This window comes from Cupressus sempervirens, chromosome 6 (genome assembly GCF_028749045.1).
Source record: "Cupressus sempervirens isolate cs-2001-9-10 chromosome 6, ASM2874904v1, whole genome shotgun sequence".
NCBI classification, from domain to species: Eukaryota; Viridiplantae; Streptophyta; class Pinopsida; order Cupressales; family Cupressaceae; genus Cupressus; species Cupressus sempervirens.
Window position 1 is genome coordinate 23,648,148 of NC_143123.1, and position 144,179 is coordinate 23,792,326.

The 144,179-nt window shown below is 34.9% G+C and overlaps 3 protein-coding genes across 3 annotated transcripts; 1 reads left to right on the forward strand and 2 right to left on the reverse strand.

Annotated features, from left to right (window-relative positions):
• The first annotated feature begins 11,959 nt into the window (after positions 1-11,959).
• Positions 11,960-101,158, forward strand: LOC149550885 (K(+) efflux antiporter 4-like). Its single transcript, XM_089786467.1, has 20 exons — positions 11,960-12,556; positions 14,636-14,679; positions 28,588-28,655; positions 28,819-28,909; positions 29,056-29,117; positions 29,250-29,325; positions 29,496-29,570; positions 40,379-40,450; positions 40,660-40,743; positions 40,863-40,931; positions 42,539-42,616; positions 42,792-42,877; positions 60,347-60,443; positions 60,609-60,662; positions 72,615-72,710; positions 96,116-96,304; positions 96,431-96,508; positions 99,994-100,038; positions 100,139-100,228; positions 100,355-101,158. The coding sequence occupies exons 1-20, from the start codon at positions 12,304-12,306 to the stop codon at positions 100,409-100,411; spliced, it is 1,764 nt and encodes a 587-aa protein (XP_089642593.1). The 5' UTR covers positions 11,960-12,303; the 3' UTR covers positions 100,412-101,158.
• LOC149550886 (uncharacterized) lies at positions 20,851-22,546 on the reverse strand. The gene is made up of 4 exons (XM_089789513.1): positions 22,229-22,546; positions 21,887-22,110; positions 21,623-21,761; positions 20,851-21,258 (listed from the first exon to the last, which is right to left on the reverse strand). The coding sequence occupies exons 1-4, from the start codon at positions 22,544-22,546 to the stop codon at positions 20,851-20,853; spliced, it is 1,089 nt and encodes a 362-aa protein (XP_089645639.1).
• LOC149550887 (uncharacterized) lies at positions 22,678-26,061 on the reverse strand. Its single transcript, XM_089786468.1, has 2 exons — positions 23,206-26,061; positions 22,678-23,040 (listed from the first exon to the last, which is right to left on the reverse strand). Exons 1-2 carry the CDS (start codon positions 23,943-23,945, stop codon positions 22,731-22,733), a joined length of 1,050 nt encoding a protein of 349 aa, XP_089642594.1. The 5' UTR covers positions 23,946-26,061; the 3' UTR covers positions 22,678-22,730.
• Positions 101,159-144,179: the final 43,021 nt, after the last annotated feature.

Genomic DNA, 144,179 nt, shown 5'->3' on the forward strand with positions numbered 1-144,179 from the left:
AATATACACTGAAATGAGAAAACTGAAACCTTTATCTTTAACCCAACCATGTGATTTAAAGCAAGCCAAAATATGAACTTACACCTTGTCTTTTGTGTGATGTTTGTGTTTGGGGTTTTGGGGTTGATTAGATGTTGACCTGTTTAGGCTATTACCAAAGGCTCAGGGGTTACGAGTTTGTGATGTCATGCTGATGTTTTGATCTCAATCTTTTTAAAACCCAACCTAGGTAATGCAATGGCATGCTCTATGATGTGTGTGGTTTATTGATTGTTAATGTTTTCCACTCTTCTAGTGTGAACCTGAGATGTATGTATATGAGATACCTAACTTAACCATTTTTGAGTCATCAATCAGTTATATTTGATTTTCTTTCTAGTCGCTTTGAGAGGACTCTAGTGTTGCTATGTTCTTGATGATGTCATGTTGTGACATGTTTGACTTGACCATTTTGGAGTCTTTGATCAATATTGTTTTGGGATGCTTTCTGGTTGCTCGTTGAGAATCAATGGTTATTGTGATTTGTCTTTGATGCTTTCTGGTTGCTCGTTGAGAACTGATGGATATTGTGATTTATCATTTGATGCTTTTCAATTGCTCGTGGGGAACTGAAGTGAATATTGTGGATTATCTTTTGATGTTGTTCAGTTGCTTGTATAGGACTGAGGTGATTTTATATGATTCTTTGATTTGTGATTTCATGAACTTAGGGTAGGTTATCTATATGTAGTGTCGGGAAGTGGCTTGCAATGGGGGACGGGGGCCCTAAGTGGCTCTAGGAATAACTCATTGTAAGTTGTTTTAATAAGTGAAAACATTACACTAAATGGGGATTAAAATGAACCTAATAAGATAATTGTATGTTCTCACCCATGCCTCGAGTGCTAGTACAAACTAGGATGAGAGAAGAGAGAATGTTTGGTTACGACCTTGCATTCCATAGTATGCTTTGTTAGTATGAGAGGATACTAGTGGCCGCAAGGATCACTAGGGACCCAGGAGTCCTAAGGGACTGCTGGGGTAACTCCGAACGTGATTCGTGTGATGACACTTGCCCGCTTATATAGTAGATTCCTACGTGTCTTAGTGTGCCTCTAGGTTTAGATGTTGATCTATGTGTTGGAACCTTTGAGTTAGTATACTTTTAAGATTTCCTAGACTTAGAGAGTATTTGTGTTATGTGATTTGATATCCTGTTTGGGACTTGAGACTATCTCCTCAGCGTAGTGGGAGTGGGCCATTCAGGTTCCACGTGGTTGGGTGGTAGTGCTTTTTCACTCTTACCATTGAGATTCGTCCATAGTCACCATGGATGGAGCTACTTGGGATGCTATTTATCATGTTTAGGTGATGTTATTTACTAATGCATTTCTTTATATTGATGATTAGCATGTTAGATTTCTTTATGTGTATGTTGTACCATGTTTTAGTAGTGATGTGCCTATTACTATAGTACTGATGATTTGTTCGATGGCTTGGGATGTTACGTGTGGGGGATGGCTAGGGCCCATGATGGTCTAATGATGCTATTAATAGCTGGGAGGAACCACACACTTAGTTAGTTGTGTTTTATGATGGACAATTATATTTCATGATGGATGTTTATTTCTTTTATGATGGATGGATGTATCATGTATGGTAGATGGTTTCATTCATATTATTGTACTTTGTATCATGGATCCGAGAAGGAAGTTGTATTTATATTTCTACACATGTATATTCTTTTAGCCTTTCATACCCTATGACATGTATAGTGGATGATTGAGCATTTTGAATTAATTTGCCAAGAGGCATTCAAAACAAATGTATAATATGGACATTGGACTTTCTAATTATTCTCTTATGTGGATGTGGTAGTTGTTAGACTTAGTATTAGATTAAATTTACGTTTGACTCAACGTCTTGGGAACTTTAAGGAATGTAACCTATTATGTATGCTTGCAGTTGATTGTATGTTACTGCTTCTGCTACTATGTGTTTGATGTGTATGATTATCTTTCTTGTTTAAAAATAAATTATTTTTTTTGGCAAACTTAGTAAAACTTTAGGTTAATTCTTTTGGATCCCTTGGTGGGGTGTTACGCACCATTAATGAGAATATAAAAATGTGCACCTAAAATGCAAGCTTTAGTCCATTTACACCACCTAGAAGAAAAACCAAATTGATGAAGGACTGGAAGAAGAAAAGACCAGTTCAGTTTATCATAAGCCTTAAATATATTTAATTTGGCAATAAAGGCTGAAATATTATGTTCTTTGATGGAATGAAGGGTCTCATGGGCTATTATAGCTCCCTCAGTTGTTTCTCGACCAGGAACCAAAATTCCCTTGTTTGGTCGATATAATTTTTGGAATAATGGGCTTAAGTCACAAATAAATAACCTTTTTGATAATCTTATAGATAGTGTTACATAAAGAAATAGGATGAAAATAAGCAAAAGAATAGGGATCATTAACCTTTGGGATGAGAGTAATATTGGTAGTATTAAAGTTATTCAAAATGGAAACATTTTTCCTAGATTCTTCAAGAACCTCAAGCAATTCAAAACAAATGACATCCCAACATTTTTGAAAAAATAATGCAGTGAACCCATCAAGGCCTAGTGCCTTATTAGCAGGCACAAAAAATACTACACCGTGAATCTCACAAAGAGTAAATGGGGCCATAAGAATCAAATTGTCTTGTTGCAAAATCAAAGAAGGAATGAAATCCAAGATCTCATCCACAAGGTGGGAAGAGGGGGGATCCTACAATGGAGGGGAAAGTAGATTAGAGAAGAACCTTACACTCTCAGTTTGAATGCCCTTAGCATCAGAAATCAAATTTCCTAGATGGTCATGAATTGTAAAGATTGTGTTATTAGTATTCTTTTGTTTGGTAGATGCATGAAAAAACTTAGTATTATGGTCCCCTTGTTGAAGCCACAATTCTCTAGACTTTTTTCTCTAATACTCTTCTTCTCACTTACATAATTCAAACCACTCCTCTTTCAAATTCTTCTATCTTGAATGCATATCAACATTTAAACCATGGAGTAAAATATGGTCGTTAATCTCAGCTAGTTTTTCTTCTACCACCTTTTTCTCCTCAAAAATATTTATAAAAACATGTTTATTCCAAATTTTGATAAGCCCTTTGACATACTGCATTTTGTTGTGAAACTGAAACATTTTGGTTCCTGGCTCTAGTGGAGCATCCTTCCACCATTGTTTTAAGAGGCCATCAAAGTGGGGATGATGATATCATACACTTTCAAACTTATAAAGATGTTCTAGGAAACTAGCAAGAGGAGAATCTAATGGAAGGATGGACAATTGAATAGGGAAACGATCAAATTTTGAATATGGTATTAAATCTGATTGGATAGATTCTGAATATGGTAGTAAATCTGATTGGATAGTATAATTCACCAATTTTTAACATCATGAACACAAAAATCTATCCAATCTAACTACAATCCGATGAAACCCAACTCTTCTATTAGTCCAAGTGAAAGATCCAGCTTGTGGGGGAACATCAAATAGAGCATTATTGTTAACAAAGTCTTTAAAGTCTTGGGTAGCTCTAGGAGGGGGAATAATACCTCCATACGTATCCCTGGGATGAAAAATGGCATTAAAGTCACCAGCAATAATAAATTTGGCACCTACTGATTGCTAGATAAAACCTGTGGGAGTAAGACATAAACTTTGTTTATTTGACATAGGAGTAGGGCCATAAACATTAATCAAATGGAATGAAAGTTCATAGTGTTGAATGGATAACATTTTCCAATTAGTTCATTGATGAAGATGTTGAGCCTTGATAGTCTTAGGATTCCATATTACAACAAGGCCCCTAGAAGCAACTAAGCTAGGAACATGTGAGGAATTCCATGTTGACCAACATCCAATAGATTTCTAAAAGTTATTTGTTGATAGCTTAGTCTCCTGAAGCAAGACTAGATCACATTGGATAGAATCAAGACACTGCTTGATCCTATTACAATTGTCAGGGCATTAATGCCCCTGACATTCCATGAGAGGATCTTCATAATTGACAAGGAGCACTCTTGGCACTCCTTCTCAATCATTTAGAGGTAGGGAAATTACTGTCCAAAGTTGACTGGATTCCTGCATCAAAAAAATTTTAAGCTTTTGATGGTCTACCCCTAGGCTTAGAAGATTTCTTAGTTATAGGAGATGATGAGAGGGGGGTTTGCAGCATAGAAAATTTCTGGGAGAAATCAAAATTAACATTAGTGAGAGGTGGATCAGCAAAATGGGACCTAGACTGACCAGAAATATCTATTTGAGTAGGAGACTTTTTAACTGCCAAGCCAAGATCTAAAACATTCATAAAGCCTTCCATCCTAGGTGTAGTGGGATCCAAGTTAAAGTGTACATTATCCTCAGGTAGGTCATGGAGCATGTTATCGTGATCAAAGAATTTGGGAGGAATTGGTACATTACACTCTACTGCTAAAATTTGGGTATATTTAGAAGACAATGAATGTTCTTGGGAAACTGATGCAGCTTCTAATCTAGACAAGAAAGAAAGAGGTTGATCATTGAAAATGAGCTCATCAACAACAACATCCATCTAAGAGGGATAAATAACATCTTCGTCATTGGTAGTCGGATATGTAACTACAAGTTTAGAAGATGTTGATGATGTAAAAAGAGACTAATCTAGACTTATATACTTATCTCAATGAGTATCCCATTTAGAGAAAAGATGGGTCAAAAACAACATAAAGTTTTTAGAAAAATTAGAGGAAAAAGACCCTAAATTAGGAAAAGCCATAAGAGAAAAAGAATTCCCTGAAAATGAACATTGGGAGTTATTTAGACCTGAACAATCTCCATGGGATTGATCTTTTTGTGCATAACGATGATCCTTTAGCGAATGGTAAACAACTAGATTTATAAATGAGAAATGATATGAGTCACTTGATGGTTTAGCTTGAGATACACAAGCATCATTAGGGGCAGAAGGAATGGGCTGCGTCCTAAAAGTGCACTTCAGTAGGTTAGAGTTATGGTTACTACAAACTATCAGATTAGAGCAACTTGGGTCTTGACATTGATTAGTAAAATGATCCAACTAACCTGCTATCTTAACCATAGTCTGTGTGTCCTAAATAATAATTGGTTGGTTCCAACGTCCATATTTAGATGACATAATTAAGGAAGAAGATAATGGTTTATTCAAATTTAGCAAGGTACAAAACCTTATAGAAAGAGATGGTTCATCAAAAGGCACTAGATCATATATGATGAATACCCCAATTTTTTTTGGCTACTAATTCAATAATTTGTAGATCTCTATATTCGATTGGTAAAGCGGGAAGTTCAATCCAAAATGGCATAAAATCATAGGTTGAATGACTAGATTTAAAGTTTGGAGACCAAGTGTTGGTATTTATTCCCAACCCTTTACAAAGCCAACTCTTAATTCAAAGAACATTATCCTGATCAATGTAGAATAAATCAGTAACACCATATTAGTAATGCTTCAGCCAAGAAAGACGATCTACAGGCTGGAGGAAGGACCAAATCTTATCAATGATTGTTGTATCGAGCATGTAAGAGATATGTGGTTTGAGAAGTTTGTCTTCAATCACAAGAAGCTAGGCATCACCATCTGTGAATGTGGCATTTGAACTATCCAGATTATTTTTGGGACTAGTTGATCTTACTAGAGATGTAGACCCCAAATTTTCCTTCCAAACTTTGATAGGCTGATTTTCGACAGATTTACCTCCAAGTGAAATATTATTGGGATAAGATAAAAATTTTGGATTGGCAGTGGAGACATTATTTGGCCATGACACATAAGAAGGGATTTGGTAGTTGAAATGTTCGATCTCCTAGCCAGTTTTATAAAAAATAGGTGTGGGCCGCTGAAATGGCCCATGACAAATGCCAAAAATTGGCTGGAACTAGGGTTTAGTAGCCTTGAGACCATGTTTTTTCTTCTTTGCACCACGTCCACTATGGCTAGAGCCATATGATATGTTGAAATCCCTTACACCTATTTTTCCACCATGATGACGAAGAAGAGGAAGATGAGCTTGGTTCGATGACCTTCCATGCACATCAAGAGCTCTAGTCCTTCCACCTTGCTCATGCTCGATAGAAAAATCAACCAATTCCCCTTTTGCTAGAGATCTAAATCCATTATAGAAAATCGATGTCTGGTGAACAAAAAATTCTTTGCTGCCATCATTAGGGGTAATAAATCCATAACCCTTATGAAAATTGAACCACTTGACCTTTTCAATCCTTTTCCCACTCTGTGCCATATTTGTGTTTCAATAATCCAATTACAAACTTTAGCAAATGTATATAAAATTGTAGATCAAGATTTGTTGAAGGTCAGAGGTCCTAATTTCCTCTCATGTAAATATAGTAGCAAATTAATGATTGACGGAAGTCACAAATTGATACCCTGGGCTACAAGTTTGATTCTAACTTTACTTGATCCAACTAGACTTTTTGATGCAACTTTTTAGAAGTTGATATCCAATGCAAGAAATGATCTGATCTGGTTATAATTTTATCTGACTAAAATCAATGTTAATTTTGCATCTCCAACTCTGCTTCTCAATAATGAACTATGAAAACCTGTTGAATCCTTTTTGAAACCTTCTTCTAAATCATGTGTTGCTATAAACAGAGGTAGTGGTGAATTGGGAACGAATTGGAGGCACTCTGTTGAAAATCGTTGTTGCTGTTGGAGTTCGTTGCCACTGTTGGAGTTCATTGTTGTGGAGGAGGAATGAGCACTCTGTTATATCTTTGTCAAAACTACCAGAAACTTTGTCAAATTCTCAATATCTTCTTTGGTTCTCTAAATTGCACACCAAAACCAACAAATCAAAGGAGATTGCACAGATTGTATTCCTCAATCTGAGTTCTATACTCCAACTATTGTGAAAAGAAAACAAATGAGTCTACCGCACTTGTTGTCACCATCCAGATTCGAACCCTTTAAGAGATCTCCAAACAAATGCAAAACTCTTTGAAAGGAATATTATTCTTAACATCACTGCAATGGAAGGGCATTTATGGATTCTCCAAGATGTGAAATGCCTTTCTGGAGCTCATAATGTCGATCTAAATATGCTACTACCTTCTCTTCCAATGTTTTTTCTGACCTAATAAATAATTATCTTGTCCTTGGCAGAGACGACTGTGCTCCCGAATTGTTTTTGTTGTTTTGAATTGCCGAATCTTGATCCAAAAAGTTATAGAAGTGCCTCCTCTCTCACCACTATGATGTCGCCTTCGAGCAAAACCCTAGATCAGAGAAGTCACCTTCCTGAAAAACCCTAAATTTGATTAATATAAAGATGCAATATTTATTAGAAAATTAAATTATTTTTATGTACTTAAATGATAATTTGATAAAACAAAATAAAACTTAGCTAAGATAATTATAGTTGACATATGACCAATTTTTAGAGCTAAAAGGAAATAAAGTATAATTAGTACACATTACCTATTTTTCTACAATAAAAGAAACATATAAATTCATCCTATCTTAATTCAAGACACAACAAAGGACAAAAACTTTGGACCAACTAAGCCAAGAGGAAAGTCACAATTATAAACAAAAACTTTGGAACAAATCCAAGAATATATTTATATTCACTAATACCCAATGTGTAAATATATATAATTGATGTGCATATATTTATAATACATTTATTTGGTTGATTGAAAGATTGATGTTTAAAGTTAAAATAATTATATTATATTGAAGAATTCAACTCTTTTGACATAATATAATGTAAATATTTAGGATTTTTTTTTATAGGTAAAAGGTCATGATGTCCAATATTGTGTTTAGATTAAGAAAGCTATCTCAATTGGACACCAAAGATTAGAGATGGATAGGTATCCTTGGTGTAGCTCTTACATGAATATCTAAGAGAAATTTAACCAATTAGCTCGCTTGTTTTTTATTTCCAAATTTATAGCTTTACTCTTGATAATTTCTTGCAAATATAACGTGAAAATTAAACTTGGCTATGATCAAGTTGTTAGAATGAAAAATGAATCTGATCTCCTCTTAATTTAATTTTAAAATCAAATAGTATATAAGGAAAAATTTAGAATAACCAAAAATAGGTCACTTACTGACATTAAACTTTCATGATATCAGTTAAATTGATCAATCATACAACTTATACAATGATTAGTTTTGATGGCATTTAATACTTGAAATTTGTACATTCATTGTGCATGTAAATTGATCAATTAATGGGAAAGATTTACAATTTTACGGCCAAACTGACAACTTTTCCGTCAATTGACAACTTCTTCGGTAAAAAATAGATTTTCGGAAATAAATTTCCCACAAATAACCTATCGACTTAAAAATTATATCTAAAATAACTAAATATTAATATTTTTAAATCAACTTTCATTAAATTTTAAATTTGACAATTGAATTATTCTAAAATATTTTTAAATTAAAGAAATGTTTTATAGTTCTTATAATACCATAAACCTTTACAAGCAAAAATGTTAATAAAAACAAAAACCAAAATAAATATTTTTAAAATGTAATATCATTTTTTTATGATATTATAATTTATATTTAAAAGTATAAATATACAAATTTCATTAGAAAATCAAACTATATATAAAATTCATATTGATTGCTTTTTATGGGATACTATTATTTTATTAGTACAAAGATGCAATATTTATTAGAAAATTAAATTATTTTTATGTAGTTAAATGGTAATTTGATAAAACAAAATAAATCTTAGCTAAGATAGCTATAATTGACATATGACCAATTTTTAGAGCTAAAAGGAAATAAAGTATAATTAGTACACATTACCTAGTTTTCTACAATAATAGAATTTATGGAAGAAACTTATAAATTCATCTTATCTTAATTCAAGACAAGTCACAACAAAGGATAAAAACTTTGGACCAATTAAGCTGAGAGGAAAGTCACAATTATAAACAAAAACTTTGGAACAAATCCCAGAATATATTTATATTCATTAAAACTCAATATGTAAATATATGTAATTGATGTGTATATATTTATAATACATTTATTTGGTTGATTGAAAGATTGATGTTTAAAATTAAAATAATTATATTATATTGAAGAAGTCAATTCTTTTGACATAATATAATGCACATATTTAGGATTTTGTTTTGATAGGTAAAAGGTCATGATGCCCAAGAGTGTGTTTAGATTAAGAAAACCATTTCAATTGGGCACCAACGATTAGAGATGGATAGGTATCCTTGGTGTAACTCTTACATGAATATCTCAGACAAATTTAACCAATTAGCTTGCCTATTTTTTATTTCCAAATTTATAGCTTTACTCTTGATGATTTTTTACAAATATAATGTGAAAATTAAATTTGGCTACGATCAAGTTGTCAGAAGAAAAAAATGAATCTTATCTCCTCTTAATGTAATTTTACAATCAAATAGTATATAAAGAAAAATTTAGAATAACCAAAATAGGTCACTTATTAACATTAAACTCTCATGATATCAACTAAATTGATCAATCATATAGCTTAAACATAGACATACAAAACCTATCAAAAGAAATTAACATGTTTATTCTGTCTGTAAGAGTTTTGAACCAATTTCACTCCAAGAGCAAGTGTCTAACTTATCATATCAGCTTGTCTATTAGAATCTCTTCTCCATCTGCTCCTTTATTAGTGAGATTATTTGCTTCTCTATTACCTTCTCTATAGATATGTTTTATGATTGTTTCTATGAATTGATTTACGATGGCTAAAGCATATTCAAGTTTCAAAGTAAGGATCCAATTTGGGGTTTTTCTTTTTCTTAATGCATTTAGGATAATTTGTGTGTCTCTTTCAATAACTAATTTTTTAATAACTATCTCTCTACTTAGAGCCAGGGTTTCTATCGAGGCCTCTAATTTGGCTAAGTTATTAGACATTACTCTTAAAGGTTTGACACATTTAATTAAGCAAGATTCGTTAGCTAGACAAACTATACATCCTAAGCGTGCTGGACTTGGATTACCTCTAGATGCCCCATTAAAAACTAACTTTGACCATCATGCAGGAGGAAGTTCCCATTTACATTCTTTCCCAACTATCTTGTTGGATTTTGTGTATATAATTGGAGGGTTAATTAGTTTAAACCAAATTTTACGCATATATGCATCCTAGTATGAAAAGCAACCTTCCTCCTTATATGATTTCTGAGATTATTGTTAGCTACCTCAATTATTTAGGAAAATATATTAGCATATATTGATGTTTCAACTTTTTATTATTCCTATATATTATATTATATCGATTTCAATAAATATATATCTAGAGTATGAATTTCAGTATGCAACTAATTTTTTTAGTTAAGTAATATAAGAAATCATTAGTTTATGTAACCATTCATGTGTTCTTACATTCAATGTGCATAGGACATAATTTATATTGAATATTTGAATGTTAATTACATAACTATATATTTATTTAATGTATATGTAATTGTGAAATTAAGTGAATTGGATCTCTATCTTTATAAAACAAATTACAATGATTCAATAAAAATACATCTAAATCAAATGTCTCTTCTCTCCAAGAAGTCACCTTAAGAGTTTTTACATTGGTTTGTCCATTCATACTTTCTTAGATTCAATGCGCATAAGATATAATTTATATTGACTCTTTGAATGCTAAATTTATAATTATATGTTTATTCAATATATATGCATTTGAATGTTAAATCATATAATTTATATTAATTTTATTAGTATGAACATGCAATTTATATTAGAAGATAAAATTATATTTATGTAGGTACACAAGCTAATGTCCATTTGACAAAAGAAAATACAAATTAGGCAAGACAATTGTAGTTGACATGTGACCAATTTTTAGCATTGAAAGGAAATAAAGTCACAACTAAGGACAAAGACTTGTAACCAACCAAGTCCATGCATATACCCATGTTCACTAAAAGCCAATGTGTGTGCATATATACAATTAAGTATATATATATATAAAATTAAAACAATTCTTTTGGCATCATATGGTACAATCTGTATATGTATATATCTACATAATAAAGATGTTAATATATATTGTTGTTCTAATTTTTAATTTTATACATTATATTATATTGATTTCAATAAATATATATCTAAATCGTAAATTGTCATTAAAAATTTATTTAGAAATCAAACTTGACAAAACACATCTTCCAAGATTCATACATGCATTGCAATTGAAACTTTTGGCTTATGAAATATAGGAAATCATTAGTTTATGTAACCATTAATGTATTTTCACATTCAATTTGCACATATATATATATTTTATATTGATTACTTCCATGTTAAATTATATAATTATATATTTATTTGATGTATGTGTTTTTTTGAAAATAGGTTAGTATACATAGATGTTAGAGATTCTATTTTCATATAGCAAATTACAATGATTCAATAGGTCCTTTTTGTCTAAACAACTATCATAAAGGTTGGTACATTGATTTATCCATCACATATCAATAATCATTGATTTATATAATCAATTGTGTAAAAATCAAGTGTTAAGACATTCAATGTACATATAAATTAAAGTAGATTTAAAATCTCCTTCCTTTAAATAATTATGTCATAAATGATTCACATGTAAAATTAAAATTTAAGAAAATGCCTTCATATATTTAGTATTCATCTTAACAAAATGCTTGTTAAATTATATTTAGTATTCATCTTAACAAAATGCTTGTTAAATTCATTCAACAACTTGTGTCTCAAAATATATAATCAATTGACATAGATGGTCAATTGAATAATAAAAATTCATACATTCTCCTTCACAAGTTTATCTGAAATTCATCAGACATTTATCTGAAACATATTACTAATGAAAATACATAATCAATTGGTGCAGATATTTAATTGTATACTTGAAATTCGTACATTCATTGTGCATATAAATTGGTGAATGGTAAAAAATAAATGCGGATGTTAACAATTTGTGGCAAAGATATAGGGGGCGACGGAATCAAGAATAGCGCTATGATCCAAGTGTTGGCACCCACAACTATATAAATTTTGAATTACTCACCGGCCAATCGAGATTTGAGCATTCTACATCTGGAAGGGAAACTGCACTGCCCCGTTCATCGTGCGTAACGTTGTTTGTTAAGACAGACACACACCTGTGATCTCAACGGTTAAAATGTGGCCTCGTCGGCGATTTTTTCCTGCATTGGGTTTAGATCGGTTTTCAGCTATTAGCTACAATTAGGACGCAGATTTTTGCCTTCCACAATAAATTTTCAATGGGGTTGAAGGTCGGCAGAAGCAGGCATGGGGAGGAGAAAGAGGGCATGGGATTTTTATTCAGGGAAGGGAATCGAACTCTGTATCTGGTTTTGGCTTTTGTTATTTTCTGCAGCATTGGAGTAAGGGCGAGTCAAGATGAATTGATGGCGAAGAATTCATCCAGCGCTCCCGGCGAAAAGGAAGATAGCTTTGCAGATATCATTGACAGGGCACTTGAAATTGAGTTTGCAGACAAGGATCAGCCAGATGGTGAGTGATGGTTTTTTGGTCTAGTTATTGTCATTACTCGTCTACTATAGTCATAATTATTGTAAGTTGAAGTCAGTTGTTTATTGATGGCATACTTGCCTGTACCCAAAATAAAACGAGTGAAGAATAGAGCTGCATCAAGCTAGATTTAGTTGTGTGAGCTCCATTTTTTCCCGTGCTAAGAAATTAAGCAAAGAAGGAAACATTAGAATTTGAGATCTGCTGGTCAATCCTGTGAGAAATTAAGGGATGTTGCTTTAAGATCTAGGATTTACATTTTGTAAATTTCGAAGTGTAGGTGAAGAAAGAAGAAATAGAATTGTTGGTTGCAGCAAAGTATATCAATCCATAGTCATCTCCTCTTACGTTAATTGCTATTAGTGCAGGGTGAAGGGTGTTTCCTTTTGCGTATACCCAGAACAGTAATGGTGAAGAATACAATCGAAACAGGCCGGGCATGCTTAGATTGAGCTACTCTTTGGCCGTACCTTAAGTTCAAAGGGAAAATAGGAAACGTTCCGTGAGCTCTGTCTGTCAAGGCAATGGGGGTTTGCGATATGTTTCTGTGCGATCGGGGATCTGTGTTAGTTGAATTCCACAATTCAGTTGAAATATTTCAATGGAAGTAGCTGCTTAAGTCAATTGCTGGCCTCTTCCGACATGTATTTTTTGTGAGCCTGGTGCTCAAGGAGTTTACGTGTTTCGCCTTTAATCATATTTTCCTACAAAGTTATATGCGTTCTCTCTAGGAACACATTCAACGATCCACTATGGCTATCCTTTCGCAATTAAGTGTAATACCCGGGGTATTTACGATAACCAGCCTCTTGTAACTGCTGCATAGAGCTGCAACAAGCTAGATTTAGTAGTGTGACCTCCATTTTTCCCGTACCAAGCAATCAAACGAGCAAGGAAACATGAATATTTGAGCTCTTTCATCCCTGTGGGATTTTATGTAATGTTGTTCGAAGATCTAAAGAGTTATGTTTATAAATTTCAAAATCTGGGTGGAGGAAGAAGAAATAGGATGGTTATTTGCTGAAAAACGTGTTCATCTTTAGTCATAGCTTACCTATATTTATCAAAATTGTTTATACCTTATGGAGGCAAACTTTGCATGTAGCGAAACAATAATTTTGAAGGACACAACCGAAATACGCTGCGTATGGGAGTTTGAGCCAGTTTATCTCTGCATTCTAAGTCCAACTTGAAAGTAGAAAACAGTGAACTCGATCGCTGGAGGTGAAGACAAGGGAGGTTTGAGAGATGTTGCTGTGTTAGTTGAGATATGTTGCTGGAAGATCTAGGATCTGTGCCAGTGGAATCCCATACTTTACAGTGGAAGTAGATGCTCAAATCAAGCGTTGGCCCCTAGTAACTTGTATTTTTTGTAAGCTTGGTGCTAAAGGAGTGTTTATGTTTCACCTTGGATTGTGTTTTCTTATAATGTAAAATGTGTTCACTCTGAGGCTATTTCTTTTGCTACTAGTTGTAATGCCTGGGTCACCACTACCTATGGCAACTGCAGCATATCCCATTGGAGTCTCTTCATAGTCAAGGATTAATCTGAATTGATAGGGATCTAGATAGCTTTCTTTCTCAGCTTCTATTGATTCTCTGACAAGCCTAACTACTTTGCAGTCAAAAGGAACCTTTTTAATAGTTACAGTCACTTGGCGTGGGAGAAGACTAACACATAATATTGATTGTCTCTTTTATCGGGGAGAATTAAATTTCTTTTAGTCGATAGTGAATGTTTATTGGTTACTTTCCTGTACTAGATAGAATATATCTGTTATGATGGAATGATTTTCTATTTTTTTCATATCCAGTCTATTAAATGGAAGGATCATTTTTTTCTAGCAGATTTCTCACAGTGTCTTTCTGCACTCTAATCTTAATTTTTTAAAGCATTATACTTTATAGGGAAATTTACTTGCAAAACAACACACATAATATTGGTTTCATGCAAAGATTTTATGCAAATCTTGATTTCATGATAATTTTTCAAAATGTCTTACACAATTTCTGAATAGTCTGGACTGATGTTGGTCACATTTGTTGTCTCTATTTTTGCAGGACCTGATGTTAGCAACTTTAACAACAGTGTGGCTGATCAACAGGTCAATTTGTCTCACCTTTAGCAATCATATATTTTTTTGCATTGTCTGTGTTAATGTCATTCCAACTATAATATATAGCCATTTAATCTGTGCTCCACTAGACTGCCTATAAAATCAGAAGAAATGGTATGATAGCAGGTTGTTACGTATTTGTGGGTCCCATATATGGTGAGAAATACAATTTTGAGACATGTGACGTTTAATATTAACTCCCTTGCCATTTCAAATCACCCTAGTTGTTAGATAAACAAGGAAGAGGAGATCCTTTCCAACTGTTGTGTGTTGAAGTCCTTTAGAAGAATAGGATCTAGATGATGGAGGAGTTTGCTCAGGTTCTTCAGAGTATTGTTCGCACAGCACTTCTGGCTTCAATAAGCAAGCCTTTTGGAGACTCACCACCTTTCTATATATGCTAGGTATTATAAGTGTCCTACGTAGAGGAAGCATAGGTTTGAGTCCAGAGTGGGGTAGGGTGTGTACACTTATTTGCACAATATATAGGATATATGATAAGTTGATTCTTTGATGAGTTTTTGACAGAGGGGTTTCTTGTATGCCAAATAATTATCTCGCTTATATGATCCAAAAACTGCTTTTACCTCTATAAATTATTGAGCATTCAAAATTGTTATTTGCTGCAAGTAGCTGTAATCAATTTGAATTACATTTGTGTTGATGAATTGCTCACTGAAATCTCCGAAGCAATTACATATCAACAAAACCATCATATCTTCCTTGAAAGATCTTTTTGGATATGAGTGTGCTAAAGAAAAACGAGAAGTGATGCAAATTCCACAAGAGCAAGTACCACTTGGAAAAAAATGCTGCACTTGAAAAACATTGCTGGTTGAGGCATATGCATTAGCAGTAGGTCTAACATGGATATGATTTGCTACATATTTTGTAAAATGGGAAGTGAATATATACTAATCTCAATCTCATTACTAAAATGACATAAGATGCCCCTTAGGAGCTCAAGAGGAAGTTCCCTCTTCCAGTCTGCATTTTATTGCCGACAGAGGTAGTCAGAACCATTTGAATTTTTCAAACATTATCAAGAGGTTGAATTTGCCAACACCACCTTATCCTCATCTATACAAGTCATATTTAGCAATGCTACTACCTCATGCAAACAATTTTGTCCTTTCAAGATGTAGAACCATGCAATGTGACACTCTAAGAGGTTAGAGATGTCTTTTTTGGGAAACTCTGTATATGGAAGCCCATAGTGACTGCAAGTCAAGTTTTGGAGTGTAATCATTGCTGTTGGATATTGATGCCACAGAGTACCAGAGACAGCTACTGAGACCAAGCTTTCTTTGACACCACTGATACTGAAGAGTGATGGGTCGTATTGGAATATTCTCTTTTTGTGATTAGGCTCAAATAGGACAATAAATTGAGTGCTTATACTCTTGTAAACATTTAGACAGTGCAGCTAAAACCAAAGGATTACATGATGAAATAAAACATCAACATTGTTAAGACATCCATGAGGGTGTTGCTTCATTATTGGGTTAAATCACCTGTATCAATGCTATGTTTGGGTGAAAGCTAACAGTTTAAGATCAAGTGGCAGATTGAGAAACTGATTGAAAAGGGCTGTGTATTATCACCTTGTGGAACCTTGATTATGCTAACATTATAAAAAGACAGGGTGTGGAAACTCTATATTGCTTACAAATAACTAAACAAGTTTATTTAGCAATATCAAGTACTTGATTCCTAAACAGATGGTATGTTGTTTTGATTGGTTAAATTGATGAATCTAATGGGGTTCTGACCCACTCCAAAGCTGAACAAATTGAATCTGAAAAAAAAAAAGAAAACAACACCTAAGTTCTAACCAAAGAGCTATATGTCCATGCAATAGTTTGAAATGTCCAGTTATCATATATATTCCACATCTAAGCTGGAAAATAGTATTACTTACATCAAACTAAAACCTCAACGTAACTTGGAAATCCATGGTACTGATTAGCAACCACGCCCTTTTCTAATGGGATCTCAGTCCTGTATGATTTGTGACTTTTTTCCTTAAATAAAGATTGTTGTTTGTCACCATTACTGGATTTTACTTAGCTACATTCCTTACTGTACTAAATATGCTGCAACTGTTTGTTCTAGGTAGGGATTGTTAGAGTATGATTTCAACTTTGCTTTCAGGCAATGTGGGTACCCAATTGTGTATAACAATGAGACACTTATCAACATACTAGAAAGTACTTGACATATTGTAGGGTATTCTATTCAGTTTATCACCTTGTTTGTAATGGACACTTATGTCTCGGGCAACGAGGTAGGCATTCATGCTAGGCATGTGACCTCTTAGTCTTGGTATAACCAAGAGCTAGTTGCAAAATGATAACCTTCAAAATCGGTCCACTTACCAATTTCTTATTTTGACTCAAGCATATTTGGGGCAAATATATAGAAAGCCCAACAAAAAGCCAGTGTCATAAATAGTATTTTAATAATTTTATGGCTAAACAATGAGGTTCTAGCTTTTCCAGTAGTCAGGAGCTACTTAAATGTCATTTGAGTCCATACTTTTTGGCTCTAGATGATATGAATCTATTAGAATCCTGACTTAAAAAATAATGGCGGAGAACAGAGTCCTTCTGGTCCTAAGTTTGTGATGGACTGGAGGAATTGACAAACTCTGGGAGGGAAGGGTCAAACTCTCAGTAGCTATCTATGTCTGTTCTAACTCTGATGAGTGGCCAAAACGGCTGATAAGAGCCATAATAGAGGAATTTTGTGGGCCTGAGAAGTTGGCAGTTGTGAACTCTATTTGACATGCATTATCCAAGATTCTGAGTAATCATCGGAAGGAAAACACTTCATTCAGTGGTGCCTCTTTTACTTATATGTAGACAGCCATGCACAGGTCTACTGCCTGATGTTGTACATTTAGAACAATAGCTTCACTTCTCTTCTTGGAGATTTCTGTACATACCTCACATATCAATTAAGTTCTTGACTTAATTATTCTTGCAAATATTGTTCTTTCCTTGTATGTGAATACACTATTTTGGACATCATCTGCTTTATGATGCCATTTGTGTCAAAATTCTGTGCACTGTACTGCTTCTATAGTCTGGATTAGTAGATCAAGGAACTTTAAAGGGTAGTACATTATCGGAAATATTTACCATCATTATTTATGACATCATTATTTGCTATCTCAATAATAAAATTTTCAAGTCACAGTGGACGATCGACTCCAGTCAATCGGTCAGCTAATGCCTAAAGTAAATAATAAACATAATAATATAAATTTTTTAAACACAAACAAATTAAATACTTTTGTAGGTGTTCAATACAATTTTTAATAGTGCCTTTATAAATGAGACATCAAGATACAGGAAAGAGTTCTCAGGGTTAATCATTAGCAATTCCCATTCACTTAAACAATTGATTTAAGATTTTGGAAGTGTGATTTGACAGTTTAAATGCAGCTTACATCAGTGAGATGTTTTAAGTGTCATAAACAGGTACAGTGATTAGTTTTGATGGCATTTGATACTCCTAGGTTAATGTAAAATAAATCTTAGTATTTACATTACAATTTATCTGCTTTTCTTGCTGAAAATGTTGCTAGAATCCTCGCCCCCCCGCTCTCTCTATTTGAATAAATCTGTTACATTCTCTATAGAGAAACGGCTGTTGGTCAACCTTCATGACCTTACAAATCATGCCATTATTTCAAATGACCCTATATTCAATTTTATGCTCATTATCAGGAGAGCTCTGTGGCTAGCCTTCACAAAGCAACTGTAATCAACCTGCAAACACTGATCAATGTATATCACATATTGGGAATGATTTTTTGGTCACATTACACTCTGTATTATAAGGGCCCTTGAGTCATGTTATGCTTTATATTGGGGAGGGTAATCATGTCAATTTGCACCTCTTATTTGGTGGGAGATTGTGGTGCTGAGTTGGTGAGCAACCCAGTTACCAATGGGAAAGGCAAGGAGTATTAAAAGATGCTTTTTAATGGACTGATTTATCTATAGTCGTCTACAATTCTAGACGTCTTTGTCATTCACTCTTTATTGTCCTTACTCATGAACATTACTGACCATTTATTATTATTTTGTTTTGACTGCTTTGTCTAAAAAGTATCAAGAAAGAACTGTTAATCCTAATTAAGTCTGATAGTTTACATAATGTAATTGACATTTTGCTGGTTTGACGATTAAATTTGATCATATTTCAACAGCCAATCATCAACATAATGTTGGTGATTAGTTGAAAGTTTCCTTGCACAGGTATGTAATTTATAAATTAATTGCTCAACATGGAACTATGAATTTTGTAAGTTAATTATTCGTTAGATCAGGTAATATCAAATTTCAAATATGCATGCATGCTCTCCATTAAGAAATGTGTATGCGATTTTGTAGCTTCTGGATTGAAAGTTAATTTTGTAAGGAATGGTCAACCACACAGGACTAATCCTACTCTTCTGCAGCTTCCAAGTTCTTATCAAAATTCATGACTTACCTTTCAATCCAAGAATGTGTATGCAATTTTAGCTCCTCATCCTCTGGTCAAAAGGTCAAGTTTTTAGCAATTTGTTTCAACATCAATCAAAGCACAAGGTTTTGAATGATGCTTCAAGGGTGGTGTATTTCACAAAAGGGAAGCCATGTTATATAACATACTTTCATTAATATAACAGTACTATAATAGTATGATCAATGGTCATGATTATTCATTACCTGCCTATTCACTCACATCTCAAGTGTCTTTATAATATTCCCAGTGAAATTCTGATTTATGAATCATTTTGTACGAGCGCTCAATACAGAGTTAGACTAGAACTGATATTCAAACTTATTTCTTTCATCTTATCATAATTCCATGAATTCCTTACTTAGGTTTCAATTTTACTTGTGATATTTGTTAATGATTATCTTTACTTTGTATGAGCAAGTCAAAGCTATGAAATGCACACACAATAGATATGAAGGTCATATTGAACATTCATGCATTGTTCTTTTGGAAATTCATTTTCTAATGCGGTGTAATAGGATCAATCAAGGCTCTCTTTACTGAGTTAGCTGTATTTGATCTGTTTGAACTTGGAATAGATTGTAGTATGAAAATCTCCTGAAGATCATAATGCTGTGCTGCGATTCTATTTATTTATGTAGCTGTTGGTTCACGTAGAATATGTTTGCAAAATGTCAAGCTTTTTAGCAGTTTATTTTGATATCAATCAAAAGACATTGTTTTGAATGATGCTTCAAGAGTGACAGATTTCATAAAGGGAAGGCATGTTATGTAAATTGCATTCATTTGACTAACAATAATATAGTTATCATGAGCAATCATTTCACGCCTATTCACTTGTATTACAAGCATCTTGGGAACTTCTCCAGTGAAGAATTAATTTTATGAAGTATTTTTTATTAGTGCCTAATATAGAGTTAAACTGATAAGACTAACCTAAGTTTTAACGTATATTTCCTATATCTTTTCATAATTACAGGAATTTCTTAGTTATGAATTTAACTTATGATATGTAATATTTATAATCTCAACCTTGTATTAGCAAATCAAAACTGTGGAATGTAAACTCATGTTTACATAGATACAAAGGTCTTACCGAACATTTCTGCATTTTTCTTTTGGTAATTTATTGGTCGATGCAGTGAATAGAACCAACCAAGGCTCCTTTTACTGAGTTATTCATAGTTGATCTGTTTGACTGTGTGGGAATAATCTGCAGTGCAAAATTTACTGAATTGATGATACCATTGATGTAAAAATCGCCTGAGGAGATTAATCGCCTAGGCCTGAAAAAGTTTAATCGGGAAAAATCGGGAAAAAATCGGGGAAAAAATCGGGAACTAAAAAACCACTAAATTTTAATTAAAAAATGCGATTTTTTTACAGAATTCAATGTTTTTTTGCATCTAATGACTTAATTACTAACAATACATAAGAAACAATCATGTTTAGATATATATCAATGCAAAAAGAGTTATTAATCGGTAAATTACTAACAAGTAAGTAGTGACAAGTTGTAAATTACTAACAACTAACAAGTTCACAAGACATGAGAAGTATTCTCATAAATAAAGTGTCAAATGTAAAGAGTTCAAATAAGCACATCAACATGACTACAAATAAGTACAAATGTCAAATACAGGACTACATCTTCCTCTTCCCAGTCACTTTACTAGCGAGTGCGGGAGAGGGTAAAGCTCTAGAACTAGAACCCCGCAGGGTTTGTGCCCGTGTTTGTGTCTGTGCCAATGCAGGAGATGGTGTAGCTATAGAACTAGATGTCGGTATCTCCACATTCGCTGCGCGCAAGATGTCAAGGTCCTCTGCAGTAAGCTCAATGTCATCATCCTCATCATCGCCCTCCTCGATGTCATCCAAATCGATGTCATATCCAGTTCCACCCCCTTCCTCCTCCGCAACGTCCTCCGCGGCCTCCCTCTCCAAATTGGAGATGTCCTCCTGTGTAAATAAGGGAGCCTGCTCCTGTGCCGTCCAATCATAATAAGGATCGATCTCATCCAAATCGATTGGCCCAGGAGGATCTTGTTGTGCCTTTTTCATGCGCAATTTAAGATTATATTGCACATAGACCATGTCATTCATCCTCTTTTGGGACAACCTGTTTCTCTTTTTTGTGTGGATGGCCTCAAACAAACTCCAGTTGCGCTCACAATGTGATGCGCTACAAGGCTGTGATAGGATTCTGAGAGCAAATTTTGCAAGATTTGGAGTGCTTGCACCCCAAGTGGTCCACCAAGTCACTGCATCACAAAAATTGTACAAGTTAGAAAATACTAATAGACAACAAAAAGTGAAACATAAATATTAATTTAGCATTTGAGATTCAGAAGTTTGCAAATGTATTACCTGGGGTTTGTGTAAGCCTTGCTTTCTTGTAGAGAGAAGTGGAGAACACCTTGCCTCCTGCTGAAGTGAAGATCTCTTGCTCAGCGATGATTTTATCTCTTGTTTCCTCGCTGGTTACCATCTTTTCGACGCACTCACTTAGGCCTCTAATGACCTCTCCATCAGGATCTGCATATGTACCATCAGCCCTAAAACCAAAAACCAAAAACAAATAAGTCTTGCAATTTTAGTACACACCCAACACCCTACGAAAGCAAAATGAACTCAAGTCTTCGTTAACTTAAATTTGAGTAAGAATGAGCTTACAGTATACCTAAAACGTGGGTTGAGGAAATATCCTGCTGCATGAATGGGTTGGTGAAGCTGATTATTCCACCTTCTATCAATGATCTGCCAAATGGGTTCATATTTGATGCTTTCCCCCTTGTAGTAATTTTTGACAGATTCTTTGGCCTTGTCCATGGCCTCATATAGTTCACCCATTGGCGTTTGGTCTCCATCAACCAAACGCAAAACTCTGACTAAAGGCTCAGACACCTGCAATATAAATTTGAAATTAGTTGACAAGTTACAAAATTATTATTTACTTGAGTTACAAACTTAGTATGTTATAAAGTTGTAAAGTGTAAACTAAAACTTAAAGTTTTGTAGTTACCTTTACTATTTCATCAGCCTTATCTTCAAAATATTTATCAAACACAATCCGCACAACATTCTCTCCTTCACTCTTCTTTGAAAATGTGGAAGCAAGCCATTTTTTGGAAACAAACATTTGCTTCAAAGAAGCCAAATTATCGAGAATGCTTTGCAATGTCAAAAAAATCGTTGCAAACCTTGTGACGGCAGGCCTGACAATTTCTTTGCCATCAGTGTGCTCTCTCATCAGGCTAAGGACCCATGGGTGATTGTATATGTATTTTGTCACCCACCTTGCATCCTCCACAATTGGAGTGACCCACTCAAGTTTGCCCATGTCCTCCAAAAGAAGGTCAAGGACATGTGCTGCACACGGGGTCCAAGAGAGAGTGGGGTGCCTCTGCTGTAGGAGTTTTCCTGCCAATTGTAAAAGCAAATACTAATTAGTTTCCAACTTTTCAAATATATCAAACTATTAAAAATTCTTGTTGTGAAATTCACAATGCACATGCAACATAAAATTACGGTTTACCTGCTGATACATATGCAGTAGCATTGTTTGTGATGATTTGCACCACATTTTCAATGCCAATCTCTAAGACCATGTTCTCCAACATCAATGCTAATGTCTGAGCATTTTTTACCTTGTTGGAGGCATCGATTGATTTCAGGAACACCACATTATCATTACAGCAGGCCAAAAAATTAATTATGGTCCTGCTCTTCCCATCCGTCCACCCGTCAGAAAGAATGGTGCAACCAAATTTTGTCCATTCTTGTTTCTGTTCCTCAACAAATGCTTTGGCCCTCTCAACAGCATTTCCAATAAGCCTACAAAAACAAAATTTAGTTATGTCTTAGATTCTTAGTAATTTAAAATTGATTTAGACTTTAGTAATCAACATTCTAATTTCTAGATAAATTAATTAAAATTTAGAACTAAGTAAAAAGTTAAAAATTAAAAGGAAATCGAGTGTAATAAAATTATTCGCTTACCTGCCACCCAACACAAAACGAGAAGGGGACTTGTACCCCTTTCCTGCAACTGTCAACCCTGTGGCCAAAGCCTCCCAATAGGGACTGTCAACAACACTAATAGGAAGGTTGTTGAAAACCCAGAAATCTGCTAGTGCATTGTCCAACTGGTCATGGACCTCCTTATTCCATCTAGTGGCCTCTAATGAAGGTTGTGCACCAGGTGTGTGCCTCGGCACAAAATAGCTCCCTATCCCAGAAGCACCTGCTGATCTTGATGGTGCGGAAGTGCTAGGAGGTGTAGGAGTGGGAGTGGGAGTGGAACTCGTGAAAGAAAAACCACCCTGTTTGCGGACATGCGGCCCACGATAAGAGCCAGCCATGCTCTCAATGGCTACCTCCTCCTCCTGAACATCAACGAAACTGCCCTGGGTCTCTGCTATGGCTGCCCTGACATGCAATTTATTCCGCTCTCTTTGCAATTTTTTTTGCTCTCCAGCTGCGAGCAAGGCATTTGCAAACCTTTTTATTTCTTCTGTTGTATTCTCACAAGGATTCGTATCATGTTTTGAGATCCCTGCGATGTGATATTTGAACTGGTAAATGCCCCCGGATATTACTTTTTCACATCGAATGCAAATCACTTTGGTTGGTTCATCGGGTGCTTCATAGGCATATTTCCATGCTTGATCTCTCACATTCTTTGGCCTGGTGCCAATGTAGCCTGAGGGGCATGGAGTCAATGGCCATTTGTCTGCCATTTAAAACTGCTGCGGGCTGCCTACACATACAAATTTAAAAAAAAAACTATAAATAAATTATAACAAGATCAAAGTTAACAGTTAAACAAAGAATTCAAGCAACATTCCAATAACAACACCAATAAATTGAAATCCAAATAACATTCAAACAAACTAGCTGCTAGGGTTTCAAATTTTTTTAAAAAGGGCAAATTTTTAGCATAAATTCGATCTAGAATGGAAAAAAATGCAAATGAATGCATTTAATCTTGCTTACATTCATCAAATGCATTCCTAACTAATTAGGAATGTATTTTTATCCATTTACATGCAAGAAAAAAAAATACAATCTCTTGCAAAAACAAAAAACAAAGATTCAAATCACTTACCTAGTAACGAAGAAATCGAATCAAAAGGCCTCCAAATGCACTTGATTCCGCCTATTTCTTGCCAAGAACTCCTCCTCTATCCTCTCCTCTCCAAAACGCCCTAAGCAATGTAAAAACATAATGGAAAAAACGTGTTTTTTCGTCACTTTATGTGACTGCCGGGCGCGAGCGATTTTTTTGCAAAAAATCGCGATTTTTGGGGCGACTAAATCGCCGGCCCCAAAAAATCGCGATTTTATCTCGTATCGCCGATTAATCAGCGATACTCACATCTATGCTTCCACATACCCCATTGTTTGCAGATAACCATTTGGCTCAATTCCCCTTGCACCTTGACAAGTCATCTTCTAACAATAGTATGAGATGTAGATCGGGTCTCAACAACCTAAACAATTTAATAACAATATGTCAATACATATGAAGCGAAGTTATATACAATTTATATTTTTTAAATTTAAATAAATGATTTAGATTTAGTAATTACGATTTGAATTTACCTTCAACAACTCCAATTTGGAGAATCATCTGAGTATCGATTGTGACATATGATGGTTCCTCACAAACATTTGTATCTCCTCCCATTAACTCAATTTGATTGCCAATTTGTTACATGTTCAAGTTGAGGGAGTGTATGGTGCCTAGTGTCCAAAAAAATATGGTCATACTGGGCCTCAACCAAAGCACCTGCACTCCTTCAATTTTTGGCTTTGTTTGCAATTACCTAGACCACATTCTCACTACCCTCCATTTCAATGGCCTCAATGAGAGTTTTGGAAATGAATTGTGCATCTTTCACTTCCCCTTGACAATCGATTGCCCTCAAAAACATTACCCTTATGGGGGACACTGTAATCACATTAATCAATGACCCTTTTTTTGTATCTTTCGATCCACTAGAAGTAATAGAAACACCCAAAGTTTTCCAAGAATTTTTGATTGGTTGAAGAGATCTCTCTACACAAGTCTTCTCTTTTTGCAATAAGGTACACACCTTTTCATACCCGGGACTTGTGTAATCAGCTGACACTTTGTTTTTGGTTGTTACCATCTCCTTTGAATATGGTGATCTCACCAAGTTGAAAGGAATACCTTGCACAGAGGAAATGTGCAATGGATTGATCAGCGAGCTCTTTTGCCACCATTTTAATTGCTGTAACCAATTTACCTCTTTACGACCAATAATTTCTTCTTCTTCCTCTTCCTCGCCCTCTTCCGATATAGGTACTTGCAAGAATGGGTGTTTGGAGGATACAATTGGATCAGCGGGCAATTGGATTTTTTTCCTTTTTGGATGGAGGTTGATATGATGATTGTTGTGTCTTCTAACCAATTTATCAGGTTGTTCTTGTTCCTTTAAAATCCCGATATTTGTGCATCAGTCATCGCATTCCCACCTTTGCTTCCTTTGCACATTACCATTTCTTTACTAGAAGGGCCCATACAATGAAGTTTGACTTGGAAATATGAGCTATTGAATGATTTACTATGGCACACATTACACTTCGAAATGTATAACCCACCTCTTGTAACCTGTGATAATTTTGTGGTTTGTCTCCATAAAGGAGATCCTATATCAATTTTGAGGTTATCATTTCCTTGTTCTGCCACTGAACTTTAACTACTTGTAACAGCGATTCTTGCACAATACAATCTAATTTCTTGCTATTATAAGAAAATAAATAAACTTAAATTAGAAAAAAAAAATGATGTAAATCCATTAAATTAGATAGCTAAACTTGTTTCTTTATTTCTTTAAAAAAATAAAAGAATGAAAAAAAAACTTGAACATTTTTCTAATCGAACTTAAAAAAATTCATCAAAATCTCAAAAAATTCATTAAAGCATTCGAATGGGATCAAATGCTTGTCTTAGATGCTTAGAGCTCCTTTGTGGAAGCTTTTTGGCACCCCATGAACAATTGTGTTAAAAAATCATCACTTTACCTTCACATGCCAAAATGGAGACCACATAAGAAGAGAGCCCAGCTGCAAACAAAATGAGAAGAAAGATGCATGAATGGCCTTTTTTAGGGCTGTTTTAGGGAAAAAAATAATGTTAATAAATGATAATAGCACATGTTTCTAATGCACTTTTAAGTTGTTATTTGGTCTTAAAAAAAGTTGACTGGGCATTTTTGCCGTGGAGCTTTTTGGATGCTCGCGGATGTCCTGTGGATGCGCACAGGAAGCCCATCCAAGGCATCTGGATGCACTCTGGAAGCTCAACTGAGCATCCACAGCACATCAGAATGCCCTGGATGTGCTTCCTGTGTGTATCCACAGGGCATCCTGCTGTGCTTATGTGCCTGCATGCATCCGCCTCATCCTCTGAGACAGGGTGCCACACATTGGTAACTAAGTTTGATATGGTCTTTGGTCTTAGTCCAAAATAATGCACTGTGCATGACTATAAACAGCTGGAATGTCCAGTTGGTGTGGGATGTGACCATTTTGTCAATCTCTAGGATTTGTAGGTCATCTTCTTATTTGTCTTGAGATGAGTCTAAAATAATGCCAGGAAAAGGGAAGGATATTGTAGAAAGAAAATAATCTATGTAAAGGTTTAGGCAAGACATATAGTCCTTAGAACTAGAGCAAAGCTTAACGACTCTCGATAGAATAATCTGCAGAAATGCTTTATATTCATCAATCAAGAATTACACAAAGACAATAATCAGAATCTTTGTGACGTTTTCTTCTATTTAGTTCATCTCCACTCAACTATTACATGGAATACCATATCCTTGGGTAAAATGCATAGAGGCTATCCTATATAGGTCTAAGGAGGTCAAGAGGGACAACAAACAACTATAAATGTTCTCACTCTAAGCAAGCAACAGGCTCAGAAGCTCAGTTTCATGTTAATCAAGTTGAAACTTTGATTCTGCTTTAGGTTCACTAGCTCAACTGCAAGAAACCACATAAACTACAAATGGGCACATTGACAAATATTTATAGTGAAATCCATCTGCAATGATGTTTTCTTCCCAAAATAGAAGTTGAATTCTGTGGATTAGTCAAGTAAATGGTGATGTTTTTGCACATTTGATACCATGAACTCTCTTTTTGGTCTGTGTAGGCTACTGGTACAAGCAACATTAATTTCTGTTGTGTAGAACAACAATTAGGATCACCGGGTGGGCGAATTTACATTACTATTTGTCATGCAGGACAAATTTTCTCTAGCATTGAATGTTGGATTGGTCTTTATAGAAGATTTTGGCTTTGGTAGAGTAACAGATCATGCCAAGATGATTGCATTTGAGGATTGGTGTGCATATGCCATAGGGATACCATGGATTTGGAGATTGCATAACCATGGATCATGAGGGAGACCTATGAAGGAATGGTTGTGTGTTCCACAGGGTGATTGAATCAGCTTTCAGTGGTAGATTGGATGGTACACATGGATTTGGAGAGAAGTAAGCGATTTACCTGATATGAGTCTTAGGAGTATACTATATGGCGTGAGTCATTAATGAGTTATAACCAACTAACAATGTATTATTTGAGAAAGGTGGGGCCAATGATGGAAAATAACATTATGCCAATGAAAAAGGTGCTGATTTACTAATGTGGACAAATGGTGGACTCATAGCAGCAATCATTTCTTTGTTTTACACGTCAATGTGTTAAACCACTAAATCTTATTTGACTTCACTGTTCTGATGGTGTGTATTGTTACTAAACTCTTTACCAGGTCAACTAGGATGCATCATAATCACAAAACTGATTGATGGTGACATTCTGCTAATGCTATTGGACATTGTTCCTTGATCATGAACAAAGTGAAACAGATTTATGCCTATATTGAAAAATTTACTGTAATATTCATACAAAACCTTTCTGCTATGTTCTTAAGATTATCTATGTGTTATATAGGAAGTTGCCAAATTGTTATGTAGAAAGTGGCATGAATTCAAATGTAATCAGATTCTAAGTTGTATTTGGGGGAAAATTGACAAAGATAACTTTCTAGCAAATAATAGTCATTAATATTATCTCTATGAGTCATGCTGGTTTTGCATGAATTTCTAAGGAAATGATGTCAACCCATTAAATATTAATCTAAAATCAAAACAGAACTGATGTAAAACTTTGTCAATTTTAGTGAAAAATCAAATAAAAAAAAATACAGCTTAATGTATGCGTACGGATAGACACTTCTTATAATGTGCTTTCAGTTGTCAGAAACCTTTTCCTTGACACTACATAAGACAGCTTTTTTTATCTGGTTATTATTTTCTTAATTTTTTGAATGCATTGATATATCAGGCTGTGCTTGAGACAGTCGCCAGAGTTACTCATGAGAAGTCTAAAAAGAATGATACGCTAGAGAAAAAGTGAGGCCCTACATGATTCATCTAGCTCTTCACTTTCCATTTTATGATTAAACAAGTCCAGTGTCTCATCGTTTGCTGTTGGTAGTTTTCGCACTGATTATTGTAGGGCATATGCTTTTGAAGCTTTGTGATGTAACATAATTCTTTGTTATGTTGTTTCCAGCGGAACATCCAGGTCCTTCCAATTTCATGATGTCTTCAAACTAGACAATGAGAATGGAGCAGAAGATACACCAATGTTAATAGATAGAAAGGTTTGTTCGTTGATGAATATGATGCCACAAGTGAAACTCACTTTTTTATTCTTTCATCTCACCTATTTTAATTAAAATTCTGACTTGAATACTCATTTGCAATTCTTTCCAATCAATCACATGCTTAATGGCTGTTTATTTTTCAGGATAATATATTTATAATGTCCAATCCAAAATCCAAGTATCCAGTTTTGCAGTTGGACGTCAGGTACAATGCCACCCTTCTCAAAATAGTCAGGAATTAAGAATGTTAGCTGAAACATGATCATTTTGTTTGCATTCATATTTAAGTTTTTGAGTACTGCTTGATTAGTAACAGAATGATCTATTTGTTTTGCAGGCTTATTTCAGATTTAGTGGTGGTGATTGTCTCTGCAGCAGTTGGTGGAATTACCTTTGCTTGGTTTGGACAGCCGGTCAGTCTCTTATGCCTTTTGCAAGGTGTAAATCCTTATGCACTAAAAGTTCAGGATTCTTTACTTTGCTCCAATGACACCGAGTTAAATATTTAAGCAGTTTATGAGTTTTTAGCTTGTGATCTGCAACTAGTTTTGTTGTTTTGACCTAGATTTGAAAATCTTGACAGGTTATTACAGGGTACTTACTTGCTGGGTCTATAATCGGACCAGGTGGTTTGAGCTTTGTAAGTGAAATGGTACAGGTAAGCTGTAAATCTGATACTGCACCTTATTTATTCATAACAAAAAAGTCATATTTATAATGTTGAAGAACCAACTACTACCTCCAGAAAACACACAGCAAAAGAGACTTGACCTATCTTTTAATTTAGTTAAGACCTCGGATTTAAGCATGAGAGGATTACCCAAAGGGGCTGCTGCTTTATCTGTATATTGTTAATAATATAACTTTGATATTCATAATGGTCTGACTGTGCAGATTGCACAAGTATCTTCTCTTCTCAAATACCATTTAGATGGCTATTAGTACTTAAACCTTTCAATAGGCATGATCGGCAATCCTTGGGAAATAAATATTTGTTAGTCATTAAACATTAACTACTTTGTTATTGTTTGTTAATATGAAACAACGTACTAAGCGCCGATCTTGAGGGAGTATTGTGGGCCGACCTAGATAGGGTCATGTCCCTTTAAGGGATATACCCTTTGGTTATGTTATAAGAGGTGGGTGTGATTGAAGTTTAAGGACACAAAACAAATAGAAGTCCGCTCCTTAATCAACACTGCCCTATACGAATTATTTTAGATACAAACAAGTTTCAGAATAGCATTTAATACTCTGAAAATTACCTCCTACATTCTGAAGAAGAAGAAGATCAAAACAGCAACAAGGAAAAAAGGTATTATCTCAGATCTGAAACTATATAATTTGCAGAAACTTTACATGGTATCAGAGCTCTTGAAGTCGAACCTAGGCTTTGCAAATTAAATAATCAGACTTCATATATATTTAGCGCCATTCTCCTATCTTCAATGGCGTGCACAATTAGACCCGAGGACAGGTTTGAAGGGAAAGAACACTTTGATGCTTGGAAATTCAGAATCGTGATGATTCTTGAAGAAAATGATGTAAAACAATTTGTTGATTCAGCATCTAGACAACCTACTGTTGAACCTCATAAATCTATTTGGAGTAAAGGAAATAGGAAAGCCATTCAGAGCATATTAGATGGAGTGAAAAATGATATAGTACCCATGCTAACGAGACATCAAACAACATTTGATATGATGAATGCATTACTAAATGTATATGAGGTTAACAATGCAACTAGAGTACTCACGCTAAAAAGACAACTAAATCACATACAAATAAAGAAGGGAGAATCGATGAATTCTTACTTCCTAAGGGTTGTCAGCCTAATAGATGAATTTGCAAATATAAGAACCATCATTAATGACATAGAACTAACACTGACGGCTATAGATGGATTAGCAGATTCATGGGAAACATTTGCACAAGGAGTAAGTGCCAAAGATAATCTTCCTGACTTCAACAGGCTTAAGAGAGACTGTCTTCAAAAAGAATCCAAAAAACTTAAAAAAGGAGGAAAATTGAAAACAGAAGATGAAGAACTTCTTGTTCTTAATACAAATTCCTATAGAGGCAAGAAGAAGCATTTCAAGAAGAAAAGAAGTAATCAAAAGAATGATAAACCTAAGAAAGATCTATCCAAAATAAAATGCTTCAGATTCGAAAAGTTTGGACACTACAGATCTAATTGCCCTGAGAATTCTAAATAGTAACTGAACTGTACAAACATTACTAGGGAAGAAGATAGCTATGATTCTAAGAATCATGTATTGTATTTGACACTATCAAATGAAGTCTCAAGTAAAGCATGGGTGATTGATAGTGGATCATCTCGACATATTATAGGATACAAAGAAGAACTAGACTCTATATGAGAAAAGGTTAATGGCGAAGTCACCATTGATGATAATTCAACACATTTCGTCAAAGGAATTGGAAATTGCACCTTAAAACTAAAGTCCGATAGTTCTTTTCTTCTCAAGGGAGCACTTTATGTACCAGGAATAAAAAGGAATCTAATCTCGGTTACAACACTTGAAGATGATCTAATTAGAGAATTCGAGATGAAAGATTTGGGAATCCTTCATTACTTCCTAGGACTGGAAGTAAGGCAGAATCCAAACATCATTAGACTTAATCAAGGGAAGTATACATTAGATATCTTGAAGAGATTTGGAATGCGGAATTGCGAGTCTATGTCTTCTCCAATGGAGACTAATCTACATAAACTTAAAGAAGCGGCAACAAAATTACCTTCCATAGATTCTACTCTCTACAGACAGATGATTGGGTCCCTTATGTACTTGGTAAATACAAGACTTGATATTTGCTATGTTGTTAATGCCTTAAGTCAGTTTATGTGTGAGCCAAAAGAGATTCACCTAGTTGTAGTCAAACACATTATGAGATACTTACAAGGCACTCTTAATCTTGGGTTAAAATATGAGAAAGTTGACTTGGATTTTCATGGATTCACAGACTCAGATTGGGGTGGGAGTGTTAAGGATAGCAAAAATACTTCTGGATGCTGTTTTAGTTTAGGATCAACAATAATATCATGGATATATAGAAAACAATCTTCAGTTGCACAAAGTTCCACAGAAGCCGAATACATTGCAGCAGTGATGGCCTCTTCGTAAGCAGTTTGGCTTAGGAAGTTACTTGTGGGACTATTTGGTGAAGCCATGAATCCTACGATTATTCATTGTGATAATCAGAGTTCCATCAAGCTTTCTGTGAATCCAGTTTTTCATGATAGGTCCAAGCATATTGAAATTCCTTACCATTATGTACGAGATATGGTAGACAAGAATACTGTAAAATTAGAATACATTTGTATTGTTAATTAGATAGCAGATATTCTTACCAAACCTCTCTCTCGAGTGAAGATAGATCACTTCAAGAAAAGACTTGGTATGATTGAATTATAAAATTTTGTATTCTTTAAATAATTAATAAAATCATTTTATTGTTATGCTATTGACTGTTATGGGCTCCACCATCTGTATTCATTATGTAAGAGGTGACGATCTCTGAGATAATGAATACTTGTATAAAAGACATTATGAGAGATGACGATCTCTCAGATAATGTGTTGAACAGTAAAGAACTACTGTTAGATCTAGATGAGTTCAAGATTAGTTGTGACATAGACATTTCCATGCCTATGAACCACAACTTAGATAAAGGAAGAATTTATTCTTCAAAGTCTTGTGTTTTGGTAGATCTTAAACTCAGGATCAAGTTGTGATATAGGATTGCCAGTACCTATGAGTCACAACTTGGATAAATGAAGAATTTAATCATTCTTCAGATTTTATCGTGTCTCTGATACTGATTCGTGGCCCTGCTCCTTGGCTTCCGCATCCGATACGGACAGATGCGGGAAGCCTCCGAATGCCTGCGGGTGGCTTCCGGGCAGCATCCGCAGGGAATCCGAGAGCATCCGGACGCATCCGCGGGAGTTAAGCGGAAAACTAATAAAATAAAGTATATTTTAACATAAAACTATAAAACAACATGTGACTAAAAGCATTTTTTAAAGCATTTTTCCACAATAAAACCCTAAAACGACCCTAGAAGACAACATAGAAGCATTCACAAGAGTCATTTTAGAATTTTGTTTGCACCTACAGCCACTCCTTCATTGTGAAGCTAAGTTCAGCATTTTCGAAGAGGATTGATCGAAGAGGGAGAGATAGCTTTCTCAAAGAAGTTTAAACCATTCAAGGTAAGTGATCAATCCTTTTCTTGAGTATTTAGATGAATTTTTTTGAGTTTTTGATGATTTTTTTATGTTTTTGAAGATTTTTTTAAAGTTTTTTTTCAAATTTTTTTTTTTGAAAGATATGTAGAAGCAACTTTGGGTATCTATTTTAGTAGTTTTTCTCACTTCTTTCCACTTGTATGCATGATCATTGATGTTCATCGTTGTTAGGCACTAATTAAAATTTATTTATTTTCTTATAAAATAGGTTGCAAAAAACTAGGCAAGAATGGATACCGGTGGTAGTGCTAGTCAAAGTTCAGTGGAGGGCCAAGGAGGGGAAGGGACTGATAATTTCAAAATTGATGTAGGTTCTCCTTTGTGGAGACATACAACACGGATATCACAGGTTTCAGGAGGTGGCTCATACTATTGGAAGTGCAATTATTGTCAAAGTAACAAAGGAAAACCTTTCAATAGCTCATATTCTCGAGTGAAGCTTCATTTTATGGGCCCTGCTGGCAAAGGATTTGGAATGTGCAAAGGCAAAAATGGTATTGGGATGACTAGCGTGAAAATACTTTCATTTGTAAGAGAACAAGAAGCTGCTGATGCATTGATCAATAGATCAAAAAAAAGCTACTATCAAGGTCCTTCCTCAAAGAGCAAGCCAAAGACACCCACTGAACCAATGGCATCCTCCCAACACCCATTCTTGCAGGTACCTATGCCAGAAGAGGATGAGGAAGAAGTGGAAATTTCAACCTGTAAAAGAGGCCCATTGGACACCGCATTTAAAATGGGGGTAAGAGACTGCGCTGATGAAGCTATTGCACGTTGCCTCTATGCGAATGGGGTTTCTTTCAACTTGGTGAGATTACCATATTGGAAGGAAATGGTGGCAGCAATCAAAGAATCACCAGCTGACTACACAAGCCCGGGCTATGAAAAGGTGTGTACAATTTTATTGCAATAAGAGGGCACATATAGAGAGAGACCTTCAACCAATCAAAAAATCTTGGAAAACTTCGGGTCTAACTATTGTGTCAGATGGTTGGAAGGATACAAGAAACCGGCCACTGATTAATGTGATTGCAATTTCCCCCAAAGGTGCAATGTTTTTGAAGGCCATTGATTGTGAAGGGCAAGTGAAGGATTCAAAATTCATTTCTAGAATTCTCATTGAGGCCATTGAGATGGTGGGTAGTGAGAATGTGGTACAGGTGGTCACTGATAATGGCAAAAATTGCAGGGGTGCGGGTGCTTTAGTTGAGAGTCGGTATGACCATATTTTTTGGACTCCATGCACTGTTCACTCCCTTAACTTGATCATGCAGAGGATTGGCACTGAAGTAGATTGGGTGAAGAAAATATATGAAGAGGGGGAGGACATACAGATGTTTGTGACCAACCACCACATGTCACAATCCATTTTTAAAACATACTCCAAATTGGGGTTGCTGAAGGTAAATTAATTTTTTTAAATTACTAAGTTTCATGGTTTTGTAATTTAGTTAAAAATTAAAATTTATAATTATATTGTCAATTGACATATTGTTAACTTGCTTAGGTTGCTGAGACCCGTTTTGCATCTCATACAATCGTTATGAGACGACTCCTCAAGGTAAAAGATGCATTAAGTCAAATGGTCATCGGTCATCAATGGGGTGTATGGAAGATCTCAAATTCAGAAAGAGCACAAAGGATCAGGAATTTGATCTTGAATGAGAGTTGGTGGGCTCATGTGGCATATGTATTGGATTTCACCGAGCCCATCATGACTATGCTCCGTTTTGCTAATACAGATACACCTTGCTTAGGGGATGTGTATGATGGCATGGACACCATGGTTGAGAAGGTAAAACATTCTATACAAGCACATGAGAGTGACCCCACACAATGTGAAGCCTTATGCAAACAAGTGTAAGCAATTATCAACCATCGCTGGAATAAGATGACTACCCCATTGCGCCTCCTTGCATATGCCTTATCTCCTAGGTACTATAGTGAGGAGATAGCTGGTATGCTGGGTAGAGTTGCACCATTTGCGGATGAGGAGGTTGTTGAGGGGTGCCACAAAGCCCTTTCAAGACTCTTCCCATTGGAAGAAATGCATGAAAATGTGAGGGAAGAATTTGGGTTGTTTGCTTCGGGGTTAAAGCATTCTCCATTTGCACTAAAGGACCAAAATAGAATGGGAGCTATCACATGGTGGTACATGTATGGTCAACCTCTCAAGCATCTTCAGCCTCTTGCAATCAAAGTCCTATCACAAGTAAGTTTTTTATTTTGTTTTGTAAATTTGTTTTAAAATTTTATGTTTACACTTGCATTGTAGAATTTAGTGTTTCACACATTCTATAAAATTAATTTGCTTTTCATTTGTATGTTTTGTGACAATTATATAGGTTGCTAGTTCTTCTGCTGCTGAAAGGAATTGGAGTACATACTCCTTTATCCATTCGGTGAAGCGCAACCGGTTAGGCTCCAAGAAAGCTGAGGACTTGGTCTTTGTCCACACTAACTTGCGTCTTTTGTCACGTAAGAATGATCATTACAAGGAAGGGGCAACAAAGCTTTGGGATGTAGCCCCTGAGTGTGCAAATTTGGATGCAACACTTCATGATCTTGTTACAGTTGGAGACGGTGATGATGTTAGTGTGGCACGTGGTGCATCTGGCATAAGTGGAACCATGCTTGGTTCAAATGATCTTTCAGCAGTTGGAGATGACAATGAGAATGTGGATTTTCTTGCAAATCCCTATGATTCAGAGCCAGACTCTGATTGATTGAATCTTCAGACTTCAATCATTTACCATGTTTTTAAATTTTATTTTGTTGGAATCTTGAACATGACTTATTTGAACTTATTGTTTAAGAGTCAAGACTAAACGCTAATGTTGGACAAGCACATATTGATATTGATATATGAATATCATATGAATTTTGAAATATCTTGAATTTTGTTTAAGGGTTCAATTAACTGTTAAGTATCATAGATTCATAGTCATATTATGCTTTATCAAATGATTTGTTTTTGTATATTTCTTGCATTTCGTTGCATATGTTAATATTATAATATTTTATATATATATATATATACGTTTCCTCCCGTATCCGCATCCAAAAAAAAATAAAATCCCCGCATCCCGTATTTGCTTCCGGAATCTGCTTTGGAATCCGCATATGAATCGGTAACTTAGCTGTGTGTGTTGCATTACATGCAATACTGACATCACTAGTATAAGTGATACGTCATATCACAAGATGGTTATATGACGTAGTATCATGAGTTACATGATACCACTTGCTCAGAAGATTCAGACAGATATAGAGTATTAGTCTATGCTTATTCATCGTAATTGATGATGCTAGATATGTTATCTCTCAGCATGATTATCAAGTTAAGAGGGAGTGTTAATAATATAACATTGATATTCATAATGGCCTGACTGTGCATATCACACAAGTATCTTCTCTTCTCAAATACCATTTAGATGGCTATTAGTACTTCAACCTTTCAATAGGCATGATCGGTGATTTTTTGGAAATAAATATTTGTTAGTCATTAAACATTAACTACTTTGTTATTGTTTGTTAAAATGAAACAACCTACTAAGCGCCGATCTTGAGGGAGTATTGTGGGCCGACCTAGATAGTGTCATGTCCCTTTAAGGGACATACCCTTTGGTTATGTTATAAGAGGTGGGTGTGATTAAGGACACAAAACACATAGAAATCTGCTCCTTAATCAACACTGCCCTATACGAATTATTTCAGATACAAACAAGTTTCAGAATAGCGTTTAATATTTTGAAAATTATCTCCTACATTCTGAAGAAGAAGAAGATCAAAAGAGCAACAAGGAAAAAAGGTATTATCTCAGATCTGAAACTATATAATTTGCAGAAACTTTACATATATATGTATCACACTTCTAGGAAGTGATTTGTTATGACAATGAAGGGCAAGGTACTTGCTTAAGGTGTAAACAATATACTTATCCTAAATGCATGTTTTTGAAGTATCTTTCTCTGTAAAAAATAAAGCAGATTATAGATGAGGAGATTTCTATGTGCTCAAAGCCAGATGTACTAAATATTTTGTACCAGGATTGCATGGAAAAGCAGATGCAGTGTTGGATGCAGATGTGGTATTTGCAATTTTTTCAAGATCCCCTGATTTAGATACAGCTAGAGGCAACAATTGTGGAAATATACATATATTCAATGGTTTACATATCAGCAGGTTTTCAAGATTCCCTGATATAGATACAGCCAGAGATGATTTTATTGAAATCTACACATATTCAATTGTTTAAATATCCAACAGTATAGAATATAACCTAAAAAATGTTTATTTATATTAATGCACATTTTTCAATTTTAGAATTTAGTTTGATATTTATTTGTTATATTATGTACTTGTCTTTAGTGATCTTTGTATAATGTGTGATATTTTAATTTTGTGTTTGTTGCAAATTTTAAATGTTTTACCTCCACATAGACTCTAAAGTAGATATGGCACCAGATTGTGTTCTTTCCTATCCACATGCATCGGATAGGGATCTAATATCTGTTCTTTTATCTATATGTCTGAAAATGGTATCCATGCCATTCGCCATAGTATCATACCTGTTTTGAGTATCTGATTGGCAGATGCATAATATCCAGAAGGGGAAGAAGTATACAACATCTCTACTGGATCACTTCCTGTGTCTACTGGATCACTTTCTGCTCCAATCATAAGCTTCTATGTGAGTTTAAATGGCATGGGACGACTGAACGAATCTATATATTTACAAAATTTACAGGAGTTATTTAAATAGAAACCATAAAAGATAGTTTTGCAAACGGTTCAATTACATTAGCCAATCCATACCAATCAGTTAATGATATCAAACATTGCACCTAAGCTTTATTCATGCCATATCTGGCAATATTACATCCGAATTTGAGTATCCATCATGTTTTTGCTCTTTAAATGCTGGAAAGCGGATGCAGGAGAGTGTTTTTACAAAAACTTGGCGAGTTCTAGCTGAGCTGAGTTGTGAGTTTTTTCAGGAAAAACTTGCCGAGCCAAAAAACTCAGCGAGTTTTCAAAACTGGCTGACTACTTGGCGAGTCTTCCAACTACGGACACATGTATCAGACTGGAGAGAAGTATCTGACAACTCTGTTGGACCAATTCCTGCTCCAATCCTAACCTGCTTTCTCTCTTTAGTTGGCATGTGATTACTGGACAAATCCATGTATTTGTGTAAAGTATAGAGTTTTTTAAATAAGAAAAACAAGTTGGCTTGTGATTGCTGAACAAATCTATATTTATATCTCATGCATACAAGTATTTTTTAAGGAAACCACAAAGGAGGCTCTTACAGACCTGCTTGATTAGATGAGCTAATCCAGATTCCATACCAATCAGGCATGTTATTAAATAATGAACCTAATGTTTATCCTTGCAATACCTAGGAATACCATATCTGTATTGAGTATCCAATAGACAGATATGTGTATCCAGACTGGGAAGGAGAAGCAGTTGATAGCTCTGTACGATCACTTCCTGTTTTATCTGAAGCTTTCATGATTCTTAAGTGGAAATGGGATAATTGAAAAAATCTATATATTCATGTGATGTATAGGAGTTACTTGAATAAGAACACCATATGATGTATAGGAGTTACTTGAATAAGAACACCATAAGGAGGCTATTACAAACCGTTTAGTTAGTTAAACTAATACAAGCCTGGGTCATAACACGCGATTTCTCGGTGTGTTTTCACTGTAGTTGTGTATGTTTGGATGCTCATCTTCATGTTTCCTCCTATGATTTTACCATGTGATCTGTCACTAGAACTGCTATAACTGCAGTAATCAGTGTTAAATAAAAAGGTCCTAAAATTGCTACTTTTTAAACCAAAAAATACTGCATACAAATAATTTCCTGATGTATTTATTGCTTATATAGTGCTTACTACAATCGAAAAATCTTTTTGATTATCTTGTCACACATGCCAAGATTTATTTTATATTGAATTGAACTTGCAAAAGTTGATTTTCTGCAAGGACATGATATGATTATATTCATCTCAACAGACCGACTCTCCTCACATGATGCAGTCACTCTATTAAAAACCTCCTCCAATGAAAACATCAAAGGAGTAGTGTTATGTAATGGACACCAGGCCTTTATCTTTTTTTCATATTAATGTTTTCTCTGTAAGGAGTTTGCACTTCGTTTCATTTGAGATATTGCTAGTAGTATTGTGATTGATTCCTTCACAATTTGCAACATAATGGTAAACTTTGATAACTAGAATCCTTGAGGAGTTCTTCCTCCAAAAAGCTTATTAATGGCATCAATATATTCTAAACTAGACATAACCATGCAAATCAAAAGCAAAGTGGGTATTCTGTCAACTGCATTTTGTTAGCGATAATTATTAATGTGGTTAACTCATGGTGTCCTGAATCTTGGTGATTTCTGTAATCTGACCATCAAAAGCCTAGCATGTCTATGATTGGTAAAATACTGTTGGGCACATAATTGCTAAGTTTTGATGACAATATCTTAAGCATATATTCATTTAAATCAATAATAAATTGGAAATTAACTGGAGATATGGTAATGTTATGACTGACATTAATTGTAAGCAGTGTTTGGATTTGATTGTGTGAGCATTATTGCATCAACGTTTCGTATCACACTTCGTGATAGAGAGCATAAGGGAAAAAAACTACCTTCATCATCATTTTTTCTCCCTATGCTCTCTATCATTCATCCTGATGATGGATCAAAGAGTCTAATCTAAATCGTTGATGCAAAAATACTCCCACAATCGAATACAGAAGCTGCTTGTAATTGATATTATGGTGTGAAATCTACTTGCTCTGAATGACTAACACTGTCAATTCTCTCTGCCCAAGACAGAATAAGAATGCAATGCATTTTGTGCAATGACATTTGTAGGAAAGATATGTTCTATTGATTCCTCATATAGAACATAGCACTAACGAAGATGAATCACCAATGAGGCTCAAAGAATCTTATTTGTGTATAGAATCTTGGACTTTTTTGTGGATGAATTTATGCTATAATAGTTAGATGGTTATAATAAACATTTTCTGAACTTTGTCTGTGGTTATAATAATGCTTATTTATGTATGTGCATTCTGGTAAGGTGCTCTGTTAACCATTTTTTTTTACTGATTTTGCTGGCCATCTTTCTTTACATTTGATAAAATTTGTTTCAGGTGGAGACGGTAGCTCAATTTGGTGTTGTTTTTCTTCTTTTTGCATTGGGTCTTGATTTTTCTGCAGCAAAGGTAATATAACATATCAATCTGCTTTATGAATTTGATCATTTTCCCATACATGCTCTGTAGGTTCATGGAGACAGAACAATTACTGTAGGTTATACTATTTAGTAGGTTCTACTTTGAAAAATTAGGTGGCTGGAAATTAAGAACAATTTTATGGTTAAACATTTCTATGAACATATTTAAGTGAATTGGATGGTTTCTTTCTTATACAGCTTCGAGTTGTTCGGGCTGTTGCTGTTTTAGGGGGCTTGCTTGAGATCTTCCTTTTCATGTGTTTGTGCTGCTTTACTGCTGTGGTATTTATCCATCTTGTTTTTTCATATAATTAAATTAAGTTTTAGCTATTGCCTGTAATGTTGGAGTAATTACAATTGATACTGACGTTTCTTGTTTGCTTATGATTTTCTGATTGTAGGTTTGTGGCGCAAAATCTTCAGAGGGAATGTTTGTTGGTACCTTCCTATCAATGTCATCCACTGCTGTGGTAATTACTAATTTATTCATCTTTTTTGTTATAGGTGTCTGGGAACATCAATGGACTCATAGTGCTACTAGGGATGAGTACTCTGTAGATATTTTATCAGACATGTATATCTTCCAAGCTGTGTATTGCCTTTTTGTGATGTGGGATTTGGACTAAGTCACTCCCTTTTTGAACACACCATTTTACCAGTGCACCACAACACTTGTGATGTAATCTTTTCAGTTGTACTTTGTTAGAACTCCACATAAATAAATTTATCTTTTCTCCAAGCTGTGTACCCAAGGGATGCATTTTTCTTGTCTCCATGGTTGCTTTCCAGAGTTCCCAAACATTTGGAGTGGTTGGGGACAAGATGGAATGCCCTAGCTGTCTATGAGATGTTTTGGTTCCTCCTAGTGCCATTCTCAGTTGTACTTTGTTAGAACTCCACATAAATAAATTTATCTTTTCTCCAAGCTGTGTACCCAAGGGATGCATTTTTCTTGTCTCCATGGTTGCTTTCCAGAGTTCCCAAACATTTGGAGTGGTTGGGGACAAGATGGAATGCCCTAGCTGTCCCTAGTCAGAAAATGCCCTAGCTGTGTATGAGATGTTTTGATTCCTCCTGGTGCCATTTTAGAGATGTCTCTCCTTTTTTAAAAAAAAATCTCAGACAGCGACTTATATGGGCACAGAGAACAATTCACATACATATGGAAAAGGAAATCTATTTGGAAAAAACTACACTGTGGAAAAGGTTGCCTTTTTGGCTTGGCATTGAACATCAATTCAAGCACAAAGTGGATCTAACTCCAGTTGAGGAGGATAAGAACAACTACTTTGTGAAATCAAGCATTGACATTCCTACAATTGACTGTGGCTCTTTGATTGATTAAAATGCCATCCAATGTTCCTTCTCAGCTCTCATATGCCTTGCCTTTATACTATCTTGATGGCCGGGTACTGGAACTAGACAAATATCTCTTGCTTTCCCTTTTTAGTAGGTGAACAATCACCCTTTTGGAGTTAAGTGAAACTTTTGTGTATTTTTTTTCATTTTATTGCCTTTTCTTGTGCTTATTTTTGTCTTTATTGATCTTTGATAGCTAAACTATCCAGAATATTTTCTAACATCCATGCCTGCCAATTTTACATATAGGGGTTATAATTGCAGCGTGACTCTTTTGAACACTAAAATTTAGATTTTACTAGTTTATTTAGAAATTGTGTAAAGCGCTAAAAATACAGTGTCTGGGCATTTGTGAGTCACTACTTGATGACAAAAGCAAAATCCGCATTGATGATTCAAATATGGTTGATGCTTTTTGCTTAACATAATTTTTTAATTTTCAGTTGTTTTGTTTGGTGGTATTTCACAGAGAAAATGAATAAGCTTTGTATGAGTGCTCCACATATGCTTTTATTATATGCTATATTAGTTAAAAACCTGCCGAGTTTATGATGCATTTGAATTCTCCTCACATACTTAAGATTCTTCATTTTTCTAAAATATATAAAATTTCTTTTAGGCATCTTTTATGTGAGGTCATGGAAAATAAGGTAATAATTCATAATTTTTATGTGTTTCTACATTTTTTCATAAATCATTCTTTGTGGTAATTTTTCAGGTTCTAAAGTTTTTGATGGAGCAAAATACTCTTAGTTCTCCCTATGGTCAAGTTACAATTGGAACTCTAATTCTTCAAGTGAGGAACATGTACCTCATTTCAAATTCTATGCTCTTGAATTGCTTGCTCATAAGTTGTATTTCTCAGTCAGCCTTATTGTTGAATGGATAATATTTTAGCAAGATTGACACATGCCTTGTTAGACAGAGGCATTTATGATATTTTATTGTTATGTGAATTCCGCAACATACAGGACTGTGCAGTTGGACTATTATTTGCATTACTTCCTATTTTGGGTGGCAATGGAATTTTGCAAGGGATAATGTCCATGACAAAAACGTAAGTAGTGTCTACTTTAGTTTGAATGACCTTTTTAATCTATATCTGCCACAATTTTCATTTTCTGTTTAACTATTTTCTTTGGTATCTTTATTGTATTTGAATATTACAGTTGCTTTCTTAACCACACTAAAATGATTCTCTTACAATGACTTACGTAGCCAAGGTCACACATATTTTCCAAATAAAGGTTACATCTCTTATAGGATTCCTCTGCCCAATAAATTAGAAAAAAGTATTAAAGCTAGTTCTGCAGCTGCGCATTCCACAATGCGTGTGACTCAATATTCTCATAAGGAAGCTTAGTGAATAGTGCATAAGGAAAGAAGTGCATTTGGTGCAAGTATGACTAATTTGAATAGAATCTTCTTTGATTTCCTAAATGTCAAGATGAGAGGTACATATGGTTCAAAGTTCAAACACTATCTCCTTATTTCCTTGCGTTAATACATGCTCTTATATATTCCGCACAGAAAATTTTTAAGTTTTGGCCTTGGAACTGTAGAAAGATTGATGTACTAGATTGCAGTACAAAAGGTTACCCATGTCTAACTTTTATGATAAGAATGCAATGTGTAATTATTTCTTAACAATATATTCTTAATAGAAGCAGTTAGTAATTTCATAGAATTATCTTCTTAGGTCTATTAATTTTGGTAAGACACGATTCTGGTATATATTGTACCTTAGGTCCTTGAGTATACTCTATTTTCTAACCCTCTAGTTAACTATAGATTCGGATATAAATTCTTTGATGTTTGATCCAACCCATCCTTCTCAAGTCATCGCAAAAAAGATGCAAACTGACTCCCCTATAGGAAAAGTGAAAATAGACTTTCATCCCATTTGGCAACCAATTCTCTCTTCTTTTTTGGACGTACCTGTGGCAGAATGGTATTTGACGAGTTAGCTAGGTATCTTGGTTGAGCAAGAGAATCTCCCAGCCATCATGATTGTGGACAATACTACATTAGCTAACTGCCCAGCCTCACCCCCTCAAAGTTGAGAAGTATCTGGATGAGTTCCATCAGCCAACAACTTATTTTATTTGGGTGAACTGGGCTTTATGATAGAGCCGGGCTGTTGTTCCTCAACCACCTCACCCTCTCCATACATGTGGAGATTAGCTTTATCAGCATAACAGAAAACCTGTTCTCCGTGATAGTAAAGACGTGCTTAGAGAACACCTAATTGCTTCAAGATACTGAATGCTATATGATCCTTGCACCATGGAGATTTGGCAATAGTTGGTCTATGTGACTAAGCTTTCTGATAAGACAAAGCTAGGAAATTGATTACCCTCCTTCATTGTTACCAAACTGTGTTTCTTATTCAAATGGGAATGAAACACTAAAAAATGAAACTAGTTTTAAGTGTAGATACCAATTTCCAAATTATTATGCTACTAATGTAAGTTTTCTGCAAATTCTGATGGCCACAATACTGATATAAAACCTTTAACCTTGCTGGAGATGGTCCTTCTATATATTCAGGACAGAATATTTAGTGTTCTTGGAGTATGATGTATTATTCTGAAGATGTTTTTATCCCTGCTATAATCGCATAAGGCAGTAATGCTAGAGGAGCAGACTTATTGTGTTGAGTGTGTCTTCTATCCACATCCTTACCTGTCCTTTATAGTGAACCGAAGGATATGTCCTTACAAAGGACATGACCCTTTCTAGGTCGGCCCTCCATAAAATACATTTAGTTTACTCCTTCATAAATCGGCACTCTTATGCATTGACTAATAGTTAACTATGCATTAACTACAATAGTCAGTTTCAAGACATATAAATGTACTTAGCAAATTGCCGTTCTGCTCTAGGGAGATACATTTATTATGAGGCCATGTATAAAGCAAATTTCATGCATTTAGATCTGTATAATCTGAAAAATCAGAACATAAATATGATCAAGTTATCAGGATTTAACACTCCCTCTTCACTTGATATATAAATAAGAGAAACATATCTAGCAATATTGTTAAGCATAGATTTGTACTCTATATCTATCTGATTCTTCCATGCATGTAGTATCATGGTACACTTGATACTTTGTTATATTATTAAACCTGTAAGATGGATTATCACTAATACTTGTGAGAACAGTATTACATGTAATGCAATACATAGGATAAAATCCAGAGAATGATAAAATTCTTACTCTATCCAAATTGTGACTCATAGGTACTGACAAGCCTATATCACATTATGATCCAAGGTCTGCCAGTGCACAGGATAAAATCCGGAGAATGATTAAATTCTTCCTTTATCCAAATTGTGACTCATAGGCATAGAAATGTCTATAACACAATATGATCTTTAATTCATCCAGATCTGCTAGTAGTTTCCTATTGTTATAGAACATTATCTCATAGATCATCATCTCATATAATGTCTATTTGTTATCACAGAGATCATCACCTCTTTAAATAATAAACACAAATGGTGAAGCTCATAACAGTCAATAGCTTGACAATAATAATTTTAACACAAAATTATTTCATTAATAATTAAAGAATACAAATGTATTATAATTCAACCATATCGAGTCTATTTTTGAAGTGATCTATCTTCACTCGAGAGAGAGGTTTGGTAAGAATATCTGTTGTCGGATCTGTAGTGCAAATGTATTCTAACTTGACAATTTTCTTGTTTACCACATCTCTTACATAATGGTAAGGAATTTCAATATGCTTGGAATTGTCATGAAAAACTGGATTCATGGAAAGCTTGATGGAACTGTGATTATCACAGTGAATAATAGTGGGATTCATGGGTTGACCAAATAATCCCACTAGTAACTTTCTAAGCCAAACTGCTTCCTGAGAAGTCATTGCAGTTGCAATGTATTCAGCTTCTGTGGAACTCTGTGCTACTGATGCCTGCTTTCTGCATATTCGTGATATCATCGCCGAGCCTAAACTGAAACAACATCCTGAAGTGCTTTTCCTATCAGTAACACTTCTAGCTCAATCTGAGTGTGTGAATCCATGTAAGTCCAAGTCAACTTTCTCATACTTGAGCCCAAGGTTGAGAGTGCCTTACAAGTATCTCATAATGTGTTTGAATGCAACTAGGTGAATCTCCTTTCGCTCACACATAAACTGACTTAAGGCATTAACAACATAGCAAATATCAGGTCTAATATTTACCAAGTACATAAGAGAACCAATCATCTGCCTGTAAAGAGTAGAATTTATGGAGGGTGATTCTGCTGCTGCTTCCTTAAGTTTGTGTAGATTAGTCTCCATTTTGGAGAAGACATCGGTCTGCAGTTCCACATTCCAAATCTCTTCAAGATGTCTAATGTATACTTTCCTTTTAATTTTGTAACTCTGGTAATCATAACTGATCTGAACTATAGATCATTCAAATCCAGTACAGCATGAATATCCTTAATAGGATTTGCCTCTTTGATAATCACCATATGGATAAAGAGCATTGGGTTTGCAGATTGTGTTCTTTGGCAGAGTTTGAGTTTGAGACCCATTTCTTATTTTGTTGCCCTATCTATTATGAGATCTGAGGGAGATTTTATTTTCTTTTCAGGGATTGTTTCTCTCTCTCATAGAGTTCTTTAGCTATGTTGATCAGCAGTGTCTTGCACTTTATCTTCGGGAGGCTACCCAATTTCATGAGCATACTCTTCAATTAGCTATGTCTCAGATCCACACCTCTGACTAGATCATTACTGCCTTTTACTCCCCCTTCTTTCCATCATGGGGTGTTAAAGGCTGGCTTCTAGATTAGTTAGGCACTGTACCAGTCTTTTCAGGCAGTGACAATCCTCCAGTGGATCTCAGCGAAGATCAAAGACTTTGAATTGTCCATAGGTATCTCCTTCTATCTCTGATTACTTTGTACCAAGGAAGGACTCATAATTCTTACCTTGTGTTTCTTGGTCTTCTGTCTTGTTTTGTTAATTTTCCAACATCGTTCTGGTGTGGTCAACTCTTTTGTTTGTATGCTCAATACCATAAACCTTTTTGGTTTTTTGTTGGACAGTAATATTATTATCTTATCTTATTGGCGGCTTCCTTAGGAGCATTTAATAATGTTCATTTTGGATAGTTGTTCTTATTACGAGGTAATTGGTAAATACTTGCTTATTAATAACAGAGACCGAAAGGTCAATTTATACAAAAGGAAGAGACGATGTTTCCTTAGGAAACGATCGTAAAGAATAGAAACATTCTATTCCAGAGAAAGCAAAAAACGAAAGCAAACTAAAGCTAAAGATATTTACAAGATAACCATTAACTAATAATAGACGTCTTATCTATTATTGTAATACCCTCCCTTAATAGTTAATCTATCTAACACACCAAGCTGTCCTCTGAATTTGACAAACTTATCAGGACCAAGAGGCTTGGTGAGAATGTCTGCAGTCTGATCTGAGGTAGGAACATACTGCAGATCTATAGTCCCGTCTTCAACCAGCTGTCGTATGTAATGACAATGAACATCCACAGTTTTGGTTCGTTCATGGAAGACTGGATTCCGTGCTAACTTGATAACGCCTTCGTTATCAACAAACAGAGTAGTCGGTCCTGCTGGTGACATCTGCATATCCCCAAGCATCCGACGAAGCCAGACAACTTCACATCCTGCCTTAACAGTCCCTCTGTATTCAGCCTCTGTAGAAGAGAGAGAAACTGCTTGCTGCTTCTTGCTGGTCCATGTGACTGCACCGGATCCCAAACTGAACACATATCCAAATGTTGACTTTTTATCATCAACAGAGCCTGCCCAATCTGAATCTGTGAACCCACTGAGTTTAGGATTAGAACTCCGAGAATACAGAAGTCCATAATCAGAAGTGCCCTTCACATAACGAAGCACACGCTTTGCTGCCATCCAATGATCAGCCTTAGGAGCTGTCATAAAGCGTGAAATATAGCTGACTGCGAAGCTGATATCAGGCCTAGTAGCAGATAGGTAGATGAGGCTGCCTACTAGTTGCCTATACGTAGTATCATCAACGGAAGGAGAATCAGACTTGGCTGATAACTTGAGACTTTTCTCCATAGGTGTAGATGCAGGTTTGCAATCCTGCATTCGGAATTTGTCTAACAAGGCCCTAGCATATTTGGACTGAGAGATGAATATACCAGAAGACTGTTGCCAAACTTCAACACCTAAGCAATAATGCATGAGCCCAAGGTCAGTCATATCAAAAGACTGGCATAAGTGTTGTTTGATTCCCTGAATCAAAGATGCCGAACTGCCAGTGATGATCAGATCATCCACATAGATAACCAGAAGGATGATGTCATTGTCAGTAGTCTTGATGTACAGATTTGAGTCTGAAGAACTCCTCTTGAAGCCTTGATCACTGAGGTACGTATCAATCTTGATGTACCATGCCCGAGGGGCCTGCTTCAAACCATAGAGAGCTTTTACCAATCTGAGAACCTGATGGTCTTTACCAGCAACCTTGAAACCAGGAGGCTGCGTCATGTAGACCTCTTCATGGAGATCACCATTCAGAAAAGCACTCTTTACGTCCATCTGATGGACCTTCCAGCCAAACTGTGTTGCCATGGCTAAGACTAATATGATGGTGCTCATCTTTGCAGTAGGAGCAAAGGTCTCCTCATAATCAATGCCCTGACGCTGAGAAAAGCCCTTTGCCACTAAACGAGCTTTGTACTTATCCAAAGTACCATCTGATTTGTATTTGATTTTGTAGACCCATTTGCAGCTAATGGGTTTCTTCCCTTGGGGAAGATCAGAAAGGACCCAAGTGTTGTTCTTCAACAGGCTCTGGTGTTCAGATTGCATGGCCTGTTCCCACTCTGGAATTCCTTTAGCCTCGGAATATGTTTGAGGTTCAAACACACTGTGAATGTTGGCCATAAGAGCAAAGTTAACAGAATCTATAGTTTTGCTCTTTTTTCGAGTAGTTCTCCCATCAATGAGCTCATCATCATGAAGATCAGCAAGTGTCTTAGCCCACCACTTAGGCCGGAGAGGAGAATGACCAACAGTAGTACTAGGAGATGCTTGATCAGCAGGATCCTGATCAAAAGAATCTGGATCAAACTCAGGTGAAGCATCTTCAAAACGAGGTGATCCTGCAGGAGAAGCCGGAGGTGGCTGTACAGGTATCACTGTTAGGACTGGAGCTGTAGGAGCTACTGGAGCCCTCCCATCAGGTGGACCTAATGGAAGCCGAACTCCCAAATCATGACCCTGCATAGGCTGGTCTGCTGGATCAGGAACAGGAGAAACAGGCATGAATGGTCCTCGCTGCTCATCAAAGACTACATCGCGGCTGTATATGAGACGAGATGTCTCAACATCAATAAGGCGGTAGGCTTTGTGAAGACTGCTATATCCAGCAAGCATCAGTTTCTGACTCTTGGCATCCAACTTGGTGCGTGAAGCATTAGGGATCCAAACAAAAGCAAGAGAGCCAAAAACCTTCAGGTGACTGATTCTGGGCTTGCGACCTGACCAGGCCTCTTCCGGAGTTTTACCTTTGACCGCCACTGTGGGTGATCGGTTCAACAGATAAACTGCAGTGTTAACTGCTTCTGCCCAAAAACGCTTCGGAACATGTCTGTGTTCGAGCATGGAACGAGCCATCTCGGTGATTGTCCTGTTTCGACGTTCAACTACACTGTTCTGTTGTGGCGTGTGGGGTGTGGTGAACTGGTGTTGGATGCCATGTGTATCCAAGAAGCTGGAGAAAACATTAGAACAAAATTCCCCCCCATTGTCTGATCTAAGAGTAATAATAGATTTCCCAGACTCTTTTTCAACTAAGGGTTTAAACTTTTGAAATACAATAAATGCATCGGATTTCTTTTTAAGGAAATACACCCACATTTTTCTACTGAAATCATCTACAAACAACAGAAAATACCTGTACCCAAGAACAGAAGGAGTGGCCATAGGGCCGCAGATATCAGCATGAACAAGTTGAAGTACTTGAGAAGCTCGCCAAGAATCACCACTGGGGAAAGGTGTGCGATGTTGCTTCCCAGCCTGACATGCGTCACAAACTCCAAGGTGTTGGGTTTGAATCTCTGGCAAACCAAGAACAAGCTCATCCCGAGCAAGTTGTGAGAGATAATGCACATTTAAGTGCCCATATCGCTGATGCCAAAGTGTGCTGATGGAAGATCGCCGAGCAGCCATAGATAAGTCCTGAGAATCACCAGAATCAGTAAGTCTGAAAAGACCATGATCCTCAAGACCAACTGCAATAGTAGACTTAGTCGCCCGATCAGTGATGGTGCACTGATGTGAACTGAAGGTGACTGCTAAGTGTGGAGAATGTCACAGCAACTGACTGACCGAGAGTAGATTTAGTTCCATCCCTGGAACGTAGTACACATCAAGGAATATGAGCTTCCTCCCAACAGACTGAATTTGAATGTTGCCTTTACCAACAACCGTGTACTCTTCTCCACCACCAAAGATAACAGAATCTGAATAAGGCTGGTAGTCAATAAACCAATCTCTGCGGTGAGTGAAATGTCGAGAGGCACCTGAATCAATGTACCAGGCAGATGACTGTACATGATCTGCGGGTCTTTTAGCCATGAAGGCGTAAAAGGCAGATTCCGCCTGCTCAGTGTGCTCTGCACTGTTCGCTTTGAGTTGCGAACCTGATTGCTTAGACTGGGCAGCTAAGCGTTTCCGACATGCAACCTTCATGTGACCATACTTGTGGCAATAGTTGCATTGAATGTTCTTCTTTTTGGTACCATCGGATACTGGAGCAGAAGACTTCTGCTCAGATGGTTGCTGAAACTTGCCCTTATCCTTCTGAAAGGATTTCGCAGCAAAGGCTTGCTCAGTGGAGGTGGAACTGGAGCTGCTACCGAACTGTTGTTTCCACTGATCTTGCTGAAGTAGCAGGGTGCAGAGATCAGTGAACTTTAGATCAACACTAGTAGATGTGATGTTGAGAGTCTCGATAAAATGCTCATAGGAATTTGGTAAACTCCGAAGAGTGATTACCACAATATCCTCTTCCTCCATCTTGCGACCGATGGCAAGTAACTGATCACGGATTTCCTGAATCCGATTCAGGTGTGCCTGGAGCGAGGTGCGCTCATCCATGACAATAGAAAACAGAGTGTTTTTCAGAAAGAAGGCTCTGCTCTTGTCGGAAGTCTCATGAAGACCTTTTAGATGTGTCCAGATTTCGGCCGCTGTCTTGCCGGATGGAATCTGAGAAAGCTGGTCATCAGCTACGGATAGTTTGAGAAGCATTACTGCCTCTCGATTGTTCAGATCCCATGTATCTTGATCAGGACCTGGAGAAGTCGGACGCTGCTTAACACCCAGAACAAGTTGATCGGTGTTTCGATATTCGAAGATTGCGATGATGCGCTGCTTCCAGGTTCCATAATTGCGACCATTGAATTTGGAATTATGCTCGAGCAGAATATTTGTCAGAGATGCCATGGCACGTTTTTCAATGAAAAACTGTGAAAATCTGTGAAGGCACGTTCTTCGAGGCAAAAATACGGAAGACCCAGAAGAATCCGAGAATGACCCAAAAGAGAGCTCGAAAAACACAGAAGGAATCTGCTGTCGTTTTTTGAATCCGCTGGCTCGAAAATCGAGGCACCCAGAAAAAACGGACGACAACCCAGTTGAGCTCTCGAAAAACCCACCAAGAATTTGCAAGCAAAATTTTTTTTTCGACCCCAAAAATTAGGGTTTTGAAAAAAAAGGCCCTAGCTGAAAAAAGCTTGAAAAAACTTCAGATTTCTTGATGAAAAATGGTTGAATCTGCTTCCCAGAGCACGATGACAGACTAAGACGGCTAAGAGCATGAAGATTTGATACAGAAACATGCAGATTTTCACCCCAAAAAAGCGAGTCTTCAAAAAATGGCCACGATTTCCACGCGATTTGCAGACCCGTAATTTGGGAATTTCTCCAAGCAGAAAAACCCTAGGTGGGTTTTGGAGAAATTAGCTGAAATAATTTTGGAAAAATTTAAACAAATAATTTCAAGAAGAAATTATAAATTTTTCCAAAAAAATTTAAGTATTTAGCTCTGATACCATATTACGAGGTAATTGGTAAATACTTGCTTATTAATAACAGAGACCGAAAGGTCAATTTATATAAAAGGAAGAGACGATGTTTCCTTAGGAAACGATCGTAAAGAATAGAAACATTCTATTCCAGAGAAAGCAAAAAACGAAAGCAAACTAAAGCTAAAGATATTTACAAGATAACCATTAACTAATAATAGATGTCTTATCTATTATTGTAATAGTTCTTAGTATAATTACTAACTAATTATGATATTTACGAGACGCCGATCTTGGAATATTATCATTAGTTTATACATAAGTGCCGACCTAGAAAGAGATAAGAGATAAGTAAGAGATAAGAATGATGATAGAGATCACACAATATACAATTAAGTCTGCTTCTCTACATTACTGCTTTGTGATTTATTGCAGGGATAAGAACATTTCCAGAATAGTTATTAGACTCCAAGTAACACTTCATATACATGTTTGTATATTCAAGACCATCTTCAACACCAAACAAAGGCATTATATCAGTTTGATTTATAGCAAAATTTGCAAAAACTTTACATGGTATTAGAGCTCTGGTAGTTGAAAATGAGTAATAAGACTTAATTCATATCTAGCATCATTTTTCTACCTAAAATGACTGCAAACGTTTGATGCAGTCAGATCTGAAGATAGATTTGATGGTAAAAATCATTTCATTGCATGAAAATTCAGAATTATGATGACCCTTGATGAAAATGATGTATCATAGTTCATTGATAAGGAATCCAAGCAACTTGATATTGAACCTAATAAAACTAATTGGATCAAAGGAAACAGGAAAGCCATGAGAATCATATTAGATGGAGTTAAAAATGAAATAGTACCTATGAGAATGAAACATCAGACAACATTCAAAATGATTATTGCATTAACCAATGCATATGTCGTTAATAATAAAACTAGAACGCTATCACTAAAAAGGCAACTAAATCATATAAAAATAAGGGAGAATCTATGAATTCATACTCTAAGGTGGGCTAGTCTAAGAGATGAACTTACAAGCATTGGGTACATAATTGATGATGAAGAATTAAGCATTAATGGCAATAGATGGATTACCAGATTCATGGGAAATATTCTCACAAGAAGGGCTAGAGACAATCTTACAGACTTTAATAGACTTAAAGGAGATTGCCTTCAAGAAGAATCTAGGCAACTCTAGAAAGGAAGAAAATTGAAAACTGAAAATGAAGAACTTCATGTTCTTAACACAAATTCCTATAAAAGTAAGAAGAAGCATTTCAAGAAGAAGGGGAATCAAAGAAATGACAAACCTAAGAAAGATTTATCCAAAATAAAATGCTTCAAATGTGAAATTTTTTGACACTATAAATCTAATTGCCCTGAAAATTTAAAACAAGTAAACTGTACAACTACAAACATTACCGAGAAAGATGAAAATTATAATTTTGAGAAATGTGTATTGTATTCAACACAATCAAGTCAATTATCAAGCAAAGCTTGGGTAATTGATAGTGTATCATTTCGACACATTACAGGATATAAAGAAGAACTAGACTCGTTATTAGAAGTAGTTTATGACAAAGTTACCATAGGTGATAATTCCACTCATCCTGTCAAAGGAATTGGGAACTGCACCTTGAAACTAAAGTCAGGCATTTCTCTTCATTTCAAAAGAGTACTCTATGTACTAGGAATCAAGAGGAATCTAATCTCTATTACAATACTTGAAGATGATGGACACAGAGTTGCATTCATGGATGGTAAAGTAATGACTTGGTCTAAGAACTTTTCATTTAAGAAATCAAAGTTAATTGGTCAAAGAAAGGGATACCTATATGAATTAAATATAGAACCTAGTCAATCTATTCAAACCTTAATTCATGAAGCTACTGATGTAAACGAAATATGACACAAAAGGTTAAGACATGTAAATTTCAAAACCTTATCTACCATGGAGAAGATGGTTACTAGTTTACCTAAGTTGAATAAAGATCATTCAAGGATATACATACTTTTAAACATACAACTTGGAAGGATGCTATGACGGAAGAATACCAATCCATTATTAAGAATGATGTTTGGGAAATTGTTTCAAGGCCCGAGGGAAAATCTGTTGTTTCTTCTAAGTGGATATTTAAAATCAGGCATGCTGCTGACGGTAGCATTCAATAATATAAAGCCAGATTCGTAGCGAGAGGATTCTCTTAGAAGGAGAAAATTGATTATGAAGAAACCTTTACTCCTGTTTCCAGATACACCTCTGTAAGAGCAGTCCTAGCTATTGCAGCATCGAAGGGATGGAAAGTACATCAGATGGATGTGAAAACAACATTTCTGAATGGAAAGATTACAGAAGAGGCATATTTGGAACAACCTGAAGGATTTGAAACTTATAATCCTAAAATATTTGTTTACAGACTTAAGAAAGCTCTCTATGGGCTTAAACAGGCTCCCAAGGCATTGTATGAAAGGATCGATACATATCTCACTAGTTTAGGATTCTTTGAGAATGAAGTTGATCCAAATCTCTATTATAAAAGGGATAAAGATGATATGATAATTTTGATACTATATGTTGATGATTTACTAAGAACAGGTGATGATCAACTTATAGATCAATGCAAGAAAGATCTAATTAAAGAATTTGATATGAAATATTTAGGACTCCTACATTACTTCCTAGGACTGGAAGTGTGGCAGAAATTTGACAGCATCATAGTTAATCAAGGAAATGTAAAGTTTTTGCAAATTTTGCCGTAAATAAGATTGATATAATGCCTTTGTTTGGTGCTAAAGATGGTCTTGAATATACAAACCTGTATATGAAGTGTTGCTTGGAGTATAATAACTATTTTGGAAATGTTCCTATCCCTGCAATAAATGATAAATCGCATAAGGCAATAATATAGAGGAGCAGACTTAGAGGAATAGACTTAATTGTATATTGTGTGTTCTCTATCCTCATTCTTACCTCATACTAATATTGCACTCAAGAGGCATGTCCTTAATAAGGACATGACTCTTTAGGTCAGCCCTTATGTATAAATTAGTGATACTATTCTAAGATCGGCATCTCTTAGAAATCATAATTAGTTAGTAATTATACTAACATCAGCTATGCAAAATGAACATTATTAAATGCTCCTAAGGAAGTTGCCGATAAGGTTAATCATATAAGGTTATCAAAGAGGCAAATCCTATTAAGAATATTCATGCTTTATTGGATCTATACGATCCATAGTTCAGATCAATTATGATTACCAGAGTTACAGAATTAACACTCCCTCTTATCTTGATAATCATATTGAGAGATAACATATTTAGCATCATCAATTAAGATGAATAAGCATAGATTGATACTCTATATCTATCTGAATCTTATAAGTATGTGGTATCATTGAACACATGATACTATGGCATATTACTATACTTGTGATATGAATTATCACTTGTGATAACAGTATTGCATGGAATGCAATATACAGGATAAAATCCGGAGAATGAATAAATTCTTCCTTTATCCAAGTTGTGACTCACAGGTACTGACAGGTCTATATCACAATATGATCTTGAGTTAAGATCTACTAGTTCACAAGATAAAATCCAGAGAATAATTAAATTCTTCCTTTATCCAAGTTGTGACTCATAGGCATAAAAATGTCTACATCACAATGTGATCTTGAACTCATCCAAATCTAACAGTAGTTCTCTACTGCTTAGTACATTATCTTAGAGATTGTCATCTCTCAAAATGTCTTTTATACAAGTGTTCATTATCTCAAAGATCGTCACCTCTAAGATAATGAATACAAATGGTGAAGCCCATAATAGTCAATAGCCTGACAATAATAATTTTAACACATAATTATTTCATTAATAATTAAAGAATACAAATGTATTATAATTCAACCATACTAAGTCTTTTTCTGAAGTGATCTATCTTCACTCGAGAGAGAGGTTTGGTAAGAATACCTGTTGTCTAATCTACAGTGCAAATGTATTCTAATTTTATAGTATTCCTGTCTACAATATCTTTTAAATAATGGTAAGGAATTTCAATATGCTTGGAACTGTCATGAAAAACTGGATTCACAAAAAGCTTCATGGAACTTTGATTATCACAGTGAATAATAGTAGGATTCATGGGTTGACCAAATAATCTCACAAGTAACTTTCTAAGCCAAACTACTTCTCGAGAGGCCATTGTTGTTGCAATGTATTCAGCTTCTGTAGAACTCTGTGCTATTGGTGCTTGCATTCTGCATATCCATGATATCATCGCTGAGCCTAAACTGAAACAACATCCAAAAGCGATTTTCCTATCAGTAACACTTGCAAGCCAATACGAGTCTGTGAACCCATGTAAGTCCAAGCCAACTTTCTCATACTTGAGCCCAAAGTTAAGAGTGCCTTGTATCTCATAATGTGTTTGACTGCAACTAGGTGAATCTCCTTTGGCTCACACATAAACTGACTTAAGGCATTAACAACATAACAAATATCAGGTGTCGTATTTACCAAGTACATAAGAGACCCAATCATCTGTGTGTAAAGAGTAGAATCTATGGAGGGTGATTTTGTTGTTGCTTCCTTAAGTTTGTGTAGATTAGTCTCCATAGGAGAAGACATAGTTCTGCAGTTCCACATTCCAAATCTCTTCAGGATGTCTAATGTATACTTTCCTCGATTAAGTATGATGTTCTCAGAGTTCTGCCATACTTCCTGTCCTAGGAAGTAATGAAGGAGTCCTAAATCTTTCATTTCAAATTCTCTGATTAGATCTTTCTTGCATTGATCTCTAAGATGATCATCACCTATTATTAGTAAATCATCAACATATAGTATCAAAATTATCATATCATCTTTATCCTTTTTTATAATAGAGATTTGGATTAGCCTTATTTTTGGAGAATCCTAATCTGGAGAGATACTTATCAATTCTTTCATAACATGCCCTTGGAGCCTGTTTAAGCCCATAGAGAGCTTTCTTGAGCCTGCAAACAAAGGCTTTGGGATTATGAGTTTTAAATCCTTTAAGTTGTTCCAAATATACCTCTTTAATAATCTTTCCGTTTAGAAATTTTGTTTTCACATCCATTTGGTATAATTCCCATCCCTTCGATGCTGCAATAGCTAGGACAACTCTTACAAAGGTGTATCTGGCAATTGGAGCTAAGGTTTCTTCATAACCAATTCCCTCCTTCTAAAAGAATCCTCTGGCTACGGATTTGGGTTTAAATTTTTTCAATGCTACCATTAGCAACATGCTTGATTTTAAATATCCACTTAGAGGAAACAATAAATTTTTCTTCAGGTCTTGGAACAATTTCCCAAACATCATTCTTAATAATGGATTGATATTCTTCTATCATAGCATCCTTCCAAGTTGTATGTTTAATAGCATCTGAAACATTGGTTGGTTCTGATTTAGATAAATCACTCATGTTTGTTGCATAGCTAGAAAATCTTTTGGGTCTTTTGCTTTCTTTGAAGGTTCTAGATGATGCAACAAAGTCTTGTGCTTCCTCTACAGTCTTAATAGCCCAGAGTGGCCTTTTCTTAGGATTTTGAGTTTTCTCAAGATTAAGATTTTGAATGTCATTTTCAATTTCTTCAATTTTCTCCCTCTGAAACTCAGATTCATGATTTTCTTCAGAACTAGGTATGTGTGTAGGATCTTCAGAACTTAGGGCTTTTTTGAATGCTAAATCTTTTTCAAATATTACATCTTTTTCAAATATTACATCCCTACTAAATTCAATGTTTTTTTGATCAGGTATGTAAACTCTATATGCTTTGGATGTTTCACTATACTCGACAAAAATACATTTCCTCTCGTTCTAACTTAGTTCTCTTTTCTTTTGGAACATGTATGTATACAGGGTATCCAAATATCCTAAGATGACTTATATCTGGTTTAATCTTAGAAAAGGCTTCTTCAGGAGTTTTATCTCTAAAGTAGGAGTGAGGACTTCTGTTTTGAATATAGATAGTAGTACAGGAGGCTTCTGCCCAAAGATAATACTTTAAATTTTGATCAAGTATCATAGCTCTTGCTACTTCTATAATTGTTCTAAGGAACAATATACTCCCTTTTAATTCCTGCTTTTTTATAGAAATCTTTAAACAATTCTGAAGTCTATTCCCCTCCATTGTCAGACCTAAAGGTTTTAATTTTGTATCCTGATAGGTTTTCAGTTAAGGATTTGAATTCGTTGAATCTCTTAAGGATTTCTTCTGGTTCTTTACATTTTAAGTAAATCCATGTTTTCCTAGAGAAATCATCAATAAAAAGTATATAGTACTAGAATCCTCCAAGGGAAGGAATAGACATAGGTCCACATAAATCTGAGTGGACTAATTCTAAAACATTGATAGTTTTTCTAAGGCTATCTTGAAATGGACTTTTGGTGTTCTTACCTAGAGCGCATTCTTTGCATTTGCTCAAATAATCTTTATTCAACTTAGGTAAACCTGCAACCATCTTCTCCATAGTCGATAAGGCTTTGAAGTTTAGATGTCCTAACCTTCTATGCCACATTTCGTTTATATCGACAACTTCATGAATTAAGGCTTCAATAGGTTCTATATTTAATTCATACAAGTATATCCCTTTCTTTGACCAATCTGCTTTGATTTCTTAAATGAACAGTTCTTAGACCAGGTAATTACTTTACTGTCCATGAATGCAACCTTATGTCCATCATCTTCAAGTGCTGTAATAGAGATTAGATTCCTCTTGATTCCTGGTACATAGAGTACTCTTTTGAGATGAAGAGAAATCCCTGACTTCAATTTCAAGGTGCAATTCCCAATTCCTTTGACATAATGAGTGGAATTATCACCTATCGTAAACTTCGTTTTTAACTTCTTTTTATATTGAGTCTAGTACTTCTTTGTGTCCTGTAATGTGTCGAGATGATCCACTATCAATTACCCATGCTTTGCTTGATACTTCATTTGATAGTGCTCAATACAATACACGTTTGTCAGGATCATAGTTTTCCTCTTTCTTACTAACGTTTGTACAGTTTACTTGCTGCTTTGTATTCTTAGGGAAATTAGATTTATAGTGACCAAATTTTTCACATTTGAAGCATTTTATTTTGGATAAATCTCTCTTAGGTTTGTCATTTCTTTGATTACCCTTATTTTTCTTTAAGTGCTTCTTCTTACCTTTATAGGAATTTGTGTTGAGAATATGAAGTTCTTCATCTTCAGTTTTCAATTTTCCTCCTTTCTTGAGTTGCCTAGATTCTTCTTGAAGGCAATCTCCTTTAAGTCTATTGAAGCTTGGAAGTTTGTCTCTAGTGCTTACTCCTTGTGAGAATATTTTCCATAAATCTGGTAATCCATCTATTGCCATTAATGTTAGTTCTTCATCATCAATTATGTACCCAATGCTTGTAAGTTCATCCCTTAGACTAGCCACCCTTAGGAAGTATGAATTCGTAGATTCTCCCTTGTTATTTTTATATTATTTAGTTGCCTTTTTAGTGACAGGGTTCTAGTTTTATTATTAACCTCATATGCATTGATTAATGTACTCATCAATTTGAATGCCTTCTGATGTCTCATTAGCATATGTACTATTTCATTTTTAACTCCATCTAATATGATTTTCATGGCTTTCCTGTTTCCTTTAATCCACACAGTTTTATGAGGATCAGCATCAGGTTGCTTGGTTTCCTTATCAACAAACTGTGATACATCATTTTCATCAAGAGCCATCATAATTCTAAACTTCCATGCAACGAAATGGTCTTTTCCATCAAATCTATCTTTGGGTCTGATTGCATTAGCCACTGCAACCATTGTAAGTAGAAGAATGAAGCTAGATATGAATTAAGTCTGATTACTAATTTGCAAAGCCAAGGTTGGACTAGCAGAGCTTTGATACCATGTAAGTTTTCTGCAAATTCTGATGGCACAATATTGATATAAAACCTTTAACCTTGCTGGAGATGGTTCTTATATATATTCAGGACAGAATATTTAGTGTTCTTGGAGTGTATTATTCTGAAAATGTTTTTATCCCTGCTATAAATGCCATAAGGCAGTAATGCTAGAGGAGCAGACTTATTCTGTTGAGTATGTCTTCTTTCCACATCATTACCTGTCCTTTATAGTGAACCCAAGGGACATATCCTTACAAAGGACATGACCCTTTCTAGGTCGGCCCTCCATAAAATACATTTAATTTACTCTATAAATTTGCGCTCTTATGTATTGACTAATAGTTAACTATTCATTAACTACAATAGTCAATTTCAAGACATATAAATGTACTTAGCAAATCGCCGATCTGCTCTAGGGAGATACATTTATTATGAAGCCATGTATAAAGCAAGTTTCATGCATTTAGATCTGTATAAACTGAAAAATCAGGACATAAATATGATCAAGTTATGAGGATTTAACAACTAATATGGTTTTTGTAGGTTGGTTCTGCTGTCCCTATTTTTTGCTGCTGCAAAATTATTATCTCGGTCTTTTGTACCGCGCCTTTTGAAGCTTATGATGAGACTCTCTTCACAGGTAGGTTTCTTTCAGTGATCAATACTTTTTTTAAATATAAAAATACAGGACTCCTTTATTAATTGATCATTATCATCAGTCTTTTGAGTGAGGATTCTATTTGAATAATATCTAGAAGTGTGATCTTTAAAATTGTAACTGATCTGTTTAATTTTTGGATTGCAGACGAATGAACTTTACCAGTTGGCATCAGTTGCATTCTGCTTGCTAGTTGCTTGGGTTGGTGCAACATTTTTCATTCCTTTTTCGGTTTTCTTTCTTGTGGGAGTTCTACATGGTGTACAAGTACAAGCTGCTAATTAATGTATAGCTAACACCGACACTTTTGGTAGAGGGTTGTCTGTGGTACTTTGTCTTTGAGATGGACTGAATGCATTTGAAGACATCTCTGTATTTGAAGTTAACAATATGCTCAGAAATCTCTGTATTTGAAGTTAACAATCTGAGCATAATAACAATGTGTCCTAACTCCATCTAAGAAGTAAAGCAAATAAGATAAACCTTGCCGGTGACCATCAGCCATAAAAAACAGCGAATCAACTGTAGACCTTGTCTCATATTGAGGACAGCGATCCCAGTTTTATAAATGATAGACTAATATGGAAGTACAAGCTGCTAATTGATGTATACTTAACAATGGCACCTTTTGTAGAAGATTTACTGTTGTGCTTTGTCCTTGAGATGGACTCAATCCTTTTTAAAGATATTTATCTGTTTTCGAAGTTCAAAATCACTGTGTCAGAACCCCATCTAAGAAGTAAAACAAATAAGATAAGCCTTGCCAGTGCCCATCGGCAATCAAAAATGGCAAATCAACATTATATTTCATCTCATATTTAGGACAGCAATCCCATTTTTATAAATGATGAAGGACTTATATGGTTTTCTATGTATAATGGTGGTGCTTAGATAAACAGCGATAAGGATAAACAGTGATTAACTGTAAAACAGTCTTGAACAAACAAATAATAAATTAAGACTTGCAAGGTGTGTGAATTAATAAAGGAGGGGGCATACAAGAAACCCTATCATTCAAAGCAAAGATTGTATCCTTTGAGAGAAGAAACAAAAGATAAAATCTGATATTAGGAAGACAGAAAAGATAAAAGAATCAGATCAATCAGCATTCTTCTAAGTTTATCAAGTTGACTTAATCAACGGTTTTTTGACCCAAAAATTGTAAAACCGTGATTTTTTCATCCCAAGTACTGTGCGATCTTTTCAAAATATCGTCTGCAATTTATTTGGTGATTATATCGGCTGGCAGTTTTGCTCGCAATGGGTAAAAGTACAAAGTTGTGTCACCTTTCAGGCTGACTTATCAGAATGACTGAATTTGAGTATTTCTATCTAAATTTTAAAAAAAAAAACATATGATCTAGATTTCTTGCTAAGTTATATATGGTCTCACACTTTTCCAATTGGAAATGTCTATTAAATAATTTTTTTATACTAGTTTGTATCCAATTACTAACGGAATAAAATTATTTTCTGAAATGGGAGGTTGTTAAACCATGTCACAGGATGCTGGCCCACTGCCAACAACTAATACTGACAAGTAGGAGATATTTTTCCACAGCAAGTCAAATTGTGATATTGCCCGTGTAGTCTTCGAGTCAAACTCATTGACTCCATTTTTCAATGAGTTTGGCTCAAAAAAAAGAGTTGAATCCTGTTAGCAATATCACAACAATTAATATTTCTATTGACGAATTTTTTTTTAAAAAATATTACTATTGCTTAAAAAAATTATTAGGTTGAATGTACGACACTGTTTTGGAGTCTAAAATTTTCTCTTTCTATTTGGGGTAAGGCCCTTATTATAGAGGGGGACTTGAAACTTATCATCAATGCTGCTAAAGGGCTGACTAAGATCAACTAGTTATCTGCTGATGTTATGGAAGATATCAAAGGCTTCTTCTGGGCCTAGGTTGTTTTGTCATACACCTCACCTATAGGGAAGGCAATAGTGTGGCTGATGCCGAGATTGCTCTATGATCAAGGCTTGCAGTATTAAGGTGGTGGAGAGACCAAGGGGTGCTTCCTACCAAAGTGAAGATTCTCCTTAAGGACAAAGAAAACAATGGTTTTGTTGCCATGGATGTTAGTCTGTGTTGAAGCTTTTATTGATATAGTATAATTTCTATTACGGAAAGATGTGTTAGAACATGGTGTAGTTTGAGAAGGTTTTCATAGGCATTGCTCATTCTTTTCATAGTCACCAAAACTATGATTTATGTGGCCGGTTTGCCTAGTGGCATAATTCCATCCATGGCCACGAGCGAAGTCGAGTACATGAAGAATGATGTTTGGCATCAGCTTTGCGGGATTAAAAGAAATGTGGATATTGGCATTTATTTTGGGATAGATTTTGTAATCTGTGGAGTTTATAATTCATTTTTGTACAGGGTGGTTGCACAAGTGAAGAGCCTCGCCAAGTAGTGAGATTTTTCAGGGAGTGCATAATGATTACTACCCCATTTTGATGATCTTTTTAAGACATTTTTTCCCTTCTCATTTTGCAAAGAGTCAACATTGTGACTACTTTCAATAACTCTTGCTATTTTTTATTATATTTTTTTAATAATATGTTAACATCATTTTATAGAGCTCGGAGTCAAAAATACTCTCATATAGAGTGTATAGTGTTTTAATTAGATATAGTATATTGTAATTAAAAAATTCTACAACCATGTATTTTAACACTCGAAAAGATGTCAGTTTTGAGAAAGAAAAAATATTAGATCATATTAAAAAAATCTAAAACTTATATGACGTTCTAGAGGAGAGAGTCCTCTTCTAGAATGTATAATTTTTCTCCTGGTTAAAATATATTTGTTTGAAAAAATGTGGTGGGAGATGAAAATTATCGATTTCATGTGAGTTGAGATTTCAATCCTTATAAAAGAGAAAATATACGTCTAAAGCTGATCTTTAGTTTTGATTGTTCTAGATATATATGTTAGCTATAACATAGTCTGAGATCAAAGGGAAATAAGTTTTTTTCCATATAGTTTTGTCGCGGGAACTAGACCCCTAATTTTCAGCATTTTTAGCACCTAAAAAAAATCTATAAAAATTAGGAAAATATATCAATTCTTACTCAAAATAATTATTAAAATTTATAATCCTAAACTTCATCCATTTCTACACATTTCACTAGTTTACTTCATTTCCAAATTCAAAATAATAATACCAATTTTATGTCATTGAAGGTGAACATTTATACTTTTGTTAGCTTTTTCCTTTACAAAAGGGTGACATAGGTTTGTGCTTTTACCCCAATATCTTTCAATATTAGCGATATATTGCAGTTTTTTAAAACTAGGATTTGGTTCACATGCTCCCCTACCAATATATGTGCAAATCCTCAAAGATAAAAACTTAGATGACTTCTCCACAATTTCTTTGAAGGTTCTAAACAGTTGAGAACCTTAGTTTTATACTTCAAAAGGTACACTCATGTGCATTTTGTGAAGTCATTAATGAAGAGGAGCATATACTTGCCCCTTGAGAATGAAGGTGTTGGAAATGACATAAGATGCATGTTGGTCCAACTCTAGGGGCGTTGTGCATGTGTGACCTAAGCCTTAGGAAAGGGGTCTTGATGATGCTTTCCAAGAACATGTCCTCAACAAACTCATTGTGTGCACGAAATTTTAGGAAGACCAATCACCATATCCCATATGCTCAACTACTGGAGATACTTATCGTTCAAGTGCCCAAAGCAATCTTGCTTAAGTGTGCTTGCTGAATCTCATAAATGATGAATCCAATGAAGACTTAAATCTTTCAAAACCATACAAATGAGCCTCATCTTCAGCTATCCCTATAACAATAGCTTCCTCAGGATCTTGTAATTGATGAATATTCACATTATGCGGAGTTATTGATCTGTACATCCATAGAATGACAAATATGATATATGGAAAGAAGATTTGTTGAGATATCACGAACATGAAGAATATTCTCAATGCAATCATCTTGCATCTGAAGGGAGCTTGTCCCCAACATTGGAATGTGGGAAGAGTTTTCCTCTGCAAGTTGAGAAGTACTGTTGTTGTAAATAGAATCAAGGAGATCACATGAATTGTTTATGTGATGTGAAGCACCCGAATCAAGAATCTGATTGCCTATATATGAATGCAAATCTCTTGCAAAAAGAATTTTCCCTTCGCCTATGGAAGAAGACTTGGTAATTAAAATGTAATGTTGCCTCATACAGTCCTCCAATGCCTCTTAACCTCCTGAAACAATGTGACTTAACATTTTTAGATTCACCATTAAAGCTACATGGTCTTCTGTCTTCTTCTTGGACTTGAGGAAGATTCTCTTGAGTCATAAGAAGTGGAAATCTGATTGTTCGGATTCAGTTTGGAGGGAAGCTTGCTGCCCAAAGGATATTCTTTCATAGGCTTCTCATTCTTTCCTCTACCTTTGTAAGATTGAGTCATCAATACTTGGTTCTTTGAACTAGGAAATTTGTCCGTCTAAATTAACTTGGCTTTGTAAAATGCTCACAAAACAACTCAGAGCTAGACATCTTAAAATATCTCCCCAAGGCATCCATAGTAGTATAGAAATTACATGAAAACAACTGAAATGGAGTCTTTAATTTTGACAGAGTCAAGAAAATAGAACATTGGCAGATTTCTCATGCTCACATTCTTTTAATTGTGACAAGCAACTTGAGATTTGCAAGTTAAGCATGAAATCTAGGAAAATCATGTGAATTTCAATAGAGTGATGCTAAGTCTATCTTTGTAATGTCCCTGCTAAATTTCCTTTTATCTTCACTTCCTAATGATTATGTTTATGTACTTAGGAATCTAATTGAAGGAAATATTGGGATTCCTTGCTATAGATGCTATGATTTTAAAGGACTTTATTTGGAAGTCTTGTATGTACCTAGAATGGTATGATACACTTCCATCCTTCAATAGTACTGAATCCTATGATCATATTTAAGATCTTTATCATGATAGATTGTTATCTTGGCTCTCTCTTATAATCATAAGGGGAAAATCAAGGACTGTTGTATTAATAGCTCATAGAAGAAACATTCATATTTCCAAGTAAGGACTCTGATGTAAGAAGGTGGTGAAATGTTTAGCAATGACCATAATCTTTCTTTAATATTGGTAGTGAAGAGCTTATAATCTTAGTTAACTTTCCCTTTCTTTAATATTAGTAGATTATGAGAATTATCTTGTAAGTAAGAGTTTCAAGGGGATTATATTTAGCTTGAACTTATGTTTTTCATGATCTTCTCAATTTAGTAAGGTTGCTCCTTATTAATTATCTTCAACCCTGATGTTCATTGGATAATTATTCTAGTGGTGAGAAGGCAATTCTGCTTGCTACATCTTTTTCAAGTCTTCATGTAATACATAACTATGAACCAAAATTGATAATTACTACGACTAGTGATTGTGTCTCTTCATATCATTGTAGTCTTGTTTGACAAAAGGTAACTTCTAACATCTTGGACAAGATGTTTATGCCAATTATGAATGGATTTCTGATATCATTATCATAATAATAGATAGTTTCTATTATCTCTGTTTAGTATCTAATAGTTATTTATTGTAATTTTCTGTGAATATTAGAGTGTTTCTAATATTTAGTTTTCTGGTTCTAGAATATAATGTTTCTATTCTTTATGATTGTTTCTTAAGGAAACATCATTCAGTCTCTTGTATAAATTGATCTCCTGATCACTGTTAATAATAAGCAAGTATTTTCCAATTACTTCGTAATATGGTATCATAGCCAATGCTCAATTTTTTTCTGAAAATAATTACAGTTTATAATTTCTTGGTTGAAATTATCGGCCTTTCATTTTCGAAATTATTTACATGTATATTTGCTTCCAACTCTCTATAATCTGACTAGGGTTTGTGTTCTGAGACATCTAAAACCGACGACTTTTGATTTTGTTTTGCTACCCATTTTTGTCAAGATTCGTTTGTTTTTCTGCACATTTTTGCCATTTTTTGTGATTTTTTTGCAGTAGGGCCGTTTTTGTTCAAAACCCTAATTTTTTTTGTTCTAGATCAATTTTTTTTATAGATTCTTAGTGGGTTTTTGAGATCTCAACTGGGTTGTATGTTTTTTTTGGGTGCCTCGATTTTCGAGCCAGCCGATCCAGAAATCAATAAAATATTCTTTTTGGGTTTTTTCGAGGTCTTTTTTGGCTCACCCTTCAAATTTTTTGGGTCTCTACTTTTTGAGGGTTGCATGTACTTGCATGTTGTTTGCATGTGTTGCTTTACCATGCAAAGTCTCGTGTTTTGCCTCCCTTCAAAATTCTAGTGGGTTTTCATTCTTTTTGCCCTAAAAACAAATTTCTTATGGGTTTCTATAAATTTCACCTTAAAAATTTTTGATTCTGTAATTCGCAAAGTTGTGTGAGATTCCTTTGTGGGTTTTTTAATTTTTACCTCAAAAAATATTTGTTAGGTTTTACTGCTTTTCCTAAAAAAACCGAAGCTTTGTAATGTTGGGTTTTGTTTGATTTTTCAGCTCAAAAATCATGTTGGGTTTTGATTGTTTTTTCACCTCAAAAAAATGATGTTGGGTTTTGATTGATTTGTTAGCTCAAAAATCATGTTGGGTTTTGATTGATTTTTCACCTCAAAAATCATGTTGGGTTGCGATTGATTTTTCACCCCAAAAATTGTGTTCGGTTTTTTTGATTTTCTCCTAAAAATCATGCCTTTTTGTGGTTTGTTTTGGAGCATTATGCTAATCTGTGAAGTTTTGGAGAATTATCCAAAGTACCATTAATAGTCTTCTTAGTAGACATCCTCTGCTCCACATTTAGAAGGCTCATGGAAGAAAAACATTCAATGCAACTATTGCCACAAGTTTGGGCACATGAAGGTTGAATGTTGGAGGTGCTTGGCTGCCCTATCTAAGCAATCTAGTTCGCAGCCCATAACGAACAGTGCAGAGCCCCTTGAGCAGACATAATTTGCCTTTTACGATTTTTGACAGCTTCATGCTTTGGATAGATTACCCATTAAAGGAGGGTATTATGATAATAGATAGTGTCTATTATCTCTGTTTAGTATCTAATGGTTATCTATTGTAATCTTTTGTTAATATTAGAATGTTTCTAATATATAATTTTCTGTTTCTAGAATAGAATGTTTCTAGTCTTTGTGATTGTTTCTTAAGGAAATATTGTTTAGTCTCTTGGATAAATTGATCTCTTGATCATTGTTAATAACAAGCAAATATTTTCCAATTACTTCGTAATAGTCCTTATTTAGAAGTTAGAACTGATCAACATATTCCCCAATTTTGGTAACTGTGGTCCTTCTACTCCTTATTCCTTCTACTTACTCGTACACCCCTTTTTGGACTTATTACCGGTTGTATGTTGCACTGGAGAAATTATCTATTGACCGTCCCCAATGATAATGTTCATCCCTTATATCTATCTGATGGATCTATTTCTTCCCAACGCTGATTGTATGCTCATTTTATACTTCTCATGGTGTCAATGGTGAACCACAGGTTCCATTTCTCTTGTAGTACAATATTCATTGAAGCCCACAATCAATTTGATTTTCTCCTTACTATTTGATTTATGGTGCTAGTTTGGAGGACATGTGCAATACGACACTGTGCCTCCTTATCCCTTCATTGGTTTACCACTAATTTACTCTGACTTGTATGTCTTTATTCATTGGGCATCTTAGGTGCTGACTGTAATTATGCTCTGTCGACTGTAGACATTTTAAATATAATCAAAGTTTGTATATCTTCCTTCCTAAAGACGGTAATGTAAAGTGACTGGAGGGAGTTTTTTCTAGCTGATTGATCATGATGTCATTTGGGTCTACAGAGTTGTAAAATTTATTTTCTATGATTATCCTAATGGCCTAGTATTATCTTGTTGAATAAGCTATTGTCTTTTTGCTCACTATACATCCTCTTCTTGAACATGATTGTGTCTCTTATGCTGTAAGAATTACATTATGATCATTGATCAATCATTCACCTATTAGCTTGATTATTGACTGTCAAACCTAATTATCTCTGTGTTATTGATATCTTTTATCTACATTGATGTCTTAGGCGACATTGATAGAACTATTATGTGTCAACCCCAATCATTCTCATCATTGGGTATATTATCGGTATGTACTCAACAATGATATGTATAATGTCTTCGGAGATAATATTATCCTCTGTGTTAAGTATGTTATCTTTTGCAATATATTCCATTATCTCTACTATCTTCTGTTGGCTATCCGATCTACCCATTATTTATTTTACCTCTTGTGTTTGGTCTCCAGAAGTAATGTTGACTGTATATAAGAAATGCTTAGTTACCGGATTTGTGCGCTAGAGGCTGGATCTGGATCCGGATCCGGATCCATGGCTAGATTCTTTTTTTTTAATTTTTAATTTGTTGATTATTTTCTTATAGTCATTATGGATTTGATCCATAGATTCATACCAGAGTCATAGATTCATACTATAAAATGATTTAAAATCATAGATTCATACTTTGAAATGATTTAGGTTTAGAATTATGTATATTTCTCTCATTTTTTAGTATATATATAATGCATATATATACACACACACACACATGAATCCTCCACAAATCATAATTGGGAAAAAAAATCACGAATCCACAGATCCGATTCACTTGCCCGAATCAGATTCGTTTCACGAATCGGTAACTAAGAAGAAATGCCTACTCTATATTTTTGAATAAATTATTCTCCTCTGCTATATTGTTTGTTGACTGCATACCCCCCTCTATTGCTGGTACCTGTCCACTTCTTATAATACGAATACTCTGCCTTGATATATTCTCTAAGCTATTCATCCCCTTTTTAATATATTCCCAAAGGTAGTGCTACTAGAAAGTCACACCTCTTTGTTTAGGGTTGATATTTGCCTTTCAAATTAATATTAGGCTTTTCTATTTATTTATCAATATTTCAATCATCGTTATTGATATCATATATATGTATTTATATTATTACATCATATTTTGTCTACTTATTATTTATATATATTATAATTATTCAACTATATATGTATATAGATAAAGCTTAAATTGATTTCTAATCAATTATATTTATATTTATTCATTTATGGTTTTACTTATAATATTTTATTGTATTAATCAGTTAATTGAATAATAAATTATATTATTATTTATTTATCCATTTTAATAGTATTTTATTATCATTAATTATCAAACTCTATTGGAGGAAAACAAGGGACATGACAGTCTCTAGTTGAAACATACAAAACTCATTGCATACAATCTAATAAATTCTTCCCAAACTTGCTTAGGTGTTATGCACTCCACACTATGAAACAACAAATTATCAGATATGTGCAATCCTATGAGCCGGATGGTTTCCAACTTTTTTTTCAGTAAATGTTTTAAAATCCTTAGTGAAGTGAGGTGAGGTTGTCTGTCATTTGGCATTCGCTAAAGAATCTTAGATAGCGGTGTTTTCATTTTTAGCTTGCTGTGTGGTAATCACGTGGAGTGAGAAGCCCAATAGTCCTTAGTTCTGCCATGATTAATAGATCAATTGTGCCTTACACCTCCTCAAGAATGTATTTAATCTGTCTTTCAGCCACCCAACATATGACAATGAAAAATTGTTGCAATTTGTACAACTAACTTAAATAATTTTGTACACCGGTTTGACAATTTTTAGAAAAGAAAACATAGTTGTCAAATAGGAAATTTGGAAAAAAAAAAAGATTCCAAGTTTCTATTCCACATGCAAATAGTGGCAAGAAAAATGCCAGACGCACCTTCGGGCTGGTAAAATTGGCCAAATCTGGATAAATCGCTTGCACCATGGTGAAATTAGTTGAACTAGCTTTTCAATGACTATTCATTTGCAAAATTCTAATACCTTAGCATGAAGTTCTGCTTCTTCAGAAAAAATGCTCCTTCTAGGCTCAAGTATAAGCTCTGGGGGATCATAGATGGCATTGTCAAATTGAGTGGTGGAGCTGTCTTTAGTTGCCTTGGTGGTATCCTGGTAGTGAGAACTGGCTGGGGGCAGTGGGTTGAGCTCTGTTGCTTGGCTGCAGACAATCAAATTTGAAGCCTTCATTGGCATTTGTAGAAACTATGGAATACTAGATAGGTGCAAATTTTAGAAGTTTAAAACTTTTCTACAATGAATGATATACAACAAATCCATGACAAATGGCTACTGAGTTTGATAAGAAACACAAGAAGAAAGGCTCAAACATGAATTTGTAATGCTAAAGAACATGATCAAAACATGATCAATGATTGCTTGCAGCAGCAATTTTTTTTTTAATCTGACATGGACAAATCTACCATGATATATTTGTAACCACCATGGCACCAATGCAATCACCACTACAAAAAGCAACTCATCACTATGCTACTTCTGCCACATTTTTAATTGACAAAATTTTCCTTTAATTTTTGCTTTGTTCCTTATTATTTACTAGTATGTTTTAATTGTAATCTAGATCACCATAAAACATTATTCATCCTTTGTAGACCATATACAAAATTTAATTCTCTTCTTTTATTCAGAATCATTGTAATACAAAGGACCATTTTGGTAAATTACTAAGAATAGTGGCTTAAGGTCAATAAGATAAACTTACTAATCTTTCATTGTCCAATTAGGATCAGCCCTTTTAACAAAGGAAATGATACTCGATGCAAATGTAAGTGCTTGTTTGCAAGGACTTTGTGGTTGTACCAAAATAACTTTATTTCTTTCCCGAATATGAAGAAATGATCCTTATATTTGTACCTCTCTTTTTAGGGGTTTCTGGGTCCTAAGAAAGCATAATTCTGTGTGAAAATCTAACATTCTCCTCTTAGTGCTTCTCTTGACTTGGTATATTGCCTTTGATCATAGCTTGCCAAGAGTCTAATAGCTATTTTCTTGTTTCTTACACCTGTAACACAATGCCTCCCTAAAACTCCCTTTGTTGAATCCAAGAGAAAGTCTTCAATGGAAAGTATCAGTTTGTCATCTTCCTCCCCATATAGGATGGAAGGTTCCTAAAGATGCAAGTCTTCACAGTTGACAATTGAATACATTCTCTTGAAAGAGACGAATCAAGTTTGAAAGTCCTTGCTCAAATATACTCTGAGATGGTGAATGACCAATATCTTTGAGATTTGAGTTGTCTAGGTTCTCGCTTGTCATCGAGGCTTTTTTTTGGCTCAAGTCATACCTTATCACCACCTTGAAAGTATAATTTTGGAGTTATTAATAGGTCGCCCCTTGCTATGTACTTGTTTTGAAATTTCTTAGTTGTTGAAACTTGAGGTGTATTTGCTCGATCCTTTCAATGAACTTGGCTGCTTTTGTTGGCTTTGTATTAATGTACTCTCCTTTCTATTGTTCATATGTAACATTAAGTTAATTAGTAGGCGAAGAACCTAAGCATGCTTTAAAAGGTGATTTGTTTGTAGATTTAGCAATTGCTTTCTTATAGGAATGCTGAATATATGCAAAGATTGATCCATGTTCATGGAGCAATTGTTGTTATACCCTCTTGTGAATTACTCCAAGGTTCTAGTATACCTTTACATTTCCCCATTGATTTGGGGATCAAAGGCTGTGTTGTTTTTCAGGTTGGTATGTGTTTCGCTCTACAAGGCAGTTCAAAATTTCCCCTAAAAGTTGGATTCTTTGTCTGAAATAATTGACCTTGGAAAATACAGCACCAGAATATTGGCAGAGATTGACTAAGATTCCTTAGGCTCCTAATGATCTTCTTACATGAGACTAGAACACTCGATTTGTAAACATTTTCATGATATTTGAACTTCAGAGTACACATTTTGTTATTATTTACACAAGCCTTATGTGCTCTTGAATATAACTTATTTCATTAAGAAAAGGAACTTACTTTTGATGAATAGCAGATGGACGGGACAAACTGAAGAATTCCAATTCGCCAAGTGTATAAATGTTTCTACGTTGTTTTCTTTCTTAGTTTTACAAAACGTCAAGTCCTATTGTGCCCGAAAATCACATCTTGGAAATTTTAATAATTTGCAGGAGCAGTCTTTCCATTTTTCACTTGCTTCTGCTCTCAATTTTTTATTTTGGTTGGAACATTTGACTTTTTGAATTGATTTTGAATTCACAGAAATATTGTGGGTTTCTTCAGTGCAGTGACAAATTAGGTCTGAGCCTTGAACTAGGATCATTTGCAGCTGGAGTTATGATATCAACAACTGACTTGGCTCAACATACTCTTGAACAAGTAACTTCTATTACCTGTTGGTTGGAGATGCCACCAATTTTCCTTGTGTTTCTTTGTTCTGGTTCCTCTGTAGACAATCTTTTGGTTGAAAATGATAAAGTTTAATAGAACTTAAAGTAGACTTTTGTCTTTCTGTTGTATTTAACCCACCAAGTTTACCTTAGCATGCTTATCTTGGGTTGGAAACATTAAAATACCATATTTCAACATTTGATATCTTCTTAGTCAATAGTTAACAGATTTTTCATTATGGAAAAAATAATTTGTTTCTGGGTTGAGTTGAAGAACCTATGTAAAGTGTAAGGCAGTTAGAAATTTCAGCAATAAACACACATTTAAAGGGCAATGGAAGCATGCATTAGATATTTTTTTCAGAAAAACTTGAAAGCACAAAAGTATATAATTTTGCAGTCAATGGACTCAAGCTTTAGGAATAACACCCATAAAAAGGGTGGGATATTCCTAATAGCAATATATTTGGGGTAGAAAACTGCCAACACTTCTCCACTATTGGCCTCCAGTGCCCACCTAACTGCCCTAGAGGAGCAAGACCCTATACTGCAGTATTTCTTTTTCAAGATTTTTCTCTGGCTGTTAGGGTTTTTAAAGAAACAAGAAACACTCCTTTCTGAACCATTTTGCTATAGGAGTAATGTGTGATATCCCCGTTTTACCAAGTGTCAGGGGCATGGTTGTGTTAGCTCATCATTGTGACACTCGCAATCTAACAACTTGATTTGAGGGTCTCTGGTGGTTGACTTGCGATTTATAGTATGTTAGTATTGGTTAGTTTCCATTTTTGGCATGGCACATGAGTGCGATACCTGATCATTGTTGCTTCTGCATTTGAATGGATCATTTGATGAATTATGGGATAATATGAATTATGATTATAATTGATGTTTTTTAATTAAGTTATACTTAATTAAATAACATTATAAGCCTAAGTTGAGAGACTTTATAATAAAGTGCATTATGGCGCCCATGAGCGTTACTTTTAATTATTTTCAAATTTAATTGTGCAACCAAATGCAAAGTCAAATCTTAAGTGAAAAGTGTAATCAGTTAGACACTAGGCCTTGGTGTGAAGAAGAAGCTACATAGATCGATTTTATAAAGGGATTCTCAAAGACCAAATCGATTCTTTCTATGCATGCATTTTTATGAACTTCTTGTGGTGAGGAAATTGCAAGGGTTTCAAGGAGAATTGTCCTGCAAGAATTTGGAATTCTTGTTTGGTGTTTGAGCACTTTAAGCCAGTGTTTGAGTTGGTGAATTGTATCTTCTGTTTGGTCAACATTTTGTTGCATTTGCTGATCATTATCTTACATCTTGAGGCTTCTGTTTACATACTAGAGTTCTGCAAGTTACCTAAGGCTGCCATTGTTATCTACAGCAGCCAACGTCTCTATATTGGCTGCCATTCTCGTTACAAAAGGCTGCTGTTTCCTTTTTGCTGGGCAGCCTTATATATAAAGGACCTACGATTGAGTTACTAGGCTCATTTTAGCATAATTAAGAGCCATCGTTTTGGCATCCACAGAAAAGCTAGATACATCATTGTGGATTTCAATGCCTTAATTCAGCTTCCTAGGTTCTTTACATACACAAGTTTAAATAAATTTGCGTCTAAGATTTACCAGCTTCCATGCAATGTGATCTTATTGTATATATTAAATGAATAAGTTGAATGTTCATTTATGAATTCCATTTCAGTTTTTCTTGCATTTGTAATTCCTTCATTATCTCTGAAAACTTCAAAAAAGCATATATCTCAAAACACAACTTTAAAAAAACAAAAAAATGAATTCTTCAACATAGAGTCAACATGGTACTTTACATAATGAAACTAGAGTTTCCAGTCTCGGACTCAACAAGGCCAGCTTGACTTGTGACTCAACAACGACTTGGCAAAATGAATAAACCCTTGAGATTTAGAGTTTTTTAACGTTTTAAAACTTGTTTCATGCAACCATTATGGAATAAAGCTTATAGACATTGTAACATCATCAAATAGAAGCTAATTTAATCACATACATAAACACAACAAATGTAAGTTGTAGCTAAAGGAAATATTAAACATAGATATATTGAATTATCAATATTGTCAAATGTATATAAAATCCATGACATCAAATGTTCCCAAACATGTGTAATTGTAAACAAATACAAGTCAATGGCTTAGGCTCTAGCTCAGCCTTAGCCTTAGCCTAAGAGTAGTTTGTCTGCCTCCTACAAAGGCATCTAAGATAGGTCCTGGATGACTAGTAGCTAGTCTTTGCTTGTGAGGTGGTACAATGATCAACATCAATGGTGCTTGGTTTAGAATCTTTCGATCATGCTTTATCCTCCTCTTCCATATCCACAACCTCAATGTCTATGTTTTCCTAGTCAACCCACTCGTGGTCCTCAATGAAGACAAGATTGGTAGACTCAATTAGCTACTCAGACTCCGGATTGATCTCCACTAGAGTGATTGGATAGGAGTCAGTGCCCAAAATTGGTCTAATCCTAAGACGAAGGTTGTAATGAACAAAGGCAAGATCATTCAACCTCTCCATAGACAATCTATCATTCCTCTCTAGAAGTGTTGCATGGCTGACTCAAAATCCAGATGTAAAATTTGAAGGTTTGGGGCTGAGGGCCCAAACATTTGCCACCATCTATCAAAAATAATGAAAAGAAAAAAATCAGTCTCATTTCAACTTTAAGGCTAGATAAACTCAAAAATTAAAATGCATAAGCCATAAACTTAAGAATCTTAACATGTATTTCTACCTAGCTGCAATTGTGTCCAAGCCTATATGCGCATGGTACTTGCAAAGATCACTCCTTGATTATTATATTTATCTAGTTGGGGTGTTGTACTTGAGGTAGCACCATTAGTACACAACTTCTATGCCACTCTATACAAGCCATTAAGAACTTCCTCATCTGCCTTGAAGTCATCACAAAAACAAATGCAGAATTGAGGTGATAAGATGCTACATAGATGGGCTTGTGAAGTTGGTTTTGAAATCTCCTATCAATAATCTCCCAAATGGGGCCATCCTTATCCTCAACTCTTGCATATGCATCTAGTGGCCTCCTTGGCCCTATCCATGCCCTCATATATATAACCCATAGAGGGCTTCTGCCCATCAGCAACTCGTAGGTGAACTACGAGATGCTCAATGACCTACATATAATGTTAAACAAAAACAATCAAGTCATAAAACTAGCGCTTGTACCCCAGGAGGGTGCAAGAGTACAGCCGATAGACGTTGGGGTTGAAGTGTATAGCTGAATATTTCGTCCATGCTGGTGTGATTGTAGTGGAAGTGAAAACAGACCATTTCTGGAAAAACGTTTTATATGATTTAATACCAGGCAATAGGAGATTTGTAATAGACTGACCCAATTTCAGTGCATTTCGGTGGCCTGAGAGAGCTTATTGATGCATTTAGGAATAGCATAATCATCCCTTGTAAAATGGGTCGAAACCAAGATTAATTATTATATGTTAATATTAATTATTATTATGTGTTAAGGTCGAATAGACTCGAATACAAGACCTCAAATAAGAGGCTCATAAGTTATCATTGCGATATAGACTCTTGCCTAGTTGCCCTAGCAGCTTAATATAAGAACTTAGAGGATAATAATAATTGGGCAAGCTGAATTATTCCTTACCACAGCATAAATGCAAGAAAAGATAATAATTGTTTTAAAGCGTCCCAAATATGCATCAGCAAGGAAGCTCTAAGTAGTGGGAGCACAAAAGCAGCACCTATCCAGTCTGTAACAAAAGTAGCAGCATTTGGTATGCTCACATGCATCTCTGTTATCACATATGAGAGCATGTTCACAGAAACTGAATAGTATGCAAGCCTTTCGGCCACCTCATTCACTGCAAAGTATCACGTGAATTCAACATCAGTATCATTTCATCTAATTTTACTAAAAACACATTTAGAGGACAGGGCCATTAAAACTATATAGATTGACAACCCACATTCAAAGTAATTAAATCACAATTCAAAACTCAAAAAAATGAGAGACCATATAAAGATTATGTTGTTGAGGAAGTGCTAAACTGTTAATCCACACACAAAGATTAAACTTACTGTCATTTGTTTAATGTTCTACATAGAGATGAGAAGAGTCTAATACACAATGGTAAATTATAAGCCTCTTATTTGAAAAATCTTGTGTCAAGTCTACTCAAAGATCACGCTTAACACTTAACAAATGAATAAATAATAATGATAAATGAAACTGTAGATGTTACTTGACACAAGTCTACTCAAACATAACGTTTAACACTAAACAAATGAAAAAATAATAATAAATGAAACTGTAATGTTACTTGAAACCAAGCATTGCTTTGATTATAGAATGTGCTAGTCTACTATACCTATAATGAAAGGTGATGCCTTCCATCCCCCTGTTCTTTTCTTATCAGCTACATTCCCTTTCAAGTCATATGCCATATGTGGAACATGAACAGATAATTTTGCCCTTCTCCATTGCCTGTAATAATTTCAACAAGGGGTCATAAATCACGATAAATTGAACTCCATAGAACTTCCATATCTGGTATTGATATGTTTGAGATTGATGGTTGTTTGAAGCATCCAACGTATAGCTTTTCCTTCATGTCAGGTTTCTGCTGATAATCTCAAAACATAAACTTAAAAAAACCATCATCAATTTATGTCCATAAGCCTACCTTGGATGATTATATTTCAAACCCTAAGAATTTGAGGGAAGTATTCTTCTTCCCCCATAACAAGGCTTAATAAAGCATGCTGGAGTTGAACAAAATCTCTTGTTGCATGGATGTATTTAAAGGAAAGCGGAGATAATTTGAGAGAAATACTAGAGAACCTCAGAGAGAAGATGCCATAGACAAATACAAGCTGCCAAATAGTATATTTGGTAAGAATGTAAGAAATATATTCTTTTTTGGCTCATCTCTTTGGCATGCATGCGCTCCACATGTCCATGAAGCCAAGGACAACACTTAAAATGTATATTTAAATCTCAGAGTAAATCAGCTTGTGCCTTACATCTATTAAACTAAAGACACAAGTTTGTCAACTTTTAGTCTTCTGTCTAATAACTATTGACGTAAGCATTGTAAATCTTCTGGATTGTAACAATATGTGCTTGAATTCTATATGTTGTCTCCATATTCTCAAACAAACATGCTAATGGTGGAAGTGCCTTCATATTCCTATAATCCATTTGACTTGGCTAATTATGATAATGAAATGATATATATTTAAATCGGAAATCCATTGCAGGCTTTTCTGAATTTTACTGATGACCAGCTTGTATGATTTTATTTCCAGCCTTTTTAGAGGTGGGAAAAGAACTCCAGGCTTTTGCACACCCATTGTGAGACATAATCAAGCAGCTAAAACCAAATCACGTATTAAAACAGCGAACAAAAACTAAGACACAACACATAAACCAAATCTGATTACATCTCCAACAAAATCTTCCGAAGCGAGAATATAGAGTCGAATATTCAAAATGTTTCTAAGCATATATAGATTAAAACCCATGTTTCTGAATCTAAATTATTCGCTTTTAACTTATTAAGTATGAATTAGCTAATTCTGAAAATGTAAAACCTTACGAGTTTCTACATGCATGCACCTGTTTTGATTGGTTATGATAGAAACTGGAGTTCACTGGCCTGAAATCAAGATCTATAATCAGGCAATCAGAATTCAAATGAATTAAATCTTGATTATAGAAATCAATGCAGAATATACCGTCCAGCCTGGACCATAGACGACCAGTTCTGCATCGGGCCCAAACTCAACAGGATCTTCCCCATCCTTGACAGCCTCAATGCAAGTGGCTGCCCAAAGTTGGCCCCAAACACACCACAGGATGTCATCCAGGACCATAGCTATCCATGGAGGCTGGCCTCATCTTCGCCCAGTAAGGAAGATCAGCCATCGAAGAGGAAGAGGAGATATTTAGTAGAGTTAAGCAGAATTCCAATGTTTCTAACCTGAGATTTTTGCCGAGCGGTGGTGGAGACAGCTGACCCCAGACGTGTTAGACATGCCTTTCACCGGGTGTTGCAGGAGCACACCTTGATCGTCCCTATCAACCAAAATCCTTGATTCCTCACACTCCATCTGTTCCTTTGTCAAGACATCAGCGCCCCTGTTCCTTAAGTTCTTATAATAAGTATCGGCAGTATCTCACTCCTGAACAGAAGACTCCTAGCAGCTCCCTCTGACGAAAAAGCAGCTCTCTGTCCCGTGTTGGCTGCTCTATCATTCGAAACTGCTATAAGCAGGTTAGTGTAGTGCATATGCGGGAGGCAGGAAACAGGGGCTGCAACCAAAATTTTCTGTCCATCGCAAGCAGCAACGTGAGGAATTTCCGGGGGCTCTCGCCCACAAGTGAAAGCCTATCGGCAATAAATAAATAATAAGCAAAATTGCGAAGTTAACAAAAATATGCATATAAGTTAAAAGTAAATACTAAATTAAATTGTAATAAATTTACTTGCATGATTTCTCAAGGGATCCCAAAACTTGGCTCATCAAAAATGCAATTCATGGCATCTATCCCTATAATGGTTGTAGCATAGGATGAGGAAGCCTAGTCCTCACCAAAAAACATGTGCCTCAAAGTTGCCTTCGTTTTCATCAAGGAATTCAGTGTGAAGAAATTTGAGAAAAACCTCATGATATTAGGACAAGCCAACTCATTTTGCCTCTTGTATTGTTTCATAAAATGCTAAGGACCAATGCATGAATGTAGATAAACTTACAGATATTTTTGGCCCTTTCAACTCATGATTTCACCCATTCAAGCTTAACAACATCCTAAAACGTGAGGTTAAGGCAATGGACTACACTTGGAAACCAGATTTTTTTCGGATACCTCTCCATCAAATGCTTACTTGCAATGATTTTAAATTAATTAGAAATTTATGTGTTCATGTTTTGTAGCTTCAGTAGGATGATTCTAGTGTAGATATGTATATACATATAATATATATATGAAGGGACATGTCTATCTCATTCTCCATATAAATATAAGTGATTGTTGTATTTGGAAAATACATACCAAAATATGGCAGTGCTATGACATTTGTAGTGGTTTGAGAAAAATAACATGGTATCAGAGCTAGGCCTCAAATGAATTGAATGCAATAATATAGTCACTTCGAAATTTTAAAATTCTTGTCTGTTGAAGGAATTCATCATCAGATCATCTAAGAGAGTCAGAATTCATATAGATGGAGGTATATACAATAAAGAGCATAACAGATTGATAGAAGATGTTGTCATACTAGTCAAGGTTGACGTTAACATATTACAGATACAATCAAATCAACTAACTTGGTATTACTTTTGTAATCAAATATTAATATGGAAGTAATGAGGCGTTCATAAGGACTGCTATCCAATTTGTCATCACTATTTTAGCATGATTGCAGTGAATATCTATTCAAGTAGAGGAAAACAGATTGTCTCACTCATTAGTGAGAGAGTAATGTATACCAACCATAAGAGAGAATATGATTATCATATGCAAGGGCCACAAGAATACTGTGATCTAACCATTATTTTTACAGAAATTAACATCCATATGCGAGTAGTAAGTTAGTTGGAGTTGCATGGCACACAAGGTTGTGGAATATAGAGACGAAAGCCTTTAAGGAGGGCAAGGCAGGCATTGGGTGACATAATCGACGAAGGAGGAGTAGTAAATTTCGGGAGTAGGAGCAGTAAAGGTTGGGCACAAACACGAATCACATCCTTTGGAGATCGTATAGTCTTCAACAAATGAAAGGGAATATGCAACTGGACATCGAAGAGTTCCTCTTTAGAAGAGTTCCTCTTCCATGGCTTTTGGTAAACCAACATTTGTATTACTGTGTGACCATTGGAGTTTGAAGGGCTCTCCTTTATGGTGTCGTGTTTGAATGCTAAGAGTTACCCTTCGAGCAATGACCTTTGTTTCTAGTGCCACACCTGTCTATGGCTATTTCGTTACTAAACATTATTGAAATATTAAAGGACATGAGCATGTTCTTCCCGTTGTCTGAGTTCCACGGGGAAAGATCTCTTGGAAGACATCGGATAATAAAAATGGTGGAGAACAATAACATATAAATGGCGAACCAATCAAAAGACATCTAATGTATAAGGGGAGCGAAAGGAATATAAAGTCTACAAAATTCACTATGCACAAAGTCGGCCATGCGGGAAGGTAGGCCACTATAAACTAAGGTTTAATATGAAGAAAAAAGACATACCAAAAGAGAGAAGTTATAAATGCCGACGTTTTATTAGTCTACCTCTTTGTCTTGACGCGAACATTTATGGAGAGGAGAATAATAATGCAGGAGATGAGTTGCTGACTAGTAATGAAATGAAGACTTTGCCACATGGTTGCATAGAGGAATGTGACGTGGAGAAAACAAACACATGCATCAAGGTGGTCAACCAAGGTTTTGCAATACTGCAAAATATATGCCACTTTCCATCAAAGGAACAAGTGCTAACTAGGGACAACGTAGGTCAATAAGAATTGACTGTGCGACGTTAGTGGATAAGATTAGGACATAAGGGTATATAGTGAATTCTTCCAGCAAGGAAGTGATAGGGGAGGCGAGGAAAGATAAGTGCGCGCATCGAGGGCGCCCAATTCATGTCACACGCACGTATTAAAAGTTCCACCTTAGGTTATGGCCATGTCAGTGGCATACGGAAATATATTACGATGGGGAATGACTCCTACTTAGACATATTAATTGATGTTAAATATGAATGAAGTGGGACCACAAGTTATACATGGAGGTTGTCAAAAATATGCCTTTCGAAACCATAGTTTGAATATGAAAGAAAAGTAAGGGACCGCTAAAATAAGTCAAAGGAAGAGTATTCATGTGGATTTAATAAGCATCAAAGAAAGGTATATATAAGGTAATTTAAATATTGTAAATATTCTTATTGAATGGTACACTATAAGTTGTAAGGAAACTCAGGTGCGGAAATAGCTTCCTACTCCCTTAAGGAAAGTATTGTGCAAATTCCTATTAAATCTTTACAATTTCAAATTCGATATTATGTAAGCAATAATCTTGTAGTCAACCATGAATACAAAAAACAGATAGAGAAAGAAAACACAAACACAAAGATATGCTAGTGGGGAAAACCTTTCGGTAAAACAACCCCACCCTTCCAAAACCTGCACAATGTATTAGCTTCAACACAAAGGTTACAACACACTTGTAGTGCAAGTTCTTTTAGGACACGGAAGACTAATCTAGTAGCAACCAACAATACACTTTTCACTCTCACCTATTTGCAACCCTAAAAACACTTATATCACGCGCTTTCCATTTTTAGGGCAACTTTCTCCGAAAAAGTAGGAACCCAATTTTTTTCCGGCTCGAAAAAGTAGGAACCCAATTTTTTTCCGGCCCGGTGCCCCGAACCCCGCGCGCTAGATGGAGACTCGGAAAAGTAGGAACCCAATTTTTTTCCGGCCCGGTGCCCCGAACCCCATTCTCCGAAAAAGTAGGAACCCAATTTTTTTCCGGCCCGGTGCCCCGAACCCCGCGCGCTAGATGGAGACTCGAATGTATAATACTCAATGATCAGTTGCCACATATCTTCACGTCTTCACCCATCATCAAATCTTCCAGAGATAGCACTTACGTGTCATAGGAATTTGTCATAGCCGTTTCAGCCATGATCTCCTTACACACAATTCAAGATACCGATGCATACAAGTGGAGTGACACATCAACATGCCAACTAGACATGTACACTCACACTTAATTACATTACTTGCAAAAAATACATTTACAAAACAAATAATAAGAATAGGAATTATCCAAGGTTGAGACATCTTATTCCTAACATAAGTGTGATAATTAACATAGAGGGATAAATTTGTACATTTATATATAATATTAGAAAATTTCTAAGAAATCATTTATAATACAGAGGATGATTTAAAATCAAATTGTTAATGTTCTTATAGTTAAAATATAATAATATTATTATTGAGAATAATTATTAAAGGTGATTTTTTTAATTTTTACTATACGAGCCATTTGCTTTTATCTTTTCCTTCGAGAATGTTCTTGTAGGAAAAGAGAGATTGATGTCAGATTTAGAGGGAGTTTGACACATTCGTCTAAAGGAGTGGTTAGAGGATATGTTTCAGTTGATGTTTGAAGATCTTGATCATATCAGATTTAGAGGGAGTATGACACTTCAACAAAGGCAAATTTGGTTGAGGAGCTTAGATGATTGATTTCTTGAGGGAGTTTGAAAGTCCCTGTGTGTGACAATATGACCTTAATGGGCCTACCCCCTGTGTACATCATGAGGAAGTGATGACTTCCAAATGATCATCACTTGATATCTTACGATGTCTATGTAGATCATGATAGATTATACTTTGCATGGTAGATATTTATATGGTAAATGTTATAATATGAGAATGTGTGTGCAATCAAACCTTATTGAGTACTTGGTAAATATCATGTATTCTGGGAGACCAATACTCATGATATCAGATATGATATCAAAATCTTGTGTATATGATGAATATCGCGTGTTGATATTTTGGAAGACCAATGCTCATGATATCAAATCTGATATCAAATGTTACTTAGAATATTTGGTGAATATCATGTGTTGATATTTTGGAAGACTAATCAAATGTGACATAAAAATGGTGGATATATTCTAATCAAAGATATCCTTAAGAATTTGTCATTCCTAATCTTACCAATGGTGTAATATATGTCATATGTCATGTGTTTATCCTCCCTTGCTAAGAGGGAGTGTTGATGTTTTGTAGCTTTAGTCGGATGAAGGGACATGTCTATTCGTATCTCATTCTCCATATAAATACAAGTGATTGTTGCATTTGGAAAACACATTTCAAAATATGACAGTCCTATTACATTTGCAGCAGTTTGAGAAAAATAAAGAGTGTTAAAAAGGTTTTAAATAAGTGCTAGATGCCTTCCGCAACATAACTTGCTGAATTATTTGTCACCACATGTACCACACTTTCTTCCCCCACCTCTTGTATGACTTCCTCAATCGCCTCACATAAGTATGTAACATTTTTCATATGTGAGGAAGCATCAATAGACTTCAATAAAATGGTGGATCCTAAAAAGGAGAAAAAGAGTTATCAATTATCATGGATCAATCAACAAATCAAAATTTAAATTATTCAATGCATTTAGGGAAGTAGAGTGATCAATGTGATATTTTTCATATGTGAGGACGCATCAATAGACTTCAATAAAATGGCGGATCCTAAAAAAGAGAAAATAATTACCAATTATCATGGATCAATCAACGAATCAAACTATAAATTATTCAATGCATTTAGGGAAGTAGAGTGATCAATCACCTTTGTACGAAACAAGGAATTTTTAGAGTGTTCGTTCTCCTATGTAAAAATTATGAACCAGAAATAAAATTGCAAATTACAAAACAATAAGAACAAACTCAACATGTATTATGTGAAAAACTCTACTCACTGAGGGAAATGACTTAATAGTTCCTTTATTAGATTTTTAAAGCAATTATAAAGCTTTTGACTTCTTTTAATGTCCTTAGAAATTCAATGATCACACATCAATCATGATGAAACAATACATAGAATGTATTAAAGATTGCACACATAAAGCTTAACTTAGATCACAATAGCTGCATGTACACAAAGCAAAGACTAAATACAATCCACAAATATTCCTCACTATCTCACACTGAATTCACAGAATAGTGTGATTGCATAACTATGTTTTCAGAATCACCAATATCTTCTCTTCGCACATACTAAGCCAATAAAACTCCTTAATTGTACAACATCATCATCATAGAAACACTTTATTATTAGAGCTGATAGTGCTTAATTCTCTAAGGCACCAAACTGAATTCTAAATGAAAAAAATAATTACGCAATAGTAATAATCCGATACAATAGAGCCGATGACTTTTTTGTCTTCTTTGCTATACACAAATAAATGAATCAACATGTGGAAAAGGAGTGTTGTTATTGAGTTATAAAAAAATCGTTGCCGCAAGGAGAGTTAAGATGACGTGAAAGAGAACAACCAACATGAAAGGAGCTAGATATGTAGGTATGCCATGTCTTTAGCTAATCATTGCTAAGTCATATAAGACTAGTCATCACATGGAGAAGTCACGTCACTACATAGGTAGCATACATGAACCAAGAAGAGACCCGCACTAAAAGAAGCACACAAAAGATATCATATAGAATCGACAGAGATGCACGAGTACAATGCAGTAGAGAACATTGATAGGAATAGGAAGACATCATGATCACTTGCAGAGACAATGATCACAATTGGATAAAAATTATGAAGCAAAAATTGTATAGGAGTTTTCTGTAGTAAACAGAGGTATCATGATCTCTATTGCAGCTATAATTTTCAACTCTCACTCTTAGCAAGAACGAGATCTTTAGAGCTCCATCTCAAGACAAGTGCGCATAGCTGCAATAAAAAATAATGTTAAACACAAAATCTCATTAAAGATTTTCTCAATAAAATTGTTATAATAGCATAACAATGTTCATCATGGCTACTCCTAGAGGGTGAATAAGACAAGCATAAAAATAAAGTCACGGAGTTGCACACACAAGTTCCACCATGGCTATTTGCAAAGGGTAGATCCACCATAGCTACTCCTAGAGGGTAGAAGAAGGGATTGCACCTCAAACTTCTCTCCTAGAGAACTCATTAATTAGGGCTTGCACCTTGAACTTCTCTCACAAAGAAGATCTCATTAACAAGGGATTGCACCTTGAACTTCTCTCATAGAGAATAACTCATTAATCACATAAAAGAATTCCTAAGGATGAGACTCTCTCTCAACAAGAGAGACATTCTCCACTATACCAAGCTTATCTTAGAAGTAACAAAACTTCACTCTCAGAAGTGGTGTGGTGAGAATGTCTGCGGTCTATTCCTCTATAGGAATGTACTTGAGGTCAACTACTTTCTCTTGCACCATATCTTTCAATTAGTGATATTTTATTCCACATGCTTGGTTCTGTTATGGGTGACTGGATTAACTGAAAGACTCACACAACTTTGGCTATCACTTGTAATAATTGTTGGTTCCAAAGGCTATTCAAAAAAATCTGCAACTAGTTTACAAAGCCATACAACTTCTTTTGCAGTCATTTATGTTGCAACATACTCTGCTTCAATTAGTATTATTTTATTTCCACATGCTTGGTTTTGTCATGGGAGAGTGGATTAACCGAAAGACTCACGCAACTTTGGCTATCACATGTAATAATTGTTGGTTCCAAAGGCTGTTAAAATAAATCTGCAACTAGTTTACGAAGCCACACATCTTCGTTTGCAGCCATACATGTTGCAACATACTCTGCTTCAACTGTAATTTGGACTGCACAAGATTACTTCCTGCTACATCAGGAGACCATGGCTGAACCAAGGCTGAAACAATATTTGGAAGTACTCTTCCTATAAGGCACACATCCTGCCCAATTAGAATCAGAGGATCCATTTAATTTCAACTCTACACATGAAGAGTATTTCAATCCATATTCCACTGTACCATGTATATATCTCAATATGTGTTTGGCTGCCACACGATGAATTTGCCTTGGTTCACACATGAACCGACTCAATGTATTAACAACATAACATATATCAGGCCTTACGTTAGCCAAATACATCAAAGAACCAATCAGTTGTCTATACATAGGATCGACTTAACTTGAAGTGGTTGCATCATCATGTAACTTTTTCAGATTTGCTTCGGCAGGAGTCACCATAGACTTACACACTAACATGCTAAATCTTTTAAAAATCTCAATAGCATATTTACCTTGACTTAATATAATCTCATTCAATCTTTGCCATATCCCAAACCCAAGGAGGTAGTGCAGCAAACTAAGATCTTTCATTTCAAATTTTGAATCTAACTCCTTATATATGATAATGAGATCATCGTTACCAGTGAGAAACAAGTCATCCATGTAAAGCACAAGAATCCACACTTTGTCATCATTTACTTTGAAGTATAAATTTGGATCTGCATCATTTTTATGAACACCTAAACATAGTGGTCAATTCTCTCATACCAAGCATGAAAAGCTTGCTTAAAGCCATACAGTGCCTTTTTCAGCTTGCATACATGAGAATCCCAATCATGAATAACAAAACTCTCTGGCTTCTCAATATGTACTTCCTCTTCAATTACCGCATTTTAGAAGGTTGTTTTCACATCCATTTGACAAAGTCCCTAACCCTTCACTACTGCAATAGCTGTGGTGGATATAATGGAAGTATAGCGTGCTACTAGTGCAAAGGTTTCTTCATAATCTATGCCTTCCTTTTGTGAAAAACCTCCAGCAACAAATCTGACTATATTTTTTTCTACAATTCCATTAGGTGTATGCTAAATTTTAAACAACCAGTTTATGATACTCTTCCACCATGACATCTTTCCATACTTGCCGATTTGAAGCTTTTTCAACACTGGAAAGATTAGATGCAATAATGTGACTCATCAAAGCTACATAACCAACATACTTATGAGGCCTTTTACTTTCTTTGAAAGTCCCACAAGGAGTTGCATATTGTTCAATTTCTTCCATAATTTTTCTAGCCCACAAAAGTCTTTTTTTGTTCTCTGAAGTATCACTGGGACCTGCTGAAGTATCAATAGGATCTATACGATTAACTGGTTCAGATGAATCCTCTAAATCTGTATTCTCCCTCTGAATCTTTGAAGATGGATCTGGATCAGCCATATCTACATCCTGAGAAGTCGCAAAGGCTTCTCTACCAGATTCCAAGTTAGATTCTTTTGATTTCTTACAAGCTAAATGTTTGTCAAAAGAAACATCCCTGCTGACTTCAATTTGTTTTTTACCTGGAATGTAGATTCTATATGCTTTTGAAGAATCATTGTAGCCAACAAATATTCCTTTCCTTTTAGAAGGTTCTAATTTTGATCTTTTCTCTTTTGGAACATGATTATAAATAGGGCAACCAAAAATTCTGAAGTAACTGATATCTGGTTTAGTACTTGTAAAAGCTTCTTTAGGAGTGATGTTGTTTAGAATTTGATGAGGACTTTGATTTCGAATATGAAATTTTGTCTTGTAAGCTTCAACTCATAGGAAAGTTTGTAGGCTTTGATCATTAATCATAGCCTTCGCTGCCTCTAAAATTGTTTTGCTCTTTCTTTCAGCTACACCACTTTGTTGAGGATTATAAGGGAAACAAAACTCCCTCTTAATCCCAAATTCAACACAAAAATCATTAAAGGTGCTAGACACATATTCTCCTCTACTATTTCATCTCTAATGCTCAATCCTTTTGTTAGATAAATTTTCAACATGTGCTTTTTAACTCTTTGAATCGAGACAACACTAAATTATATTCTTTAGACTTAAGAAAGTAAATCCAACATTTACGAGCAAAATCACTAGTTTAAGTAACATAGTACCAAAAACTGCTAAGAGAAACAACTGACAAAGGACCTAATAGATCATATTGAATCAATTCTAGGATCTCTTTAGCTCTACTTTCAGAACTATGAAAAGAACTTTTAATGTTCTTACCTAGAGCACATCCCCTACAAACTCCTCCATGATTTTGGTTTCACTTTGGAAGACCAATCATAACCTTCTCCATAGAAGATAAAGTTTTGAGATTAAGATGACCAAACCTCTTGTGCCACAGTTCGCTTGAATGAGATGAGCCAAAAGCTAGTATAGCATGGTGCGACAAACTCCAATCTCACATGATGATTGAATGTTGGAATTCTTTCTCCATCCAAGAACCTTTTCATCAAAAAAGGCAACATGATAGGATGGCTTTGTCTTCTAATGTTGATATAGAAAGCAGATTTCTTTTTATGTCGAGAACAAAGAGGACATCTCTCAAGTGAAGGGGAATTCCAGAATTCAATTGAAAAGTAGAACCAACACCTTTAATCGAACATCATCTCCACAAATGACTTAAGATGAGAATCCTTTTCTTTCAAGTTGAATTTGTGTTCTCAGTAACTAGTGATATGTCAATTAGCCATGTTATGACCAAGAGCAAAAACAAAATGATAGAAAAAGTGGAAAAAAAACCCTTTTTATCACTTGGTCAGGCATTTGACTAGGTGACGCGAGCCAATCAAGAAAACTTGCGAGTCTCGTTCAAATATTTGTAGGAGTCAGTGGAAAAACACAAAGTCATTGGAGAAAGACTCACTTGGACTAGGTTCGTGAATCTGTGGCAAGTTGACTTGTCTCGCCATTGGAATCACGAGTCCAGATGAGTGTTTGATCCATGACTATATATTATATTAATACCCTATTATTATAAAATAAGGTTTCATCCCATAGTGACTGTAAAGTTGTGGCACTGTTGGTGTTGTCACCAAGATTCAAATCTCCACTAGGCTATTGTGATTTTGGGCTTGATGCCCTCTTTGATCCAATGTGCTTGCGCTTTGCAGGATTGAACCTTCACATTAATGTTGGTGTTTATAGCATTATGTGCTCCAAACTGTACTTCAGACCCTTTGGGCGAGTGTACTCATTGGTTTTATGCCCCTTTTGCTAAGTTAATGATTCAAGTTCAGCGACGGGTTCAAGTACGAGAATTCAATTCGCGGGATTAAGGATTTTATTTTTCCATTATGGTTTGTAGGGTGTTGAAGTGTGTGTCTGCATTATATATATTTCATAGTTTATCTATATCATTTCATGGTATGATGCTTGATCATTGATTAATGCCAAATGCCAAAGATAAACATTAAAACACAATCCTATCATTCTAATCATAATGAAAATCATTGCATTGAATTACTAAAATAAAATATAATCCATGAAATTATAAGTTAAAAAATAAAACATGATTCAAAAATTCTGAAAGTTAAAACATAAAATACGATTCAAAGTTTAATGTTCGTCAATAATCATTGGTCAAAGTTTTGATCAATTATCAAACAGATTATCAAAAAGATCATAGGGATTTTTATTTTTCCTAGTTGCTAGTATATCCTAATTATCACTCATATTAGTCCTGCTAGCTCTAGATCCACCAAGTGCTATGTCCTCATCACCATCCACATCAAGCAAAGTGACTCTAGCCAGATCCTGAATAGTCATATCCAAGTCAGTGGACTCAGGTGCTACGTCCCACAACTTCTTTGCTACGAGACACAAATTGGTGCGAATAAACACCAACTCCAAATCTTTTCTGGCAGCCAATTGAGTGCACTTAACTGAGTGGATAAAAGAATAAGTACTCTGATCCCACTCAACGAAAGAAGCGCTGGCAACTTGAAGAGAAAACAAAAAGAATACAAGATAAATTAAAAAATGTTGCGTGTTAAATTCTACAATGCAAGTGACCAAAAAAGAAGAATAAAATTAAAAACATACTTGTGAGAGTATCTTATTGGCAAGAGGTTGGAGGTACATATAATCCTGACCATGAAGGTGCCACTATGTAATCATGTCCATTCTGCTTTGGTCATTCATAGCAAGAGGGAAAAGATCTTTTCCCGAGAAGAATCATCCAATTTATCTACTAATTGCTGCCCCCACCTTTGGATCACAAAAGATCCTACTAAGTGCCCTCTTGTACCTACTAGCAACCTCAACATCTCTATATGGTGTTACTTTACCAAGAATAGTGAGTACTTCTGCACTATAGTATATGGGAGAGAGAGTAGAGGCAAGGAGGTGAAGAGGTGTAGTGATTTTGTTCTAGCGACGGAGAACTATTGCTCCCATCTTTTTATTAAAGGTGTCCTGATGATCATTCTTTCTTCTTTGTATCACCTGGGATATCAAATGGTGTTCATGTAAGTCATCTTGATGCAAGCTATGTCAATTAAAACTTTAGATATCTCTCAATGAAGAATGATAGTGGAATATATTATAAATAAGATTTATAACTTACCTCTTTTACCCTCGTGTCCATGGCATCGTAAACATCCTTGAGATACGACTCATTAGTGTTAGCATATACGTGATTGGCTTAGTGAATCCAATACATACTCCACACGACCCCACCAATCATCGTCTAATATCATTGCTTTCACTTTTTGGGCCAGTACTGTATTGGGTTGCTTCGAAATGTCTCATTGGTTGCTAATCACCACTTGTGACAATGCCTCTTTTGCCTTCACAATTCGTTTCAAGATGACTGTGTGAGAGACAAAACGAGTTTTGGCCTTCTAAGAACATGTTAATGTTAGTGTAAATAATTATTATTTACACTTAAGTTTATTTAGTATAAATGCCTTATTTTATTATTTCTTAGGTTAGACACCTAGGAATTTGCGTACTCATATTAGTTGTCATGTTGACAACACAGGAGTAAGCAACTCTATTTTAGCACATGGTGTCTACAACACTGGAGTTTGCATAATAAACTGAGTCATCATGTAGACAACACAGTTGTTCGCACTCTTAATTAAGCACATGGTGTCTACAACATAATTTTACGTGACACACCTTTGTAGGCTTATCCTCTCATCATTGCACTAACTCCTGTGCTTAGTGGAGGATAACCCACTCCTGGTGGACATGTGCTTAGTTGTGGAGTTTATCATATTGCTAACTCCTAGACATTCTAGATGCATCTTAGAGGCCTTTATATACAGGCAACTCTAGTGTACTATATATCAATTACAATCAATTTACTATCATATTGTTATTTTGATTATACTCTGTCGGTCTATCTGTGCTAGTTATTGTGCTTCTTGGTCTTGGGTGATTTTGCACTAAGGCAAATTCTTACATGGTATCAGAGCTATACCAAATTCTTACAGTTAATAGTAAGTTAGTGACACATTTGAATTACGTAAACACCACAAAAATTATTTTATTCAATTATGCAACACATGACACAATGATAAAATGATAAATGAAATTAAATAAATTAAAATTTAAAATTTACCTTAAATAGTTCCAATTTGGAAAAAGTTGTGAGAATTGCTTGTGACATGGTGATTTGTCACAAACATCTGAATCTCCTCACCCTCATATTTTTTCATCAAGTCTACTTGGTTGCCAATTGCTTGCATCACTAAATTAAGTAGTGTACAACGCACGGGGTCCAAAAGATCTGATCATATCTAGCCTCTACCAAAACACTGTTGCCCGACAAACTTTTGTATTATTTATAATTACGTGGACAACATTATCACTACCCACACCCTTTATGGAATTAATGAGAATCTAGAAAATAAACTACATCTTTTACATCCTCCTCAGTCAACTTGTTAGCATGAATGCCGATGATATTCCTATGGCGGAGTATCCTAGCATTGCTGGAGCATTTGGGAGATTGTTAGTATGATCATATGTTTCATTCATGGTAGTGTTTGTCATTGATGTCAACATATTGGTTATTCTGTGAAGACTGACAAAGTAGCAGATAGAGATTGACATCGTGAGGGATTGGATATGAGGTCAAGCACAGTTGAGGATATGTTCTACAAATTGTCTTGATGACGAGGCTATGAGTGCATGTAGAAAGTCGAAGACCAGTGACATTTATTCAGGATTTATTGAAAACAATATACATACAGAGTTCTTGAGAAGCAATTTCTGGTAATTGGATTATATCTCCTAACAGGGATAAAATCTGGTTGAGTGTAGTTAGACAGAGGTAGTAGACATCACGTTGATGACATGGTCGAGCGCACAGAGTCCGAGGTTGTACGTGTGAAGATTTGTAAAGACGGTTAGCCGACAATGTTATGTTTTTATGAAAAGATGTAATGTAACGTGTAATGTTTTATCTTAATGAGGACCTATTGTAATTGTAAATTGAGAAAGCCTCAAGGTCGACTCAATAAATAAATTTGAGGACTTGGTATAAAGGAAAGTTGTTTTCCTTGTGACTAAGCATGGAGATGATGCAAGTGAATGTAAGCGAAGTGTAAGTGTGAAATATATGCGAGTAAGCGGTCTAAGGGATTTATATGATGCGAGTTAGTGGATTTGGTATTGAGATCTGAGAAGTGTTTGGTGCAGCAGAGGCACAATGAAAGAGCGTAGTAATTGTATTTGGCAGAGAGTGCTAGTAGACAGTTGATCATTTGGTATTGTTCTAAAAGGAATAATACAAAGGCTAGTCGGACAATGAGTTTGATAGTCTTCCCCCTGAAGCTTTTTGGACAGTGGGTTCTTCTACCTTCCACAACTCCTAACAGGAATGAAATCTCCTCACAGGGATTCAAAGTCTCCTAATAGGGACTAATATGTATTTCATTGACTCCTACTAGGGTCCATCCTCTTGCAAGGAACTTATATATTAGTACATCATCTTGTGGCTACCATCCCCATCGGGGTTTTCCCTCTGATCAAGGGTTTCCCTAGTTAACAAATATGGTGTTATTGTGTATGTGTATCTTCTTGTGGTTACTGCACTTGCTGATTACATGTTTCAGATTAAATAAGGTTAATAAGAGTTGTTTTAATTGGATAACTGATTCACCTCACCCCCCACCCTCCCCTCTCAGTTTTCTTGGTGGATTTTACTTTCTAACACAATTGCCTTAAAAAACATTGTTCCCTTGGGGGATACAATAATAGCATTGGTCAAAGTATGGTTTTTACTATCTTTCCACCCATCAGAGACAAGATGCACTTGTTTGGACCCAAGAATCTCTAATTGGTTTTAACTGGGCCTCTACATTCTCTCTCTCTCTCTCTCTCTCTCTCTCTCTCTATGCAATAAGGTGGTGTACACCTTTTCAAATCCAAGACCTTGGTAACTAGTAGGTGCATTATTTATTGTTGTCACCACCTTTTAGTAGGGTGACCCTACTAGGTTGAATGTAAGACCATTGGCATAGAGGCAATGTGCAATTTTTTAATCAGCAATTTCCCTTGCCTCATTTTGAAATGCTTGATCTAGTGGGTCTCTCTTGCAAGTGGTGACTTGTGGTTCATCTACATCTTCATCTTCCTCCTTAGAAGGTATAGGCAAGAAGAGATGTCTAGAAGCATCTTTGATGGGTGGTGATGGTGTTGGGCTTTTTTTACCGGTACTATAACCACTTTGTTTTCCTTTTGGAACCAGTCTATCAACATCTTGTTCTTTAATGAATGCCTATTTGTCCAAGTGACAGCTCCTTTTCCCCCCTGCTGGAATCTCACAAATATTAATCCCTTTAGCCCTAGGGCCCATAAAATGAAGTTTTATTTGGTAGTAGGAGCTTCTACATTCTAAGTTGCAAAAATTACATTTCCTTATAAACCCCCCACCTCCAAGACATTGAGAAATTCTTGTAGTGTATTGCCAAAGAGGAGACCCATTATCAATGTTAAATTTTGAGAGCCATCCACTAAGCTTTAACTACACAGTTGCAATTTATAACAAAAATGTAGGAGCAAAATAACTTCAAAACTTTTACAAAACTTGAAAAAAATCTACAACTTTAAAAAAAACTTGAAACAATCTATCAAAAAACTAAAGAAAAATGGTTGAAATGCATACCTTAAACACTTAAATCTTCTTTTGGAAAGTTATTTGCAACTTCACAAGTGATCTCCATCCAATACAATCACCTCATTTCTAACTTGCAAGATTGATAAGGCGAAATGAGAGAGCAAATGTGAACTGAAATGTGTATGTAGCCTCCTAAATAGGGTAATTTTATGTTAGGATTAGAGACGGAAAATAACAGTTACATGCAAATATAACCAATATCACAAAAGAATAAAGCACACACAAACAAACATAAGGCAAAAAGATTTAACATGGTTCACCCAATCCCCTGGGCTACGTCTACTAAATAGTGAGTCCAATATTATCATCCATTGATTCAACTTGATTACAATCTGCAATCCCTTGCAACTCAATATTGTTGCAAGAAACTACTAAAATCATCATACCTCTTAAAATCCCTAACTCTAAGCCATTTTATTCAAGATGTATTGGCAATTACAAAATTAGGGCTAGAATATGTCGTCCAATAGAAAAAATAACTCTGACGCGTTTTATAATAATAAAGTCATTTTTGGCTTTGGAGGTGTTGCCCCTTGACCCCACTTTTTGTTGTGAAATGGAGCGCACTTGGGACTCTTCCCCAGGACTTCGCAAGTGGTGTTGCACCTTGACCCCATCATGGAGGTGCTGCCACCAAACTTGCATAGAAAATTCTGTGGGGAAATTGCGCCCAAGTGGGGAAAAATTAACCTCCGAGTCTGGTTAGGCTCCACTTAACAACATTTTAGGGTTAAGAGGAAGAAAAAAAATGTAATTTAACATGTTTTTGGGACCATCCTCTACCTTTTTGTTTGTGGGTCCTTCTTGGTTCGCATAGGTCCACGCACTTTGCTTGGGTTCGGGCTACCCCTGGGCCAGTGTGCGGTCCACACAGGGTCCATGGCGATTTGAACTTGTGCGAACCCTTAGGTCCAAGTGCAAACACTATGCAGACCGTGCATAGACCATTGCATGAACCCAAATTGGGTTCGCACTTGGACCTGGTTTTAGGGTGCAGACCTGGTAATGCAACATTGCAACCCTTTTGGGCTACTATACTTGTTGTTTGGGTTAATTGCATTCATGCTATGCATTAATGTCGGGGTTGGGGTCTCGCATTTGTGGCCTCCATAGACTTGGGCTAGGCTAAATAACCAAAGCTTGCTGACAAAGAAGAAAATTATACTATAAAATTCATAAATCAGCTATACTTTGTTGATTCTAGAATCTAAAGTGAGTGAAGCATCCAAGAAAGCATCAATCAAACTCAATTGTTGGAGTCCCCAGTTGTTGGTCGGTCGGGTCATTATAAAGCATGCTGATGTATACCACATTTGTTAGCAAATAATTGCATTATAGACAATTGGTAGAATCACTATGTGCTCATCCCTTCTCTGTCAACCATCACCAAAACCTTCCTCATTGTGGTCTCCAATTATCCATTTTCCATGTTTTTGAAATAGCATTATATTAGATTTAATTTGTTGTGCCATTAAACCCAAACCCAAACCAGTAGCAGGGTTAATAACTTAATTTTTTGTATAGATGTTCCCAGAACAAGCCCAACCCCTAATTGTTTTTGCCTTACTAGTGTACCTAACTCCCATACCAGACCTGAACCTGAACCAGTAGTTTAGTTATATACAATTAACCAATCAATTAATTTTTGTGGTCTCCAGTTATCCATTTCCCATGTTTTTGAAAATAGCATACTGGTTTGCACACCACTCGTATACCAATACCATTCCCATTCTCCTAGTAACTACATGTGAATAGCATTTATTATCAGTATATAGATGCATTTCTTAGAGCAGTTTCTTGCTGATTTGATAAATGTTACAGATTTTTAATTTCTGCATTCTTATTGCTTAGTTTATTCATTTTCCAGGTAGAACCCATTCGGAATCTATTTGCAGCTTTATTCCTTTCTAGCATTGGGATGCTAATAAATGTACAGTTTCTTTGGAACCACGCTGACATTTTGATAGCATCAGTGATTTCGGTTATCGTCATTAAAACTCTTGTGATTGGTATCGTTGTCAGAGGCTTTGGCTACAGCATCAAGACATCTTTCCTCGTAAGAATATAGCCTTAGAATTTTAAATTTTTGTTAAATCTTTAATTTAATAATAAGCTAAAGTAATTTGCCTCAATAACCATTCAAAAGCCTGCTTATGTCTTTATGTATTTTGTTACTTTGTAGGTTGGCATGTCTCTGGCCCAGATAGGGGAATTCGCATTTGTCCTCTTAAGCCGCGCTTCTAATCTTCGTCTTATTGATGTAAGTCCTCCTCTGTCTGTATCTGCATTAATTTTCGTCTTATTGTTTGTAAGTCCTCCTTCTCTGCCTGTTTCTGCATATATCCACTGGCCTGCATTTACGCATTTTAAAAGGGAGTAAGAACTTGGATATAAGAAATTATACTGCACTTATCATTTATTTTGTGTTACATAATGTGGATGTGCCACCTTAATGAGGAGGATAAACTTCAAGGTTCTACATATCAAAATTACATGTTAACATTTTAATCTGTGATTTTGGAGAAAATGAAAGATTCCCCACATGTACTAAAGTGTAAATCTATAGGGATAGAAAGGTCACTCAAACGAGAAAAGCATTTTCCAACCATGATTACCTATCTGATCAACATCTTTGATAATTACTTTGTTTGCACCTTCTGCCAAATTCTATTAATTTGTGTTTCGATACTTCATTGAACACTCATAGATCCAAACCGACTCTCGTAGAACCATACGTGGGCTATTGTGTAGTTGATATTGTATTACTCTTCTGCTTTTCGTATGTGGATGCTTTAGAGAGTAGTTTCCATCAAATCAAATTATCAATCATATGATTGTTGAAAATTTACCATGATTATAGTGTTAGTGGGAAGGAGTATACCTTTTCAGTTAAACAGTAATTTTATTGTGGTGTTAAATTTTACAATAAAGCAACCATGGAATGTATTTTTTTTAGTACTGTACTTTATCCTTAATAATGCAGATTTGATGTTGTTTCTTATATCATTTTACCTTGATTACAGTGTTAGTGGGAAGGGGTATTCCATTTCACTTAAACAGTAAATTTATTGTGGTGTTAAAGTTTGCAATAAAGCAACCGTGGAATGGTATTTTTTAGTACTTAATAATGTAAATTTGATGTCGGTGCTTTTATCATTTTTATAACAGGCGAGTAAGCCTTTTTTTGCTGCCTCAATGTTTATTTATTAGTTGCCAGTTCTGTGGTTGACCTGTAATCTCTCAATTGTCTTATGCTTGCTTTAGATATATAAACAATTCACTGTCTTGTCTGAAATGAGCTTCAAATTGACAGTTTAGAATGCAATATGGTGCTAGAGATTGGTTTTAACTTCTTAAGTTGCTGGAACGAGCAGTACAGTATTTCCATGAAACAGAGATGAACAACATACACCACAGGTCACAATATTGTTCAACACAAAATGTTTTGACCCGGGAAACCTCGTTGTGAAAGTCAACTAGAAGTGGCAAAGGATCCTCTTATTACAGCAATTCAGCTACTTTCTGTACCAACAATTCTTCTCTAACCAATTGGAACTCTTTGATTCTCCCTCTTCTCACTCACATATTCCTACCAGTCTTGTGCCTCTTTATGTATACGATCAATGGGGGTGTTGTTTCTTGCACTAAAGAACCTTCAAACCAGGCATTTTTTTCTGCCATTACTCTTGCTTTTGTTTCAAAAGGCAAAACTTCCAAAGCATTGCACTGAAACCCCCATGACACATGCACACTCACTCTGACATGCACAGTTGCTGCTGTTACATGTGCACATGCCTTTGATATATATGGAACCACCATAATAGTAGACAAATACTGCCCTGGTCTACCTGTCGGATTTATCACTGCACAAAAACTCTGTTTTCTGTATGGTGTGAGATTTATTACTGTACGAAATGCTGTGTTTTATGCATGGTTACCTGGATCCATACCCAGACCCCTGGTACTTGTCTTCCATATTAGACGCACATATTGGGATGTCTCCAGATGTTAGGTGAGTTGGATGAGGTTTGGCTGTGTCTCCATACGTCTCCTGGAAGTTTCCCATGATAATTGTGAAATTTCCTATAGAAGTTTGTGCATATATATCATATGTATAATGTTGTTTTTGTTCATCAACTGGTGATATTGGTTTGACTAGAGCTATAAAACCCAAAAAAATACATTTGTACTTGTTTTCCTGTATTTGTAGCCTGAAGAAGAGAAACATTAGGACGTCTACATGCACTGAAGTTTTATCAATTTATTGAAAATATAATATATGTCCATCTCCAAACATTCCTGTATTAGTTTTAACTCCTTATATGGCATTCTTGTGTTGGTTCCCATTTGCTGCATCTAGGTGATTGTGGTTTTAAATTTAACAATCTTTGTCGTGAGTGGTTATTAAATGTTAATATGATTAATCTTTTTCTTCATTGACATATATTTCAGTACATTAAAATGTTAGTTTTATAGTTTTGAGAGTTCAAATATTTTACATTTCTTGCAGCTGTATAGCCCTCATGTAAATTTTCCTTATTTAAATAGTTTACTTTTTACATTTCTCGTCTTCTAGTACCCCATCTTCTATTATTAAAAAAAATAATAGTATGCCAGTACTCATGCTCATCTCCCATACCAGTATTGATCCCCATATCCTGGTATTTATGGTTTTGTGTTATATTCTGCTGGAATTTCGGTTGTTTGATGAAACTAAATCTTTTTAGGATCCTTGTGGATTGTGGTTCTGCAAATTGTAGGGTGTATGAAGCCCAATCTTTTCTGGTAATGGTTACTGTGGTTGGGAATGTCAGTTTATTGACTTGTAACGTTTCCTGGCAGATAACTATTCTCCCAAACGCTTATTGTTGTAACAGTCAAAAAGCCTTACATCTTCCACATTCGGTTTCTAGAGACCAATTCCAGCTTTGGTTAAATAGGCCATGTTATGGCTGCTGTTATTGTATTATTGAGATAATTAATAAGACTGAAAATCCTACCTTGAAAGTGGATGTAACCTGGAAAAGGTGAACCGCTATAAATCCTTTGTCTTTGTTTGTTCCGAGTGTGTTCTGTTTTATTTTCTGCAATTTACTTTGTGCAGCTTGCATTCACAGAAATATCTTTGATTGCAGAGCGTACCTAAGTGTCACCTAATGACTTAGTGTTACAGATGTCAGCATGATTGCATTAGTTATTGTCTACTTCTGCCTGACGGCAGAGATTTCAGAAATGCATTGTAATTGCTTACTTTTCGTTCACTGCATCTTCTGTGTCATGTACCATCTATGGTGCTTATAATCAAATGCCAAGTGAAAGTGGACACTGCAGTAGGGTCCTTGTACATTGCAAGGCATTATGCATTCAGATATCAGCTACCCTTTCCCCAGTATGTATACTCCTTAAATCCAGGTATCGAGGTTACATCATTGATACGTCTCCAACATATTCCTTTCTGGGAATACGAATAATCTTTTTTAGTGCAATTCCATTATCCTTATGACTTCTCCCTGCCAAGTGTGCAAAGTTTTCATGCAGTTATACTTTTGATGATTTGGGCGGCTATATTTTTCACGATGGCTAATAAGAGATGCTCTTAACACTAGTGAACAAACATAGAAACTGTGAGACATTAATATGCTCAGCATCCAGCAAACTAGAACAAACTAGAACTGAAAATGCCAGTCTTGTTAAAATGTTATTGGATAGAAATGGTGGTTAACATGAAACATTTTCCTTCTCCAGGGAAATGTATATCTTTTGCTTCTGGGGACAACAGCTCTCAGTCTGGTAAGTACAACTATGTTATATATCTTCTCTGTGATGCCATTCTGGTTTCATTGTTTGTATCTACAGAACCCTCATTTTAGTAGAATGCATTTGGGTGCAGGTGACTACCCCGCTACTTTTTAGAATGATTCCTGCTATTGTTCATCTGGGAGTTCTTGCACGTTGGTTCTCTCCTGATATTAGTGCTGAGGTTAGATATCTTGTGGTTGTACTTTTTTTTTCCATCATCGCCTTATATTGTGTCTGCAGAATTCTCAGGAGTCGGCTCAAACGGTGACTTATTTTACAAAATTCTCATATTTAGTATACTCTGCAGGCGAACTTCAAAGCCGAAAAGGCCCTTATGCTGGAGGTACACGCAGGGATTTTATGACGATCAAAGTTTATCAGAAACGATTAAACAAGTCCATGTACTGAAGGTTGCAGTTGTATGTTCACCGAGTACAAATACCTTTCATGGTGTGCAATGTAAAGAATGGTATCGTGAAACTGCAGCCGTCTGATTGAATTCTTGCATGATTGGCACTTCAATCTAATGTATTCAATAGATTCGGAGCCTTTATGGACAGCCTTGCCAAAATTCGGGGTTGAAGCTGATTGTATGCATTCTGATTTATATTTTATGCTTTCTACGTTGAGAGGCTTCTATGCTGCAAAATTGGATCCAAAAATTCAAGTGATTTCTGCTCATGCATTGTTTCTAATGAAGTGTTCTTGTATTCAATTTATTTTCTAAATTTTCCAACTACTGTAATCTGCCTCGCTAATTGGGTGATAAGAGCTAGCCTACATTAATTGTTATTGACCCACGATTGCGAAGTTCAAGCTAGCACCCTTCTCTTGTTTATACGGCAAGGGGTTAGTGAATTTTCTTGTTCTAGAGACAAATCTATTTGGTGCCACACAAATGTGGTTGTCATTGGGACATGACACCACTGATTGTAAATTTAAACAGATAAGAAATTGATCTAATTCTTTCCTTCTGCTCTTTATTCTTGCAATTTCTATCCGCAACGAAGGTTTTGCCTGACATTTTTGTAATACGGTGTAAAATTGAGAACGATTTCAAATGAAAAGGGGCTATGGATGAACACACACCCTCTATGTTAAGTTCCTATAATGGTCAAGCAATTCATGTTTTTGGCCATGGTTCGCTAAAAATGAATTTGAAAGAATTAACAGTACTATGGGTATTATAATGGTTTTACTTAATACTACTTTTCTTTTTTAGTTTATGAATCAAACTTGGTTTAACTTCACAGTGAGACATGGTTTATATAAAGTGTTCTATGCCTAAGCAGTTTTTAAATACATCTTCACTTGTTAGCGACATAACTGTTCTACTTATTATTATTGGTTAACGTCATGATATAGGATTAATAAAGATTTTTAAGGTGTATGATGGCCTTACAATTAGAGAGCGGCCAGTTGGTATGCGCAGCCCGAGGTTAATGTCAATCTATTAAATGACTGCCATTTTATAACGACCATAATGAGCTGAGCTGAAACGATAAAAGTACAATTTAAAATTCAGGTGAACAGTGAACATTACAATTTATGGAGGTTTCAAAAATTGTACTAATACTAGGGGAGAGGACCCAATACTTGAATTATCAAAATCTTACATAAAAATTTCAAATCGCTCCCAATTTTTTTACAGCAGCTAACTTAGCGAGTCGTCTACTAATAACTAAGGTTTCAAGTCCACGTCATGCGTTATGATGCCACATCAACATGCTTTTGTCAAGTTATCCAAAACAGCCCAAAAAAAAAAAGGGAGATCAATGGTCGTGCATAAAGGGTACCCATAGTTGAATAGTTGATGTGGCATTACATCATTGGTTAATTTTTTTAACTAAGGGTACATTTTATTCAATTTTGGGTAGTTAGTATTGTACTAACAATTTCAAAGTCACAAGTATTAGTACAATGTTGTAAAAAAAATTGGACATTAAGTCAATAATTGTAGGTATTAAGAGAATAACTCCTATCACAACTATTAGAACATGTTCGAGTACTGGGTCATCCCCTAGTTATGGTTTGGTAGAGTGATTAATAGTAACTATTTTGTTTTTTTTTTTTTGTGATGGAAGTCATCCACAAACAAGTTTTAGGTACCCATTACAGGCCCATGCGCCGGGGCACGATGTTGACCTCATCCCTTATGATGATTTGATCCCTAGTGGGCTCTTTGAGAGCCATTCAACTTCACCAGTAGACCAAGGGCCCATTGACATAGTAATTATTTTAAACTAGTAGTCACACATTGATGTACCTAGTACCTGTAACTATTAGTCCATATTAAATATTTGTCCATATGAATGCAAGCAAAAGTACTCATTGATTATTTCCTCTTGTTAGATTGAACTATTTTTTCACTTTATACATTCTAATATTTTTTCTTTCAATTTTATTATCTTCCTCATGTCGAATGAGGCCATGCAAACAAACCAAAAAAACCTTCATGGATGAGATAAAGTTACATAATATATTTCATATGGTTGTAAAAATACAAGCTAACCTTTAGTACGTTTCAAAATTTTTGGCACTCAGCAATAGCTAGCTAAAGATGTAACGAAGAGTGGAGTGAGAAGAAATCAGAGTGATGGAAATGTGGAATAATTTAGTTTGCGATAAAATGGGAGTATGCATAATGAAACTTGTTAAATAGGTTGGGCATTCTAATATTTTTGAGAAAAAAAATTAAAAAATTGTGTGCAAAAAACTTATTTTATTAGGTTTTTTAATTTTTGGAAATTTTTAGAATAAATTATTTAATAAAATCAAACAACCAAAAAACTATCTTTCTATGTTGCTATTAGGATATAAATGTCTAGTTTTTGAGTCAAACTCGTTGACCCATGTTTCATGAGTAGTGATTCACACATTTCTCTCTCATGAGATTAAATGAAACACTTAGCACTCATTGGATCTAGGTGATGCTCACAGAGGTGAAGCATTGAGACTTCTTGGGAGGTCACCCATTCCATTACTGCTCCAACTTGAGCGCGCTTAACTACCGAGTTTCTTCCATGGTTAAAAGTGCTCTGCTTGCAACCCCATTTACAAAACTTTCACCAAGTGTTGTGCCTTGTGAACCATTCATTAGAAAAGTCTCTTAAGCTCATCAATTGATAAGTAGGAGATATTTTCTATAGCATGCCAAATTTTGATATTGCTATTAGAATTTAACTGTGTAGTTTTTGAGTCAGACTCATTGTCCGTGTTTCAAAAGTAGTGATTCACATGAATTCATCTCTCATGAGAATAAATGGAACACTTAGCACTCATTGGATCTAGGTGATGCTCATAGAGGTGAAGCACCAAGACTTCCGGGGAGGAGTGCGCTTAACTACATAGTTTCTTCCATGCTTAAACCCTCTCTGCTTGCAACCCCATTTGCAAAACCTTCACCAAGTTTTGTGCCTTATGAACCATTCATTTGAAAACCCCTTAAGCTTATCAATTGATAAGTAGGAGATATTTTTCATGGTTAAAATCCTAATAGCAATATCAAAATTTGACTTGCTACAAAAAATTTCTCCTACTTATCAATAAATTATCGTTATGATTTTTTTTAAGGTAAAAAAAAACTCAAATGAAACTTCTAAAAATTCTATATTCATATTAAAATCCTATATTCATAATAAATCTATATTTTGTCTACACTTGATTTTTTGATATTATTAAAGAGTTTATTCTTAAAAAAAAAGAAATAAAATAAAATTATTAAATATTGAAAAATATATTTTATGTGTTTTAATAATATATTTTACTTGTTTCTTTTAATTTTCATATAATATGTGTTTTCAACATATTTTCTTATTTCTATAATTAATGTTCTTCTTTAGTGGACTTATTGTTATCAACTAAATAATAATGAAATTAAGATAAAATATGTGAAATATTAATATAAGGTTTAATCATGATATGATAATAAATAAATAAGATAAGCTAGATGACATATTGAAATATATGACATTTGTTTCCTTTTTATTTCTTAATTTTTTTTCTTAAATCTGTTAAGATACTATAAGATTTGTAAACTATCAATAGAGAGTTCCATCACGACAAATTAATATACATGATCAAGTTTATAAGATATAAAAAAAGACATGATTTAATAAATGTGATCAAATTTATAAAATAAAAAAAAGAAATAGTTTATATATTTTTGGGACTCTTTTAAATTCTTTTTTGAATTTTATATAGTTATTTTTTTAAATTATACTTTTTCCACATTACAAATTGATTTTAATATAGACTTATCATGATCTCATTAGAAGACAAATTTATTAGTATATATAATTATCTTTAATTTTTGTTAATGATGATAGCTTAATAAATATAATAAAATATGTGAAGTCCGAAAAGATAAAATATGATCAAAGTCCAACTAAAAAAACATCGGTACCTAATAATAGAAGAGTGTAGAACAAAGTTTAAGAAATGAGATATTTATTTAAAATTATCAAATATAAAATATAATTACGAAAGAAAATGAAATATTTTTCAAAATCACAAACAATCTTTCATACAAATGTGAAAAAACACTTAAGTTTGTGCATGCAATTTTTTTTTTTAACAAGTGATGTGAAACACATATTTTACTCTTTTTTCAGATTGATGGGTTTAAAATAATTTGGTTTCAAATGCTTTCGTGAATATAATAAGTTTGGAAGGAGTGGGTGAATAAAGAGTCATTGAAAAAAAAAGTTGCTTGGAGAATTAAAGTTTATTTTTTAGAAATATCTAAATTTGTAATTTTAAAGAGTATATTGGAAAAATAGAAAACTCGTAAAAAAGTAAAATTCAAGAAGCAAGCTTTTACAAATAGTCAATAGGCTAACTAATAGTTTATTTTAATGAACGTGTGACATAATAATGAGTAGATTTAACTATAATTGATTACATTTTAGAGTGATTAATTGAAACATGTTATTACAATTTTTTTAATGTTACATTACTAATAATTATTAGTCACTATATTAGAATTTTTTAAAGTATAATTAGTAGTCATTTATACTTCCAACATAATTAAATAAATCATTTCATTTGAATAAATTTATAACATAATTATAAGTAGAGTTGATAGTGTTGGAAGGATTAAATGTGAAATAAGATACCGAGGGGGGTGAATCAGAACCTTGAACTTTTACTTACAAAATGAAATTACTGAATTTAAACCCAATTCATCTCATATCTTAGATCTAACATTGAAACTATAATGTTGAATAGTAAATAAATACATCACATCCATGAAAGATTCAACACATAACACAAATGATTTGGTACCCCATAAACACTTCAATGTAAAGGTAAAAATGGGGTGGGGATGAAACCCACAAATATTCACTGTTGCAACAATAAAGTTAACTTGTTAGGGTTACAATGTTCGATCATAATATATGATCTATCCTATGAGGGATTTGCCTTGTTAAAAGATTCAAAACTATTAAGTCCTACCCTGTTAAAGGATTTCACACTTACAATTAAGTAAGGACTTTGTTAAGAGGTTTACATAGACCTGTTAGGATCACTCGATTAAGAAATTTACCTTGATCCAATATTGCTAAAATTGATTCAGTACCTAATCCTCAATTTGCTCTACAGGCTGATTTTGGATCTTCTTTGTACAATGTCTTGATCTGATCTGTCAATCTGATATCTCCTTTTGGTCCTTCACTGCTTGGATTGCCCTTGTTTGATTTGATTCCAGACTTAACCTTTCTTGCTTTGTTCTATGCTTGATTGCTTCTACACTTGCACATTCACACTTTCATTCATCCATGCATACCATCTCTCTCTATTTGCATCCTTATCTTTTCATCAGACACACTGATTCTAGGGTTAGAATCCTCTTTAAATAGATGTTCTTCAAAAGTTTAGGATTTCAATCGATAGTTTACAATTCATCTCCTTTTGCCGTTTATTTATGATTTTCTAATTGGTTGATTTGCATTTCTTGGGATCATTACCTTCTGTAATGATGCGTAATCTCCATCTTAACTGTGTCTACAAACATTAAATATCATATGGAAGTCAGCCAAAATGATTTACATAGTTGTTTGTGCAATTACAAACTCATATGACAAAACTAAACTACTCGGCATCTGAATGTGCTGTCACACGGTGATTGCTAACATTCATACTAGCACTCGATTTCTATATACATGTTCTTTGTTTTCTCGGCAAAATTGTCTCTTCAATTTACTTGGTCTCTACTATAATAGCTTGCCTTACATATGCGCTCGACCTCAACTAGGGTGCTCAAAAATCATAGACTTGTCCGGCATGTAATGCAAAATAAACAAATCCTTATATATATGCTCGACCTTCACTAGACTACTTAGTCGTAGTGTCAACCATTCATCATTGCCTAGTAAATGACTAAGTGTTTGGACACTAATAAACAACATAGGCTTCGAGATCAACAAATAGTAATTGGTTGTATTTCAGAATAATTGATTGAAATATGTTAGTAAATATTTATTTTTTCTGGCACATTATTATTAATTATTAATCACTATATGAGGAAATTTATTTGTTATGAAAGAAATGAGTATAATTAGTAGCCATTAGTAGAATTGATAGTAATGAGTTGATTTTTTAAAAGTATTCAACCATAGAGTAATTAATTGAAAGTTTGGTAAATAAGAATTATGATAGAGACATTATAAAGAGCATTTTACATGTCAATAAAAAAAGTAATTAATAAAAGGATTTAACATGTCAATATTATATAGAGTATTTTACCATAATTTATATTAATTTGTATATAAGAAAATATCTTTAATATGAAATTAACATAGAATATAGTTAATAGTAATTTAAGAAAGCTTGTTAAAGACATTTGTGATAATTTGATTAATTGAAATTGTGGTTGATCACTATTCATAATATTAAAAACTGTAAAAAGAAATATAAAATATAGTAAAAATATAAAGAATATAGTTAATAGTAATTTAAGAAAGCTTGTTAAAGACATTTTGTGATAATTTGATTAATTGAAACTATGGTTGATCACTATTGATAATATAAAAAATTGTAAAAAGAAATATAAAATATAGTAAAAATATAAACCATGGCTTTGTGTATGCGAACATATTTTACCTTCCATTTACAATTTACAAATTTTTAAAAAGAAAATATTTTTTTTGAAGAAAAATATTTTTAAAGAAGATAAAATTAAAATGCACTTAAGATAAAATTTTGAAAACTATGTAATTTGAGTATAAGGTTTATGTATTCATACACAATTATGAAAGATTTAGAGTGGGTTTGTTTAGAACATACATATTTTTTGTTGTATAGTTTTTGGAGTTATATAATACAAAGTTTGAATGTACATTTGGCATTGTGAAATATTTGTAAGGACAAATGCTTATAAATGATTAAAAAGTAAAATATTACATCTCAAATTTTAAATTGAAGTTTTAGCAATAGATAATACTTTGTTATTCTTGTAATCGATTAGAATATACAATAATACAATGCTAAGATAATAATTTTAAGTTTAATTTTATTTATAATTGTAACACATAAAATATCATCTTGCAAAGAAGAAGAAAAATAAATAAATTAGGATCTGTGTTTTGTTGGTGTGAGAGTTTGGAAGTTATTGATAATATTGTATGACTTTGATTGTAACATTATTCACAGACACCTAAAAAAAAGTGTACCATAAGAAAATTACTATTAGAATTGCATTGTTAACAAAAGGAATGTAAGTATTGAATTGTAAAAAGTACTAAGAAAGCAAGTAATATCTAGAAAATTAAAAAATAGAAAATAATTATTTTATATATTTCTTGGAAGTACTTTGGCATGTATTATAAGATTTGTTTGTTGCAATACTCCCTTTTGTCATAGTTGACCGATGGAGTGATTTTATACACATGAAGAGTATATGCAAACAATGGTACCTTGAAGTAACAAGAATGATCAACATTTATTTAGTATAAAGTATTGTAGAGAAAGAAATTATGATTTGAAAAAGTAATATTATAACATATGAAAAAATAGAGAAAATGATAGGGAACCATATAAATTGCAAGAAAGTATCATTACCATTGTGATGGTGTAGTGTTAGGGTCCCATGTAATGGAGCACATACTAGAGTAGGGTTTGCACTAATTAGATTCACATAATGACTTTTGTATTGGAACCTACAAGAAAAAATGAAAACAAGGGGAGGAGGCAAAAGCAAGGGAGCGAGATGTTTGTAGTTAGAAACAATGGTTGCTCTAGTAGGTTGAACATATGTCTTGTTGTTAATGGAATGGATGAACTATTGACCATCCACAGAGAAATGGTGAACCTTTATCCAATGCACTTGGACATTGGAAGCTTTACTTGCATTCAATAGTGCTTACATAGAAGTCCATGGATATATATATTTCCCAAGTAAGACATAAGTTTTTTGTATATCTAGGTTGAAAATGATTAGTGCCTTGTAAAAGGAGGAAAGTAAAGTATTCAACAACACAAATAAAAATAAATCCATGTGGTAATGAGAAAAAGGTAGGAAACACATATATTGGATGCTACCTTTTGCCCCAAACATTCCTACATGCATAGTTTGGGAGTGATACTATTGAGCCTATCTTTAATGCTCGTAAATAAAACATTTCATAATACTTTGGTGGCACAATGATTGACTACATGTGTGTGCCATAACATAGAAAAATCTTATGTAAATCAATCCCACTGTGGTCATCACTCAATTTCTCAAAAGACAAAAATTTGATATACACATTTATATCATGTATGACATTTGAAGTAAGTTGCATTTGGAAGAAAGAATCTGACACAAATTAAAGCAAGGAGAAAAATATTTATGTGGCATCATGAAACTCATGTGTGTGACCTTTTATTTTAAGCTATGCACATATTTCAATTTATATAAAGCACACACAAACACATATCTATATATGCAACTTTACAAATAGAGAAAACACAAACAAATTGTTTTCTTCTAGAAAACAACAAACATGCATATCAAAGCTATAAACAACTTACAATATCAAGAGGAATACAAATTATGCACTCACCATATTGTCAACAAGACGCTTGTGCAAGCGATTGGCAAGAGGTTTAGTGTACAATATTTTTTTAGAAATCAGAAGTTTAACACTATGTGAGGGAACAACACTTCAATAACACAAGAAGAAACACGATTACTCTTTTTTTCCATTTCTTCATCAAAAAATGATTTTTTATAAAACAACACAAACAAAATTCAAGAAAGAATACACAAGACAATCTCTCTCTCTCTCTCTCTCTCACACACACACACACACACACACACACACACACACACACATCACTTACCAAGTGTTGTTTCTTGACATAGATATTTTCCTCTGCAATTTCAGGAGAAGGAAAACCAAGAAATCCATGTTTACATCCACCAAGTACTATTATACACACACACACACACACATGTATATATCTATATCTATATATATACATATATGTATATATGTACACACACACACACACACACACGTGCGTGCGCGCACGCACACACACAAAGAGAGAGAGAGAGAGAGAGAGAGAGAGAGAGAGAGAGAGAGAGAGAGAGCGCCTTAACGTTGATTTGCACATTAGGACTCAAAGAACTCTTTCTTGGTGTACAAGCCCACACTCAACTCTTACACACACAGAAACAAGAATGTCACTAGAAGGCTAACACTTTTTCATTTGTAGAATCCCAGACTCAACTCTTATTATATTTATTAGAATGTTGTTTTTTGAGTGCACATGTGTTTCAAATTTGAAAAATTTCTTGGTTTAAATTATTAGTTGGGCTTAAAATCAAACAATGTGACTCATTTTGGGCTTTATATAACCTTAGTGTGAAATGCACAAATAATATTTTGTGTAAACTGTAATTGGTACAACATATGGGAACCAAATATCAAACAACTATTTTCACAGGTAAACATTATTGTTATTTCCCAATTTTCAAGTCCACTACAAGACTTGCACACACTTTGGGTTCCACACAAAAATATGTTTGTTTGCTACCACTATGTAAACCATAACAACTGTAATAAATGTAAATTGCAGGAAAACTTTGTCCCTAAATTATAATAGAATAAAAATTAAGATTTTTGTGTGTGCATATGTGTGTGTATGTGGAAGCCTTAATGTGGACTTTCACATTCGATTTTAGACAAAATATTATTTATTTTATGATACTATGTAAAACCTAATTATCATAACAATGTAAATCCAAAATATATTTTTTCTCTACAATATAATAGAGGAAAAACCAGCAACTTTGAGTAATTTGAAACACATGCCTAAATTACAACAAAAGACAAAGTAACAAAATCTTGTAAGCTCAAGCACACATGCATTCCAGTTTAGGGATTTGACTTCAATTATAAGGGAAGAAAAAACCAACAATTTTTGTAACGTGAAACACATTCTTATCCCTAAATTGCACCAGGAAAAAAAAAACCAACAAAATCCTATGAGTTCAAACATGTATGCATTTCAGTTAATTCCATGTCTACTAGACAATCAATAGGAAATCTATGTAATTTCAAACACTATCTCCAAAGAGAGAATATTCCATGCAAATCCTAACAAACACAGTACAATATGAAAACACATATGGTGAAAATCCAAAATAGCTCTTGTAAATTCGAACACAAATTGCAAGGCCATTTCTTTTGCATTTTTTGTTATTAAATCTTAACTACTATTTCAACCAAAATATTTCTATAGTTTCAAACACATGTAGACCAAATAAATGATATTTAGTTAGAACAAATTATAAAAAAAAAACAAGAAATTACTCTGACGATTTTAACCAACATAATTCTACAATTCCAAACACATATGCACCAAACAAATAATATTTTGAGTAAACCTTAACCAACACAAGTGAAGTAACAAACGAAAAATCCAATCACTACAAAAGCTAACTATTTTGAGAACAAAAAAATAAAACGTCTAACCTACACATGAAATAATGACGCCTCTTTGTAAAATGAACTCATGCAAGGAATCAGAGCAATAAAAATGTGCCCTACAAAATCTACGCACAATGTTGAAAAGTTATTCTCTATAATGCAAAATCAAAACCACAAATCAAATGAACAAACAAGAAGAGAAATAAATACATAACCTAAACCCAATCAAAGAGGCACAAGTAGAAAAACCAATAGTTTGTGTCCAACATAAAATGAACTCGTGCAAGGAACCACAAAATAAACAATGCACCTTGCAAAACCACAACATAATGGTAAAAAAATATTCTTTGTAACAAAAAATTAAACAAACAAATAATAAGAACACAACATAGTGAACTTAAACCTGGTTGAAGAGGCCTCAGTAGAGAAGCTAACAGTCTATGTCCAAACCCTAGCCACCACAAAACAATATGTATACACTGTAGGCTACAACCACCACCACTTACTTCAATAACCACAGTTAGGAACCAACAACATTGTCCATAGGGCCCACATAAACAAAAATAAGGGAAAAACCTTATAGAAGACTCTTTAGACAAAGGCTAGTGAACAAGAAAACTCATAGAAAATGTAAAAGGTGTCGAAAATAAGTACCAAAAAATGAGCCACCAATTCACACAAAATGCATTAATTGCTCGTTAATTCCCCATAGACCCACAAACATAAGGAAATCACATCAAAATGCCATATCTTCCATCAAAAGTACATGGTTGCACCTTCCTGAATTGCTAACTGATCGAAGTTGCCAATAAGATGACAATTTCCTTGCAAAAAAATCCACACACCTATCAACATAATAAAACAAATATAGTATTAGGTAGGTGAAGATGCCTAAGTTTGAAAAGATAAAACTTGTGTATTTCAAAATAAAGGTGTGGTGGAGATAAAATGACAATTAATTATGGAATGCATAGGTTGTGATGATATATGTACTTATTATGAAAACATATTTAAGGTTGACAACATGCACCATTTATTTAGAAAGGATGAGATCAACTAGACTGTTAGATTTCTAATCAAGATTCATAGCAAAATAGCTAACATTGTAAGGAGTGTGGTGATAGTTTAAGGTTGCTATTAGTTGGTGCTTTAGAGTGATAGTTTAAGGTTGTTATTAGTTGGCCCTTTAGACTGTTTGGTCTTGTAGATGTTGGTAATTCCATTTCATTCAATGAAATGTGAAGGGTAATGTTAACAAGGCTACTTAAAATAAAATAAAAAATTGGTCCCTTGTAATATAGGCTTATTAAGCAAGACCTTTTTAAAATAGATGATAATTCTTAAAGATAATTTGTGTAAGGTAATGTTATATTCAAACATTAAATGTGAGGGTTGCGATACTTCTCTCTAGGCATAATGAAAGAAAATGGGTTTATTGACAAAAATAACTTTTCCATACTTAGGATTGCAAAACAACCATTTTTGCCTTTTAGAACTACAACATATTGCCAGCTTGCTTATTCGATGGCTTTATAGTTTTAGGCTACTTTGGATGCAAATTTGTCTCGACTTTAAGGTCTATTCTGGAATAATTTTCATTTCCGTTTTGACTTGTTGAATTTTTTCTTTAAATCGATCCTTATGGATTCAAGGGGAGATTCCTAAATGACAAGGTCCAAGTTCTTCTAGGCACCCTTTGACTAGTTAATTTTGAAGTCACAAAAAGATTTAATACAACAATCTTTAATCATGCAAACATTATAATGATTTGTTATAAGCTTGTTCTAATGCATAGGGTTCAATTAATAAATGATGATTAAAGCTACATTAAATGATTTTAAATGCCATTATATAGTTGTAAAACATGCAAATATTGTACCAATTTAGCTCATTGTAAAATTGAAAGGGTTGGGAAATGTTGAATTTAAGGACCACATGTTCTCCATAATTAGAATCTTTGATGAGTGAATTCAATAACAATGAACCAAGGTTGAAAAATAACTAAAAGTGTATAATATGTTTTTAGGATAATTGTGGTTTCATGTAATTCATTATGTTAATGTATAAGAGAATTCATTAATTTTTTCTAAAGGATGATCAATTTCAATTAAGACCACTCTTCAAATAATCCAACTAAGCACCCATTTAGGATGATCAACAAGTAATAGTTAAAATTGTATTAAGGATATGGAATAAAAAAAATTGAGTTTATATTTTTGCATTTTGAATCTATAGGCATAAAATTGAGCTAATATTTTTTGCACTTAAAGAAAATATAATATAAATGAGGATTTGGATTAATTTATAAAGATGAATGATATTGAAATTTAGAAATGAATTATATATGTGTGTGTGTGTGTGTGTGTGTGTGTGTGTGTGTGTGTGTGTGTGTGTGTGTGTGTGTGTGTGTATAAATAATGTTTTTGATGGAAAATTATTAGCATATATAGATGATGACATCTCTTTCTTCAAATAATAACAACAATTTGAGCAAGCACACATCTAAACTACAAGTCTCTTTTGACAAAGGAACCTAATGTAACAAATTTAGTTCGTAAAATTCATCTAGGGGTTTAACCTAATCTAAATATACTTACAAAGGTTGAAACCTTGATATATGGCTTTTTATGTGATATACAACCATCCTCACCAATTATACTCAATTGATTAAACCACCATTACACCTTCAAAATTTATTTATTAATAAATAAAATATAAAAACATTACCACTATAAAAAAAAAAAAATATAAAAACATTACCACTATAAAAAAAAGTTTATAATAATTTGAAATCCATAATTTTGAAGACACCTTGCTTTGGAATAAAAATTGCCATTAACTAGAAGCCCTTAAATGTTTCATTCACATTACCTTGTGATCCATGAATTTAGTCAAACTTAATAAATAGAATAAAACCAAACAATGTAAGTACTACCCATGTGATCGAGTGTCAAGAAGACAAAACAGACATTCACAGACAAAATGCCCATGTTACAAGTTGAAATGTCACTATAATAACATTGGATTTGAGCTCCAACTAAAATGGTCATTTACCTATGAGGTGTGAGTTCACTTCAGTCATCAACAATGTATACAAGATCTACACCTCATTTTTAACTTAGATTAAAAAATAACATAAACGAGCATTATGGATCAATAAAAGAAAGAAATTTGCCATGAAAAGGAGAAAGCATTATGTATCTTTGCATAGTTTTAGCCAAGATTCTCCATTATATTAAAGCCACATCTTTTGTGAAAAGCTTAAAGAAAAACACATGGTATGATTGAAAAATGTTTCCACAATCTTCAACATGATATTATGCTGAGGGATCAATTCTAAGAGAAAAGTTAAAAATTAGAGAAATAATGTAGGTGGTGAGGCCCATGCCTTTAATTCACAACTTTGCATCCACCAAATTGTAGCGTCCTTGAATTGGACACCATGTGCACTAAACAAAAGTTGCCTAGCTTGCCATTTATCTTTTTCTTTTATTCTTTAGACATTCAAATGCTTATTGGTATTAAAAAGTTGTCTACATTTTATAGATTTCAAAGACATTGAATCTATAGCATTGTAGCAACACATGGTGGTGGATTAAAGGCCATCCTTCATTAGCAATTAGTCAATATTTAACTCGCTAAGATAATGACTTAAAGTCATTTTTTAGTAGGGAAAGGGTATTGGTTATAGTTTATGTTTGTTCATTGAATTTTGACCATTAAAAGTTTATTAAAAAATATTGGTAGATAAATAATTATTCAGATATTGGAAAAGAAGGTAATTAATTAGATTAATTGTACAATTTTATTGGTATCAATAGCATTTAATTATTGAATAATTTGTACTTTATAAAAGGCTATTAAAAATATATTACTAAATCAATAGTCGTCTATTTTTTGAGGAAGAGGGTTAATAATTAGATCAATTAGCACTAGTAGTGAATTATTGAGTTATTTGTGCTAAGTACTCTATAGATTGTGTAATTTTTTGGGATTTCAAAACAGATGAGTAATGAAACAATAAGGAATATGTCTCGAAAATGACCACTTTTTTACCCCCACAAACATAACGTTTATCTATACTACCTAAAAGCGGAAAAATGGCTACAAACAATTGAACGATATATAAAGATAAACAAAAAGTTTGAAATCTGATATACCATTAAAAATCATAGAACAAAAGAAAGAAGTTAATGGGTGATCTTGTAAGGCAAGTGATAATAAATTGGTAAAGCTTGCAAGCACCTGGTTTACACCGAGGTGGACCAAGGAAAGAGTGGGTCACTCCAATAATGATCATTTAATTGGCTTTGCTTGCCAACGGCAGAATGACTTTGTGACAACATTTGTCTACAAACAAAGATCCAAATGTATGACCAGCTGGATCAAAGCTTTTTTGGGCCAATTTGACTTCACAGTGTGGATTTCTGTCAAGTCAGGGAACGTACAATTCTTGGCGATTGCTTGGAAAAATGTCTCCGTCACATTAAAAGCGGTTTCTTGAGCATCTTTAACTTACTTTCTGTCTCAAAGAGAGTTGAGATGCTGAGATTTCACATCTGGAAAGGTGTTCAACGCACTTTGATGGATGACAACGGTGAGATGCAGCGTTAGATCTTTTCCCAAGCAAGGGACAATAAATACTTTTCCATGAACATGTGGTATGAAAGAGTGTAAGGTTGTTAAGAGATCATTGAAAGAGGGTGGAATGAACAAAGAGAATACTATGACATATTCCTTTGAAAATATAATTTCAAAGGTTTTTGTTATATTTTTTTCCTATCTATAGTTTCTTATTGACATAGATTCAAAACTCTCATGAAACCTACATAGTACTAGCACAATTCAATATTGGTCTTATTCTATAGTTGAGCTCCTTTGTGGGTAGGTCCAAGAAAAAAAATTCTCGCAACACAATTAACACATTAGTCGAGCTCTTCTTGGTGGAAGATAGATTAAAAAGGGACACATACATTAGCGAGTGACAAAGTCAAGGAAAGAGATGGTTATAGGATGAATTTTTGAAATGGGGAGTTGAGATCATTGAGTCGTACATCAAAGTGTATTTGATGACAACACTTTAGATGGCTTCCCAAAGAAGTAAATATCTAGTGTCATTGTCCCCTTCTAGATAAAAGTGAAGATATCAATAACTCATCTAACTAATACACTATTACAAACAATCTTCTTCTACACAAACTTTTTTGGGAGCATAATAGAGAGTAGAATCAACTATTAGACAAAAAAGGAAAAGAAAAGAACAAAGGGTAAGCAAGCTTTGAACCAATGATACTTTAGTTTAGTGTTGATGATTGCATCAACCTTAGACACTTGATTTGAAAAATATAGGATACCCAAGGAGAGGAAGCTTTATGATGCTTTGCCAAATTTTTAAACAACCTTTAACACAATGCTAAGAGACAAACTGTGGAGTATAACGGAGGAATATTGTATTCCAAATGGGTATAAAGCAACAATACATAGATTTTATGAGTAGGCCAGAGCTAAAATTAGAATAAGTGAGGGAATGTCTGAATGCTTTAGTAGCAACATTAACATTGAAGATGGATGCCTCATGATATCTCAACCTTTATTTGGTCTATGTATTAACATACTTGAAGATGATTAATAGAAGTTGAAGAGGGTGGTACATCATAGATGGTGTCATCTAGAAATAGTCCAAAAAATCTAATCAAAAGTAGTCTCAAAGCCAAAATCACGACCCCTTAAGATGTTCTTTTGGTTGAAGTAAAAACTTTCTCAATTGGAGGCATCATCAATAACCTACTTGTTGAATCTTGAAAGAAGGCAAAACTTAAGTAACTATAAATAGAAAGAAATAGTTGTGGAGGAGGAATTGTATTATAGAAAGAGAGCATAGATGAAATTGAATTACAAATGGTTGACCAAGTGGATACTAGTTTTCATAAGTGTCCCAACACCAATGAAGAAATAATTTTTTTGACAAAAAACTAGGCATGTTGTGTGGACATTTGAGTAATTTGGACAAAAAATTGTACTATAGAGACAAATTTAACCCAACTTGGGAACATAAGTTAAAATATATTTGTGAATTGTTAAGGGAAAATCAAGGTTTTTAATTATACAATCTAGGACCAAATAAAATCATTGCACGTGTGAGATTGGTAGATGGTCTAGATACTTAGGAAGGTTGAGAAGATAAAACTTGCATATTTTTTTAGTAAGGGGTGGTGGAGATAGAATGAAAATTTATCTAAGTGCACAACTCATGAGGATATCTAGTACAAGAATAGGGTAAAAGTTGACATCTTATAAGATTTAGTTGATGAAATCTCAAATTAGAAATATTGCTAGCTTTCTAGGAAGGATACATTATAGGAAATTGAAAACCAAAAAGGAGATTCAAGGCAGATTGGGGATGAAATTCTTTGTCCCTCGTACTACTTGCTCTTATGGACATCATTACAATATTTTGTCCATTCATCAACAGTTGAATATAAATGGGCCTTTCCGTTCCTTTTAAAATCATCAAGTGAGCCAATCTATCTAGTACACTCATATATATGTAACTATGGTACACAACATAAGTTAATTTTTTCGTATTAGATGTTAGTATATTTTCATCTGGCAAGTGACTTCTTCCATATTGATCATCTTATGGTAGTGATGAATCTATAATAGGTTATGTTCCTTGGCTTGTGAAGCCCATTTCTTCCTTTGATATAGGTCATACTAATTAAACTCCATTTGGATAATTACACTTTATCAAGGTAAAATACTTGGATTATTCTCGATGTATGCCTTGAGTTTAGTTTTACTTATGACTCTAATTTATGCATTTATTGAACACAATTTTTAGAGTGGATATATCTTCACACCCAACTATGGATTGATTGGTTTTAAATTTAGCATTTTTGAATTTCTTATAAATTGTAGGTGGGTTTTTTAAAATATAATTAAAGATTTTTCCAGTGATATTTGAAAAGTGGTGCTCTAGAAGTGTTTGATTTTCTCTAAGGCAAAACTAACCTTCACACATTGAACCACGTTAATTTTATTTCCCTCAAGTCTCTTAAGAAAAAACACGCTTCTTAGATAAATTCTAGGTCTTCCCTACTTGCCACAACATCCTTCCCCCTTGATAAATCTTACCTATCTTTACCTTTACTCCAACCTCTCTGATCTCTCCTTCATATTCACTACCATTTCCTTCCATAACATCTTCACTTCCCCCAACAATATGCCTTTCATTTTAGTGTCTCTAAAAAACAAATGGATTGAATTAGTCACCTTTGTTCACCACTTAGAATGTTGAACCTAAACGTGAACAAGATATATTGATCAACCAATTTAGATAACTATAGCTTGTTATACTCTCTTCGTTTGGAATATAATAGAAGACTCACCACTAAATATGGAGAGATTGAAAACCTTAAAGGATATATTGTGCATGGTAGTTATTTTTTGGTGCACGACCCTCATGAAATGTACCTTCAATAGTTGGTTGAAAATAATATCATAAAAAATAATTGTCTACAAAGGAAAAATACTTAAATTCATGTTCTTGTTTAGTGAATTAAAGATGGTGGTGGCCAATGCAAATCTTTCTTCTAATTTCTACAATATAAATATACAACAAATAAAGAAATATTTGTAAAACCATATATGAATCCCTTTAGTTAAAGAAATATGTAGTCATGAAAACACTTTATGATCAATATAATACTTTTTTATTGTTATTAAATCAATCAATGAACCTATTATCCACATACTTGGAGATAATATTATAGGTTGCATTCTAAACAAAATATATGCTAAATAAAACATATACCTTGACTAGATCACCATGATGAAAGACATTGATGCAACCAATCATTTCCTTAGAAATGAGGAGATCCTTGAAATGGTAGACTTATAATTTGAATTCTATAATAGTTTTATGATATTGCTATCATAATTCAACTATATACTTTTTGATTCAAACTCATTGACTCATGTTTCATGAATAGTGTTTCACAAGAACACATCTCTAAAATAGGTTTTTTGTTTGTTGTATAATGTTTAAGTCAAATGCATTCTCAAGTAAAAATAATAACACAAGTTAATGGATGGTGGTTCGCTTCCTTGTTGAATACTTTATAAAATGATGCAGGGGCAACCAATGATGTAAGGGCAATCCTTTATCAGCCAAAAAATATATCTAGAGATATAGTCTCTATTTAATGTGTTTGTATTTATGGATACCTATATGAGAAAATTGATATTCCAACTCTAACATTCTTATTTATTACCTTTTTAGGTTATTATTTTGACACGCCTCGAGATGCGTGTAAATGTAAAAAATGGGTTTTTTTTTTACAATCAATAATTATGAAGAATTATAAAATTTGAGTTGGAGGGAAGGTTTTAATTGAATTTGTAAGCACTCCAGAAAAAGAATCAGGTCAAAATATTTCACAGTTTGAAAGTTATTGTAGTTTTAAGTTGCCCAAAGGCCTCCCAAAGATGTATCAAAGTCATATTTGAGGCACTAAATGGATTTTTTACGGCCCTTAACATTGGAGAAAACCATAGGCAGTCTAGAGGGTTGTAGAGAACTCAAAGATCTTTCCAAAAATGTAAATAGTTCATCAATCGGAGTCCCAAATCAAAAGTTATGCTTCTTGGAAGTTGTACTACTTTTTCTAGAATGTTCTATTTTTGCACCAACTTCTAATTTGAATTCTAGAACCTTTGTTTTGGAGTCAGCCACCAAATGTTAAAATGCTAATTCTATTCTTAACCTAAACCTAAGATTGGCTACTTAAGGTTCATCCTTGAGTTGGAAAGACAATTTTTAGTGGAGTTTGGGAGAAGGTACTGTGAGAAGGATTTTTCTCCAGAATTTAATAATATTGTAGCCTACAAGGCATGTAGTTCAGTCTATTTTTACTATAATGCATTTAGTAGCTTCTTATTTTGGATAACAAAAATTTCCCTTTTTTGTTGTGTTCATTTTCGTCTCAAGTTGTGCCCTCATCAAGTGGTGTCAAAGTAGGGCTTCTTGAGTGTGTAGATAGATCATCGAATGTGAGGTAGTTTTCACTAAGACCATGGTTTTGGGTTGTGAGAGAGTGATAAAATGCCTTCATTAAGAGAACATAATAGAAGAGTCAGAGGTGTGACACCCGAGAGTTTTAGATCCCTCCAAAGGGAAGTAGAAGCTTTGCAAGAACAATTGCATAAAAGGATTGATATTGGGCCTCGAGATGAAAGTGACAAAGAAGTTGTAGAGGAGGGAAATTTTGAAAATGTTCAAGAAGAATAAAGGATTCTAGAGGTTGATAGGGTTTTGAGGGTTATTTATAGAATTGGAAAAAGACCCAAAATTGATGTTCGCACATTTTGGGGAAACCTTAATCAAGATGAGTTAATCGATTGGATCAATGATCTAGAGGAGAATTTTGAGTATGAAGACGTAGAAGATCCTAAGAGGGTCAAATTTGTGAAGGCCGAATTGAAGTGTCATGCCAAAATTTGGTGGAAGGAGCTCTAGTTAGAAAGACATCGAAGAGGAAGGGAGACAAACATAAGATAGGCTTAGATGGTGGACAAACTAAAGAAGCAATTCATTCCTATCGACTATGAGCTTGATTTGTTCAAGAAGATGAAAGGGTTAAAGAAAGAAGGATTTTTTTCCAAAAACATACATCACCGAGTCCTCATTAGGACAAAACATGCATAAGCTAATATTGAGAAGATTGTTCATTACCTTAATGGGTTAAGGCCGAACATTCAAGGGGAGTTAAGCCTAGTTAGAATGACCAACATTGAAGAGGCATACCAATTTTCCTTGAGTTTTGCGAATAAACTAAACAAGAGGTTTGGTAGAAATTAAAGAGGGTGAGGCCAAGGAGGAAGGTGTGGTGGTAGGTCTATAATTTTGATTATAGAGACCAAAGAAGACGAGGAAGAGAAAGGTCTGGAAAAGTAACACAAAGAGGTAATTTTAGACCTGTTTTCATTGTGGAGAAGAGGGCCATAGATCTTATGAATGCCCTCAATGCCAAGGAAGGAAATATGGGAGAGTTGAAGGCCATGCAAGGGTTGCACATGTGGATGAATATGCCAAGTTATCACATTCAGAAGATGCTAAAAGTGGAGAAATCCTAGTTAATAGAAGAGTCTTTTTGAGTGGTGAGAATGAACTTGAATAAAAGAGGAGCTTGTTTCATAGTAGGCGCAAGTGTGAGGGTAAATGTTGTGATTTGATTATTGATGGTAGGAGCACTGAAAATTGTGTCATAGGAGATGGTCACAAAATTAAATCTTAAGAGAGACAAAAATCCACATCCATATTGGATTGTTTGGGTGCATGATGACCATAATGTCATGGTCATTGAATAGAGCTTGGTGGAATTAAAGATTATTAGCTACCATGATGAATTACTATGTGACACCATACCAATGGATTCATGTCATATGTTGTTGGTAAAGTCATCAAAGTACAACAAGCATGATGTACATGATAGTTGTACAAACACCTATTCCCTAACAAAGGATGGAGTTTGTCACAAGCTTAAATCCCTAATGAAGGAAGATGAGAAGGTATGCGGTAGTGCTAGGGTATATCTTGTTGATGGAAGAATTTTTTTGGATGACATGAATCATCAACACTTGCGTTATTCTTTAATTCCTAGAGTAACTAAAGAAGGTAGTAGAGAAGTTCTAGTAGAGGTTTTAGGTTTGTTAAATGAGTTTTAAGATATTGTATCTAATAATCTCCTTGAGGATTTTCCACCAAATAGACTTAATCCTTAGAGCTAGTTTTCCTAATAATGATTCTCATAGGATGACTCCTATTGAGAATAAGGAGTTGAATAGACAAGTCCAAGAGTTGTTGAGGAAGGGTCTAATTTAGGAGAGCCAGTGTCCTTGTGCAGTGCCTACAATATGAGAACCAAAAAGAATAAAGACTAGTGAAGGATGTGTATAAACTCTAGGGCCATAAACAAGATAACCATCAAATAAAAATTCCCTTACTAAGGATGGATGACCTGATGGATTGCTTGAGTGGAGCTCAATACTTCACAAAGATAGACCTCAAGAGTGGATATCACTAGATTCATATTAGAGAGGGTGTTGAATAAAAGAATACATTCAATACCAAGGAAGCTCTGTATGAGTGTTTGGTCATGCCCTTCGAGAAAAGAAATGCATTGAGCACCTTTACATAGTTTATGAATGAGGTATTGAACAAGTTTATGGGAAAATTTGTTATTGTGTATCTAGATGGTATTTTGATTTTCAATAAGGCATGAGATGGACATTTGCTACATATTTGTAGAGTCTTTGAGAAGCTATGGGAAGATAAAAATTTGAATAATTTGAAGAAGTGTAGCTTTGTCAAAAGAGATTAGTCTATTTGGCATTTTTTTGTCTTACTTGGTAGTCTCAAAATATGTGCAAAGAAGGTGAAGATTATCTTAGAATGGCCTACCCCAAGGTTTGTCATTGAGGTGAGGTATTTTCATGGTTTGTCTAGTTTTTGTAGGAATCTCATTAGAAATTTTAGTAGTATCTATATGCCCCTTATTGAAATAATGAAGGGGGATAGAAATTAGTTCAAATGGATTGTAGGAGCTGCACGGAGTTTGTAATTGTTGAAGAAGAAGGTGACATAGCAACTTGTGTTAGCACTCCCTGATTTCAACAAGGTGTTCTAGGTGGATTATGATGCCAACGATAGTGCTATTGGAGATTTATTGAGCCAATAATGTAATCCTATTGCATATTTCACTAAGAAATTAAATGATTCAAAGAATAAGTATTTTGTTTAAGATTAGGAGCTCTATGCAATAGTTCATGCATTAAAAAAATGGAGTCATTATTTTTTGCCAAAATAATTTTTTTTTTTTTTACATTGATCATAAAGAATTACAATACCTAAATAGCTAGGGTAAATTGAATTAGAGGCACTTGAAATGGGTAGATTTCTTGTAGAGCTATACATTTGTATTGAAGCATATAAGTGAATGATCTAATAGGGTTGTATACATGCATTAAGTAGGAGGCAAATATTACTGATTGAAATGTAGTTGAGGTGATTGGATTTAATGGCCTCAAGAATCTGTACCATAGGGATCCTGACTTTGCAGAGGTTTGGAAGGCTTACAAGGAACTTGTTACTCTAGCTAGGATAAGGTGGCTAGACTACATGATCCAAGATGAATGATATTCAAAGGGAGTTAACTATGCATTTCAAGGAGTTCCAAGAGGGAGAATTTGATCAAAGAGAAACATAGTGGAGGAATGGTATGACAGTTTGGTTGAGACAAGATCATTTTCATTGTGAGTGAACATTATTTTTGACCTCAATTATCACAAGATATGAAGAAGTTTGTGTAAAGTGTTCAAGTGTGCTAGAAAGATAAAAGAGTCAGTCAAAATACATGACTCTATCAACCATTTTCTACTCCATCATGGTGTTGAAAATACATATGTATAGATTTAATTCTTTGGTTGCTAAGGAAAAAAAGGGGTAATGATTAAATGTTTTTTGTGGTTGACATGTTTTTTAAGATGACTCATTTCATTCCTTTGCACAAGACCTATGATGTAGTTCATATAAAAAAAAAAATCTTCAGAGAGGTGGTGAGATTACATGGTCTTTCACATGTATTGTATCAAATCAAGATACAAAGTTTGTTGGGTAATTTTGGAGAACCTAGTGGAAGAAGTTGAAGACAAAGTTGAAGTTTAGTTTTGCACATCGTCCACAAATTGATGGGCAGACTAAATTGGAGAAAAAAAGTCTGTGTAATCTGCTGAGGTGTTTAGTAAGTGATAATCCCAAGGGATCAGATCTGATTCTACCACATGCATAATTTTTTTACAATAATTTCGTGAACATGATTATTGGTTGGTCACCATTCTAAATTGTGTATGGGAGTAGTCTAAGGATTGCACTAGAATTGAGGAAGATGTTCAGCAAGGAGGAAGGATTAATGTTGAGTCATAAGACTTTCCTAAAAATGTCAAGAAATTACATGACGAAGTGTATGAGCATATCACCAGGATGCACATTTAGTATAAGGTCAAGGAAGATCAAAAGAGGAGGCATAAGGAGTTCCAAGTTAGGGATTAGGTTATGGTGTACTTGAGAAAGAATAGTTTCCAATGGGAATCTACAACAAGCTAAAGATGAAGAAATTTAGTCCCTACAAGATTTTGAAGAAACATGATTCAGGCAATGTATATGAGGTGGAGTTAATAGACACAATCCACATTTCTCTTATTTTCAACATTGTAGGTTTAATTGAGTATCAAGAAGGTGGTATAAAGGAGGAATCATTACTTGAGCAATGTCCAATTCCTACCTTTGAGAAGGAGGAGGTTGAAGAAATCTTGGATAGTCATGTGGGAAGGAGTACTAGAAACAAGTAGTATGAGGAGTACCTAGTGAAGTGGAAAGGACAACCCATGGAAGACTTGACCTAGTTATCTAAGGAGGAGTTTGACCATTTGGGTTTTCCTCAACCAAGTGAGATGTGACATGGTCACTTCACAAATTACCTTGTGTGTCCAAAGTAGGAGCATCCAGTAATGTAAGGGAAATTTTGTATCACCCAAAAATATGTATAGAGATAGTTTCTATTTGATGTTTTATATTTTTGGATACCCATTTGGGCAAAATAGAGATTCTAATTCTCAGATTTCCATTGTTACTTTTCTAGGTAAGTATTTTGGCATACCTCATGATAGGTGTAGATGTATAAAATGGGTTATTTTTTTGGTGAGCCATAATTATGAAGAATTAGATGATGTGAGTTGGAGGGGATGTTTTAATTTAAATTAAAGCACTCTAGAAAAAGAATCAGGTCAAAATGTTTCACCATTTGAAAGTTATTGCAATTTTAAGTTCCTTGAAGACCTCCTTGAAATACTTTAGAGTCGGATTTGAGGCACTAAACAATTTTGTATAGCTCCAAAAAAATGGAGGATGGAAATAGGCAGTCCATAGGGCTGTTGAGCTCTTAAAGAAATTTCTAGAAATGTAAATGGTTCATCAATCAGAGTCTTGGATCAAAAATTATGCTGCCTGCAAGTTGGACTACTTTTTCTAGAACATTCTATTTTGCACCACCTATCTAGAACCTCCATTTTGGTGTTAGACACAAAATGTTAAAATGGTAAGTCCATTCTTAACCCTAAAGCTAAGATCAACTATTTAAGGGTCATCGTTGAGGTAAAAAGATCATTTTTGCTGGAGTTTGGGAGAAATATACTCTGAGAAGGGTTTTTCTCCAGAATCTAATAATATTGTAGCCAACGAGATATTTAGTTGGGTATGTTTTTATTTTAATGCATGTAGCAACTTCTTATTTCAGATTATAGAAATTTCTTTTTTCTATTGTGATCATTTTTGTCTTAATTTTTCACCTCATCATAAAATATTAAAAACAAAGAACCGACTCTTAAATTGAAAGTATATTTCTCAAGAGATTGTGTCTAGAGTATAATAAATTGTGAGCTGTAAATTTTATTGCAACACTTGGATCTAGATTGTGATATTGCTAAGTGGGGTTAAAAATACATAGTAAATTCTTATTATCAAACTAGAATTTGAATACTCTAGATACATTTGATAATCATTCTTAAACATATTGTGATGATTAGGATTCAATTCAAAGAGTCTTCTTAATTCTTTTCATAATTCTTACAATATTGGAAATCAACAATTCCTCCAACCCCTAGTTCCCCCTTTATAAATCAATTCCTCAATTTGTTGTTCCCTTGTTTCATTTTTGCTTAGTTCTTATGGCTAATTTACTTCAATGCCTCTTCTAAGATTTGCAATCCCATAACCTTATTCATGAGAAAAATAAATCTAGAAAGTATGGAAAAGAAGTTTAGGTAGACAAGAAATGGAGTGTGGGTGATAGTATTGTATCTCAACAACTTGAAGTGCTTGAGATGAAGTTCATATAGGTCTTTTTGACATTATTGAAATTTGATGAAGGCCCAATTGGATATTGTACTCTTTCTACTCCTCATTTATATTGCAGAGTGATAGGTATTTGCTTCCTGGATTGGAGTTTTTTAACCTAGAGGGTATTTTCTATAGGATATGTGTGGGTGTTTGTGTGGGCACATGTGTGTGTGCGTGTTTCTATATATTTGTGTTTTTTTTGCATGTTTACTTTTTGTAATATATTGTATCTATCCTTATATGTTGGTATACATACCTCTTGTTTGTTAAAGCCTACTAAATGAAATATTTTTTATAGCTAAAGGATGATAAAAAGTTTATGAAGGATTTGAGCAATACAAATCCACATAGACCAAAGAATACTTGAATGCAAGAATCTATCATAGAGAAGAAAAATAAAAAGAAGAGGCAAGGGTTTTTCTCTAGAAATATGAAAACTATATTATATAATGAAAAGAATCTAAGATAATTACAAAAGATCAATCCTTGTAGAAGGAGATCAAAAACCTAAAAGGGAAACCCTAAGAGGTAAATTCCATTTAATAATTACTAACTAATTATTAAATGGAAATGCAAAGTACATAATGTGAAATCTTACGAAGGGAGTAAGGGTAATTTAATAAATTAAATTAAATTAATGCTTTACTCTAACACCCCCCTAAAGATGAGAAACAATGCAACTAAAAATAATGCATAAAAAGAAAGGAAACTAAAATGCAATGCTGAAAGTAAACTTGGGTCCTGGCAACAAGGCTTGATGAGATACCCAATCACAACCAAATCTCTATGAAACAGAGAAATAAAGAAAACCCAGTGGGAAAAAATCTACTCCAAAAAGATATAGTAGAAAAAGAAGGAAGGAATGACTCATCAGTGAGACCCCACAAGGACAACTTCTTTCACCCCAAGCATAGAATGCAACTAAAGATACCGCGGGGATGCAAAAGGTTTAGTGAAGATGTCTACAACCTACTTAGCAGTAGGAATCCAAGCTCAAAGTGCCATCCTGAATCAGATGTCTGATGAAGTGCATGTGAAGTGTTGGAAATAATCAAGACTAAAAAGGTTACTGAGAGGGGAGGGGTGAATCAGTAACTCTAAAACTTTAATTCAATTCTGCATAATAATATTTTTACCATTCATCCATCTAATCTACTGTATGCCTGAAAACATTTATAACACATGAACACACTGATTTGGTGACCCAGAAACCTTCCAATTAGAAAGTAAAACTAGGGTGGGGATGATACCCACAAAACTTCAATACTGCAGTATAAAGTTGGCCGGTTAAGGCTTACAATGATCACTTCTAATGATCTATCCTGTTAGGAGCAAGTAGGATTGCTAGATCCACCTTGTTAAAGGATTTACAAACATACAATAAAGTATGCACTCTATTAGGAGATTTACAAAAGACTATCAAGTCTACCTTGTTAAAGGATTTAGCAAACTGATTCACCTGTTAGGATGAAGTAGTGGATCTAGTTACAACTGATTGGTGATAAGATCCTTTGTGCTCTGATCACCTGATGTGATGGATATATCATTTCTGCATCAATGTTGACCTTGTTGTAGTCCTCTGTTCTACTAATGATTTGCTTTCCCTCTTCTCAAATTATTGCAACACAACACAACCAACAATATTCAACATCTCATCATTTCAAATGATATATACCATTCCAATATTTACACTGGCAAGGTTGGCCATAGATAAGTGAACAAGCATTATTGAGTCGGCTAGGTGGTAGAAAAATCAGGTTCCACAAACTGACTCGATGACCTTCTGATACTCAACATCCACTAAAATACACTGCATCGTCATGCACTTGGTAAGAGTAGAGACACGATCCATACTAATCATTCTAAGTAGCTTGGAACTTGGTAACCATTAGTGACTCGGTGAATGTTGTGTCACTTGGTAAAAACTGAATCCATTGATAACCTTCTTCACTTGGTAAACACTGATTCCTTTGTTTACCTTGGTCACTCGGTAAACACTAAGTTCTTTGTTTACCTTGATCACTCGGTAAACACTAAGTTCTTTGTTTACCTTGATCACTCAGTAAACACTAAGTTCTTCTGATGATTCGATGAGCACTGACTGCTTGGGGAACATTGTTCTGCTCGGTAACCACTAACTACTTGGAGAACACTGTTCTGCTCGGTAACCACTAACTGCTTGGAGAACACTATTCTGCTCGGTAACCACTGTTCTGCACGGTAACCACTGTGAACTTGGTAAATACTGCTGAACTACCCATATGCTTAGTTTCCAAAGGAATGCTCGGTATCAACTGTAGACTAGGTAATGAGCTCGGTAAGCATTCAGAATTGAATAAGTGTTGTGACTAATGACAAATATATCATAATTCCAACAATCTCCCCCTTTGGCATTAGTGACAAAAACACTTATGAGCCAAAACTTATATACAATATCTGACATACTGACAACTGATTTTGCTGAATACATATGACTCCCCCATACAATATACACAAGGTATTTACATGAGTTATATGACTTTTATTTACAGTATCTCTTTGTCCGTTTTGTACATTTATCTCACCAATAACTCTTTCTGAGTATCTCTTTCTCCCCCTTTTTGACAATAATGCCAAAGAATTAAAAAATAATGTTTTTACATGGAAACACCAAAATGTGAGATAAACTCTAAATGTACTTGAAGAATGAGTTGCAGAGTCTTATCCCAATTCTCTTGCAGGATTTTGCATGTGGATAGAGCTATTTGAACTTCTGCAGAGAGTTCAATCACATGGTCTGCAGCGAAAAAATTGTTGTCATGGATCAATGTTTTTGAATGGGCAATGTGCTTCTGCATTGTGTCCATGATGGGAAGGATCATATTTTGAATATCTAACAATGTAGATCGGATCCTTGACTCTTCTCTCAGCAATTCTGCTTATTTTTCTGACAAAATTTTTATCATGAGGTGATGAGATGAGGTTGAACTGGGGTCAAGTTTCAGGTTTTGTGCACTTGCCTTCAGATCCTCATCTATCTTATTCAATTGCTCTCTTATTTCCTTAGTATACTCAATAACATCACAGAGCTTAGCAAAAAGAGATGTTACATTATTAAAAGAATTTTCAATATTTGCCAAAACTATGGTTAATTCAACCTGTTTTATTGCTATGTGCTGAGCAATGTGCTCAAGCACCTTATTATCAAATTTCTTTTCTGCCTTCTCCATCAATTCTTCTTGACCGGAGGTATCCTCATTGAATTTATTGACTGCCTCTTCTAATTGTAGCAAAATGTGTTGAGAAGTATCAACATCAGGACCTATAGCCTCTGTAATTATATTTTTCGCTTCATCAATAATTTTAAACTCTCTATCTCTCTCATTCCTTAGTTGTTTCTGCTTTGCCTTCAATTCTATGCGCTGATTGAGCAATCTTAGTTCATCAACTGAAGCAGTATCCGTATCTATCTTTGGAATGACAATTTCAGTATCCAAGTCTACATCCTCATCAATTGTCTTTCCTATAAGCAGAAGTTTTAATGGAGTCTTTGGTTTTTCTGCTGTACTAACATCTTTGTCTTTGAAAACAGAGACAATGGTTGATAAGGTTGGACTGGCTGTCAAAATTGGAATAGGACCAACTTAAGGAAGACTGAGAGAGGGGCTAAGTGTATCCAAAAATGATATGCTTCCCAAAATTGATGTGCATACTAGAATATTTACAATTGAAGAGCTTACTGGTGCAAAAATTTGTGCTAATGTAGCTGAAGTTCACAAAATTGGAGAGCAAACTGGAAAACTTACTGTACATACTGCAGGAGTAATAGATACTTCTGATGTGGTGACTGTTGCAGTGGATGACTCGGTAACTGAAGAAGTTGCCTGCAGCTCGGTAGATGAAGTGGAGGTATGTAGCTCGATAGATGAAGTGGTAGACACTTCAATTGATGATACCTGGAGCTGAGATATGGCAGGTGCAGATGATATATCTGATGTAGATGTGACCAAAATTGCTGAAGCTGACTCTGACCTTGATGATATCATAGTTTTAGGTGGAGAGTGAGGAAGGGATGCAATAACTGTTGCTGCAATTTTTATCGGATCATCTTCCTCCTTATCTACGTCTTCAGCTTCTTCCTCCTTTTCTTCTTCCTCTTTATCTTCCATCAGTGCATGCAGCTCTCCTAGTGAGACTATGACGGATGGAGTGCTATCAAGCTCATCATCATTGTTGCTGTCATCATCTTTGATTTCTACTAGGTCTACACTGGGCTTATGTAGATGATAGATGTTTTTCCACATGTTTGTAGCATCATTTACAACATGTTCAATGTCTTTAATCAAAATTAAACAAGTGTGGAATCTGATCATCATTTTACCTTCATGGTTTTTCATTTCAGCTTTTACTTCTGCTCCAGTGAGACTTGGTCGAAGATTCTTCAAAGATTGCTCATAAATATCTTTTACCGTTTGGGTGGCTAACTCCCATCTCAGTTGTAATCTCTCCAGTAGTTCTTTTGATATTTGAGAGGCAATCTGGTCTGGGGAGTATTTCCATTTACCCATCTTGCTGAGTACCAGTTCCTCAATCTGCATTTTCTCAGCATCAGTTCTAGTTTCAAATTTCAATGCTTTGAAATTTGTGATGCCAGCTCCTTCCTCCAATTGTTTGAGCCTTTGCTCGAATGTGGGTGCAGGCCTGACTAGTCTAGGTTCCTGCTTACCTTTCCTGGTTCTTCTGGTAAACACTGCAGTAGGCTTCTTCTTAGGTTTGGTAATGATTAGCTTACCTTTCTTCTTTGGCTGTTGTTCTGCAGTTTTTTCTTCTCCTTCTTCTTCACCTTCTTCTTCTTCTCTTCCTTCTTCTTCTTCACCTTCTTCATCTTCACCTTTTCCTTCGATGAGCATAAGAGGACTGATAGAAGTTTTTAATTTGGCTATTTTCCTCTTGCCCTTGCTTATGGCCTATGGTAGCTTGATTTCAAGCTCAATTCTAGCCTTAGCTTCTTCATAGGTTCCAAAAATTTGTTGCCTAGGGTCTACTGGCTCATTTACCAGTGCTTCTATAATGTCTCTGGCTTCATCAATATTTACCTCACAAGGAAGAGGTTTTACCCATGCAACTTAGGGTCTGACTGCCTGAATGTATACCTTGTCACAGTCAACCATGAAGCACACATCATCTTTGTAGTCCTCAACAAGCTTAGGAGGGATTCTGAATCTATTATTCATCCTTTCTTTGAAGTCTTCAAAATAATTATCCATAATACTATCAAAAATTTCACGCATCTCTGCTACAAACTCATTTATTTCATACAAAACTAGAATATCTTTTCTCCATACAACTATACCTTTTGAAGGGAAAAACTTTTGTACATAGAAAAATAAACAAACTAACAAAGAACCAAATTTACAAGATTTGGTTTTTGAGGTCCTTATACTGTCCATGTTTTTATTAAGTTGTTTTAGCAGCACATCTGCTAGGTCAAACTCCATGTTTTTTTTCATAACCTTATAGGCTAAATCTACGGCCTCACAGGGCACGCTATTCAATATGCTGGAACTATACATCTTATAAGAAATTAAATAAATTTTGAATCTTAACTCTACATCAGATACATTGTTAGGCTTTAATCCTCTGCCATCCCATTCGGTTAGGGTTAACTTCTGAAGTTCATCCCGACTTAGGGTTTTGGTGGTTTTTGATTTGCTTAACATTGGCAAACCCGTGATCTTATGAATCATTTTCTTCGTTATCAGGACGGGTTGCTCTAACCACATTTGACCATTATGCACACGGCTTAAAATGCATCTTATCCATTTCATTTGAAAGTTTCTTGGCAGGTGTGGGATATGAGTCAAACCTTTGGTTTCCAGATGTTTGAACTCGGGTTTGAGGGTTCCATCCACGCATAACTCGGCTAGGGCATTATCCATATCTAGTGTCCCTATTTCTTGAATAGTGCATTTGAAATGGGTACGAATGTCATTTATAAGTAGTACCTTTGGTGGAATTTTTGATTGGGCTCCATGTGGGTCGAGCGATTTAGCTATGGCAGGAACGAGCTTGAAACTAGGTGCTTTCCATTCTACTCCCTTCACAAGCATTTCAGAGCCTCTCTTTGCCTTGCTGGTGTTGGTGCTTGTGGATGCCATTGCTGCTTGGTGAGTGAATGATTTCATTAAACAAATTCTTTGTTGGAAAATCACTTCAAATCGCTTGAACTCACTTTTGCACTCTTGGAAACTTCTTCGCTCTGTATATTCTAAATTTGCGGTGAAAAATGAGATCAAATTCTACCTTTTTGATGAAAAATTTGCCATTAATGCTCAGGTATGAAGGTAGCTGAGATGACCTAGGGTTTTTTAGATAGTCACCAACTTACTCGGTAAACCTTGCAATTCGGTAAACAAACAAAACCTTTCACATTACCGACCTAGCTCTGTTAAGTCTAAAACCAACCTTGCTCGGTAGATGCACCACAGTGAACTATGTCTTGTATCTAGAATACTGATTTGTCATTTTCACTTCTACATTTTTGGAACTGCTTAGGATATTGCTTGAAGATGCAGTCCCTGATCCCTCTTGATGAGTCTAATTAGAAATGGTGGAGTCACCCATTTCTTGAGTGACATAGCCATTATTTGAATTTTTTGGCTCGGTAGATTTTGGAATCCATTGTTGTCTCATCTATTTTCGAATGTTGTCAGCTCTGACTTTCTTTTCATCTTCAATTTTTCCTATATTCATGCAATTCTTGGATATATGACCAAGTTCGGTACATGTATAACATCTTATAGTAGTATCCTTTTTTCTTAGGTGATGCCTTGCATAGTTTATTCCAATGTGTCCATATTCTCCATAATAGTGACATCTGTACCAAGTATTGTAGTCCCAACCAAATATTGCTTTGATAACCTATTCTTCTGGATTGAATGCTTTGGATCTACATTCAAATGCCTTGTGACCTTGTTTCTTGCATTTGTGACATTTGCCTTCAAACTTTGGTTTTTCTTTGCATTTATTTGCTTTGTGACCATGTTGATTGCAATTGTAGCATTTACCATTGAATTTTCCTTTACCATTGTTCCAACATCTGTTAGATGTATGACCTAACTTACCACAGTGATTGCAAGTAGGTTTTTGATTCTTTTGGGTACCCTGTTTGGAAGATTCACCTTCTTCATTGTATCCAAGGCCTGCTTTACCTTTTTGTCTATGAAGATTCTGCTCATTTTGCAGATTCAATTGATCCATATCTACTTGAGATTTCATCATCCTTTCATTGACTTGTTTTTCAACATTTAAGTCATTTTCCAAACTTTCATTGATTTGTCTTTTAGATCTTAGATCACTTTGTAAGCTTGCATTGATTTGTCTTTCAGTGATTAAATCATTTCTCAAACTTTCATTCTTAGATCTTAGATTCATAATTTCTTCATTTGCATTAGATAGTTATCCTATAAGATCTTCATGCTGAAGGGATAGATTATTTCTTACCTCTAAGTCTTCATTTGCCTTGTTTCTTTGTTCCAAAACTTCACATAACCTGATGGATTGGACTTCTTGTTCTCTTTTGAGCTTTCTTACTTCTTCCTACAGAGAACCATTCTTTGCTAGGAGTTCCTTGATTGCTTCATTAGCTTCATTTGAATTGCTTGATGGTAAAAGGTCTTCAATCCTTTCTTCAATATACTGATGATCATTCATTTTTCTTGCAAGTTCCTTCCTTCTTTTCAGAGATTGAGAAAGATGCTCCTTTGCTTCATTGAGTTGAGTCATGGCCATTTCCAGATCTAGCTTTTTATTCTCAATAGATTTGTCAATTCTGAATATCTCCATTGTCCTTGATCTTTGCTCAAGCTATCAAACTTTATCCTGAGAACCACAAAGCTCTGATACCAATTGTTGGAAATAATCAAGACTAAAAAGGTTACTGAGAGGGGAGGGGTGAATCAGTAACTCTAAAACTTTAATTCAATTCTGCATAATAATATTTTTACCATTCATCCATCTAATCTACTGTATGCCTGAAAACATTTATAACACATGAACACACTGATTTGGTGACCCAGAAACCTTCCAATTAGAAAGTAAAACTGGGGTAGGGATGATACCCACAAAACTTCAATACTACAGTATAAAGTTGGCCGGTTAAGGCTTACAATGATCACTTCTGATGATCTATCCTGTTAGGAGCAAGTAGGATTTCTAGATCCACCTTGTTAAAGGATTTACAAACATACAATAAAGTATGCACTCTATTAGGAGATTTACAAAAAGACTGTCAAGTCTACCTTGTTAAAGGATTTAGCAAACTGATTCACCTGTTAGGATGAAGTAGTGGATCTGGTTACAACTGATTGCTAATAAGATCCTTTGTGCTCTGATCACCTGATGTGATGGATATATCATTTCTGCATCAATGTTGACCTTGTTGTATTCCTCTGTTCTACTAATGATTTACTTTCCCTCTTCTCAAATTATTGCAACACAACACAACCAACAATATTCAACATCTCATCATTTCAAATGATATATACCATTCCAATATTTACACTGGCAAGGTTGGCCATAGATAAGTGAACAAGCATTATTGAGTCGGCTAGGTGGTAGAAAACTCAGGTTCCACAAACTGACTTGATGACCTTCTGATACTCAACATCCACTAAAATACACTGCATCGTCATGCACTTGGTAAGAGTAGAGACACGGTCCATACTAATCATTCTAAGTAGCTTGGAACTTGGTAACCATTAGTGACTTGGTGAATGTTGTGTCACTCGGTAAAAACTGAATCCATTGATAACCTTCTTCACTTGGTAAACACTGATTCCTTTGTTTACCTTAGTCACTCGGTAAACACTAATTCCTTTGTTTACCTTTGTTTACCTTAGTCACCCGGTAAACACTAAGTTCTTTGTTTACCTTGATCACTCAGTAAATACTAAGTTCTTTGTTTACCTTGATCACTCGGTAAACACTAAGTTCTTTGTTTACCTTGATCACTCGGTAAACACTAAGTTCTTCTGATGATTCTGTGAGCACTGACTGCTTGGGGAACACTGTTCTGCTCGATAACCACTAACTGCTTGGAGAACATTGTTCTGCTCGGTAACCACTAACTTCTTGGAGAACATTGTTCTGCTCGGTAACCACTGTTCTGCACGGTAACCACTGTGAACTTGGTAAATACTGCTGAACTGCCCATAAGCTCGATTTCCAAAGGAATGCTCGGTATCAACTGTAGACTAGGTGATGAGCTCGATAAGCATTCAGAATCGAATAAGTGTTGTGACTAATGACAAATATATCATAATTCCAACAGTGAAGCTCAATGTGCTTGGTTTTTTGATGCTCAACTGGGTTGCAAGAAATGTATATAACACTTTGATTGTCACACCATAGAAAGGTGGGACTATTAGGAGGAAATCAAAACTTTATTACCAATTGGCAAAGCCACAAAACCTCCTAACTAGCTAGCATAATTTCCCTATACTCTACCTCTTTAGATGATAATGTGTGAGCTGTTGCTTCTTGCAAGACCATGTGATAGGACTAAAACCAAGATAGAAGACAAAGCCAGAAGTAGACTTGCGATCATCAATATCACCAGCTCAATCTGAGTATGTATAACCAATAACGTGAGGATCCCCTGATGTGTAGTGAATGCCATAACATGTTGTACCCTAAATCTACCTCAAGATACATTTGGAAGCTTGTCAATGACTCTCATGTGGATCATGTGAGAATCGAGAAACTAGTCCAACCAGAAAGGAAATATCAGGGCGGGTGTGTGTCAGGTACAACAAACTACCCACAAGTTATCCTTATAAAGTGGAATCAACTGTAGGAGTAGTGCAAGTGGTAGATAAAAAAACACCTAACTGAAAAGGTATGGGGGTAGGATTGCAAGCAAGTAGGTCAAATCTCTGAAGCATATCAAGAGCATATTTCTGCTAGAGTATAGCTATCCCATCCAAAGACTAAACAACCTATACACCCAAAAAATAGTGTACAAGTCCAAGATCTATCATCTCAAACCACTCTCTCAATGCTTGTTGAACACTTTGTATCATGGAGGATGAGCTACCTGTAATGATGAGATCATCTACATAAATCACAAGTATCAATAAGTCAGCCCCATGACACTGAATGTAAACTGTAGGATTAGAATGAGATAGAGTGAAATGTGAAGCAAGCAAGAAGGAATCCATCTTCTCATACCAAGCTTGAGGGGATTATTTGAGACCATATAAAGACCTCTGAAGCCTACATAATAATGAAGAGTCTTGCACAAAACTATGAGGTTGCTCCATATAGATCTCCTCATGGAGGTCTCCATGCAAAAAGACACTCTTCATGTCCATTTGATAAACTGTTCATCCCTGTGAAGCTGCAAGAGAGAGTACAAGGCAAATATAATTCATCTTGGTAATAGGGGAAAAGGTTTTAGAGTAATCAATACCCTCAACCTATGAAAACCCTTTGCAAAAATATGTCCCTTGTACCTATCAATAAAACCATTTGCAATATACTTGGTATGGTACACCCACTACCACTGACACTGGCACTGAACCAACTTTCTTCCTTTCAGAAGAGGACAATGATCCCATGTGTGGTTCTTCATCAAAGAAGAGTACTCCTCATACATAGCCCTATCCCACCCTAAGTATTTTCTCACCTATGAAAAAATTTGTGGATCATTTGAAATGACATGACTCAAGAGGCTTGTACTTGCAATCTGAGCACGAGTGTGATGAGCATAAGTAGGATCACCTACCAAAGGTCAGACTTCATCAATAGTATCACGAGCCCTCTTGGACACTTGATAAACAATTGCTGGAGGTGGTGAAGGGGTATCAATATCAAGATATTCCTTATAGGATGCATAATCCTATGGAGGAGTAAAGGAAGTATTGGGTAGTGAGGAAGAAGCTGGTGATGGTAGGTCCATTTGAGAATAACGCTCATGAAACTTAACATCTTGTCGAAATAAGAAATCTCTGAAATCAAGATCAAACAACCTATACACCTTCATATCCTCATAGTAGCCAACAAAGATGAGTGGTTGGCTCTTCTTATCCATGACTTTCTGCTAAGCATATGGAATAAATGCCCAACTTCACTACCAAAAATGCAAAAAGTAGAAACATTGGGCTTGACATGAGTCCAAGCCTCCTCAGGAGTCAAGTGTCACAATGCCTTATGAGGCATCTGATTCTAAATATAATTAGCACAATTGCTAGCCTCAACCCAAAATGAAGAACTCATAGCTTGAGACTGTATCATACAATTGGTCATCTCTCGCAGTGTCTTGTTCTTTCTCTCTACAACCCCATTTTGTTGAGAGGTATGGAGAATTGTGAACTGATGTTGTAAACTATGCTCAGTGCAAAAATCTCTAAAAGATCAATTTAAATATTCCCCCCATTGTTAGTGTGTATACATCTGACAAAAAGAGTAGATTGCTTCTCCACCAATGTCTTAAAGATTCAAAATGAATCAAACACATTAGACTTGTACTTCAAAAAGTACATGCATGTGCATCTAGAGAAATCATCCATGAAGGTGAGCACACATCGAGCACTTGAAAAATATAGAGTGGGAAATGACATAAGATTATTGTGTATCAACTCCAATGGTACCTTAGCACGTGTGGATCTACTTGCCAGAAATGGATCTCTTTGATGTTTGCCAAGTGCACAACCTTGACACACACCATCTGTACAAGAGATCTAAGGTAGCCTAGTCACTAGCTCTTGAAGGATTTGATCAATACAAATCCACAAAGCCCTCGAATACCTGCATGTAAAAAACCTATCATAGAAGAAAAAGATGAGAGGAGGCAAGGGTTTTTCTCTGAAAATATGCAAACTGTATTCTTAGAAATGAAAAAGATGTAAGATAATTACAAAAGATCAATTCTTATAAAAGGAGATCAAAACCCAAAAAGGGTAACCTAAAAGATAAAAACTATTTAATAATTACTAACTAATTATTAAATAAAGATGCAAAAGGTGCATAAAGTGAAATCTTAAGAATGGTAGAGAAAACCCATTGGGAAAAACTCTACTCCAAAAAGAGATAGCATGAACACAGATGAAGATACCACAGGGATGTAAAAGGTTTAGTGAAGATTTTTGCAACCTGCTCAGTAGTAGGAATGTACTCCGAGCTCAATGCACCATCTTGAATGAGATGCTTGATGAAGTGCATGTGAAGCTCAATGTGCATGGTTAGTTGATGCTCAACTAGGTTGCATGTAATGTGTATAGTACTTTGATTGTCACACCACAGAAAGGTGGGACTATCAAGAGAAAATCCAAACTTTGTCATCAACTGTCAAAGCCACAAAACCTCATGACTAGCCAATACAACTATCTTGTATTCTGCCTCTATAGATGACAATGCATGAGCATGCTGCTTCTTGCAAGATCATGTGATAGGACCAAAACCAAGATAGAATACAAAACTAGAAATAGACTTGTGATCATCAATATCACCAGCCCAATCTGAATCTGTAAAACCAACAATGTGAGGATCCCCTAATGTGTAGTGAATGCCATAACATGTTGTACCTCTAATATACCTCAAGATACATTTGAAATCTTTCCAATGACTCTCATGAGGATCATGGGAGAATCGAGAGACAAGTCCAACTGCAAAGGAAATATCAGGATATGTGTGTGTCAAGTACAATAAACTACCCACAAGTTATTTGTATAGAGTGGAATCCACTGTAGGAGCAGAGCAAGTGGTAGATACAACAACACCTAACTAAAAAGGTGTGGGGGTAGGCTTGCAATCAAGAATGTTGAATATCTAAAGCATATCAAGAGTATACTTCTACTAGAGTATGGCTATCCCATCTAAAGATTGAACAACCTATAGGCCCAAAAAATAGTGGAGAAGTCCAAGATCTGCCATCTCAAACTTCTCTCTCAATGCTTGTTGAACACCTTATATTATGGAGATTGAGCTTCCTATGATGATAAGGTCATCAACATAAAGCACAAGTATCAATAATTCAACCCCATGATGCTGAATTTTAAACTGTAGGATTAGAATGACATCAAGTGAACTATGAAGCAAGAAAGAAGGAATCCATCTTCTCATACCAAGCCTTATGGGCCTGTTTGAGACCATATAAAGAACTTTGAAGCCAACATACCAATGAAGAGTCCTACACAAAACCATGAGGCTGCTCCATATAGATCTTCGCATGAAGGTCTCCATGCAGAAAAACACTCTTCATGTCCATCTAAAAAATTGTCCATCCTTGTAAAGCTGCTAGAGAGAGAGTACAAGGAAAATAGAATTCATCTTGGCAGTAGGGGCAAATGTCTTAGAGTAATCAATACCCTCAACCTATGAAAAAATCTTTACAACAAGACGTGCCTTGTACCTATCAATAGAACCATCTACAACATAGTTGGTACGGTACACCCAACGACACCAAACCAACTTTCTTCCTTTCACAAGAGGACAAAGATCTCATGTGTGGTTCTTCATAAAATAAGAGAACTCCTCATCCATAGCCATATCCCAGTCTAAGTTTGCTTCCTCCTGTAAAAAACTCTGAGGATCATCTGAAATGACATGACTCAAAAGGCCACTACCAACAATCTGAGCATGATTGCAACGAGTATCTGTAGGATCACCTGCCAAAGGTCCAACTACATCAACAGTTTTGTGAGCCCACTTGAGCACTCACATAACATCTGGTGGAGGTGGTGAAGGGGGATCAATATCAAGATCTTCCTCAAAGGATGCATAATCTAATGAAGGAGTAGAGGAAGTACTTGGTAGTGAGGAAGAAGCTAGAGATGGAGGATAATGCTCATTAAACTAAACATGTTGCCAAAATAAGACAAATGAGTGGTTGACTCTTCTTCTCCATGGCTTTCTACTAAGCATCTGGAATAAATGCCTAAGCCTCACTACCAAAAGTGTAGAAAGTAGAAATGTTTGTCTTGACATGGGGCCAAGCCTCCTTAAGAGTTAAGTGTCACAATGCCTTGTGAGGCATTTGATTCTGAATATAGTTAGCGCAATTGATAGCCTCATCCCAAAATGAAGAACTTATAGCTCGAGACTGTATCATACAATTGGCCATTTCCCATAATATCCTATTCTTTCTCTCATCAAGCCCATTCTGTTGTGGGGTGTGGGGAACTATGAACTGATGTTGTAAACCATGCTAGTACAAAAATCTCTGAAAGACTAATTCACATATCCCCCCCATTGATAGTGTGTATACGCCTGACTAAAAGACTAAACTAATTCTCCACAAATGTCTTAAATATTTGAAATGAATCAAAGACATCAGACTTGTACTTCAATAAGTACACCCATGTGCATCTTGAGAAGTCATCGATGAAGGTGAGCACATATCGAGAACCTGAAAAAGATGGAGTGAGAAATGACATAAGATCATTGTGCATCAACTCCAATGGTGCCTTATCACGTGTGGATCTACCTGCTGGAAAAGGATCCTTGTGATATTTTCCAAGTGCACAACCTTGACACACACTGTTAGTGCAAGAGATATGAGGTAACCCAATCATTAGCTCTTGTGTACTCATCTGCTGTAGATATTTGTAGTTGACATGGCCAAAATGCTCATGCCAAATCTTGCTCACTATGTCTACATGAGAAATTAGAGAAAAACCTGTAGAATCAGAGCTCTCAAAGCAATCAAACTAATATAAGTGAGAATGAAGATCAACACTCCTTGTAGCAATAGCCAAGTCAGGATCATGGAGGTCTCAAATAACCACATCATGTGGTAAAAACTCAACTGTCTTTCTAGAGCATGAATGAAAAATATGAAAGCTAGACATGAGGTTCATAGAAATGGCTGGAACCAAGAGAACATCCTGTAGTGAACCACCTTCTAAAGAGATAGTTCCTAAACCTGCAACTGAAAGCTAAGAAGAATCACCAACTGCAATTTGTGTAGCAACACTTTGAGCAAGTGAGGTAACCAAATTAGGTGAGTGTGTTATATGATGTGAAGCTTTGGAATCAAGAATCCAAATAGCTATAGAGGATAATGCTCGTGCAGAAAGAGCATGTCCTTTCCCTAAGGGAGGAGGTGGTGGCTTTAGAGAAGAAAATTGTGTTGATGCATGGCCTCCTCTAAAGTATCAAGATGTTTTCAACACCTGAAAATTGGATGTCCTTCCTTACCACAAAAACTACAAGGATCACCTACGAACTTCTTAGTCTTGGAGGAAGACTCACCAAACTTAGAAGATTTACCCTTCTGAGATGGTTTTTGTGCATCTAATTTAGGAGTAGGCTTGGAGGAACTCTCATTGCTTATTGAATGTGTCTTGGGCTTCAATTTCTTCTTATGTTTCCTTGTAGATGTTTGAGCAACCAATGCTCGAGTCTTTGAACCAGTGATAGTATCCAACTATGTAAGTTTGGATTGCTCTCTAGTCAATCGATCACTAAAGACCTCAAAAATGGGCATGATAAATCTGGGACCCAAGGCATCTATAGTGGAATAGAAGGTAGAAGAGAAAATTTGAAAGTTTCCTCGAAGCTTTGAGAGAATCAGGTAGATGCACTCCTTATCTATCTTCTCCTTTCCACATACCTAAAACAATGTCTTCTGTTGTGTGAACCTCATAAGAAAGTCCTCAATAGAGGGAAAAACATCAAGTACAAAAGAAGAAAGCTTTGCCTCTATTTGAAGTGCTATGAACTTGTTGATGGTGCCAAAAAAGTCTTTAAACTTGTCCCACATTTCTTGAGGAGTGGAACACTCTTCAAGATGAAAGTGTAAGTTGTTTGAAACACTCAAAGAAATTAGACCTATGGCTTCATCCATCTTATTCCCGTGTTGCAAAGTTTGGTATTGACTCTTAAAAACTAGTTGCACTGTGTCTAGACAAGACCACAAACCCTTTGAATGGAGAAGTCGTTGCGTATGGGATTTCCATGTATGATAGTTATGTGGGCTTAGAAGTACTAAACTATAAGAGGTCTCGACCATTGTTCTAGAAGGGGTTTTTAAAATGTTTCTAATATGTTTTAGATTATGGTAAAAGTAGGCTTTGAAGGGACCTCAAAACCCTTTAACAACTAGAGAAAAGATATAGCAATAAAACCACCAAGAAAGAAGTCCTAAAACCAACAAAAAAATCAAGTTTTACAGGGACTTGAAACCACTAACATAGTCCAAAAAAAGAGAACCTAGGTTTTATAGGGACCTGGAACCACTAAAATAGTTTAGACCAAAAACTAGTTAATAGGACCAAAAACCAATACCAAGTACCACATCCAAAAAATAGGACCAAAACAGGACAAAACCAAAGAACAAAAACTCAAGGCAACTATTGTAGCTCCATAATCATCTTGATAGCCTCTTTACCAATCACAATAGTATCCTGGATGGAATCAGTGGCCAAAGAAGCAACATCTTTCAAGGCTTTCTTCCTCGAGCTCTACCTTGTTCTTTTTCTTAGACCCTCAGGAGATATAATTTCTTCATTGACTCTTTTGCCAAGGCTCACAACAATAACACAGATACTAGATATGATATGTTCCATCCTAGTTCCACTTTCCTTGATAAGCATTTTGAGATTTTGCTCATAGTTTTTGAGTTTATTAGGAATATCTCCCATTTGCTCTTCCAACTGGCTGATTTTGGAATGGTCAGTATCTTGGATGTGTTGCAGAGTTTCCACTTTCTTCTTCAGTCCCATCAATTCATTATAAATCCAAGAATCAACACGGAGAATGGAGTCAACTTTAAGCTTGGCAGAATGCAGGAAGGAGAGCTTGGTTTCCCTATGCGGAGAATCAGTGATATCATCTACAAACTCATGAGGAGGGGAGCCAACCATATCTACATGTTCCTCCCTATCCCTCTGTTCCTCCTCCCTATTCTCAACAAGAATCTCATTTTGAACAAGGTCCTCATTGTCATGACCTCCAGTCTCTGTAGCAAGTAAGGTAGGATTAACCATTTGATCCTCCTCTCTCACCTCAACAGGATTCACAATAAGAATATCTTTTTCTTTAACCCCTCCACCAGAAACAGTTTGAATGTCCTCCTTCTCAAGGTTGCTTTGTTCTAAATTTCCTTCACTTATGTCTATCTAATTCCCTTTCTCCATTTTTCCTGTGGTCTCCGGGTATCCTTCCAAATTTGAGCTAAAATCCCCAACATTCGTACCATCCTCTTCCTCATGGATATCTTTCTTTGAGCTAACAATATTCTCAGACTCAAACACCTCTTCCACAATTTGTTTATGAGTATTAGAGGGTTTATGTTTGGGGTTCTTTTCTTTTCCTTTTACACTACTCTCCTTCTTAATGTTTTTTGAGTGAGAACCCTTATATTTTTCAGAAGGGGTAGAGGATATAGATTTATTTTTACAATAACCCTCTATGAGAAGAATCAGACCTTCATGCAAAATAGGATGAGACTCCTTCTTCCTATGAGCATGCAAACTTTGAAGCAAAGAAAATCACAGATAGAAAGGGAAAGAAAGTCTATCCTTATGCCTGAAATGATTGAGAAAAACAAAATGAAATTTATGAACCCTTAATTTCTACCATTGAGGATGAAATACTCATGAATATAGCATAGCACATCCTGCCAAATTTCTTTTATCTACTCCACATCAAAGAAATCTCCATTGTTTTCTAGTTGTTTCTCCTCAGCATTCGACTTCGAAAATTTTTTGTAGGCAGCATTGGAGATACTGGTCTGTTTGGTGAACTTAATGCCATTCGTGGGGAGCCTTGTGATCTCAGCAATAAAGTCCTTCGTTAAATTCATAGTGACTCCATGAAGAAGGACCCTGTCAGCGGACCAGTTTTTAAAAAAGGCAGTCGTGATATGGGGTTTAAAACCATGCAGTCTCTCCAAGTAACTAGTCACCTTCCCTTTCTGTAAGATGTTCCAAGCTTCCTTCCGAGCCTTCCATTCATCACACTTTTTAGGTTCTTGCTTCCGTGGTACACCACCCATATTTAGAAAACAGATAGAGCCAAGAACCAGAAACAAACAAACACAGAGAGCCAAGTTAAAATAAAACCAAATTTTTGTCACTTGGAAAGGAGCTCGCTTATTCAATGATACGTGCAAAGGCAAAATTACATTCATATGAGTGTACTTCCTCGGGGAAGGTGATCTGACATCCATAAGGTCACTCCATAAAATTATTAACTTTCTAATCCGGGCAGATCTTTCCCACTTTGGAGTGAATGGCATCATAATTAATGATAGCTTTTAGATCAACGTGCTTGTTTAA

What these genes read in the sequence shown, in the direction of transcription:
- LOC149550886 (XM_089789513.1), bottom strand. Translation starts at nt 22,546, where the DNA reads ATGGGCAAACTTGAGTGGGTCACTCCAATTGTGGAGGATGCAAGGTGG. An exon ending in AGGCTGATGAAATAGTAAAG is followed by an intron (nt 22,111 to 22,228) that starts GTAACTACAAAA and finishes TTTATATTGCAG; the next exon opens with GTGTCTGAGCCTTTAGTCAG. An exon ending in TTCCTCAACCCACGTTTTAG is followed by an intron (nt 21,762 to 21,886) that starts GTATACTGTAAG and finishes TTTTGGTTTTAG; the next exon opens with GGCTGATGGTACATATGCAG.
- LOC149550885 (XM_089786467.1), top strand. Translation starts at nt 12,304, where the DNA reads ATGGGGTTGAAGGTCGGCAGAAGCAGGCATGGGGAGGAGAAAGAGGGC. An exon ending in CTCAACATACTCTTGAACAA is followed by an intron (nt 72,711 to 96,115) that starts GTAACTTCTATT and finishes TTCATTTTCCAG; the next exon opens with GTAGAACCCATTCGGAATCT. An exon ending in CTCCTGATATTAGTGCTGAG is followed by an intron (nt 100,229 to 100,354) that starts GTTAGATATCTT and finishes TATACTCTGCAG; the next exon opens with GCGAACTTCAAAGCCGAAAA.
- LOC149550887 (XM_089786468.1), bottom strand. Translation starts at nt 23,945, where the DNA reads ATGGCAGACAAATGGCCATTGACTCCATGCCCCTCAGGCTACATTGGC. An exon ending in CGTTTTGTGTTGGGTGGCAG is followed by an intron (nt 23,041 to 23,205) that starts GTAAGCGAATAA and finishes TTGTTTTTGTAG; the next exon opens with GCTTATTGGAAATGCTGTTG.